Source organism: Panthera uncia (genome assembly GCF_023721935.1).
Source record: "Panthera uncia isolate 11264 chromosome B2 unlocalized genomic scaffold, Puncia_PCG_1.0 HiC_scaffold_24, whole genome shotgun sequence".
Lineage (NCBI taxonomy): Eukaryota > Metazoa > Chordata > Mammalia > Carnivora > Felidae > Panthera > Panthera uncia.
Window position 1 is genome coordinate 21,236,768 of NW_026057580.1, and position 144,179 is coordinate 21,380,946.

At 40.2% G+C, this 144,179-nt stretch overlaps 2 protein-coding genes and 1 long non-coding RNA gene across 7 annotated transcripts in view; all 3 read right to left on the reverse strand.

Annotated features, from left to right (window-relative positions):
• Positions 1-10,175: 10,175 nt before the first annotated feature.
• GCLC (glutamate-cysteine ligase catalytic subunit) lies at positions 10,176-60,685 on the reverse strand. 5 transcript variants are annotated; one of them, XM_049653833.1, is made up of 16 exons: positions 60,071-60,685; positions 35,473-35,585; positions 34,431-34,613; positions 30,832-30,945; positions 29,145-29,203; positions 28,902-29,035; positions 24,556-24,630; positions 23,732-23,848; positions 22,566-22,704; positions 22,004-22,116; positions 21,183-21,275; positions 20,780-20,884; positions 13,620-13,701; positions 13,207-13,310; positions 13,010-13,130; positions 10,176-11,755 (listed from the first exon to the last, which is right to left on the reverse strand). In XM_049653833.1, the coding sequence occupies exons 1-16, from the start codon at positions 60,218-60,220 to the stop codon at positions 11,544-11,546; spliced, it is 1,914 nt and encodes a 637-aa protein (XP_049509790.1). In that variant the 5' UTR covers positions 60,221-60,685; the 3' UTR covers positions 10,176-11,543. The 5 variants fall into 5 exon arrangements, with proteins under 5 accessions (XP_049509790.1, XP_049509794.1, XP_049509795.1 ...); XM_049653837.1 differs by lacking the exon at positions 60,071-60,685 and adding an exon at positions 56,849-59,790; XM_049653838.1 differs by lacking the exon at positions 60,071-60,685 and adding an exon at positions 38,729-38,909.
• A 5,491-nt stretch (positions 60,686-66,176) lies between these two features.
• LOC125938587 (uncharacterized) lies at positions 66,177-70,874 on the reverse strand. Its single transcript, XR_007462743.1, has 3 exons — positions 70,604-70,874; positions 68,962-69,045; positions 66,177-67,899 (listed from the first exon to the last, which is right to left on the reverse strand). It is a non-coding gene; the product is annotated as an uncharacterized LOC125938587 (long non-coding RNA).
• A 36,159-nt stretch (positions 70,875-107,033) lies between these two features.
• The window catches only part of KLHL31 (kelch like family member 31), an 86,911-nt gene continuing 49,765 nt past the window's right edge, over positions 107,034-144,179 (reverse strand). The window contains exons 5-7 of the mRNA XM_049653842.1: positions 140,545-140,615; positions 118,411-118,503; positions 107,034-108,057 (exon numbers count right to left, since the gene is read on the reverse strand). The gene's annotated coding sequence lies outside the window, so the exon portion shown is untranslated. The remainder of the gene's footprint in view (positions 108,058-118,410; positions 118,504-140,544; positions 140,616-144,179) is intronic.

Below are 144,179 nucleotides of genomic sequence, written 5' to 3' on the forward strand. Positions count from 1 at the left end.
GGGTGACCTCCCCATACTGTTTTCAGTAGTGGATGCAAAAATGTATGCTTCCACCAATAGCACACTAGCAATATCTCCTCTCCACACTCTTGCCAATACTTCTTTCTTTTTGGCAAGAGTCATTTTAACAGGTGTGAGGTGATATCTCACTGTGGTTTTGATTTGCATTTCCCTGATGATTAGTGATGTTGAGCACGTTTTCATGTATCTATTGGCCATTTGTATATTTCCTTTGGCAAAATGTCCATGCAGATCCTCTGCCCATTTTTCAGTCAGATGGCTTTTACGGTATTGAGTTGTATAGTTTGGATATTAACATTTCATCAGAAGATTTGCAAATAGTTTCTCTCAGTAAGTTGTGTTCTCATTTTGCTGATGGTTACTTTGCTGTGCAGAAATTTTTAGTTTGATGTAGTCCTAGTTGTTTATTTTTGCTTTTTCTGCCTTTGCTTTTGAGGTTGAATCCAAAAAATCATCACCAAGATTAATGTCAAGAAGATTACCACCTTTTTTTCTAAGAGATTTATGCTATCAGGTTTAACATTCAAATATGTAAGTTGTTTTTGTCTTTTGTTTTTGTTTTTTAGAGAGAGAAAGCACATGAGCATGGGAGAAGGGCTGAGGGAGAGGGAGAGGCAGAGAGAGAGAGAGAGAGACAGAGAGAGAGAGAATCTAAACAGGTGCCACGCATTGTGTGGAGCCCGATGAGGGGCTCAGCCCCACGACCCTGGGACCATGTCCTGAGCCAAAATCAAGAGTTGGATGTTCAATTGACTGAGCCACCCAGGTGCCCCTGTAAGTCATTTTTAAAATTGGAATTGACATACAAATGTTACATTAGTTTCAAGTGTACAACATAGTGATTTGACCACTCTGTACATTATGCTGTGCTGACCACAAATGGAGCTCCCATCTGTCACCATACAATATAATTGACTATATTCCTATTCTATACCTTTGATCCCCACGATATATTCATTCTCTAAGTGGAAGACTATACCTCCCACTTAATCTTCACCAATTTTTCCCATCCCCCAGCCCCTTCTCCTCTAGCAACCATAAGAGGTTGTCTTTTATGGGTCTGTTTCTGCATATTTGTTTGCTTGCTTGTTCATTAGATTCCACATATAAGTGAAATCATGGTATTTGTTTTTCTTTGCCTGACCAATAGGTCACTTAGCATCATTTAGCATAATACCCTGTAAGTCCATACATATTGTTGCTAATGTCAAGATCTCATTTTTTCTGATGGCTGAGTAATATTTCAGTGTGTGTGTGTGTGTGTGTGTGTGTGTGTCCATTTCATCATCTGTTCCTGTATCAATGGACACATAGGTTGTTTACATATCTTGGCTATTGTAAATAATGTTGCAATAAACATGGGGGTGCTTATGTCTTTTCAAATTAATGTTTTCATTTTCTTTGGGTAAATACTCAGTAGTGGAATTACTGGATTATATGACATTTCTATTTTTAACATTTTTTGAGGAAACCCATACTGTTTTCCACTGTGACTATACCAATTTGCATTCCCACCAACAGTGCACAAGGGTTCCCTTTTCTGCACATTCTGACACTTGTTATTTCTTGTCTTTTTTATTCTAGCCATTTGAATATGATTAAGGTCATACCTCACTGTGGTTTTCATTTGCATTTCCTTGATGATTAAGGATGTTGAGCCTCCTTCTTGTTTCTGTTTGCCACCTGTGTGTCTTCTTTGGAAAAGTGTCTATTCAGGTCTTCTGACCATTTTTTAATCAGACTGTTTATTTTGGTGTTGAGTTGTATAGTTGTATAAGTTCTTTATATATTTTAGACATTAAACCCTTATCAGATATGTCTTTTGCAGATATCTTCTACCATTTGGTAGGTTGCCTTTTGTTTTGTTAATTGTTTCCTTCATTATGTGAAAGCTTTTTATTTTGGTGTAATCCCACTGGTTTATTTTTGCTTTTGTTTCCTTGCTGAGGAGATATACCGATGAATATGTTGCCAAGGCTGATGTTAAATAGATTATTATGTTTTCTTATAGGAGTTTTATGGTTTCAGGTCTCACATTTAGTTCTTTAATCCATTTTGAGTTTATTTTTGTGTATAAGAAAGTGGTCCAGTTTCATTCATTTGCATGTAGGTGTCCAGTTTTCCCAGCAGCATTTATCGAAGAAAATACAGTTTTTTCCCCAATTGTATATTCTTGCCTCCTTTGTCATAGATTAATTAACTATATAAGAGTGATTTTAGGAGCACCTGGGTGTCTCAGATGGTTAAGCAACAGACTCTTGATTTTGGCTCAGGTCGTGGTCTTGCTACTCATGAGTTTGAGCTCTGCATCGGGCTCTACGCTGATAGCAAGGAGCCTGCTCTCTGCCTCCCTCACTTTCCCTCACTCTCTGCCCCTCCTGCTCGCTTGTGTGCACTCTTTCTCTCAAATAAATAAACATTAAAAATAAATAATAAATGGATGGAGACCTCATGACAGTCTTCCAATAAAAAAATGGGCTTATTTTTGGGCTTTTTATTTTGTTCCATTGACTTATAGGTCTGTATTTATACCATACTGTTTTGAGTAATATAGCTTTGTAGTATATCTGGAAATCTGGTGTTGTGATACCTCCAGCTTTGTTCTTCTTTCTTCAGGTTTCTTTGGTTATTTGACATATTTTGTAGTTCCAGACAAATTTTAGTATTTTTTGTTCTATTTCTACGAAAAATTCTATTGGTATTTTGAATCTACTGATTGCTTTGGATAGCACAGACATTTAATTATATTAATTTTTCCAATCCGTAATCATGGTATGTCTTTCCATTTGTTTCTGTTATCTTCAATTTCTTACATCAGTGTTTTATAGTTTTCAGAATACAGAGCTTTCACCGCTTTGGTGAAATTTATTCCTAGGTATTTTATTGTTTTTCATGCAGTTGTAAATGGAATTGTTTGTTAATTTTTTTCTGCTACTTCCTTATTCATGTATAAAATGGAACCAATTTATGGTATTTTGTATCCTACAACTTTACTAAATTCATTTATTACTTTGAATAGTTTTTTTGTGTGTGGAATCTTTAGCATTTTGTATGTATGGTATCTTGCCATCTGCAAATAGTGACAGATTTACTTCTTCCTTACCAATTTGGATGGTTTATATTTCTTTTTCTTGTCTGATTGTTGTGGCTAGTATTTCCAGTACTGTCTACAATAAAAGTGGTGTGAGTGAATATCCTGGTCTTGGTGACCTTAGAGGAAAAGCTTTCAGTTTGAAAGCCAAAATCAAGAGTCTCATCATTGAGTATGATATTATATGATATTAGCTGAGGGTTTTTCATGTATGGCCTTATTATTTTTGAGGTCTAGGATTTGTTAAGGATTTTCATCATGAACAAACGTTGAATTTTGTCGAATGCTTTTTCAGCATCTATTGAGATGATCACATGATTTTTATTTTTTGTTTTGTCAATGTGGTGTATCACCTTAATTGATTTGCAAATATTGAACCATTCTTGCATTCCTGGAGTAAATACCACTTGATTATGGTGAATAATCCTTTTAATGTATTGTTGAGTGTGTTTTGCTAATATTTTGTTGAGAATTTTTTCATCTATGTTTATCAAGGATATTGGCCTGTAGCTTTTTTTTGGTTTTTGTATAGGGTAATGCTGGCCTATAGAATGTATTTGGAACTTTTCCTTCCTCTTCTGTTTTTGGAACAGTTTGAGAAGAATAGGTATTAACTCTTCTGTACACGTTTGGTAGAATTCACCTAAAAGCCATCTAGTCCTGGACTTTTGTTTGTTGGAAGTTTTTTGATTACCAATTCAATTTTGTTTTTAGTAATTGGTTTGTTTAGATTTTCTATTTCTCCTGATTTAGTTTTGGAAGATTGTATGTTTTGAGGAATTCATCCATTTCTTCTTGGTTGTCCAATTTGGTGGCATATAATTTTTTGTAGTAGTCTCTTATCCTTTGTATTTCTGCGGTGTCAGTCATTACTTCTCCTCTTTCATTTCTGATTTTATTTATTTATATGGGTCCTTTCTCTTTTTTCCTTGATGAGTCAGCTAAAGTTTTATCATTTTTATTTATCTTTTCAAAGAAGTAGCCCTTGGTTTCAGGGATCTTTTCTATTTCTTTCGAAAGTCTCTATGTCATTAATTTGTGCTCTGTTCTTTGTTATTACCTTCCTTCTACTAACCTTGGGATTTGTTCTTTTTCTAGTTCCTTTAAGTTTAGATTGTTTGAGATTTTTCTTGTTTCTCAAGGTGGACCTATCTCTATAAGTTTTCCTCTTAGGACTGCTTTCACTGGATCCTAAAGATTTTGGACTGTTGTTGGGTGTTCATTTCCCTTTGTTTCCATGAATTTCTAAATTTCCTCTTTGATTTATTGGTTGACTCTTTCATTGTTTAGTAGCATATTGTTTCACCTCCACATGTTTTTTTTCTTTCCAGTTTGTTTCTTGTAATTGATGTCGTTTCATATCACTGTGCCATAAAATGATGCTTGATATGATTTTAATCTCCTTAAATTTATTGAGACTTATTTTGTGGCCTAACGTGTGATCCCTCCTGGAGAATGTTCCATGTACACTTGAAAAGAATGTATATTCTGTCATTTTTAGATGGAATGTTCCATATATATTTGTTAAGTCTATCTGGCCTAATGTGTTGTTCAAAAATATTGCTTCCTTATTTATTTTCTGGCTGGCTGATATATTCACTGAAGTAAGTGGGATGTTAAAGTCCCCTAATATCATTGTTTTACTGTCAGTTTCTCTGTTTATATCTGTTAATATTTGGTTTATGTATTTAGGTGAGCCTATGTTATGTGCATAGATACTTAGAATCGTTTTATCCTCTTCTCTGATCAATCTCTTTATCATTAGTAATGCCCTTATTTGTATCTTGTTACAATTATTTTTTTTAAGTCAATTTTACCTGATATAAGTATTGCTAACCAGCTTTTTCTCTTCTTTGCCCCCTTCCATTGGCATGGAATATCTTTTCCATCCCCTTAACTTTCAGCCTGTATCTGTCTTTAGATCTGGAGTTTCTCGTACTCAAACAAAAACAAAAACAAAAACGGGTATCATCATCATCATCATCATCATCATCATCAACTTAGTCATCCTATGTCTTTTGATTGGAGCAATTAGGGCATTTACATTTATTTTATTATTTTTTTCTTTTTTTAATTTTCTTTTTTATTTCTTTAAAATTACATCCAAATTATCATATAGTGAAACAGTGATTTCAGGAGTAGATTCCTTAGTGCCCCTTACCCATTTAGCCCATCACCCCTCCTACAACCCTTCCAGTAACCCTCAGTTTGTTTTCCATATTTATGAGTCTCTTCTGTTTTGTCCCCTTCCCTGTTTTTATATTATTTTTATTTCCCTTCCCTTTTTTTCATCTGTTTTGTCTCTTAAAGTCTTAATATGAGTGAAGTTATATGATTTTTGTCTTTCTCTGACTAATTTCACTTAGCATAATACCCTCCAGTTCCATCCACGTAGTTGCAAATGGCAAGATTTCATTCTTTTTGATCGCCAATACTCCATTATATATATATGTATATATATATATACACACACACACACACACACACACACACACACACACATTTTCTTTATCCATTCATCCATTGATGGACATTTGGGCTCTTTCCATACTTTGGCTATTGTTGATAGTGCTGCTATAAACATGGGGGTGCATGTGTCCCTTCGAAACAGCACACCTGTATCCTGTGGATAAAAGGGCATTTACATTTAAAGTAATTATTGGTAAGTATGTACTTATTGCCATTTTGTTAATTACTTTTTGGTTATTTTTGCAGTTTTTCCCTGTTCCTTTCTACTTCTGTTTCTCTCTTTCCTCTTTCCTTATGATTGATGACTTTCTTTAGTGTTGTGCTTTTATTCTTTAAAGCTTTTTTTTTTTTTTTTTGTCTATTTAGGTTTTTGGCATGGTTAGCATGAGGTTCATATATAACATCCTAAGAATATAGCAGTCTATGTAGATTGTCACTTAAGTTCATTAAAATCACTAAATTTTTACTCCCTGCCTTTCACATTTTATGTATGTTGTCATATCTTACATCTTTAAAAAATCCCAACTGATTTTTAGATATAATTGATTTCACTACTTTGTCTTTTAACCTTCATACTAGCTTTGTGTTTGCTTACTACCTGTACTGTATGTTTGCTTTTACTCATGAAATTTTTTCTTTTCATAATTTTCTTCCAATCATGACCTTTTCTTATCCACTTAAAAAAGTCCCTTTAATATTTTTTTATAAGGTTCATTTTGTAGCGATGAACCTTTTAAAACTTTTTTCTTTTTGGCTTGGGGAACTCTATCCTGTCCTTCGATTTTGAATGGTAACATTGTCAGGTGGAGTATTCTTGGTTGTAAATTTTTTCCTTCAGCACTTTATATTTATTTTTTTAATGTGTATTTATTTTTGACAGAGTGTGAGCAGGGGAAGGGCAGAGAGAGAGAGGGAGACACAGAATCTGAAGCAGGCTCCAGGCTCTGAGCTGTCGGCACAAAGCCTGATGCAGGGCTTAACTCACAAACCATGAGGTCATGACCTGAGCCAAAGTCAGATGCTTACCCAACTGAGCCACCCAGGTGTCCCTCCTTCAGCACTTTAAATATATTGTTCCAATCTCTTCTGGCTTGCAGTTTCTGCTGAAAACTCAGCTGATAGGCTTATGGCATTTCCTTACGTATGTAACTAGTTGCTTCTCAAAATCTTGCTTTCTCTTTGATCTTTGACATTTTAATTATTAGGTATTGTGGTGTGGACCTGTTTGGGTTCATCTTGTTTGGAACTCTGTGCTTCCTCAACCTGGATGTATATTTTCTTCCCCAGATTAAATAATTCCCCAGCTATTATTAAAATGATTCTTCTGCCCGTTCCTCTTTTCTCCTTCTTGGACCCCTATAATGCAAGTGTTTGTGTGTTTGCAGTTCAAAGGATCTGTTAACATGTCCTCATTTTAAAAACATCTTTTTTCTTTTTGCTGTTCAGTGTAGGTGCTTTCTGTTACCATCTTCCAGTTCGCTGATCCTTTTTTCTGCATGCTCTAATCTATGAGGATTTTCCATAATATTTTTTATTTCAGTTATTTTATTATTCAGCTCTGATTCTTTTTTTAATATTTACTATCTCTTGTTAACATTCTGAATTCATCCACTCTTCTCTCCAGTCCAGTGAGCATCTTTATGATCATTACTTTGAAGTCCTTATCAAGTAGGTTGGTTATCTCTGTTTCATTTCTTTTTCTGAGATTTTTGTCTTGTTTTTTCATTTGAAGCATATTCCTAGGTCTCATTTTGCTTGACTTTTTGTGTTTCTGTGAACTAGGTAGAATAGGTGCTTCTAAACTTGAAGGAGTGTTCTTGTGAACGGTTGTCTCCTGTGTAGGTTATGTGTGCCTGGTGACTTTGGCTGGCTGGAGGTGTGGCTGGCATGGGTAGGGGGTCCCAGGGCATTCTGGGTTGGGTCTGCTCTAGTGGTATGCCCAGAGCTGAAATGGGCATAGGCTGGAGCAGTTTCAAGGGTCTCTGTACAGAGTGTCCCCTGGCAGGACAGTTGAAGTGGGTGCAAGCTGGGGTGTCTCCAGGTGTTGCTCTCAGGAGGTGTTTTGGTGAGTGGCTGGAGTCCAGGTAGGGTATATGCTGTGGGGGAGGGGAGATCACAGAGCACTCCACACAGGGGGTGTCCTGGCAGGGTGGCTGGAGCCAAGGTGAGTGCAGGTTAGGTGCCCTGGCAAGGTATGGGGAGCTGAAAGAGTGCAGAGCTGGGATGTTTTGAAATGTTTCGAGATGCTTTGTGCCTGGGTCACCTTGGTGAGATGGCTAGAGCTGTGTGTGTGTTCATTGTGAGTATCCTGGTGTGTGCCTCACTGGGGCCACTTTGCTGCAATGGCTGGGTGTGGTGTGAGCTTGGGGTTGGGACTCTGAGGTAGTGGGCTGGCTAGGATGTCTGGACCTGCTCCTGTCCATGTTACTGATGTGGAAGGGGAATGCCAACTGTGGTGCTCACCAGGCTCCAACCCAGAGTTCCAGCAGCAGCCCCACCATTTGGCAGAGTTCGAGGGAGAGAGCTTTTATATTCTGGTTGCCTTTTCAAACCACAGCTTTTTTCTGCCCCCAGGAAGACGAACCCAGTCCCTGCTCCTCAGTACTCTCTCTCCCCACTGCAGCTCCCAGCATAGGGGGTGGGGGTGCCTTTCATTACTGGGTGTCTCTCCCTCACTGTTCTGTGGTCTTTTGTGCTACAGCTGCTCAGTCAACCCGGGTCTTCAGGGAGCATTGTTCTGTATATATAGGCATAAATTTGATGTGTCTCTGGAAGGTGAATTCAGGGTTTTCCATCACCATGTCGTCTTGGACCAGAAAGTCTAGTCTTTCACTCATTAATTTTTGTGTTTGGTGCAAAACGGTAGTCTAGTTTTTTCTTTTGCATGTGGCTAGCCAGTATTCCCAACACTATTTATCAAAGAGATAGTCCTTTTCCCATGGTACATTCTTGGCTCTTTTGCCATAAATTAACCATATATGCATGGGTTTTTTTGGCGGGGGCAGGGTTAGTCTGTTTCATCAATCTGTGCTTTTATGCCAAATATCATACTATTTGGATTACTACAGCTTTGTAATATAGTTTGAAATCAGAACAAAGCTGGATGCACCATTGCTATATGTTAATACATCTTCCATACTTACCTTTGTAATGTTAAGAGAGAATGGGGCTTTAGGAATTATCCAGCTAGTTTCAATCTTACCAAGAAAACATGAATAGTCTGAAGAGTGAGTGTATTTTTCCCAGTCAAGGTTGCCTACCACAGTCTCCGTGTTTCCAAACCAGACCTCATCAGTTTCTCTTCTAATTCACATTTCCTAAGTATCTCTTGGCATGTATGTTCAGAAGTGTTTATAGGGAATTTACACAAAAGCATAATAGAAGAGAGAGCAGCTGGTAAAACTGAGATGGTTTAACAAGGAAAGGGAAGGAAGCTTTAACTTAAATGAAAAGCTTGTTAGCATCTATAAAAATCTTGCAATTAGGCAGCCTTTTCATTGTTCTGAAAAGGGCCCCTTATCTAAACCCACACCCCATCCTGGATGTCCACGTGTCTCATGATTAATGTTTGTGGAGGTGGTTTAGAAAGAAGTGGCCAAGGCAGGCTTTCTCCGTTTTTAATGGAAAGGCTCACCAACAGCCTCAGGAATAAGCCAGATGGCAGGGGCAACCTGGGACTAGAAGCAGGCCTCTTAGTGATCCAGGAAACCTCATGGGCAGGAAACTAGACTTTGGGTTAAGTAAATCCAGTTATACTCTAAGTGAGAATCTGAGAGTCAGAAACAGCTGTGGATGAGCCCAAATAGGGAGAAAGCCCTTTTTGCTCTTCTCAATGCTTATCATCCTGTGCCCCAAATCCTGAGTTGTCTGTTGCGTCCAGGGAGGGTAAAGCTCAGGAAGGGAGGTGTTACTTTCTATGTTCTGGGTTTCAGTAAGAGAAAAATCTAGGTACAACACATTAGAATTAGAAACAAGTGTCATTTGAGACCTAAACAGACATGTCTATAACTGAGGTCCAGAACGTGATCGAAGTCCTTTTTACTCAATGTGGCCCACAGGGCAGTAGCCATGTCTCCTGGGAGTTTGCTAGAAGTAGGGGAACATGGGCCCCACCCCAGGCCCACTGAGCCAGAATGTGCACTTTACTAAGACCCCTACACATCTGTATGCAGATTAGTCTGACGAGTCCTGCCCTAGAGTCATTCAGATAAAGTCATCAGTGAGAAAAGTGAACTGACCAGATGAAGGACATTATTACATTACAAGGGGCTGGGGTAGGAGAGAGATGCTGATCCAAAGATACGAGTTGACAACAGCTCCCGGTCGGGCTTACTGATTCAGTCCTTGGTCTCCAGCTTCGAGTGCCCACAGCACCTAGGTGACCCAGTATTGCTCCGTGTGACCAGCCTGAAAGCAGCTTCCAGTGGTTCTTTCAGCCATTGAGCAAGTCCCAGCTACTAAGGGAGAGAAGGCACCTGCTTTGAGAGCAGGCTTCTTTCTAAAGACATCTGAGGACTGAACCGTCACAGAAGATCTGGGCTAATTCTGATCCCCATCATGCTGCAGTTAGTTGTGGAACTCACACATTCAAGAGTTTTCAGAATGCTAATTCCATGTTTTATTTCCTCATACCACATTTAGTTCATCTGCCTTTTTACATCCTGATTTACACAAACTGCAAATGAAAAAACAGGCATTCTTTAATCCTCCAAAATACACGTATGAAACATAGCACAAACCCTAGTATTTATACATACACAGGCTTAGCTGAAGCAGCTTTATCGCGATTTGTTAAAATTAGCATTACAGTTTAAGTGTTTAGGCCTATAAAGGTTTGCATCATCTACTATACATAGTTATTTCAGAAGCAGTTAGGACTTAACTAATTGGGGAAAAAAACCTTTAACAGAATGCACTAATGACAATTGTGTAAACTTAAATTATTTACAATTAAACATGTAGGGTCCTAATTCACAAAACTTAGTGCACATCATGATTCATTTATGATTTTCACAGAGAAGATAAGCATTATGTAGAATATTCCCTTGGTAAAATCTAGAATGGTTTTTGGAAGAATGTCAATATGCTTACTGGAAACCAGAGAAAGAGTAACAGAACAAAAACTTCAGAAACTGCATTTGGTTTGAAAATTTAAGTAGATAGCAGCAATCTGAATCCCCATGGGCCACAACACAAGGGCTGGTGCCATTGCTGACATTACTCTTGGTGTGTACAGGAGGACAAACAATTCTGCCCTTTAAAAAACAAACAAAATCACTTTCCCTAATCACCACAGGTGAACTAGGGATACCAGTCTCCTAATGCCTAAATCAGAAAATTTAAAGAAAAAAAAGTACCTTCAGTTCAATGGACTTTATTTAGAGGTGAAAGCTTGAGGGAGGGTGACCAACCTGTTAACTATTCCAATTATAAAAGAAACAACATAGATTACCCTTGAAGCATTTCAATGGATTCGATAGTGATTTTAACTATACAACAAAGGAGACGACTCAGAGAATTCACAAGGCCACCTGTTTTTAAAATGAAGTGATAAATTTCAGTGAATCAGGTCCCTGGTAAAGGCTTTAAAAAAACCAAAAATTTACAGTAAACGCCTTCAACTCTGGAATGCAGGTATAGTACAGTCACCAGTACGTTACATTTACAAAACTGTTTAGTCAGTAGGTGTTCCAGAGTAAGAAAATGTACAAGCCAGTTCACAGTGACTTTAGATACAAGGTTATTAAAATACGTTGTTAATCATAAAAATACTTTACTATGTACACGTACACTGTATAAACTCTAGATTTACCTACTGAAGGGAAGCCTCTAAATCCATTTCGGGCTGAGCAGCCCAAGACACAGGGCTGTTCTGGAACTTGGTCTTCATACCACTCATGGGCAGAGCATCACGCGGTCATTTTTCAATAAAACAGCAATGTGTTTTTCCTTCTACAGAATGTCAGTTGGACGGGTCCGTTTTACTTCCACTGTATTTCACTTTCCTAAACGCTGGTCCAAGTAACTCCGGGCACTCACACAATTCGTCTGCAATTTGGTTACACTTTAAGATGAGGCTATAGTTCATTTCATCAGTGATTACACTGTCTCGCTTATAGTCAGGATGGTTGGAGATAAACTCTCTCATCCATCTGGCAACTGTCATTAGTTCTCCTAGGGGAAAAAAATTAAGACAACATAAGTTAAGAGAAGTGTTTTTGTTTTGTTTTGTAACTTGCCACTTAGTGACCAGCATAAACACAATCCTGAAGAAAAATCAGTATGACCTTCTGGTGTACCCACCAGAGGGTGGGGAGAAAGGTTTTCCAGAAGAATTACTCCAGGGGAAGAATTTTAGGTTGCAGGCAGGTAACTAGAAACACATGCGTCCCAAGGTTAGATGCACTCAGTTGGGGACACAGCCACCTCTTCAGAAATGGGGAGCCACTAGCATGTCACAAAGACGAGGACTAGAGCTAACGCTGCCTGCTGTGTGACAGACAAGCTGGGGAGTGAGCAGATCGAAGTTCTCAGGCAAGGGGACATTTCCTTTTTATTCTGTCTATACGAGAAGATGGTCTTAACTAGGGTGGTAATCATTTCACAATATATGTAAATCAAGCCGTCATGCTGTGTACCTTAAACTCACACAGGGATCCATGTCCATTATTCCTCAAAAAAAACTGGAAAGAAATCAAAAAAGGGAACGAACACATGTACTGGAGCACATGTCCTCCTGTTGAGCTGAAGAGCTGCAACTGATGCAGGCACTGTAGGGTATGGAGTTCCCAGAACTTTGATCTTTGATCAAAGAGGTGAAAAAAATAAGGAATAGTTAAGAATGAAGGGAGAGATTGGCAGATACACCATCTTTGGAGGGTGTATCCTTTGAGACTCCAGGAAGTTTATGGAAGCCTCAAGTGAAATGTAGATGACATTGTTACTCTTATTCACAGCTGACAGTTCCCTTGTGCTGGGCCCTTGGTAGGCATGGTTGGTCAATGTGATCTCAAAACAAAAAAGAGGATTCTGGGGTGCTCACTGTATGCAAGGTGGCTGAAGAAGCAGACATCGTGGCTGTCACTTATTTAACCTAGAGTTACTTAGCCCTATAGAGCTGTTGATGATGATGTCCAACAAATACAGCTTCCCATAAATGACTAAAAGGCAATTCAGATACTGTATTTCATTGTCCAAGATGCCATCAACTTAAAGATGCACCACTGCTTTATGAACTGGTAAGACAAAAAAGTTCTTATAATTAAAATGTCAATGATTATAAGGTGTCTCCTACTGCAGAGACCTCAATGTGAAAAATACACTGATAAAATATGGTATATTTGAAAAGACTACATTAAGAAACAATATTGTAAGATTGTGAGATTCTGCCTCCATTAAGATTTCAAACAAAAGCAAAGGATACCATACCAGATGCTCTCTTCTTAATTAGCTTTAAGTAGTTCAGAATACTACATCTAGTGTCCACATCCACCTCCATGTTTTCAAGGTAAGAGTTCAGAATCGGGATCAGCCCAGGAAACACACCCTCCTAGGAGAAGCGGGACACATAATTAGTGCCCAGTCCACTGGTGCAGGTGGTGAGGTGCAATGGGCAGGGCCTCTACCTTCCCGTTGATGATGGTGTCTATGCTCATCAGGGTGTAGTCCTCCGTGGTCAGTTCCGAGGTGTTCTGGGCCTTCCCGTAGCCATCCACCACAGTGTTCCCACCTGCCAGATGAAAGGATGGAGGAGCTTTACGGGCTTGTGAAAGCCTAGAGTGAGTGACCCTGGGGTGCCTGGCTGGCTCAGTAGGGTCAACATCCGACTCTTGATTTTAGCGCAGGTCATGATCTCAGGGTTCATGGGATCGAGCCCCGTGTTGGGGCTATGCTAACAGCCCAGGGCCAGCTTGGGATTCTCTCTCCCCCTCTGTTTGCCCCTCCCTGGCTGGCACGTGCCTACACCACTTCTCTCAAGATAAACACTTAGAAAATAAAAATAAAATGAGTGACCCTAGAAATCCAAGAGAATGAATACCTTTGCAAATATCTTTCCTGAAATAAAACATTCCCCGCAAGACAGCATCTCGTTTCTGTGCAACTTTCATGTTTTCATCAACCTAAGGGAGAAAAATAATCATGGCTACATCAGAACATTCTCCATCCAACAGAGAAGGTGTGGTGCCTTCCTTGCTTTTGCAATTAAGACTCACCCCCTCAGAATTCTACTTTCACTTCAATGCTTACTGGTTGGAACAAGAGACTTCACTTTTTTGTAGGGCCTGGGTCATTCCAACACAGATTAGTATGTGCTTTTTAGTAAGAATGAGAAAACTTTAAGAGAAGTTTACTTTAAAAAAAAAATCACAACAAAAACTTACATTCACATAGGCTGTCTGCATTTCAAAATACCTTTGTGACTGAACCTTGTAAGAAATCTGTGGAGGGCAGGTGGTGGGTTCTCTTCACCCAGCACAGTGACTCACACAAGATGCCAGGGTTACAAAAAGCAAAGAACCCAGAGAACTTCTGGCTCAGTGCTATGCCTTCCCTACCACTAGGGTTTTGCTTTCCTCACTGGTGAGGAAAGGAAAAGAGTTGATAGGTAGTCAGATCTGGAATAAGATTAGTCCTCTAAGAACAGAGGGTCACCAGTATGTTTAGAACCTCTCTAAGAAGAGAGGGTCCAATCCGGTAGTTCTGGCCACATCAACTATTCATGAGCCCCAATATTTTTTTTAAGAAGTACATACCCAGAAGACTGCTAGGTCATGTGGTATGCCCAGGCCACACACACGACCTGTTAAATCGGAGCTTTTGACTATGGGTCCCGAGTATTAGTGTCTTTATTTTCTATCAAAGCATCGGTGACACATAATGTTATGTTAGTTTCCAGTGTACAACACAGTGATTCAACAACTGTTGTGCTGTGTTCACTGCAAGTATAGCTCCCGTCTGTCACCATATGATACTATTACAGTATCATTGACTATATTCCCTATGCTTCTATCTTTCATCCCGGTGACTTATCCCATAACTGGAGCCTATACCTCCCCCTGTCCTTCCCCATTTACTCACTTCCCCACTCCCTCCCCTTTGGCAACCATCAGTTTGTTCTCTGTATTTATGGGTCTGTTTTTTGTTCATTTTTCTTTTTTAGATTCCACACAGAAGTGAAATCATAAGGTATTTGTCTTTCTCTGATTTAGGGATAATACTCTCTAGGTCCATCCACATTGTTGCAAATGGCAAGACCTCATTCTTTTTTATGGCTGAGCAATATTCCATTGTATATGTATATACCACATCTTTAATCCATCTATTGACGGGCACTTGAATTGCATCTGTATCTTGGCTACTGTAAATAATACTGCAATAAACATAGTAGGGGTACGTATCTTTTTGAATTAATATTTTCATGTTCTTTGGGTAAATACCCAACAGTTGAATTAACTGAATCATATGGTAATTCTATTTTTAATTTTTTGAGGAACCTCCATACTGTTTTCCATAGTGGCTGCACCAATTTGTATTCCCACCAAGAGTGCACAAGGGTTCCTTTTTCTCCACATCCTTGCCAACATTGTTATTTCTTGTCTTTTTAATTCTAGCCATTTGACAGGTGTAAAGTGGTATCTCATTGTGGTTTTGAGCTGTATTTCCCTGATAATTAGTGATGCTGAAGAATTTTTCATGTCTGTTGGCCATCTGTATGTCTTCTTTGGAAAGATGTCTATTCAGGTCCTCTGTCCATTTTTTAATCAGATAGATTTGAAGTGGGTGTTTTTTTTTTTTTTTTTTGGTGAAGTTTTTTTTTTTTTCTTTTTAAGTTTATTTATCTTGAAAGAGAGCAAGGAAGAGCGCACGCAAGCAGGAGAGGCAGGGTGAGAGGGAGAGAGAGAGAACCCCAAGCAGGCTCTGCACTGTCAGCACAGAGCCTGATGTGGGGCTCGATCCCATGAACTGTGAGATCACAACCTAAGCAAAAAATCAAGAGACACTTAACCGACTGAGCCACCCAGGCACCCCTCTTTTGGTGAGATTTTTAAATATATTTTGGATATTAAACCCTTATCACATATATCATTTGCAGATATATTCCCCTATTCAGTAGGTTGCCTTTTTGTTTTGCTGATGATTTTTTTTTTTCTATGCAAAAGCTTTTTATTTTGAGGTAGTCCCAATAATTGTCTTTGGCTTTTCTTTGCCAGAGGAGACAAATCTAGACAAATATTGCTAACAGTACATGTCAAAGATTGATACTTATGCTTTCTTCTGAGTTTTATGGTTTCAGGTCTCACATTTAGGTCTTTAATCCTTGTTGAGCTGATTTTTGTGTAGGGGGTAAGAAAGTCCAGTTTTCCCAACACCGTTTGTTGAGAAGACTGCCTTTTCCTGTATATTCTTGTCTCCTTTTTTGTCATAGATTGCATAAGAATGGGTTTATTTTGGACCTCTCTATTCTGTTCCTATATGTCACCTATATGTCTATTTTTGGGCCAGTATACCTTACTGTTTCAATTACACTAGCTTTGTAGTATGTCATCTTGGAATCTGGGATTGTGTTACCTCCAGCTTTGCTTTCTCAAGACTGCTTTGGCTATTTGGGGGAACTTGTTTTGTTTTTGTTTTTTTTTTTTTTTTTGGTTTGGTTTGGTTCCATACAATTCTAGGGTTATTCTAGTTCTATGAAAAATACTGTTGGTATTTTGATAGGGGTTTATTGAATCTGCAGGTTGCTATGGGTAGTAGAGATATTTTAACAATATTCTTCCAGTCCATAAGCCTGGTATGTCTTTCCATTTCTTAGTGTCATCTTCAATTTCTTCCATCAAGAGTGTAGGTTTTTCACCTCCTTGGCTAAGTTTATTTCTAGGTTTTTTTTTTTTTTTTTTTTTTGGTTTAACTGAATATAAAATTGTTTTCTTTCTGCTACTTGGTTATTAGTGTATAGAAATGCAACAGACTTTGTATCCTGCAGCTTTACTGAAATCATTTATTATTTCATATAGGTTTTTCTGGTGGGCTCTTTAGAGTTTTCTACATAGTATCATGTCATCTGCAAATAATGAGTTTTACTTATTCATTACCAATTCAAATGCTTTGATTTCTTTTTCTTGTCAACTATTAGGACTAGGAGGACTTCCAGGACTATGTTAACTAGGTCTTGTTCCTGATCTTAGAAGAAAAGCTCTCAATTTTTCATCACCAACCAAGATATTAGCTGTGGATTTTCCATACATGGCCTTTACTATGTTGAGGTATGTTCGCCCTCAACCCACTTTACTGGGAGTGTTCATGAATGGATGTTGAATTTTGTCCAATGTTTTTTTTCCTGCATCTACTAAAATAATGATTTTTATTGTTCTCTGTTAATGTGGTCTATCACATTAATTTGCAACTACTGAACCAGCCTGCATCCCCAGAATAAATCTCACTTGACTGTGGTGAATGATCCTTTCAATACATTGTTGAATATAATTTGCTAATATTTTGTTGAGAACTTTCGGATTTTGTTCATCAAAAGGTATGAGCCTACAGTATCTTCACCTGGTTTTGATAGTATAATGTATTTGGAAGCTCTCCTTCCTCTTCTATTTTTTGGAACAGTTTGAGGAGAACAAGTATGAACTCTTCCTTAAATGTTTGGTAGAATTCACCTGTAAATCCATCTGGTCCTGGACTTCTGAGTTTTTGTATTACCAATTCAACGTCATTAGTAGTATTTGGTCTGTTAACATTTTCTAGCTCTTCCTGATAGAGTTTTGGAAGATTCTGTTTCTAGGAATGTATCCCATTTCTTCTTGGTTGTCCAATTTGTTGGCATGTAATTTTCTGTAGTAGTCTCTCATAGTCCTTTCTGTGATGTCAGCTGTTACTTCTCATTTTCTATTTTACTTACTGGTGTCCTTTTTCTTGAGGAAACTAAAGGTGTTTAAATTTCATTTATTTTTTCGAAGAACCAGTTCTTGTTTCATTGATCTTTTCTATTTTTTTAGTGTCCATTTATTTCTGCTCTGCTCCTTCCTCCTTCTAACTTTGGGCTTTGTTCTCCTTTTTTCTAGGCCATTTAGATGTAAGGCTCTTTGAAATTTTTGTTTCTTGAGGTAGGCCTGCCTGCATTGCTGTGAATTTCCTTCTTAGAACTGCTTTTTCACTCTGTCCCCCAAATTTGGACCATTGTGTAATTTCATTTTCATTTGTCTCCACGTACAAAAACATCTTTATTGTCAATTCTTTATTTTTCCAATGACTTTTTAAGACCCTTAAAGTAGAGCTTTTAAAGTAGTACTTTATTTCCCATAATGAAATTTTAGGAGAATCTTAACATGTACAAGTTAAAGGGTCTTGTTGAACTAGGATGGGTAGTGCCAAGTCTTTGATTACTGAGCCTGTCTCCCATACTCAATTTCCATTGTCATGTTTAAGACACATGACCTTCTGAATAATCTAGACACTTCTAGAAACATATCCAAATAACAGTCTAAAATTCCATCATGGCTACAAATGGGTTTTCTTTTCTAAAATTTTTTCTTAGCCTTGATCAAAGTTCACAAAGGACTATTTTAATTTTTGCTTTTCTGAATTTCTCTTACAAGTATACTGTACTACTGCACCTCAGATTCTCAGTTTGACTGCTTAGGTTTACTTTAGTCTTTTATTCTCATTCTCTGATCATATGGCCTGTCAGTTATTGAGTAACAGACAAGGCACTCTAAGTGATTTACCTCCATGAATCCCACATGTTCTTACAACACATGTAGCCCACTTCTACACGTGCAAATGGAGGCACGGTGATGGTAGCACCTTTGCTCAGCTTAAAAAGCCAGTAAGGAATACAAGTGATTTATGAATTTAATGCTCATAATGCAGCCATATCAGAGACACCACACTACAGTGCCTTTAAATTCTTTTATGCTCCTTAAGAAATGTCTGCTATAGTTAAAGGAATAACAACAACAACAACAACAACAACAAAAATCTAACATTATCTTGGAAGAATACAGAAAACTGCTTTCTCTATTTCATTTAATACTTCTCAAATTTTGTTATTAGTTTCTTATTTCTGCTATCTCTTTAAAGGTCATTACCTAGCCCTTTGTCTTCCACACTTGTCCTTGTTTTAGGTAGGCAAACACCCTACACCATTATGCTGTTACCTTCTATCATCTGTTTTAGCTTTTTAGTAGAATAGTCTATTCAAATTTGTTTTTATCTTACTTTCATCATTTTATGTTCTCTGGGCTATACTGTCTTACCACTCTCAAGGTGGTTAGTCCCACCCCAAATTTTTGTTCATTAGCACTGGGAAGTTCTTCGTTCTCCCATCCTTTTAAACTAGCAGGTTAGAAGTAAAAAATCTTCTATACTATTAGTTTTTCTTGCTTTGTTATGAAATTCTCTAAATATCAAGCATTAAAGGATACCTACTATAAATCTCCTTCCACTTTCCCCTCAGTTGGTAAGAGTTCTGGCATGCTTTTAGCTCTAATAATCTATTGAGGAATAGCCTGGATTTTGAAGTTTGGGAAGAGAACTGTTTTCTTTACCTCTATGGATTCTGTGAACTTTTCTCCATCTCTTAGCATTTGATGTTGTAGATGAGGAAGGAGATCAACTAGTTTCTTTTCCTCTTGGTAGCTATCCAATCTGAATTCTCTCTCCTGTTCAAATGGTTGATGTCCTTCTTTAGGATTCAGAAATTCCTAGATTTGGGTTCTTTAAATAGTTGTTTCACCCTTAATGGACTCTTTCAGTCAGAGAAATTTCTATTTCTCTGATTACTGGATCCCATTTTTTATACAGATCATCTCTCCTAAAGTATTACAAACATTCAACTTTCCAGATCAATTCTCCATGTTTCAGTTTTTCCATAATTTCCGTTTCTCTGTCATTCTGAGATAAATCTCAATTTGGTTTCCCAAATCATTAACTTGGATCTTCAGTAACATGGGCTCTACTGGTGAATATATGAAGTTTTAAAAGTGTAGCTTTTTTTAAGAACTCTTCTCCAAATGCTCTCTGGTCCATACTCTTGTTTATTTTACACATATGACTCTTCTCTAGAATTTTTTCAAGGGCACTAATTAGCATTTAAGAATTCTTCCGTTTTTCTTTAATTAACTAGTTCACTGAGGAGAAGGCATTCTGTAAACCCAGCTGGGCCCTTTAAGGCTATTAAAAGTTACCCATTTTCTATGGACTTTCAGACATCTATTCATACTTGTTAACAAAGGCTTAGGCGGGTAGCTTACAGGGAATTTTCCTTATATGGGCTGATCCCTCTTGGCAGGGACACCCATATGGGCAAATGGACTCACACAATTCTGTGGCTTACTTTTGGCCTGGGCATTAAGAGCAGGCAGAGACAGGCTGATGGCCAAACTTCCCTCAGGGTGTGTGGGCAGGACAAGTCCCACCTGATGGAGGGAGTAGGCAGTGAGGTGGGAGCAGATGCTGAGTTAGGCATTTATTTCTTCCTTCCATGCTTGCTCTGACAGGGCTGCTATCCTTCTCCTTTCTCTGGAAATAAAACCTCAGCAGACCCCTCACTGGGCCCAACCACCTTTCCCAGACACTTTCTGTGGCCAGAGACCAAGTGGCCCCAGAACCAAAGGTCTCTAGTTAGTTAGCTGCTGCCTCATGGCCTGAAATTGTTCCAAGGCTTTGCTGGGAAACTGCTTCCAGAGAGCTCCTTTTTTGGTTTTGTTGGGCTGAAGCTGATTAACTATTAGTTGTTTTTCTGATAGTCCCATCTACATTGTCCAGAAACACCTCCAGAGTGATTCTACCGACGTGACCCTTCCCTGCAGTTATACATTCCCCTCTCAGTTTTAATATGGTCACCAAAGTGGCATTTGGGGGAAAATGAAATCAATATGTGGATTCTAACTATCACCCTGAATTGAAAGCCTCTATAAAAGTGGTTATTCAAAAGCAACCCCAAATCTCTTTCAAATGGGCAAAGGAGCTAGTGTTAGCACTTCGTTTTCAAGGAATCTCCACCAGTGCAGTACCAAAATCTACAGCCTAAGCTTAGGTTTAAAAGGAAAAGAGAATAGGGTGGAGGGAGAAGCATCTTATTCTAAATGGTGAAAATTCGAAATAAGGTCAGATTTAAAATATTATATGTAAACGAGCCATAGATAATAATCCATAGATACCTAGACTGATCACTACCCTCAAACACATTCTTACCTTTGATAGTGGAATGAGAAAATCCAGTTTGTATGAAAGGATCACTCTTGTAAGCAGCACCACAAATACCACATATGCAGAGTTCTCAAAGTCTGTTAACTGAACCTAGACAAGCAGGAACCCAGAAAAGTTATGGACCAACCACACAAACATGCTCTTCCCTACAGGCCCCTCCTCAGATCATGTCATTCCCAAGCCAGCTCCGACTTCCCCCACCCAGGGCTTGAAGCCCTCTGCCCACAATCTCTTCTCAGAAATCAATCCACCTTAGCTTTTAGACCTGCTTTTATCAAGCACAAACTTGATTTGAATGTCCTTCCAAGAACCTTTGAGAAGAGCATCAGAAGGGTGATGGGCAGAGGACGGGTATATTTAAGTCACTTCCTGCCCATGTGTATCTTACCTCCATGGGTCGGAATTCTACTCTCCATCCAATGTCAGAGTTTGGAGGAGGGGGCTTAAATCTCATTGTCTGCCAATTTGTGGACTGAATGTTCTATATAAAATCAAACAAACGGAAAATAAAACCAATTTTCCATATGTCCAGTAAAATATTAAGATGGTTTGGTCTTTATTAAGGGATGATTATTCACTGTTAATAGCAAGTACTCTTTAATTTACAAATACAAAAAGGTACCATTTGAGATTTTCTTGGTGTGTGACCTGTTAGGTAAACAAACATTTAACAAAAGTTGGGTGATATGCTGGCAGCACAGAAATAACTGAAGCCATCTTTTCATGTGTCATGTTTGAATTTTTCACGTTTATGCAAGCAGGAGAAAATATTGAAAAAAATGCAGAACCAGAGATATAACCAGTCAGAATCCTAAAATAGGGTACTTTAAACCAATTTAAAATTTCTTAATTCTTTACTGCACTAGATAATGAAAGGCATAGGACATTTCTCCTATCACTAGCTGTACACAGGTACAGAAAATGTCCTCCATCTTGGTTAGTGAAGTGAAATGCATTTAAAACAGAGGAGATGGGGTGCCTGGATGGCTCGTTCAGTTAAGCATCTGACTTCGGCTCAGGTCGTGATCTCGCGGTTCAATAGTTCGAGCCCCATGTCAGGCTCTGTGCTGACAGCTCAGATCCTACAGCCTGCTTCAGATCCTGTGCATGTGCGTGTGTGTGTCTCTCTCTCTCTGCCCCTCACCTGCTCACACTCTGTCTCTCTCCCAAAAACAAACAAACATTAAAAAACAAAATTAGAGGAGATACCTCAAAATGGTCCGATTCATTGGCATCATCCAAGTGTATTTTCTCTTCGAATAGAGTCAGTGGGTCTCTGATGAAGAGATGAGCGACATGCTGGGCCAGGAGATGATCAATGCCTGTCAAGAGATTACACAGGACTCCCATCAAAGCTGTAGGCTCCACCGTGTCTAAGTCCAGTCAGGAGACAGGACAGCTCAGCAGGTGTGAAGAGAGGGCATTGAGAAGCTTAGGAAATGGCTGGTTAGTTCGGTCTCTGTATGTCACCCACGGTTTTATTCTACAGACCCTGAGCACATGCCGGAGTTTTATTTGCTACTTACACAATACCTGGTTGGGGCACTGGTGTGGACCTAGATACAGACCTCCAAAGTAAGTTAATTTGCTAAAAGCTAAGAAGATCTCAGAATTAGAAACTTGAAACTTTAGGAACAGGCAGCCAAATAAGACAAGTTCTAGACTTCACACCAGGAACAGAAACCAGACCAGGGGTCGGCAAAGAGTTGTAAAGAATTTTGAAGAACTAAAGGTGTACAATCAAATCTGGAGAACACGAGTTGCTACTCACCTTCCTGCAGCAGCTGTTCGTAGATTTCTTTATCAATTGTCAAGTCAATGTCATTGTATTTCTCCCCACACTCAGATAAGTAACTGTCTATTGAATCATATCGGGATTTACTGATCCTATAGCTATTGTTCTTCAGTGGCTAAAATTGAAAAAAATATAAATGAATGCCATAGAAAATAACCTCTGGAAATAAACTAATGCCCCAAATAGTTCTACTAAAATGATTTTTTATATATAACAGTTACATACAAATGTCCAACCTTAAGATCCTCAAATAAGTTAATCCTGAGAAGTTATTACGGAAAATTACGTTTTTAACAACTTTGGAAGTAATTTAAGTAGCTGTTCTGATAGGATTTAAATATACTTTTTTTTCTTTTAATTCTTCCTAAGCTAAGAAAATAAATGCAAAGTTTAGAAGCAAACCCATTAATGTAAAACGAAGCTATTAAGATCATTTCTCCTTTACAGTTTCTCTCTCCTTCGGAAACCTGCTGAACAATGTACGAACGCTCACAGCAAGACGAGAGCAGTGGTATTGCAGTCCTGGTGGAGAACATCCAGGGTGCTCGAAACGGCTTTACAAATCATGCCCCGGTCCCAGTTCTGGAGATACTGGTGTATTAGATCGAAAATGGGCCTGGGGGACTAGTTTTAATCATGTCCATAGGTGGTTCTGATGCACACTCCAGCTTGGGAGAGGTGCACAGTCATATAAAACAAGAGGCACTAACCTACGCTTATTAGGCAAACCTAACCCCTTTCAATGTGGCAAAATAATCTTTGACAACAGATTCCACGGCAGAAATCTTCATATACAAAACATTCACGTAGCACCAAAAAGCCTTCTGGTAGTAGCAGCCCATCAGCACGGACTTCCAAAATATAGAAAAATAGCACTACTAGTTTTAGAAGAGGATGAAACAAATACAGATTTCAACAAGTGATGAAACCTCCTCACCCAAACCAAATCGTGTTTCCCACGTATTCACCCAACACAAACACTAGGACATCAAAGACAGGTTGATAACCTGTCAATTTCTTCCCATATGTGACTAACCCACTCAAGACAAAAATTTAAGGGAGACTTTCAAAATGGCAAGTAGTTACAATAACCCCATTTTACCTGCTTGATTTAAAAGGCTATTAAGGAAAATCACTCCCACCTCCAGTCCTCTCTCCTCCCGAGTTCTATCATCTACAGATGCAGAAATCACTCCCCAGCGACAATCAATGTCTGACACATAGCCTCGGTAAAAAGGAGACGCAGCACTCAAAGCCATCTAAAAACAAACAAGAGTCAGCACCTGCAGGTTCAAAGTGTCACATACAAGCTGAGAAAAGCACCATGCAGTTATCTCTGGTCTAGAACAATCAGTTTATGCACCCCCTATGGAGTTATACTCCATCTGTCTGTACCTGCCTTCTCACAGTCAAAGGCACCAAAAGAGACTCAAGTTCTTGGATTTGATGCATTTTATTTTAATTTTTTTTAAATGTTTTTATTTATTTTTGAGACAGAGAGAGACAGAGCATGAGCAGGGGAGGGGCAGAGAGAGAGAGGGAGACACAGAATCCGAAGCAGGCTCCAGGCTCTGAACTGTCAGCACAGAGCCTGATGCGGGGCTCAAACTCACTGACCGTGAGACCATGACCTGAGCCGAAGTCGGAACCCTAACCAACTGAGCCACCCAGGCGCTCCGGATTTGAGGCATTTTAAATCATCCCCTCTCTCACATGAGAATGTGAAGGATGGGAGGGGGAAACGGCTGCAATCAAACTTAACACTTTAACCCTCAAATGTCTTACTAGCAACAGTAAACTCTTACAGCTTACAGTCTTAGTCCATTAGCTCTGAATGTATATTATTTATGTCAGTTCATTTCTGAATGAAGTCTTACGTGAACTTCAATAGCACATGGTCAGCAAATTCTGCACAAGCACCCTCTAGACAAAGAAGCGTTTAAAGTAAAATGTCATTTCTACTTACGACAATTGGACAGATGGTGGCCAGCTGATCATAAAGGTATCTAGCCTCAGATATGCTGCAGGCTTGGAACGTTACCTGTTTAAGAATTGCAAGTTATTAACAACAACAAATCATGAACATCCTTCCCAAAGATTACTCTGACAAGGAAGATGGCTGGAGAAGGGACCACAGTTACTCCATTGCTAATAACATTTAATACAGAATGTTTTTAAAAAGTTGTCATGGTTGAATTTTGCCAAAATATGGTATTTCATCATGTTCACAACTAATATAAACAACCATTTCCTAAGTTAAGTAAGATTAAAATGTCAGGAAAAAAAAGTAAGACACTCGAGAAATAATGAGTTCAGCAAGGCATTTCCTCTTGTGCTGGCTCATTTCCCTCTATAGCTTCCCATTCACTTCAGTTATAGCTGAAGGGTTATATAAATTTGGGTACAAAAGGGTGGGTTTCAAAGTTCCCTGGCAGCAGTATAAAGTACAGCTTGGAACAGGACATAACTAGAGGAAGAGAGAGTTAGTTAAAATACTGCAACTAACCCGGAAGAACCAAGCACGGCTGGTGCAAGGGGCACACCCAAGTCCAAGCAGCCCCTGGGGGCCGGTGGGGTACAGATAACAAAAGTATAACTCGAGTTTTGGCTTGGGTGTTCCTACGACAGACAGTTAGCAGAGGCACCAAGACACGATGGGCGTAAAAGGCCAGGAGCAGATAAAGAAGCCCTTTAAAGAGGTGGGGTCTCCCAGGGCTGATGCCCAGAAGAAAAGTCTGGGGGTGGAGAAACAGGGAGAAGGCTCAGGTCAAGTTCTGAAGATGGAGAGGGAGCCCACGTAAGAGGGGCAAGCAGAACACTTAAGAGTAAGGCAGAGAAAAAACATCACATGACTGATCAGCACAAATCTAAAAACAATTACCCGAAAGAAACCAAAAAGGTTCTGCCTGCCTTGGGGTGAGGAGCAGTGGAAGGAAGGGACTGGGAACACAAATCATGACTGTGTTAGCACATCCGTATAAACTGCCAAATGGGAACGGCTTTCATGTCCTCTGTTATTTAACAATGAAAATTTTGAATTTCGTGTTGGTACAGGAGGTGATTTATGAGCTTAATCCTTGAGGAAGCAGCTGAGCGAATATGTTTATTGTTATAATCCCAACCAGGTATTTCCCATAGTTCTAGCCAGGTCTCAGAGGAACTTCTGTTCGAGACTCACAGCCTACCTGCAGAATTCTATTCACGTCAGGGTGGTAACTAATTACAGAAAATAATTATTTAGACAACTTGCTGTAATTTCTGTTAATGATTCAATGCTGTATTTTAATTCAAATGTACTGGCAATTAATCAGTCACTACAAACTAATTCATCATAGACATCAAGGAATAAGCGTATCAAAGGTTAAAATAAAGATTAAGAGGGACTGGTAATTAGGTCACTCTTAACCAAAACAAGGGCAGTTTCTGCAATGTGGTGGGAACTCAGGAATCACCTTGTGCAAGGGAAGTATAAAATGGCAAGTGAGAAAACAAGACAGTAAGCTGAGTATTTAGACACTTCTGAGCTGGGAATCCCCACGAAAATGTGAGTTCTCTGAGGGCAGGGATGGGCCTTGCTGTTCTCTATTCCAAATGTGAAGTAAAGTGACACTTACCTGGTGCTTAATAAGCATTTGTTAAATGAATTCGTGTATCTTGAAGGAAAGAGGGTGCTAAAGAGGAGACTACGGGGGAGTAAAGAAGTTTTATTTTCATAAAATGGTGAGACACTTAAAAAATAGGGACTCTAGAGGCCACATTCAGATGGACGGAGATTAAAAATACCTCAATGTTCCCCAAGTGTTTTGACTGCTGAATTCTTCTGAATATGCATCCCTTAGTTTGTTTAGCTCCTTTTTTGTTACTCTTGAGGTACAGTAGTGTGTGTCTGTTATTTCTATCTTTAAATAGATACAATCTAAGTGTTTTCTCTCCAGTTTTTTGACTGGCTTCTCTTAGACAGCCTGGTATATACTAGGCAACTCATAGGGAAATCTAGGGGTAAAGTATCCTTAAGAAAATTAGCACCTGGAAATCAATAGTTAAGTTACAACAGTGAAGTGACTTAGTTATTCTAAATCTATTTAGTAACTGGCTTCAGTACTCTAGAGCTATCTTCAAATCAAACAGGACTATGGTTAATGGCTTTAGTGGGGAAAGGAAAACAAAGAGTTCTTATGCCTTAAAGTATGAATATTCAGTTTTGGCTTCTGGTGTCCTTTTAAAGTATCATATAGGAGGAGAAGAAATGTCACTAGGAAACAGAGGGGTAAAAAACAGAAAGTATGAAAAACAGATGTTGGAAACCTGAATCTCTAAAATTTATCTAGAACCCAGTTTTGAAGCCACCTGATTTTCTTAGAGGGGGAAAACCTAGCACAATGTACACCAACTTATTAAATGATTCCTGAAAAATCTTGACTCCCAAAGAGTCAAGAATCTGAATGTGGTTAAATGATTTTTTTGTTTTGTACAATTAAGTCGTCATTAACCTTTAAAAATTACTTTAAAACTTTTTCTGCTTTACTTTGCTAAGTTGTTTCTACTTTTCCACTTGAGAGATACAAAACAGGGTTTTCTGTGGGGAGGTATGGAATTCATCTTATTTCCCATACACCATACATGACCTGTGCTAACGACTTTTTAAGTGGAGTATTCAAAGTACGGTTTTGGACATGCCATCGAGAAAAAAGAAACCTTAATCCTAAATCCACAACAAAGCTTAAATTGGACGGAAAAGTGCATCTGCAGGCAATAAAAATGTTACTACCCACCATTAGAGCACATTTACTTGTATAGTAGTACAAGGGAAAGACCATCCTGGTGGAAAGAAGTAATTGTGCTATCCCTGGCAAGGCTCCTTGGTTTCATATTAAACCAAGAAAAGGCAATCAGTACTCCCATTGCACTGACACAACTTTAAAGCCATGCACTAAACCTTAGATCTTAATGGTGCTCTTAAAAAAAAAAAAAAAAAAAAAAAATACTGGTAATTAAGACAGGAAAGCAGGTACACAGGCCAAAGTCAAAAGCTCCCTTTATGAAATGTAACCATTTGTAAAGAAACCTACTGGCCTATATTTGTTTGGAAGACACACTTTATACTACCTATGTAAGCCAGGAAAATCAGAAAAAAAAAATTATGGTCATGTAGACACATTTAGCATAGAACAATGGGACTCTGGCATTCAATTTTCATTATCCATAGTTGTAAAAATAAGCACATCGGAGCTATATGTGCAAGAAGGTGCATGGCTATGCTGCAGCTGTTCAAGATGATGGGAATTCTGTGCTTTTGGCCTCTGGGTGCTAAGCAGGCAGAGTGGAGGCCCAGTGACCTCAGAAGGGGGCCGGGCTTTGCACCCTTCCAGGCCTCTAAGGACACCATTTCTAATCTTCAAGTAATCAGAACTGGATACAATCTCCTTAGACAGTAACAAGTAGCCTCTATTTTTATTTGAAATTTTCAATTTGTGCAACTCCTAACTCCTGTTCTAACATGATTTTAAGCAAATGAAGGGTTATTAAAACCAGCACTTCTGTTGACAAAAACAATGAAGTAAATACTAGCTTAGAGTCAGACCCAGAAGGGGCCTTAATATAAATCTTCCTGTTAACAGATAAGAAAACCAAGACCAAAAGAAGTGAAGGGAGCTCCCCAAATACCTGAGGAGTAACAACTGAGACCCTAGTGCAGGCCCACATGCTGCCTGATAGGTTCTGTGCCCTCCCGCCCAGGTCCTTGGGCACAATGCCTGTGCCAAGGGCATCCACCATCTCATTAGATCCACAGAAAGTTTTAATCAAGTAAACACAGAAAGGCTACCCTACCCCGTGTGACTTAGCCCGGGGCAAGACACACACAGGTGGCTAAACAGTTCTTTTTACACCACTAGATGGCCTTGCCCGAATATGAAAATTTCAAGTCCAGACAGTCCTTCCCTTGGATCACAAAATCTCTGGAGTGCATCCAGAGTTCATTTCCACAAACAGATCTGAATGATGTTACAAGCTCTAAGCCAGACCATCCATCACTAGAAAAGATTAGAGACTCATCATGGAATACTTCACACTGTAAATTAATTAACAATTAATTATATTTGCTGTAAACTGGAGATTCTGTCAATTCTCCATCAAGATAGCTACTAATGAATTTACTAAAATCACTAGTCTTCAGAAAGGCACACTTGGCTTTCAGTTCAACTTGATTAAAATGTTAACATTTTTAAATGCACATTTATAAAAAAAAAAAAAAAAGTTAGTAAACAGAAAGGGACAAGGGCACACTGCCTCTCTGTATACTTGAAGCCATACCTGAAGACAGCAATTACCCATCCCAAATCCCATGGCATCCATGTAAATATGATCAGGCTTGGAAGCCCTTGCTGCCTCCTCATCCTCAGGAAATGTTTCCATAAATGGAGATGGTGTATTCTTGTCCTTAAATACTGTATTATTAAATTAAAAATAAAAAAAGGGAAATGGGTGAGATTCCAGGATGAAACAACAATTCCACAGCTGTCTCTCTCCCACGCTATCGCCTCACTCTGGACTTACTTGGTACATTGATGACAACCTTTTCTCCTCTCCTGTGTCGGATATTTCTTGTCAGGGTACTAAAACAGACAACCAAACGTCAAGAATCGGTTACCTAAGAACATCATGTACAAGAAGAATTTGATCCTATACAAATAAACAGAACGAAACCCTCCCTCAAACTAATTCTCTGAGGCAATCCTACTGAATATTTATGTGGATCAAGATACTCGAAGGGAATGTTCTGTAAGAAGGCTCTGCGGTCACACCACTTTTTCCGCCTCTTGCTCGAGAATGCCGTTCTCTTCCCCGTTCAACCCTGGGTTCCCCAGTTCCCTGTAACTTACCAGATCAAATTCAAGTGTCTGGGGTATGCCATGGTCTGGTCTCACTGTATGTTACCGTTCCCCGTGTTAACTACAAAGACGCCAAACTTTAGTACTCACTATCCCTAGGCATCTCTGGAGCCCCAATACCTTGGTACTGCCCTACCCAAACTGCAACATTAATACTTCTCCTCTAGACCCAGAGTGTCTAATCCAGAAGCCACCTGGTCCACTGTGGCTACTGTGCACTTGAAATGTGGCTAGTCCTAAGTAAAATATGGTGTAAAGATAATATACACACCGAATTTGGAAGACTTACTACAAAAATAAAGAGGTCTTACCAATAACTTTAAAATATTGGTTACATGTTGAAATAATTTTGGATAATTAAAGAAAAAATAAAGTCCATCTTTTTTACTTTTTTCACGTGGCTATTAGAAAATTTAAAATTATATCTGGGGCTGACAGTATGATTCTAGCAGACAGTGGTGATATAGCCTCAGCATGCAGGCCACCTCTTTCACGTGCCTGCTGTGATCCCCTCAGTCAGAAGCATCCTCTTTTCTCCAAGGAGGGTCTCTGGTGCATCTACCTTTTCTTGCAGCCGAGTATCTCTATTTTCCCCTTGGCACAATATAACACTTGAAATTGGGAATTATGTCTATAAATATGTTTTCCCCAAAATCTCTGCATATAGCAGATGTGCAGACCTGTTAAAGGAGTGAATGCTGACAAGTCCCGTGGTTCCTGCCTATAGGTGAGGAGCCTAGGTTTAGGCTGTCAGAGGAAACTCAAGGTACAAAGCAAGATCTGACGAGTGTGGGCCCTGAAGCAACTTAAAACCCAGGAATGAAACTACAAACAGACCTACAAGTTAATAGAGCAGAAGGTACAGAGTTGTACATATTTTGCCTCATTCTGAAGGTATACTGAGTGAGAGTAGATCACTTAGTTATTTCTACCTTTTCTGTCCCTCTCTAAGAGAAAACTTCCCCCAACAGGCATTTAAGGAACTAGGATTGAAAAGAACCTGCACATTAAAGAAGACAGTGACTTTAATGTGGATCAAGATATTCTGATGGAATGTTCTCTCAGCAGGCTCTGCAGTAACACCACTTCCTCTGCCTCTTGCTCGAGAATGCTGTCACACACTAAAGAAGCGAATCGCTTTAAGATGACTTGGAAAATGGGCAAGTCAGCCGGGTTCTGAGCAGCATCAAACAACCAACCAAATGCACATATGCCCGCTGGCTTCTCTGGTTAGTTACAAGAGGAGCCTGAACTCTTAACTGTGACAAGGATTCTGGGAAGGAGCACCTTACTCCTAGAAGGCAGTGGTAAGAGTGAGGCACATCTGCATTCATTCGCAGAGCCATACTCACCTGAAGCGGGGATGCTTGTTTATGGCTTCATCAGGAAAGAAGAGGGACTTGGAAGCTCCTCCTTCGAGCGGATTGGGTTTAAACTCTGGCAGCGTGAACCCAGGACAGCCTAATCTACAACAAATCAAAGAACTAAGTGGGCAGGATTTGTCTTCAAAAGTTAACGGTATCTCACCATCACCGCACCTGTTAAGAACCACACCTCTCCATGTTCCCCACTAAGGAAAGTCAGCACACGGACACCATGTAAATACTGTGCTTTACAAACACCCCCTTGGCACTTGGTCTTCTTCAGCATCATCTTTTGTGATTGCAGCCCTTTAGTGACTGTATTAGAGACTTTTCATCCACCTGTGATCTCTACAGAGCTTATTCACCTCCACCCATCTCTTCACTTAATAGCAAGGACCAACAGCACAGAAGTCCCTAGGCTACATCATATCAACTGTCATGGGTTATGGGTTCCCCCTACACAGTTTCTGAGATGTCTTCCTTTACTAGCTCTTATGTCTCGGATTGTCTTTTGACCCCTGCACACCACCACCACCCCCAACCTGTTGATAAGCTTTGTTCAAATATCGTAGGGCTCTCATGTTTTTTGCCTCTCCAGGTCACCTCACAAGTCCATCAAGATTAGGTAGTGTCTAGGGGAGCCTTTGTGGCTCAGGTCATGATCTCACGGTTCGTGGGTTTGAGCCCCGCGTCGGGCTCTGTGCTGACAGCTCGGAGCCTGGAGCCTGCTTCAGATTCTATTTGTCTGTCTCTCTGCTCCTGTCCTGCTCACACTCTGTGTCTCTCAAAAATAAACATTAAAAAATTAAAAAAAAAAAAAAAGATTAGGTAGTGTCTCTACAGGTGCCCCCATCCACCCCTGAGATCTCCCTCTGATGTCTGAAACCCAACCTTATTATCTTACTTGACCCAAAGAAGAGCTTTAATTCCAACGCAAAAATGAAGCTCTGTATTTATCCCTAGAGGTAAAGCTCAAATTCCACATCAACTGCAGTGATGCCACCAGTTCCTCAGGTTAAGAAATTTAAGGTCATAGTTAAGTGTGCTGCTCTGAGAGAGGACAAAGACTGACAGTTCGTAAAGGCAAAACAAGGCAGGCTCTTGTCAGGGCTTTAGATCAGTGGTAGGAAACTTTTGGCCTTAGAGCCAAGACTAGCCCATGCCTTATTTTCAGCCCCTACCTTTTATAAAATAAAGTACCTGTTGGCTGCCCACATCCGCCTTGTGAACAACAATTGAATTTGCTGATCTTATCTGGGAAACAGTTTCCAGCTTTCATGAGGGTTCCTGAGAATTCTTGCACCTATGTGCATTCTCTACTAGGAGCCTGCAAACTCAGGAAAACTCCTGTAAGAGTGGCAAACTTCAATCTTGGGGATTCTTAGCCAACCAGAATTAGGCTGAATGGAAAGGACAAGGAGAATGTGTCTGGCAGGACAAGGCAATCAGAACTCAGATCTTTATACTCCTATAGCACTGCTTTTCTTCCAGACCAGCTCCATCCATGAAAACTCTATGCCACAATAGGAATGTTTAATGTATGTCTGCACTGTCCAATACCCGTGTGTCCCACGCATGTGGCTAGTGAGCACCTGACTTGAAGCTAGTGTGACTGAGGAACTAAATTTTCCATTTAAGTTGGCTTAAATTTAAAAATTCACTTGGCCACTGTTTGGGCTTCGAGATCCATGAGATTTTGCCTCTTTACAGAAAGAAAAATCACACTATTTACACTTAAGAAACCAAGTACTCCTTTCTCTCTTGACCCCAAAAGAAAACTTTCCTTATCATTCACTACGGATATAAGGTGATCCTTCTACAACTAAATAATAATTGTTTCGTTTACAAATCCAAAAATGCCCTATCAAAAAATGTATGATGAAGCTTTTTTTAAAAAAAATCCATTTTTGGAAGAAAACTTATTCTTCTGTCCCAACTCTCCCTTTATAACTCCTACTGCTTTTGGGATAACAACTCAAATTCTCAGTTAACCTCATCTGGCCCCGCCAACTACGTGCCCAGGCTCCCCTTCACCTGCAGCACCCCGGTCCCACCGGCTAGCCTTCTTTTGGTTCTCTCAAGGCTCCGTGCTTTCCCCATTCATCCTGAGACGTCTACCCACTCTGCTCCCTCTTCCTAGGCCATCCTGCCCCTCCGTACTCCCAATTCCCAACAGGGCTTTGGACTTCATTCCAATCATCAGCAACCCCCGCCCCCAGCAGAGTCCACCCAACAACCTCGTCCCAGTCTCTGTTCTGTGTCTTTTCCTCACGGCACTGCCTCGACTTTATGTTCAGTGGATCTGTAGGGATTTGATCACTCAGTCTCCACACAGGTAAAGACTCTGCTGTTTGCATTTATGACTGCATCCCCACACTGCATGGGTCTGGCACGGAGCAGGCACTCAAGTATCTGAGTGACGGGCACAGTCATGATTTTTCACCTCCTCAAAAATCTAGGGCAAAGGACCATGCCAACTCTCTTCCAAGCAAACCCGTCCACCCTCCTTCAGCTGGGGATTTTCTTTTGGCAGGGAAAGAGGAGTGGCCTGCATAATGGCACGAAGGAATCACAGAAAACAAGACGTCCAAGTTGTTTAAATAGAGTTTCAACTATTTCTATGTTAAGATGGAGATTTTTTACAAAGAAAATTCCTATTCAGCATCCTTCCAAGACCAGTGATAAGATTCAGAATGCCTATGTTCGTTATACTTTTATCAGGAAAAAAAGGGAGGGTATAAAGATAGTTCTAAGTGTTCCAGTCCAAGGAAACCAATCCCCAAACAAAGCTCTTTTGAACTTTGAGGAGGTAAGCACACTTTGCCACAACCTGACAGGTATCTAGCATAGATGAACCAGATTGACAATTTGGTAGAACTGCATTCCTATGCAGAACTCCTGGGTTTAATTTTACGCTATTTATACACCTCCTTCTATGCTAGGAATATAGCTTCACCGTTTATTATTCACTTTACTCGATATTTACTTTTATGAGCTTTCAGCCACAACTAGATTTGAAGACAAACTGTAAATTGCCTTTTCATCACAACACTCAAACATGGCCTGATGACCCCCTCATTCATAGTTAAGATGGATCAATAGTGGACCAGAAGCACTGATGCCAGCCCTCCAACAGGTGACCCTCCAATCACCACCAATACCACCATTCGCTAGTGGGTACACAGGTTTGGGGAAGCGACTGTCAGAGTCGAGTGAGAAGGGCACATGATAATCATCAGAGACTCTGCTACTCTTTACGGGGTCAGAACTGAGTGGCAGACACGCTGCTCCTACCAGCCGGGCCAGGGCTGGACTCTGCCACAAGGCTATCAGTCACGGTGGTCCCCACAGTCATGCCCACTGAGGCCAGACCAATGCTCTCACCACAATGCTCTGGGCCACCAACCACCAACTGGAACTGGCATGCAATTTTTGCCTGCACCTCTCACGTTACAGATTCTATCAAAGTATGAACTGTCTGTAAAGTATGAGAACTGTACAGTCAAATGCTTGGGTCATGATTTGCTTTTTATAACCTGAAGCTCTGAACTAACTATCTGCTGGGGCATGTTAATATAGGAACTAACCTGGGAAATGAAGTTATTGTGCAAAGAGCCTGATTTTCTCCTAATAAAGAGGTTGCCTCCTTCCGGCGTTTTCTCATGTTGTCTTCAACTGTGTTGAACTCGGACATTGTTCCTCCGTACGGTTGTCCAGGTGTGCCTTCAATCATGTAACTGCCATACTCTGGTCTCCACAGGGTAGGATGGCTACAGAGGAGGGAAAATTCCATTCCATCATATTTTACTGCTGTCTACTCAATTTTTAGAAGTTTTTAAAAAGTCAATTCAAAAAACTTAGAAACCATTCAGTATAAATGAAGCTAAGAACTCCTTCACAGTTCCCAAAGGCTGGTAATTCTCCAGAGCTCTTTAACCATGTAAGGGTTATAAGTATTGGACCCAAAATATTTTTAAGTAACTGAGAACCACACACAGGGCAATCACTGTCCAAGACAAGCTAGTCCACTTTGCGACAAAGGAGAGGAAGACTTTGGCCTTAAGGGCTCTTTCAGTTCAATGCTAGACTCCAAACTCAAATGCTGCCTCCCAAAATCGAGTGAGCAGAAAACTGAACTGGAAAGTACATGCCCCTTCACCTCTTTTCCTACTTAAGGAAATACTGCAAAAACATCCCGCCAGCCAAACACCCTCCTCTGTAAGCTCAATCTGGCACCATGGTTCGTGATCTCAGTAACGCTTTGTCAATGGTTTGTTGTTTTTGTTTTTTCTTTTACCTTTATTAATATTAAACAGGTTTTATATTGAGCTCATAGTTCTAAGTGCTTTATAATACGTTAAGATATTAATGTCCACACCCTACATGGAAAGTATTATTATCCCTACTTTACAGGTGAGGAAACTAAGGCACAGAGAAATAACTTGTGCAAGGTTGCACCCAGCTATGAAGTAGGGGAGCCAGGATTTGAATCCAGACAACTTGGGAGGACCAGAACCTGTGCCCTCAACTACTATGCCACCCTGTCTCCTATACATCTGAGGAAAGATTCTATTTTAATAGTTCTATCAGTTTCAGAAACACTAACAATCCTTCAGTTTATCAGCTTACTTTGGGTTTGTCCTTTCCCCCTTTTCTTGTAGAGTTTCAAGAACTTCTTCTCCAGACAGGACCAACTGGACTCTCTTATTTTCATGATCAAAAGACACCAACATGTATTCCACCTATTGAAAGTAAAAGAGAGATTAACCTTCTTCCAGATTCAGGTTCAGTGTGACCTTTAGGAGAAGGCAGGAAAATCAAGGTTGGAAAGGGCCCACAGTAACTAGAGACCGTCACATCTGCTTACACTGCACACAATGAGTGTTCTTTTGCATAATATGAAAACCTGGAGAAACTCGTCAGTCAACAGTGGCACTGTTTGAGGACAAGAACTTTTTCCCTAATTATTTCTTTCTCCTGCTCTATTTAATATGCTAAACAAAGGTCAAGATGCCCATTTTCACAGACTGCACTTCAAAAGAAGTATTTCAAAGCTAAGATTCTGTAAATCTCAGTTACACAAAGAAGCTGCATTTTAAAATTTATTTCCTCAAATGGCTTACTGAAGGTAAGTAGTTACCTGGGCATTCTAATCATGGTAGATTAATAACCTGCCAGTGGATAAGGATAAATGGAACTGTAAGCCCCACTATTGGAGAGTTAATTCATAATCATAAACACACCAATATGGAGAGGTTATTTTAGGAGTTTCAACAATTTACTTTTGGTTTCTCATGAGTAACTTAAGACAACTTGCCCACTCTGAAACCATACAAAATTTACAGTGTAAGGTGCACTGCTGCATTGATAACACCACCTGGTGGAATTCTGATAAAAATCAGGAGTTAAATACCAAAGTAGGTCTTTTCTGGGTGGAGTACAAATAGAACATGCTTTTGTTTTCCTGAAAACACATGCTTTAAATTATGATAGTTAGTATAAATAGTGAAGACTATGAATCACGATTTATGGTTGAAATAAAACATTACCTGTATATAAGTGAAAAGGTATGGAATCAGATCATATAGGCAAACACTTGAGAATACCCTCTGCACAAGATACCAGAACAGAGAAAAGGTAGGAAACTGGTGCCCACAAAGCATACTCAGTCAGCAGATGTATTTTGTTTGACTTATTAAAAAAAAAAAAAAAAAAAAAAAGGAAGCAACAATACATCCACTATCTCCACTATCTACCTGACATTTGACATGCAAATCCAGATTTCCAGCCTTAAAAACAAATGTCCAGGGGCACCTAGGTGGCTCAGTCAGTTAAACACTTCAGCTCAGGTCTTGAGTGATCTCAGGGTTCCTGGGTCCACGCTGACAATGCAGAGCCTGCTTGGGATTCTCCCTAACCCCCCACTCCCACCCTGGGGCCCCTTTCACGCATGCATGTGTGTGCGTGTGCGTGCTCTCTCTCTCTCCGCCCCCCCCCCCCCAAATAAGCTCAAAATTTTTTTTTAATTTAAAAAAACAAAAACTCCACAAATGCCCAAAAGCCCAGTATTGCCCTTTTGAAGGGCAGGGTATGAGCTGCTCTCCTCGGAGGGCCATGCTCTGGTCTGCAGTGGCCTATTCTCTTTACTTATTATGTGTACCTGCCTGGCTTTGGAAGGCATTTCAATCAGGCGCCCCATCACAGACACAGTAATGTTCAACCGGAGACTGTTTTGCACCTCAGCTAAGAGATATAATTATAAAGGAGGAAAGAATGTTAGTAACCATAGGAAATAGCCTAGCAGGTTTAAACAACACACTTTTGAACCAACTTTTATTAGTTGTTACTAGGGACTGAATGTGCTCCACCCAACCCCTACCAAATTCATATGTTGAAGCCCTTAATCCCCAATGGGATAGGATTAGTGCCCTTATTAAAAGAAATGGAAAAGATCACCTCTCTTGCCACCATGTGAGGACACCGCAAGAAGGCAGCTATTCAGAAGCCAGGAAGAGGGCCCTCATCCCAAAATGAATCTGTCACGACCTTTCACAGTGGACTTCCCAACTTCCAGGACCATGAGAAACAGAAGTCTGTTGTTTAAGTCACCCAGTCTGTGGCGTGTGGTACAGTAGCCTGAACTAAGATAGCAGTTTTATTGATGAGTTTAAGTTCCCATTCTTGTTTTTGTATTAGAACATTTTTAGTTCAAGAAATAGGTAAGACTACTTGGCTTAGCTACATGAAACAGAAATGTGAAATCTGCACTTGTACGATCACTCAATGTCAAATTCCTGAAAACTGTGGGCGGCAGAATCTGAAACTGCTCCCATATTTAAGCACAGGTTTTCAGATAGTTTCTCCTTCCTCATCAGCAAAGAGCTGATGGAGCAGGAAACTAAGTCTCAGGATAGATACATGAAAATATCCTAAGTAAAAGACACAAATTTACCTTTAAATGAGCATAATGAGAAAGGATATGCCACGAATTTTCCTATGCAGATCCAACCTCCAAACCATCATTCAAAGTAGGCATCATCACCTATTTTACAGATGTGCTAAGATGTGCACAGAGGCTGAGTAAGCTTTGCCCTAGGCCACAAATGTCAGAGCAGATGTGAACCCAGCCTGCCTGGCCTCCAGGCTCAGCACACCTTGCTGCTAGGACTATAGAGGATGCCAATCTTGGTTAGTGATGAGAAGCTTTTTAAAGAATCGTTATAAGCTATATGAGGCAGGGACAGGATAGAACACTGGCTGAAAATATAAAAAATGGATTATGACTCAATTTTATGAAGTGGACCTGACATTCTACCATAAAAGCTGAAACATCACAGGTACAGTTACAGATTTAAATAAATGCCTCAGCCAATCTCTTAGGCCTAGGACAGAGCTTCTGGCTCTATAATGCCTTACTAACTCTCTCAGGAGTCTTCCTACTTCAGTACTTCCTCCTTTGATCACTGGCTGCAACACGTCTGCAAGGCATCATCTGCTATCTGGGTTATCTTCTTAACCAGATAAAATGTTTCCTGTGGGACAGATGAAGAGATACTTCCTAGCTTACTGGGTTCCCATCATTTATCTATTACCAAAGTGAGTAAAAACTTTTGTATCTATGATACAAGCTAAAGTAGAATAAACTCTGGTTGGTTTCCTAGGTTTGAAATAATTGAAATCCTTAGTTTTCAAAATCACTCTGAGGCCCTAAGTTTAAAGCATGGGAATGACACTGAAGAGCAAAAAGCTCAAACTTGGTCTGAGTTTTAAATATCAGCCAAATGGATGACATTTAAAATGCTTACAAAAGAAATGCTCCTTAATTAAAAAAATAATCATCCATGATCTCATTAAGTGAATGAAACAAACACATCAGAATATTTACCAAATGGGGGCGCCTGGGTGGCTCAGTCAATTAAGCATCCGACTTCAGCTCAGGTCATGATCTCACAGTTCAAGCTCCCTGTCCGGCTCTGTGCTGACAGCTCGGAACCTGCTTCAGATTCTGTGTTTCCCTCTCTCTCTCTGCCCCTCCCCAGCTCGCTCGCTCTGTCTGTCTCTCAAAAATAAACATTAAAAAAAAAAAAAAAAAAAAAAAAGAACATTTACCAAATGAGAAAAAACAAACAAACATACTTTTGGATAAAAATCAAAGATCAGTTAGAAGCCTGAAGAATTTTCTAAATGTTTTTCAAACTCAAATTTAGGGTGTTCTGAAGCAATCACCCCGTATAGTGGCTTTGATTTTCCTGCGTCAGTGCTCAGAATGGTTCCTTCAGCTCCTAGTTTTATCTTTTTTAAAATCTTCCTCGAGGGGCGCCTGGGTGGCTTGGTCGGTTAAGCGTCCGACTTCGGCTCAGGTCATGATCTCACAGTCCGTGAGTTCGAGCCCCACATCGGGCTCTGTGCTGACAGCTCAGAGCCTGGAGCCTGTTTCAGATTTTGTGTCTCCCTCTCTCTCTGTTCCTCCCCTGTTCATGTTCTGTCTCTTTCTGTCTCAAAAATAAATAAACGTTAAAATCTTCCTCGACCCACCTCAATACACTTAAGTTTATTTGTAATTCTAGATCACACAAGCAGTCAAATAATTAACTCAGTCTCTCCTAACAGCCAAACTAGAGCCAAAATGGAGTTTGGTTCAGTGAGCTAGCTGTTCAGTGATAATAAAGTCAAACAGTAAGGCAATGCTTTCCCAATGTAAAATACCTAAAGCCACAGTGACTTTATTATTATCTGGACTTTGTCCCCATCTTAAATCCTTTCTGCAAACAAAGAATGAGAGTAAAAGACAAAATCAAAGAGAAAATAACAAAACAGGATACAGAAGCCCTTCTGAATACAACAGATTCCAAGGATTAAACTGTACCAACTTCCTAACTTTGAGTAGCATCTAGGCTGTGTATTCAGAGTTACAGCAACATCTATGTACATTGCATACATACACAATTCCAAGATATTTTAAGTGGACTGCAGAGTAACTAATTCAAATTTGTGTAATCAACATATTTGGAAGTAGCAAAAACAGCCATTGGGCTCTATTCTCAGTACACAGATTACAACTCCCTAAATGTAATTTAGGGACACTGCTACTTGGTACCCATTAGTTATCTTTTTAAATGGGGTGAGAAGAGACACAATAAAAATAACCAACCAGTATGTAAGATGCTTATTTTAAAATGTGCACTTTTTCTATACATTAAAAATTTTTTAATTTCATTGTGAAAAAGGCTAAATTTTATCCCACTAGAATAAAAACCACTAATATCTCTGAGCTGTTGAATCAAAGACAAAGGCACATTCAAAAGACTATTGTGTAGTTTATGTGTTATATAGTGTTGCTAGGAATGACCTGAATACAATAATCCACTAGTTATTCAGTGCAGGTTTGCACAAGCACGAGGTGCTTTATGTTCATCTGAAATTAGGCCAAGAAAAGTAAAGAATCTTAATTGAGGGTGATGTAAGTTCTCAGGACAATGCTGAATATATAGTCGACCGTTAAGCGATCATGGCATCAGAGTTCAAGATAACAATAGTAACTGTTAATATAAATATATTCAAGTTTTGTAGGATTTATGTGGTCTTTAAATGACATTTACCACTAGTTTAAATTAAATCTCCTTTGTAAAAAAAACTTTTGATACTCTACCATGAAGGTAAGTGTTTCAGAGAGCTTGGAATTTGAGAAAAAGCTAGACATTTTATAAAACACGAATTTTAAAATTTCTACTCCCTGGAAGTAAAAACAGTACTTAATTAGGAAAGCAATCTAGTTCTATAAGGCTCAGAAGCAGTTACAGGCAGTTCCCTATTTAGAGAGATGATACTCTAAGAAATTCTTTTGTCTCCAGCCATCCTCTTGAAATTCAAAATTCAGGGCCAGGTCCTCAACTCCACTGTTGGCTCTCTTCCAATGGCCCAAGCAGTAGTCTTGACTCTTGCTAGAATAACCTGCTTCTGAGACGCAATTTTCTCCTTACACTAACTCCAAAACAAGCCCACAGCCACTTTGAGGGCTAAGGCCCCAGTTAGAGTTGATGACCAATCAGTGCCAAAACCCATGGTCTTGCTGCTCCACCCTCCCCGCCCCCCTTTGTCCTTTCACCCACTCAACAAGGCCCAGTGTTGGGTAGGTGCTGACAATACTGTGAAGAGTCAGGCAGGCGTGGCTCCTTTTTCTCAAGCTTCCTCCGTTGCTGCTAGAGCCACAGCCAATAACACAGAAGGGTCTGGGTGAGCACTGGAGATAACCAAACAGAGCTGTGCATGTGTAATAGGAGGAGCTGATCCAGTCTAGTTCAGAAGGCTTCCTGGAGGAAAGGGACTGGCCAAAGGGGAGGGTCTATTGATGTCTCAATAACTTCCCACAGGATTCCCATGCTTTCCCCAACCACCTTTCTGACTGCAGCATCATCGCCTCTCTGGCTGGTCAGAGATGCAGATAAAGTGGGCCCTCCCCAAAGAGATCATGCCATGACAGTCCTTCTCTAGATTATAAACTATTTTAAAGCTAGCGGCCATGCCTTCTATCCAGAAGGCAGTTTTCTCACATGGCAAAATAAAAGGACCAATATTTTTGAGCACTCTCAACCATTCAGTTGGATGGCATCCATTTCCATATGATGGGTACCAGCATAATACCTAAACTTAGAGCACCCCAAGAGGTGTCAGCCACAGTGATGCTTTTTTTTTCAACCCCAGTACTTAAATGGGGAAGAGCCGAATGATAAGACCAAAAGAATAGCTGTGCTTAAGATAGTGAATAAACTTACATAAGAAATTCTTACATGAATGTAATGAAATTGGTATGACTCAGAATCTGGTTTTAAGGTGGACTCCCAGGTTAGACACATCTAACATTACAAATATCAAAACCAGTGTTTTATGTGGTAATGTCTGAGCATTTGGGGGGACCAGTAACTAGGAAGTAGAAACTGGAATACATGTGCTTTTATAGATTCATGTATATGGTGATGCTCTAAACTGTTGATATGTTAAACTGCCCTATATTCCCTAAAGAAATGTTTTAGTAGTTTAGTCTACAGTTATGTCAATTTCTTATAATATTTGATGTATTTTGACTTTCTCTCCTACTGTGAAATGTCATTTCATACCACAGAATTACACAGGGTGTACTCTAGGGAACTTTACACTTTTAGAAACCAAAATAAATGTGGCCTTGCCCTGACCTGGTCTTCTGTTGCCATCCTAGATTAGAACTTAAGCTGACAGAGTAGGTTGCTTTTTATTTATAACATGTTAATCTCAATCTTAACAATGCATAACATCTGTGAATTTCCTGTATGATTAGGTGAAGTAACTTCCTTGAATCATTATCTTGGCCCACACAGAGAAAAATTCTTCACATGCCAAGATTAGTAATATGAAGTCTAAGTGAAGAAATTTAAGACTTTAAAAGAGACTAAATGGGAGCTGTTGGGAAGATTATGAGAGAGAATGACACCTTTCACTAAAAGAAAAACAAATTCACATTGTCCATTATAGTAGATAGTAAGCATATGTAGCTATTCCAATTTAGATTTAAAATAAAGTTAAAAATTCAGTTCCCAAGTCCCACTGGCCACATAGGGCTACTGGCTACCCTACTGAATAGAGCAAATATTTCTATTACTACAGAGAGTAACATTGAACCTCACTGGACTAAAACCTAAAAGAAACCACAGTCCTGGAATTGTACACGGGCCTATTAACTCACTACATAGGAAATCCCTAAAAGTACATCTGCTCTTTCATGCTCTATTAACAGCAGGAGACATTTATTTTCTGGGCCTCTGAATTTATGTTTGTCAGATTTTTTTTTTAACCATACCACTACACTTCAAGCATATTTCAGTTTTAATTTTCTGATGGTTATAAAGACCACATTAAGGCATTCCTACCTTCTTTCTGAATCAAACCTAGCAGAACCCAGCCAGTCTTCTCACACAAATTAACCTTGCAAAAAGTAATTCATCAAGTAAAGTTACCAAAGGTCATGTTTCCCATGGCCACCAATTTTACACAGGCACTCAACCAAAAAAAAAAAAAAAAAAGAAAAAAAGAAAAAAAGAAAAAAAAACCACCCACAAAAACAAACCCTAAACCTAAACCGCAGACCATTGCTCCTCAAAAAACAATACTGTAAGTATAGTTTTTATTTACCTCAAAACATCTCTTAGATCTGTAGCTTCTGAGTTTTAAGGACAAGTCAATTCCTTGGCTCTTTCCTGCAAACATATTCCTCTGCCAGAGGAATATGGCAGGCCCACCTGGCGGGCGAGTCACGGGGGGATGGGGTGGGCAAAGGGAATGGACAACTGGGCCATGTCTGTGGAGCAGGGGACAGGTAGGAAGAGGGACAGGCGCTTGAAAGGAGCTGGGCATGGGTAGATGTGGGAGAGGGGTGAACTTTGCAGGGCTCGGGGTTGGGGAGGTAGGTGCAACTGACCACTACACCTTCCTGTGTGTGCTCAGGCGTGACACGGGCAGTTGACCTGTGTGTAGCCCCAGGCAGCTGGAGCCAGGTGCTGAGCCAGAAAATTGGGTGAGTGTGGAGTCCCAGATGGGGTGGCTGGGAGGAGAGGGTAGGCCAGGTCAGGGATGGGCCAGGAGTGAAAACTGGGTTGACATGGGCCAGGCTGTCTGCAGGGGTCAGGGCTCCTCTGCCAGAGGAATATGTCACCACAGGGCTGACAAGAAAAAAGGTATCCTGGTCCCCATCCAGATAAAGGCTGCTTTTGATCAACTATTGCGTAGTGCTCAGTATGGGGAGGTGTGTGTCAAGAACCTCTGAGGTGGCTCCTACCACGTGTGGGGAAGCTTAGGGCTTTAGCAAGGGTCATGCCTGTTGCTGAAGAGAACATGCACCCTCCATGGTGGTGCCCAGCTCTGCCTGATGCACTCCTAGAACTGGACAATCAAGAAGACAAGTATAGGGGCGCCTGGGTGGCTCAGTCGGTTAAGCGTCCGACTTCAGCTCAGGTCATGATCTCGCAGTCTGTGGGTTCGAGCCCCGCATCGGGCTCTGTGCTGACAGCTCAGAGCCTGGAGCCTGCTTCCGATTCTGTGTTTCCCTCTCTCTCTGCCCCTCCCCTGCTCATGCTCGGTCTCGCTCTGTCGCAAAAATAAAAACATTAAAAAAAAAATTTAAGAAAACAAGTATAATCTTTCAAGGTGTGTTTATAAATTCAGTGGGCTTAAATTCAAGGACTGCCAAAAAAAAAAAAAATAGAAGAAATTTGGAGTTTTAGTTTTTAGGAACCAGTGGTAGACTAACCCACCAAAGGGGTTAAAAAAAAAAAAAAAAGTGCTAAAGAGACTGAGTGACAGCCAACTGTAAAGCAGATACATTCTACCTCCCAAGTGACCGCTGTGCTCAGGCCCATCTAGGCCCCCAGAGCCAGGGTCATGGGGGGCTGGGGAGAGCATGGATTCAACACCATATTCCACCATCACAAGAATCTGAGCACAGATGCTCTTTCATAATCACATCTCATAAAGGCAGCATCAGGGCTCCACCTCAGGAATGACACCTGGATGTTTGGGCAGATCCCTCCAAGAGAGCAATGCTAACCTCCTTAAGATCAGATTTGGAAGATGGAGACCCTTGTTAATATAAACTCCTTTCCTGCCATATTTGAAATTCCTGTTAAAGAGTAAGTCAAAGGTCCTGATTTTGGCCCAATACCTGCTGGCCTGGGCTGAGGTTGACGCAGGCTGCATAACTAACAACTGAGATCAGCCTGGGTTTCATATAAAGGGCTCATCCGCATCTGCCTTTTCACCGGGCTCCGTTGCCAGCAGAAGATTAGCTGGGAAGGCTGCAGTCATGTTACTAAACCTGCTAGCATTCATCCTGCAGACCGAGAAATTTACCAAGCATATTCAATATTACAGTTTTGAAAGAATGTTGGCATTTCACTTCTAGAAGGGAATCACTGGCCATCTGGTAACGAAAAATACTTAAACATCTGTGACTCTAAGACATTTGTATTTTTACTCAGAAACAAGAGCCTACTTCCTTCATCACCACCATCCCTACCTTTATTTTTTTCTTCTTTTTCTGTCCACCTTAAATCTCATCTTGTGTTGGAGCCCATGAAAACTGTTACAGAGAGCTTTTCCTCCTGCTCATTTGGGAGCTAGGAGTTCATGTTTCGGTGTCCATCAGTTTCTGGGAAGGATTACATATAAAAACTGCATGTGGGGTGCCTGGGTGGCTCAGTCAGTTAAGTATCTGACTTGATCTCAGCTCAGGACATGATCTCATGGTTTGTGAGATCAAGCCCCAAATCAGGCTGTGGCTGGCAGCTCAAAATGTGCTTGGGAGTCTCTCTGTCCCTCCCTTGCTTGCACTCTCTCATGCTCTCTCAAAGAAACTTAAAAACAAAAACAAAAACAAAACAAAACACCTGCATGCAAAAGTGCCTAAACCAGAAGTATACAGCACCACTCAGATGCTACTGGCTATTGTTTTCTACCTCTTGGGCAGAGGTATATTTATTAAGGCAGAATAGGAGTCTTAGAAGGGTTTTTCAAATGCTAGTTACAAGCCTGTAATGAGCCAAAGTAGGCAGTAATCAACATCACATAAAAATTTTGAAATTGAGGGGTACTGGGGGGCTCAGTCCATTAAGCATCCGACTCTTGGTCTTGGCTCAGGTCATGATCTCACGGTTCGTGAAATTGAGCCCCACGTCAGGCTCTGCAAGGACAGTGTGCAGCCTGCTTGGGATTCTCTCCCCACCTTCTGTCTGCCCCTCCCCTGCTCATGCTCTCTCAAAATAAAAAGCTTTTTTTTTTTTTTTTCAAATCAAGAATAAAATACCAGAATGTGTCACTCATGGGAATGGAAATACCATTTCACCAACGTTTTGTTTCATTTGGCATTTGTTTCCAGTACTATTGGTCTCAGTCAAAAGTGAAAGCTCCTAGTGTAGAACGGGGCCTAATTCTGCAATCAGGCAGTCCTGGGTTCCTGCACCAAGCAGATCCAGTCATTCCCTTCCTTGAAACTTTCAAGTGGCTCCCACTGGGCTAAACGACCCAACACCCCTCACCAGGAACATTAAGGCTAGTCTTCCGACCTCTGCCTCCTTTATTTCCCACCTCCCTCCTCCCCATTGTGTTGTGGCCACACTGGCCACACTTCTTTCTCCAAAAACCAAGTCAGGACCTTGACAGCCCTTCTATTCTCTCTGCTTAGAAAGATTTTACCTCAGCCCTTCAAACAGCTAGCTTCTGTCTCAATGCCACCTTTTCGGAGAAATCTTTGCTGACCACCCGCTACCACAACCTCCTTCTTGTCCCCACCCCCAAGAGGCACCAACCTGCTCAGAACAGCCTTAATTTTCCCTCTTTTCTTACAAATATTACAATTATGGGCATTTGGAATGTGTTTTAGTCTCTGAGCCTTAGTTTCATCATCTGGAAAAATAGGAGGGAAAAAAAAAGTCCTTTCCAGCTCTAAACGAGTAAAGGTATCCACTGCTTTTCAAATATTTGAACCAAGCTACTTTGTTGATTAGGAAAGAGCTACATCAGCAGGGGTTTCCCCACTATCTATCTGGAAGTGAAGTGTTCCTATAAAAACTTTCATAAGCAGAAATGGTGTAAGGCGAGGAGCGTTTCCAGTTTTCCAAAAATTCGTGGTAGGCCACTCACTGTTACAAAAGACCTACCTCAGTATGGTAACTTTGTTTTCATAGCAGCAAGAATTCTCTTTAGATTTCTTTCATTTAGTGAAACACATACTTATCTAATATACGTCTTTTATAAGAGAAACGCAAAGTTTCTCTTATAACGCAAAGTCATGCAAAGTTTCAGAAAGTGAGGGATAACTGTACCTGTTTTTGCTAATTGAAAGAAATCTGAAGGAGATTTTCTGCCTTTACAAAAAGGCAAAGGGTCACCTGGGTGGCTCAGTCGGGTAAGCATCTGACTCTTGATTTCGGCTCAGGTCAAGATCTCACAGCTCTGCACTGATACTGTGGGATCTGCTTGGGATTCTCTCTCTGCCCCTCCCCCGCTCATGCTCTCCTTCTCTCTCAAAATAATTAAAAAAAAAAAAAAAAAAGGTGAAAACAACATCCCCGCAGCGAGCCCTTATACCAGAGAGCACCTGGAGCAGCTAGAGGGCCCCGCCAGGCCCCTTCCCTGGGAGCCACACCCAGCGTGTCAGCCTCTAGTCACCATAGCTCTGAACTGGGTCAGTGAGCATCTGGGCTTAATCTCGATTTATTCTGGCCACCCATTAGCAAGATACGTCCTAAGGTATCAAAAAAGTCTAAAAGAGGTTATTTGGGGGTCTGGGAATACTAAAAAATTCTTCCATATAAATAACGGTAATTGCTTCTTCACTTTACACGATTTTGGGTTAGAAAAGATTTCAGAGGGATGCCCTCTCGGAGAGTGGGGGGAAATCTGTATTTCTACTAAATTTTTCTAGAAACTCTTAGTATATGACCATCCATTGTTCTTTCACTGGTGCAAATACATTACTTACTCGGTGTTGCCAGGAAGGTAATTTTATTCAAATGCATTGTCTTGTTTCCCAAAGCTTACTCCTTTCAAGCACATGATCTCTTAAACATTTTTATGTATATTATCTTTCTAAAAGTGATTACAACCTCTTCTGCCATCACAATAGGAAGATCCTAAACACACTGTCACTTTTTATTAAGGCTTTGGAATTCATTAGCTATTTTATTTCTCTAACTAGAATTACAGCAGAGGAAGATCCTTAGAGGAACACCGGGCTGCCGTGTCTAGATATGCTTTTCACAGCTGCTCTCTGAATTGCTTTCTCTTGCTTCTGCCTCAATTGATTTGTATGTAGCTCATCGTAAACTAAGAAACCAGATGCCAAGCTTGCAGCAACTGTGTATAAAGTGAGTGCTCTCTGGGTAAAGGCTTAAGACACTTCTAGGAGTAAAATGCATAAACTTTGTACTTAGAAGCCTTTTGTTTACTTCCTAGTCCTCTCTGTATTTGAGTACTAAAGCCCACAGAGCAGGACCCCTAGATACAACTTAATACAGAAATGGCAGCCTTGGGGGCCAAGAAGAGAGGACCACCATCCTTAGCACAGGCAGCACTACTGAAAGTGTGTTAGATAAAAAGGTACCTTCTAGGGCACCGGGGTGGCTCAGTCATATAAGCATCTGACTTTGGGTCAGGTCATGATCTTACGATTTGTGGGTTCAAGCCCTGCATTGGGCTTGCTGCTGTCAGTGCAGAGCCTGCTTCAGATCCTCTGTTCCTCTCCTTTCTGCCCCTCCCCCCAAAAATAAAGAAAGATTAAAAAAAAAAAAAAAAGTACCTTCGGGGCGCCTGGGTGGCTCAGTCGTTTAAGTGTCTGACATTGGCTCAGGTCATGATCTTGCAGTTCTGTGAGTTCGAGCCCCATGTCAGGGTCTGTGCTGACAGCTCAGAGCCTGCAGCCTGCTTCAGATTCTGTGTTTCCCTCTCTCTCTCTCTGCCCCTCCTCAGCTTGCACTCTGTCTCTCTCTCAAAAATAAACACTAGAAAACATTAAAAAAAAAAAGTAACTTCCAAATACCTGACTTATGTAAATATGTGAACATTTCCAGCGGGAAATGAAGGAAGCACTCCCAAATAACCTCCTTAGGTTTGTCTGAGGTTTAAAGTTTTCAGAGTATATCCTTTCAAACAAAAACTTTTTTAAAAATAAAAAATGCTAACTTTCTAAGGATTGAAGGTCACTAACTCTTGAAAACACTTCAGACAAGTGCCGGTCAACTTTTACAGGTACTTTAAGATCTTTATGATCTCTCCAGAGCATTAAAATATGTGAAGCCCTGTGTATCGAGCCCATGACCCCTGCAAGTAATCCAAATGGGGCACAGTCACAGCCTAGATTCTTACTAGCTTCCAAGAAAAGGGTCAGGAAGTCTCTTGCCTAAGGGTTTTAACTCTGCTAAATCAACATCCAGTTTAAAAAAAAATAAAAGGCACTAACCAAATCCAATGGACTAAAAAAAGGACCTCGGGGGGAGACAAGACCAGTGGGTCTGTGTGAACATTTACGTAATTAGGAACATCTGGTTTGGGTTCTTTCGTAATCTTACTCTGGAAACTACTACCATATCTCAAATTCTGACCATGACAGACACAAAAAAAAACCTAAGCATAAGGAAACTTTCAGAAGAGTGTCCAACAAAGTACAACTGTAGCCACATACACTCTCTAAGGATATACCAATCCAGATAACCAAGTTTTCTGAATACCTATCAACATGTATCTAAAATGAGTTCTTTTGGCCAGAAGTCTGAGACTTAATCATGTTTCCCCAACTTCTTAAACAATGTCTGAGAACACCAACCTTTAAGTGGAGATTCAGGATCATCATTCTAATATACTCACTCCATTACAATCATTCTAAATATACTACTCCAGAGACAACTTAATAGCCACAATGGTATTAAGTGATACCCAAACTCACATGCCATCCAGTTCAACTGAAATAGTTCAATTCTGTTTCTTGCTAAAATTATAATCAAGATTTCAAGGACCCTATGAACTGTGAAGATATCCATGGGCTTTGTGCCATTTATTTTGGCCAGAAACCAATTTTTGTTTTTTCCCCCAAGTTCTCAATATGTTTGAGATAGGCTGTTGCCAAAGCCTCCAGTTCCTGCCTAACCAGCAAATCCAGTGGCTTCCTTTCAGTTCTTATCCTTCCACACCTCTCAAAAGCCTGCGAGCCCTCTTCCTGCACACAGCAGTCTTACTACCCCTCACACCGTTCCCTCTTAGGATCCCACACTTTATCCCTGTCCCTTAAAATGTGTATCCATCATGGGGCGCTGGGGTGGCTCTGTCAGTTAAGTGTCTGACTTAAGCTCAGGTCATGATCTCACGGTGACTTGGAGCCCCACGTGGGGCTCTGTGCTGACAGCTCAGAGCCTGGAGCCTGCTTCAGATTCTGTGTCTCCCTCTCTCTCTGCCCCTTCCCCGTTCATGCTCGGTCTCTTTCAAAAATAAACATTAAAAAAAATTTTTTTTTTTAATGTGTATCCATCAGGGTTCTGAGGTGCTGCCAATGTTTCCTCTCCCTGGTCTATCTTGCTCTCCACTTTGGTTTTAACCACCATCTTTAGGCCTGTGGTGAGCGTCTCCCCCCCACCCCGGGCAACTCAGATGTGGCTCCAGCTTTCTCCTGTCTACCTGGTATTTCTACTGAATGAGTACTAGGCCCCTTAAAGGGTTCCAAACCAGAATATCCAAACCAGTTCCCCGAGGAACTATCCTTCCAGGGAATCTTATTCACTTAGTCATCTAAGTTAGGAACCAGGATGAGAGACATACCTGCTCACATGCCAGGTCCTTGTACTCCTTCTCTAAAGTATCTCCTTTAACAGACAAAATCTTTCTCTCCTGAGTCTTAGGCTACACTCTTTTCTGTCTCCTAGCAATGACATGTCCTCCATAGTGTGGGCTCCTTGTCTCCAGTTATTCCTCCCAACCTATGTCACACTATGACCAAAGGGACCTAGAAGACATTTCCTTGTACTATTCTTGGACTTACAACACTAGGTCTCCTGACATGGCCTACTAGCAAGGACCTTCAACAGATTGAACCCAACCCACCTTTCTAGCCTCAACTTCTAGCCATTCCCTTTCCTCTGCTTTGGTCCTGTGTTACAGCAGTACTCTCTCAACTTCAGGCACCTCCATAATCTCACATTTGCACATGCCCTTTCCTTGCCTTTCTCCTTCTCCCTTTGAGTTCCACCAAAAGGTTCATTCGCCATCCCTAAGACCCCCAGGATCTCTAGATATCCTCCTCTCCTCCCTCCCCCTTGTTCACCCACCTTCCACTCGAGTTCAAAAGCAGCTTTTGATTTCTCTCTTCAACCCCATGACCTAACACAGGAAGCCCTTGATATATAGGAAGTACACAACAAATACTTAATTTAAAAATTATCCAGGGGCGCCTGGGTGGCTTAGTCGGTTAAGCATCTAACTTCAGCTCAGGTCATGATACTGCGGTTCGTAGGTTCCAGCCCTGCATTGGGTTCTGTGCTGACAACTCATAACTTGGAGCTTGCTTCAGATTCTGTGTCTCCCTCCCTCTCTCTCTGTCCCTCCCCTACTTGCGCTCTCTCTCAAAAATGAACATTAAAAAATTTTTTTAAAAATTATCCATCATGTGGAACTATACTGTATTATACTAAGCCAAATAGATTAGTCAGAGAAAGACAAATATCATATGATTGCACTAATATGTGGAATTTAAGAAACAAAAATAGATGAACATAGGGAAGGAAGGAAAAGTAAGATAAGAACAGAGGAAGGCAAACCATAAGAGACTAAATACAGAGAACAAACTAAGGGTTGCTGGAGGGGAGGTGGTTGGGGGGATGGGCTAAATGGGTGATGGGCATTAGGAGGGCACTTGTTGGGATGAACACTGGGTGTTATAAATAAGTGATGAATCACTGGGTTCTACTCCTGAAACCATTATTCCACTCTATGTTAACTAACTTGAATTTAAATAAATTAAAAAAATTATCCATCATGGAAATATAGCCTTTAGTGTTTTGCCATAAGTAAATAAAACTTAAGTATCAGCTTTTCTGAGGAAAACATTTTTGCAATACCATCGTGATTTTAATAGAAAAGTTGTGGGACGCCTGGGTGGCTCAGCTGGTTGAGTGTCCATCCAGATCTTGATTTCGGCTCAGGTCACGATCTCAGGGTCATGGGATCCAACCCTGCATCAGGCTCTGCCCTGAGCATGGAGCCTGCTTAAGATTTTGTATCTCTTTCCGCCACTCTCCCTCGCTTGCACTCACTCTAAAATTAAAAAAAGTTGTGAGGCTCAAATAGGCTCACCTAAGACGTTAAAAACAAATTTCTAGAAACCTAATATCTATGACTATATAATTAGATTACTTTGTCAGTAGCCAGTGAAGTACTTTATCTTAGATGAATGCTAAAACCCAAAAGGTGACAGGGTAAGGAAATAAATTCTACCATTTCTTGTACACATTTCCTGATTTTTGTAAGTTGTATGGAATTTAAAGTATTCTGAAACAAATTGTTAAAAGACACAATTAGAAACTATACACACACACACACACACACACACAGGTCAACATGAAATTCAAAACCAAATGATATGACTTTTTTTTATTAGTCTTACAGATGAGAAATTTGTGGTCTAAAGAACTTAAGTTCTATACCTAATATCACACAGTTATTTGGAGGAAGATTCAAGGCTTAGACTTGCATCTTCAAATTAAAGTCCATTCATAAAACGTATGCAAACTTTTAAAATGACTGTATTTTCAACAAATACCCAGTTGTAGGATGACAACAGTGATGCAAAATGATGAACATGACAGCATAAAAGCAAAGAAAATCTTGACTTTAAAAAGTTGGCTAAATCTTGGTTACTGGAGGTATTTTATAACCACAAGGGCAGCCAGCCTCTGGACAAAGTTTCCAAAGGAGGAGCAGAGCTTAAAAAAAAAAAAAAAAAAAAAAAAAAAAAAAAAATAAAGAGAAAAAGACCTCTGCTCAAGATGGAGTAAAAGCAACCAATTTTACCTTCCCTCCTGAAACAACCAAAACCAGAGTATATGAAAGACCAGCTTTTTCAAGACACTGGTGCCAAAGACACAAAGTGCCAAAGAGAGGTGCACAGATAAACCCAGAGGATCAGCAGAGGGCTCCTCCTTAGGAATTCAGTAGTAAGTCAATCCATACATGAGGCAAGTACCCAAAGCTAGGGCAGAATTGTATTCCCACAAGTCAGAAAGGAACAACTTCTAATTCAGGGGCACTGGGGAAAATGCTCATAAAGGTCTTGCCTCAGTAGAAGAATTAGCCCTAAACTAGAGACTTCTCTGGATCTGCCTAATTACAAAATCAGGACCTCAAAGGATTAACCTATCTCCAAATTAACTATATTCAAGAACAAAGCTTAAGAATACTCAGGAAAACCCAAGTAACAAGCACCCAACAAGGTAAAGAATCCAATAAAAGATTACCACGCATGCAAAGAAGCAGTGAAGCATATTCAGAATGAAAAGAATTAAAACTGAACTTAACCTTAAATAGCAAAGATGAAAGTATTAGCAAAGACACTAAAACAGTTATTAATTACAACTGTATCCCACATGTTCAAAAATGAGGTTAGAATATAAGATAAATATGCAAAAACCAATTTTATTTCAATATATTAGCAATCAATAATCAGAAATTGAAACTTAATAGCATTTACAATAGGAAAAAAATAGGAAACCATGATAAACCTAACAAAAGATATGCAAGACTTGTACATTAAGAATGACGAAATACTGGGGCGCCTGGGTGGCTCAGGTTAAGCCTTCAACTCTTGATTTTGGCTCAGGTCCTGAGATCAAGCTCTGCAGGGACAGTGCGGGAGCCTACTTGGGATTCTCTCTCCTGCTCTGTCTGCCCCTCCCCCACTCCTCTTTCTCTCCACTCCCCCCCCTAAATAAACTTAAAAAAAAAAAACTATAAAATTAAAGCTGTACTTGTTCTTGGGTCAGAAGACTCATTATGGTTAAAATGTCAATTCTTCCCAAACTGATCTATGGATTCAATCCAATTGCAGTCAAAACCCCAGGAGGGTTTGTTTGTTTTTGGTAGAAATTGCCAAACTGGTTCTAAAATTCATGTAGAAGTTCAAAGGGCTCAGAAGAGTCAAACCAAACTTTGCTGGAAAAGAACAAAGCTGGAGAGCTAACACTGCCTGATCTCACAATGTATTATAAAGCTACAGCAATAAAAAGAGTGTAGTACAGGCATAAAGATGGACATACAGATCAAATACAAAGAATCCAGAAATAAAACCACACACACAGACAACTGGTATTAGACAAGCCACAAAGGCCATGTACCTCTGGCAGTGGAGAAAGGATAGTCTTTTCAACAAATTGTGCTGGGGCAACCAAAAGCAACAATCCATACCTTATACCACAGACAAAAGTAATTCAAAATGGGTTGTAAACCTAAATGTAAAGCCTAAGATTATAAAACTTCTAGAAGAAAATAAGGGAGCAAACTTTTGTGATCTTGGATTAAGGAAAGATTTCTTAGATACCACACCAAAAGTATAAAAGAACAAGTGGACAAACTGGACTTCATTAAAATGAACAACTTCTCTGTTCTTCAAAAGACATCATTTGAGACAATGAAAACAGACTGGGAATGTCTATTATCTGGGAAGAATTACATCCAAAATATATAAAGAATTCTCAAATTCGGTAACAAGAGAACAACTCAGGGGGCACCTGAGTGGCTCAGTTGATTAAGCGTCCAACTTCGGCTCAGATCATGATCTCGCGGTTCATGAGTTCGAGTCCCTCATCGGTTTCTGTGCAGCTCAGACCCTGGAGCCGGTTTCAGGTTCTGTGTCTCCCTCTCTCTCTCTGCCCCTCCCTGTTCACAGTCTTTCTCTTTCTCTCAAAAATAAACATTAAAAAGAAAATGTTTTTAAAATTTTATAGTTTCCTTAAAAAGTTAAACACATCACTCCTAGGGAATAATCAAGGTAGATAAAAGCATTAAGTACAAAGACATAATGTTCATATAAATTTTGTTTGTAAAAGCTAAAAATTGGATACAATCCAAACAGTGGATAAACAAATCATAGTATATCCATGCGATGGAATACTACTCAGCAATGAAAGGGATGAACTACTTATACATGCAGCAAAAGGAATGAACCTCAAAATGTATATGCAGCTTAAAAAGCCAGACCAAAAAAGTACATGCTATAGGGTTTCCTAGATATAAAACTCTTAGGAAATGCAAATTCTACTATGGTGACAGAAAGGAGATCATTGGTTGCCTGTTAAGTGGGGAGGAAAGGGGGGTATTACAAAGGGGCACAAGAACATTTTTAGAATGATGGATGTTATTGTGATTGTAGTGATAGTTTCGCAGGTGTATACCTATATCAAAATTTATCAAACTGTACATTTTAAATATGTGCAGTTTGATGTATATCAGTTACATCTAAATAAAGGTGTTGAAATGTTTTTAAAAACCCACCTAACTTGGTTCAATCATGAACGAACAAAGATTAGCAAGCTTATTAGAATACACTCCCATCCAATACCAGCAGCACCCGTAATGCCCCAAATACAGTTTTCTAAATTTAACAACACATTCAGATGCCTGGAGTATATAAAATGTTCAGAAGCACAAATTCATTTTTTCCTTGATTTCACCACTGTGCTTTAGACATATGAATGAATGCTGTAAAACAATGTACACAGTGACAGCAGAAAGATAAAACAACTTGGCTTTATAGGTCACAAAACACTCAATGACCTATGTAAGAAACCTGAATCTTGACAATGACTATCAAGAAATAGTTGTGCTCAGTATCTAATTCTAGTAAGTCAGTGTCTAGTAATGTATTTTTAAGACAATTTAGATTGTTAAAAGCAATTTAGAAATACTAGAATTACCATCAATACCATCAAAAATAATAAGCTAATGAAATATATATCTGAATAAACAAATATAAGTTTGTTAGTTTAAAAATAAACCCTACATACAGGGATTACCTCATTCCTCAATGACTATGGCTATTTTTTTTCTTCAAGTTTGTATTTAAATTCCAGCTAGTTACCATACAGTGTAATATTAGTTTTAGTTGTAGAATTTAGGGATTCATCACTTACATACAATACCCAGTGCTCATCACAATTGCCCTAATAGCCATCACCTATTGATCCACCCCCTGTCTACCTCCCCTCCAGTAACCCTCAGTTTGTTCTCTATAGCTGAGAATCAGTTTGACCATGAGTATTTAGACGAGATATAGCAGATATTTTAAAACTTCCAAGTAGGGGCACCTGGGTAGCTCAGTTGGTTAAGTGACTGGCTCTTGATCTCCCCTCAGGTCATGATCTCACTGTTGTGTCACTCTGCACTGACAGCATGGAGCCTGCCTCCAATTCTCTCTTCTCTCTCCCTCTCTCTGCCCCTCTGCCACTCACGCTCTTGCTCACATACTCTCATTCAAACATTAAAAAAAAAAAAAAAAAATTCTTCCAAGTAAACATTTTAAGTTACCATTTTATGAGTCTTTGTTTAGTAAGTTAGGCACTTCCTTGTACACCATTTCATCAACATTATCCTATTTAATCTTAATAACCCTATGAGGTATTATCATCCCTATTTTATAGATAATAAAACTGAGGTTGAGATTAAGCAATTTGTCCAAGCTTCACATTCATTTACACTCAAATGGCTGCTTTTATTCATTCTAGATTTATAGCTCAGGGTTATGTTACTTTTCCTACAGGATCATAAGCTTATTAATCAGCAAGCTATGCATTTTCTAAATAGTCATTTAAGCATTCTTACCCTACACAAGCAAATTTGTAGTTCAAAGACCTATCAGCACTGAATATACCCCACCCCAGTTTTACTGGCTTTATGCAAAGAACACACTCAAGTATTAAAGGCATATTATATTTTCCTAAGATCACATGCACTTTTCTGCATACTACAGGACAATTACCTTCTTAACTTTGACAGCCACAACACTGGGTTAAAAAAAATTAGAAAAATTAAACGTTTGCTTTCAAATGTTGTTTCCTGACACCTTTACAACCTGTAGTGTGAACTGTATAAAAGGAGATTTGATGAAATCTCATACATCGTAAATAATCCAAAACCTGGTATAAGGTGTTTAAGAAATGGACCTGGAGTCAGACAGATTTCAACTCTGATAATGCCTCTGCCATTATTAAGTAGCAGAAAGGCCAGGAAGGTAACTAACACAAGAGTGATTAGGAAAAAATCAAAAGTTGTATTTAGTGCCACGTTGGCAGCATACATTTCCTAAGTTGGTCTTTTAATGAGTACACTCTGGTTATAAACAAAAACTGTACCTGAAAAGTTGTGTCAGCTGTGAAAAGGGAAGGGCTTTCTTTTTTGCATACATAGAATGCTTAGCAGGCAGGAGAGCACCCAGGAACATCCATCTTACCTCTCCCCCAAAGCCCCCATCCTGGGGCAAAATGAAGTGTTTTCCTGGTACCCAGGAGTTAGAACGTCTATTTCCTACAGAAACAGAATAAATGGTGGCTAGGGTTAGGACCGGTTAAACCAAAGGTGAAACATACATCTGTAAGCTGATCTGGGAATCTACTCATGCATAACGTTGTCACAGGAGAATACTTTGGAGTTCCAAAAAGCCAGCATACACACACCTTTACAGTACGACCCATTTTTATCCCAGCGGCTGGTGGCAGCCTTCTCCTTTCCTCAACAGCCTGAAGATTATCTATCTCCAGGTGAATTTCAAAGAATAACATTCTGGTTTGAAATTATGTACGTTGCTTTTTAAAAATCTTATTCAAATTATACTCAAACTATAAAAGTTAGAAGGGAGATTCCAACCCTGTCATTTTCCAAAAGAGGAAACTGAGGCTCACCATCACACAGGCAGTTTGGCAGGCCTTGGACTACAACATAAGGAAACTACAACTCCAGGGTTCCTTGTGATAAACACTGTCAGGTGTAAATACTGTCCTAGTAACTAGGGCTGAGCATTTCCAAAAGCGGCAGGGTCTCCTTCTAACCACGGTTTGAAGGCCTTTTTTTTTTTTTTTTTGGAGGGGGTGGGGTGGAGAAGAGGACTTATGAGTACAACACCAAAATTTCCCAATAAGAGCAGTAATTTGGTATCACACCAACACAGTCCAAATATCACATCTCAAACACCATTTTCTGTCTGGCAAGGCCATCCTTCATCTCCAGGGCCATACCACCCACCACACCCTTCTCTACTTTTATCTGCCCAGCCTGTTTCTGTTAATTCCCAAGGCTTCTGCATGCAAACAGGCTTGCTTGCTGTCTGACCCTGACTGCAGACTTCACTTGGTGGATGTGGTCTGTGAGTCCCTCTGAGCAAGGAAAACTGCTAACACTGGAGTGGATGACTGCTCTCCTGCTCTTTTCAAAGGCTCGTCTCATCAAGGAAGCCTCCTGTGATAAATAGGACAGTATGGTTTTCAAACTCCTTAAGTGGCCACCATACTAAGAAATAATTTACATGTGACTCAACACATACCTGCTCAACATGCTCTCAAATAACCCAAAAGTTTGACCTAATACTGTTTGTGGTAATTGGTACTCTTCATCTTATTCCATTTTTTTCTTTTTTTTTAAGTTCTGAAGAGAAGAAAACAAATCTAGGGAAATCCAAATTTATTTCTCAACCCACTAATGGATCATGACCTGCATGTAATAGTAACGTTCTGGGGCGCCTGGGTGGTCAGTCAGTTAAGCGTCCGACTTTGGCTCAGGTCGTGATCTCACAGTTCCTGAGTTCAAGCCCTGCATCAGGCTCTGTGCTGACAGCTCAGAGCCTGGAGCCTAGAGCCTGCTTCAGACTGTGTGTCTCCCTCTCTCTCAGTCACTCCCCAGCTGGAACTCTGTCGTGCTCGCTCTCAAAAATAAACATTAAAAAAAAATTTTTTTTTTAAGTAGTAATGTTCTGTAACGTAAATGAGTAATTACTTTGACATGATACTAGAAGGAAGCACCAGCAAATGTTTAGGCATGAGACTCCTCCCGGCCCCCGTTCAAAACATCACCCTCTCTATCTGCCCAAACAGAGATACCACAATGGAGAATTCATGCCTGCAATACCACAGGTCAAGGATCTAAGAGAGAACCAACTTCAGGGAACTAAGGTTTCACTTAAGCGCCATTTCAGGAGAAGAGTGGGGGTCCCCCCCCCTTAACCATCTGAGCAGTCTTCACAATCTCACTTCTTCTCCTTACATCAGGCTGCCTATTTCTAACTTGACTGTCAATACTTGAGGGTAGGAATTTTACTCTTCCTAAAAACCCTATACTCTGCCCAGACATGATTGAAGCAGAATTTTCAAGGGGGCTGGAGAGTAGAGGATAGATCGTAAAATGCCCACAATATACAAATGAACATGTATAATATCAGATGCTGTGAAGAAACAAAGAACTTCAGAATAAAACTGAAGAATTACCAATAAACACAATCCTGTACACTCCTTTTCTGTCCCAAGTATGACAAACCCCTTCTAGTAGATATGTGAATGACTGATCATTATACTTTTCTAACTTAAAACAGCACAATTCTTTCAACTGTAAAAAAGCAGAATTATCTTCCAATCTTAGGAACAGACAAACTAGTTTTGCAAGGAGACACAGATATTCTGCATTGGCGTACCAGCACCTTGACGCTTAGGTCAAGAGTAATAACATGGACTAAAGATAAGCTTACACCTAAGCAAGCCATGGAAGACAGATGGTAAAAACAGACGCACTTTTCAAAAAAAGCATTTAATTATTTGAATTGTATCTACATGCGACTTTCAAAAACGGAAGGGAGAGCGCAAAACGCTTTGGCAGAAAAAAAACTAAATCCAAAGGGGCAATGCTTTCCAGATCTTTCCCATAAACGATGGTTCAACATACTGAGAATACAAAAACATTTCACCTCTAGGCAGAACACATGTTGAAGCACTGATTTGTAAAGTTTAGACATTGGATCCAGGCCACGGAAAACCACTAACAAATCCCAACTGTGAAGCTTCAAGAATTCCCATTTAGAATTAAACAGGACAAGGAAGTTTCCTTCCCTTTAGGAAAACCGAGCCTTAATTTCTACAGAGGTGGTGCAGCAGAAGAGGGAGGAGGGTGAAGAGGGTGCGAGGTGACTGATGAGAAGTTGGGAGGTTTAAAACGTAATCTGCATGAGATGGGGCAGAAGCGAACATCCTTAAAACCTGACTCCTAGCAGCAATGGGCCTTCTAGGACAACTTTGTGCCTCTCTCACTGAGCACAAAAGCCCATTTTTACACGGGACGGTAGATCTCGAAACGCGGCCGGCACATGTATCAGACTGAGAACTCCTAGAAGCACCAAATGTCACACCTGCTCGAGCTCGCGCCCTCCCAGCGCCTACCCCGTTTTTTTGAATAAAGGGGGAAACCCGTTAAGAATGAATGAATGGGATGGAGAAGTCTGGTGAGAAGGCTCAGGCAGGGCCCCACACCCCGGACGCGCGCCAGGCGAGGGCAGGGACAGCTCGTCCGAGGACCCTAGAGGCACACCGGATGACACGGACCACCGTGGGGCCGCGGGGCGCGCCTCGCAGAACAAAGGAGGCGCGGGGTGGCCTGACAGGGGAGCCAGGCGGGGGCGGAGGCCGTGGGCGCTCACCTCGTCGCCCCACTTGAGCACGTCCTTGTGCCGGTCCTTGACGGCGTGGTAGATGTGCAGGAACTGGAGGATCCCGTGCCGCCGCACGTGGTCGGCGTGGCGCTTGGTCTCCTCCCAGCTCAGCGGCGAGCCCTGGGACAGCAGCCCCATGGCTGCCCCCTCCTCCTTCTCGGGGCTGACGGCTGCCGCTCGCTCGGGGCGCTGGGCGCGAGACGGACACTCAGCTGCCCGCACAAGACGCCGGAGGCAGCAGCTGCTCCGCCCCGCGGGGGCGCCCTCGTGCCGCAGCCGGCGGAGAGAGGGAGGGTCCGCTCCTCTCCCGCTCCCCCGCGCGGGTCCTTGCCCCCCGGGTGACCGACTCAGGGGTCCGGCGCACCGCACGGGCACAGAGGCAGAGGGCAGGAGGGCAGGCTGGGCGGCTCTCGGCCAGGCGGCCTCGCCCGCTCCGGCTCCCGCCCCGCTCCTGCTCCCAGGCGGTGGCGACAGACCCCACCGCCGCGGTGCGGCAGCGGCTCCCGCTTGTCTTTGCCAGTGTCGTGCACTGGCTTCTTCCTACTTGTGACCAAGACCTGCGCCGCCACCGAGCATGCCCAGTCTTCCTATCTGCTCGCTCGCCGCTCCGAGGCGCGATCCGTAGCTCCGGATTTTATAGACTACGGGCGAGGGGCGGGGAAAGAAGGCGGTGCAGAAGAGGAAGCGTGGCCAAGCGCCCAAAGAAACACTGAGGAGGCTGAGGAGGAGGCGTGCGCAGGCGTGGTTGGGGCGGAGTCGAAGGGGAGGAGCTCACCGGGGGCCGGGAGAGTGAGATTCGCCCCTCTTTAAGCAAAGGAAACGTGTGGAAACTCGTTTTCTCTAATCCAAAGAGATAAACTTGGTGTTGGAGAAGAAATTTGATCATTTGAATTAATGAACAACCCTCTATATTCTTTGTGAGGTGAGAAAAGCCCTCACACTTATAAAAAAAAAACAGGTGAGGGCAGCCAGGTATGGTAATGACTCTGTAGCTTGGTAGTCAGATAAAACACCTGTTCAATTCTCGTTTCCACTATTTACTGACTGTGGGACTTTGGGCAAGTTATTTCTACACCCGTGTAAACTTATATTAATTCTATCTTTTATGTTGTAAGAGTGTGCACGATGCAGACGTGCATAGAGTTGATGACCAATACATTACCTGGTTATTAAGAGAAATACAAGCTTGTGTATTTATACCATATGTATATATATGACAAGTATTTCTGTATTCTGTAATTATTTGACCTATATTCTTTGCACAGACACCATTCATTGCAACCAGAGGGACTCTGTCAACATCTACAGATGGATTTATTGATGGAATCTTCTCCAAAAGCATATCCCTCATCCAAACCTAATATTCATCCATTATGTGACTAAAATGATGTTCATGTGAGCTTACAAAAGAGTAGAGGATTTTAGAAGCAGCTGGGGTTGACCCTATCCTGGTGGCAAACAGAAGGAAGGCGGTATCTCAGCCCCAAGTTATTGTTCAATAAATATGTGTTGACAGAGTGCTGATGTGTCAGCGAGGGAGAAAGTGACAGCAACTAGATCACACACATGAGGCCAAAAGTGTATTCCATGAACTACAAAGTTAACATTTCTTAAGCACTTATTAACTAACTGCTGAGAGGCTATATGACAGAAGTCCCTTCTCCCACACCCATCCTATTGGATGTGCCCCTCTTAGGGCTTGGGGACATGGAAACCCAAGGTTTGGTTATAATCCTACAGTGGAGTGTGTGTATGTGTGTGGGGTGTGGGGGGGGCGTGGATTTGTGGGGGTGTTTGAAGCTCAGGAGAGGTTTCAATCCCCAGCACACAGCGAGGATAAAAACCAAGCTTCATTCTAATTTGTTCACAGCCAACTCGACCTCAGCTGCTGCTGCATCCACTCTTCTTTGTACCCTCTGCACCAGCATCACCAGGCTTGTTTGGTCCTGGCTTTCCACTGACTTTTCTGCTTGGAAATCTCCACTTGACACATTCCTGTTTATCTGCTCAGTCCCAGTTATTCCTCTCCTTAATTTGGTTGCATTTGTACATGCCTCTAGTTCTACATTATGATAGAATAATTTTAAAAGTATCTCTATACTGACTTCCTCTGGGATAGAGTTAATTTATGCCTCTTATATCCTCGATTCTAGAAAAGTGCTTCCTATGTATCTTACTTCCTAAGGAAGGCAGGTAGTGTGGGGATCTAGGAGAGCAGTGTTGCTCATGTTTCACATGCAAGTGAGACATCTAAAAGATCATTTTTTATTCTCAAAATCTAGCATTTGCATGGGCCTGCATTGTTCAATACAATAGCCATCAACTACATGTGGCTACCGAGCATCTGAGGAATGGCTAATTTGACTGTAAAACTAATTTCAGCTTTATTTTAATCCACTGAAATAGACATTTCAAACTTGAAATTCCATTTGGTTACTGGAAAACTTTTACATAAATTTGGAGCAGGTTGGGAATATGAATTTACTTTTTTGCCTGTTAATTTTATAAAATGGAAATACAGATCAAGTATTTCTATTGAAAACTTAGTGGCCTAAGAGACCTACTGTGAGTGTAATACACATACCAGATTCAAAGACCGTACAAAAATAAGCATGTAGATACCTCATTAATAATTTTATATCAATTACATGTTGCCCTAACAGTATTTTGAATATGTTAATATACAGTATGTGCTTAAATTAATTCACCTGTTTCTTTTCCGTTTTTAAAGGTGGTTAATGGGAAATTTAAGATTATCTTTGTGACTCGCATTCCACTTAATTGAAACAGCACAGGTGTAGACATTTACGCTTTGCAAAGCACACATTTTTCTCCTACACCTGCTGCATTTCCTCACAATACCTGAAGCTGGACTCTTGGGAGAGTGTCAGTTTCATTTTAATGAACAAACAGGTATGGGGGGGGGGGTTCAGTAAGAGATTTAAGTTCAAGTCTAGCCAAAATTCTAGATAGCACTGCATGTAGTGAGAGCGCTGTAATTTGAGTCACTCAGTCCCAGGTTCCGGGTGACACAGAAGGGGGCCTCTCTTATTCGAATTCTAAACAAGCACCACCCCCCCCCCCCGCCCCGAGAGCCCCTGGGCTCAGGACAATCCCAAATGGGGTGCAGCATGATGGTACTATTCGGCAGTTATGTCAAATGTAAACTGTGGCCTCCACAGTGCTTTAATCAATTGCTGTTACAAGGAGAAAAAATCCCCAGCACAGATCAACGGAATTACAGTCAACAGTCAATCCCCTCTATTTGACAGTGTTTTTCATTTTTAGGTTTACTTCTTCGGTACTTCTACGAGTAGGTTTTCAGCGACTAGCCCCAGACAGATCGTTCAGGGCTTTAATGACCACTAACGGGAAACGGTGCCCATAGACTGCAGAGTCAGCTCTTCTTCAGGCCTTGCTCAAAGCGGATTCCCGGTCACATCTTCCGCGGAAAAAAAGCCGGACTCAGTAGGCTCTAACCAACCGTTGCTACTGGCGATCAAGACGACGCTTTCACCTTTCACACCTCCTAGCCCCGACAGTCGCAAGCCCCGCCTCCAGGGACGCCTGGAAAACTCGGACCACGGAGCAGTGAAGCTGGGGACCCGGAGCAACCGCGGGGCCGAGCTGAGCATGCTCGGAGGGCGGCTCGATAGCGGGAGGAAGCGGCGCGGGCGGCCGGCGCTGCACGCCGCGTCGTTGTTGTGATACAGCCCTCGCCACGTGACTGCGCCGGGCCCGCCTCCAGGCGCACGGTGCCGCCTCCCCGTGACTCAGCACTTTGTGCCTGTTCTGTGCTAGAGGTCACTGCCGGGATGCTGCTTGGGGCAAAGTTTCGGCCCTCCACTCCTGACACTCTCCCATCCCCCACACCTGGCTGCTGCTCCTAAGTGTTGCAGCAGCCATTTCAGACTCATTGGTTTTCGGGCCTCTTGAGTACGGAGGGAAAAAAGTCTATTTCCCTGTGGTCATGCCAGTTCCAATTTTCCCTGAGTCAGCAGCTTCCGATGATAGCCTGGAGCTGACCGCACAAAGATCAAACGAGGAAAGCAGAGGGACTTTTGCCTAAGGGTCTCTAAGGGAGAAATTTGCAGGTTCAGGCCGCTTTGCGGTCACCCGCCCCAGCCCTTACTGCTCTGTTTGGCTTGAACGTCCTCTAGATGGTATCCCGGCCGTCGCAGTAATTTACTCTTCATGGTGCACCTGCTTTATGCCGAGCACTTTGATCTAGAATCCATGGAACAATCCTGGTTGTTGCCATGTTTTATAGATAAGGCAACTGAGATCCAGTAATAGTAACAGGTAGTGGCTACTCAGGGATCTGAACTACAGTGCACTTTCTACTACAACTCATAGTCTGGGTGGAGCTGAAGGCCTCCTTCTGTGGGGCTCCTGTCTTCTTGATGCCACCTCCGCTAAGGCCTCCTCTCCTCTGACATTCCCTTTCCCCCAAAAAACCTCTGTTCTGACGGTGAGGTGTTTAAGATTTTCTTGCTTTGTGTTTTAATTATTGGTAGAAACAACTAGTTGTTTCTCAACTCAAGTGCATACAGTACAAAATGCAAAAGATGCATGAAGGATTTTTTCCCTACCATCGCATTGTACTTAGAATTTGACTACATTGAAGAAATACCCCAGGGCTTTATCACAGAAGAGCAGTGCCCAAAAGACTGTGGTCTTCACCCTGGCTCAGGGGAGCGTGCCCAGTCCTTCTAAGCAAAGTTGTGTTTGTTATCATCAGGGACACTTCCTTCTTCACCTGAGGTTTCTCTCCCAGCCTAAACATTCTCTGATGTCAATACCACTAAGTTAGTTGAAAAAGTGCAATTTTTTTTTTGTATTGTGTAGTATTTCTAACACATGTTGCTGAGATATGTTACTGTCATTCTAAGTCGACAAAACACTGAACCACCATCAACTTGATTTTTAAAGCCGACTTTTAGTTCATATGGATTTTTCAAAAATAAAAATGTGCTTATTTTCATATAGTCACAAAAGGTTTGCTCCCTCAAGTGAGGCCTATATTAAGATGAGGAAGCTTGAGTGTAAAGAAGATGGATAGGAGTCAATGGGGTGAGATTAAAGATGTGGGAATGAGAGAGGATGCCTTTAGAAGATCTCTCAGGAGACATGATGGAATCCGGGACACATGTGAAATGGTGAGGTTTTTCATAACAGTATCACGATCTTATCAGATGCTAGGGAAGCAGATAAGGAGGCCAAGATTGATGTGTTGGGACAGGGAAGGTAATAGCTCATCCTAGTAGATTCACTCTCTTCACTGGAGTATGGTTAAAGAAACACAATTTTTTATTGCAGACATTTCCGAGCAAGCAGAAAAGTACAGAGGACATAGTGTAATGTACTTATTACCCATCTTCAGGATCACCACATAGCTAATCTCATCTCAGATATTCACCCCCTCCCATTAATTTAAAACAAATCTCACTGGCATCTGATCTCAGGTAGTTAGCTTTAAGTGACAAATGTAAAAGACAATTTGAGCAATTGGTACTGAGGGATGATCCAGGAAGATGAAAAGGAGAAAGCAATAGGCTAATCCCTTACTGGAAGTCAATTTCCTTCATCCTAAAATTGGAGACAGGTGATGTTATCCAATTGTTTTTATTCCAACTTTTCTAGCTATTGTTCCACATTAGGTGACCTTGCATTTGAAAACAAAACTAAAAAACCCTACTTGTCACATGTGGTATAAACTTTCACAGTGGCTGGCATGGGTAATTATTATTGTCAAAGGAGGCCCACTGTCAAATATGAGTAAGGTCTTTAAGGCATGTATTTATGTTTTTGAAGATTCCTATTTTTTCTTCCCATTGCACTCACCTTTATTCACATAGATGTAAGCTTCATTCTAGATTAGATAACACCAAATAATTGACCTTTGGCACACAGCAATTTGTGGATGATGAAATGTGAAAAAGTGCCAATCATAATTACACCCACGTGGAAAGGCAACTATACTGGATACCAAGCAATTTTGCTTCAATAAAACATGTCCAAAAAGCAAAAACAAAAACAAAGGAATAACATAATTGTACTTCCGGGAGGTATTTTTCACACACGATACCCCCTGCTGCTGCTTATTTTAGTACTTAGTTATTTAATAGTTATTTTGAAGGGAAAAATCAACTCATGGAAAAACTGCCTATCCTACAATGCACGGGAGAGCCCCACACAAAGAACTATTCAACTCAAAATGTCAACAGTGTGAAGGTTGAGAAACCTTGGTCTACATGTATTAGGATTAACTCTAAATATTACATGGGTGCCTTTCTTTAAACATTTTTAACGGGCACCTGGGTGGCTCGGTTGATTAAGCAGCTCAGGTCATGATCTCACGGTTTGTGGGTTCGAGCCCCGCATCGATCGGGCTCTGTAATGACAGAGCGTGGAACCTACTTTCGGATTCTGTGTCGTCTTCTCTCTCTGCCCCTCATCCGCTCACACTCTGTTTCTCAAAAATAAATAAATGTTTATATGTAGCTATTGAATATACCACTAGTCTCCAGTGTGTTGATGGGGCCCATGATAAGAGGGAGTAAGACCACTTCTTTATCTTGTTTCTCTTTTCCTTGTGGCCACTTCCTGATCTAGCCCTGGTCTACTCTCCTAGTCTTAGTTCTTGTCCATGTGAGACCAGTAATATATCAATATCAATATTAAATTTTTTTAATGTTTACTTGTGAGAGAGAGAGACAGAAACATGCACATGTGCGTGCCCATGAACAGGGAGGTGGCAGAGAGGGAGAGAGAGAGAATCCAAAGCAGGCCTGGTGCTGTCAGAGCAGAGCCCTGTGTGGGGCTTGAACTCACGAACCATGAGATCACGACCTCAGCCGAAGTCAGATGCTCAACCAACAGAGCCACACAGATGCCCCACCAATATTAATATTAAGCTGCAGAGTTCTTAGTGCCCTGCTTACATTTTTTAAAAATTCAGTTTTAAAGAATAAAAACTCATTAGGTCTTAGAAGCTCTGTTACTACTGGACAGAGAATATGGCATACCAGAAAAGTCTTGGCTTGAGTGTTAGAACTGATTTGGAATCCCAGCTCTGGCCCCTCTAGCTCTGTGACCTTGGGCAAACTCCTGTGCTTGAGTTTCATCATTTGTATAATGGGGGAAAGCGATACTTTGATGAGTGCTTGTAAAGACTGAAAATAACATGCGGAATATCTGACACATATAGTGAGGAGGGGGAGGCTCACTGAATGGTACTTCTTTTTCATCAATTAAGGCAAGGTAGGAATTTTAGGAGACACAACATCACTACGTTCAAGTAGCAGTAAGCTCAGAAAATATCTTCCTGCCACAGATGTTTTCCGCTGTTGCAATGGTAAAAGGTTGCAGTTTCCTGGAAAGACACTCCCCTATTACTCAAAAGCTTAGCACCTGTAAAAGCCAGGGCCACTAAAAACCGTCTCTGGCACTTTAATTTTTAATATTTTGTGATGACAGCCAGTGTTTTCGCTGTAAGAATAGTTTAAGCAAACCTTCACTGGCTCTTCTACCTTCTCCCTCCCCAAATAGACACCTGTACAAAGTAGAGAACAGCTTGCTAGTCAGCAGTCAACTCCATGGCCTTGGGTAGGAACTTTATGGAACTATGCTTAAGGTTATCAGGCCACAGCTTATATATAAGGGGATGCCAGTAAGTTCACCAAAGACAGAGTTGCTATGAAGCATCACTTGGTGTGGACAGCTCTGCTCTGGCACAGTCCAACGGTCACTTTCAGAGGAGTGTTCAGCCAGGGAGATGGGCACCAGATAAACACGTTGTTTTGCTTATCCTTGATCTAGGGAAGGAAGGGGAACTAGTGATCAGGAAGATTCACATTTATCCCCCCACCCACACCCCCCTGCAAAACAAGGCAGAGCTTCCCAAAAAGCATGGCTTGGAATACTAATGTGCCCTAACTAGCAATGGGATACCAAAATGACATTCCCTTCAGCCCTTGCAATGGCAAAGCAGGACCTGATTTGGGTGGCCAGAGCCTTCTGGTCTGGTCACATCTCACTGTGGACAACAACATCCTTTACAGTAAAAACATTCTCAGTTTCAAGGTGTGTGATGTTGTGAAAAAGGTTAGGAAAGATTTCTATGAGGTGTTAGCCCATTTTACAGAGGAGGAAGTGGAGGCTCACAGATTAGGAAGCACACTCAAAGGCTAGCCAGAGACTTGTAAATAGCAAGTAAACAGCAGAACTTGGATTTGATTCCAGGTCTCTTTGCCTTCAGAGTCCAAATTCATTCCACTTTCCCTCTCACTGCTGAAAACAAAACTCAATCATATGTATCAACAGTAATACTTAAATTTTGAATAGGCCTTTATGGCTTGCGATGTGCTTTGGCAGAAGAAATGGGGAGTTGAGGGGTAAACGAATGAACATTTCTCTTATACCTATACTGAATCGTTTCCACATACAGGGAACTAATCAGGGTTCACCTTGCCCTCAGCAAGGTCAGGGGCACAGTCCTGTAGTTGAGGGAATGTGTGATGGGGAAATTCACTAGGTTTTCTAAGTTGTAATTAGATTGCAATGGTCAAAACAACAGCTAAAACCTTGAATGTGAGAACGTGTCCTTGGAGATAGTATTATTATTGAAGTTAGAGTTAGGCACTATCTTCTAGTTTTTAAATAACTAAGACAGTTTTTTACAGATGTCTTCTAATACTTAAGAACACAGATGAAATATGTCCATAAACTAGCTGTGAAATTAGTACCAGTGTTGATCTGGGCTACAAAGAACTTTTGGAAGTTTGGACAATATATAAAGTTCTGTGATTATACAACTAAGGCAATTCTCTGCCAGTTGAACTAAATTTGTGTTTATTTAACAAATATGTACTACGTACTCACTCTGCACGGGTCCTGTTCTTGGTGCCGAAGATACTGGGTGAAAGGGAAGAGCAACATTCTGTTTTCATGGAGCTTTCTTTCTAGAGTGAGAAGACGGACAATAAACAAGAATATAAACTCAGTAATTTTAGGTGTCATTATGAAGAAAATAATAAAGAGCACCTATTGTTTTTGTGATGATTTATGTGTGTCAGACTGGTTAGTTCTGCTAATGATTTAGCTATGAGTGCTGTGATTTGTACCCTGAAAAAGACACCAGCCCTGGAGAATTTCCCTTTGCTCAGACTGGGGATAAAATCTCTCAGTTGAAGAATTTTTCCCCCTTTATCTTCAGGTAGGGCATACAGCTTACTTCTTAGATGATTTCAAAATGAGGTAATCAGTGAGGAATGCTATTGAAAGATAGATGCTTTAGTTAACCTTTGATAGTCTCTGGTTTCTGTTATGAATCTACAGACCTTAGAAGCATAATATTTAAAACAGTATGTAAAATCTGAAGGGTTTATGAGAGATTTATAACGGGATTTATTCAGTAAGTCAAAATTGTGTCAAAATGTCAAGGAATATTTGATTTGACGTTAATTAAATTGACTGGACTTGTTACATGATTAGGGTTTTATTTTTTCAAACGTTACTTGGGGATGAAAATGATAATTGATAGCATGCCTTTGCTAACATTACACGATACTATTCTGCAGGCAGACCATATTGATAAAAAGTTCCTAGTGCAGATGGTGGAATGCTTTAGTATTTAAAGCTAAAGAGGAAAAGTGCAAATAATCACATTTTTCAGAAATTTGGTACATTTGATAATGTCAGATTTGTAAGATATAAATAATCTAATCCATACTCAGTATATTACACCCAAAGTGGCTTATGAATCCTATTTTTTTTCCTTGTAAGAAAACAATATAAATTCTGCTTGAAGGTGGCATCCTCAATAAGAGTTTTCTCTCTTTTATCTATTTAAAATTTTTCTAGATGGGGGGGCACATGGCTGGCTCGGTCAGTAGAGCACCTGACTCTTGATCTCAGGGTTGTAAACTTGAGCCCCATGTTGGATGTAGAGATTACTTAAAAAAATAAAATCTTTAAAAAAAATTCTAGATGTAAAAAAGGAGATTCAACTAAAATATTTTAACTAAAATAATATGACTTGAGGTTTCCAAGTTTTAGTTTTCAAGTTATGGCTAGTTTATACAGTTTTGGCTGTTTTATATTCAGATGATTATAAGGTAGTTTGTTTAAAAGGCAAAAACATGCCAACGTAAGCCAGCAAATATTTATTTGAACATTTAAAGTCTGTTACCAGCTCAGTTCAGCTAATGTGTTGTTGCATGATTGATGAAAGCTGGCTTTCTTTTAATTGTACTTAGGACACTGCAGAAATAATAAAAAACAATGGCTATTATGTTTCATTTTCTCTGAGGCTTGTAGTTCATTAATGTCATTAGTATTGCATTCCCAAGTCCCAGGGGAAGGACACAAAAGCTGATGCAGATTATGAGAAGTTACCAGAAAATGGGAGAGAGGAAGAAAGAACAGAGGGAAAAATGAAAGAAAGAAGAAAATGATAATAAGAAGGAAAGGAAAGAAAACAGGAACAGCATGGGTTAGTGTCTTAGATTCCTGACGTACCAGCTCATTATGATTCACTCACTCATTCCTTCAAATATTCATGTGATAGTGATATTACTTTGGGCAGATAAATTAATTTCTTCACCTGGGTTCTGGAAGAAAGAAAGATTAAGAAAAAAAAGTAAGAGGGGGTGCCTGGGTGGCTCATTCGGTTAAACCTCCGACTCTTGATTTCTGCTCAGGTCATGATCTCACAGTCACGGGATGAGCCCTGTGCCGGGCTCTGCGCTGAGCGTGGAGCCTGCTTGGGATTTTCTCTGTCTCCTCTTTCTCTCTGCCTCTCTCCCGCTCATGCTCTCTGTCTCTCTCTCAAAAAAATAAATAAATAAACATTAAAAGAAAAAAAAAGTAAGAGAAGAAACTGGTGGAAATGATCATAATTCCAGCCCTGGTTCATCATCATTGTGAGGGTAAACAATATAACATATATGAAAGTGCTTTGAAAAAATTCTCTATAGAAGAATATTCTCTATAGGTACTATTAATAAGAGGCAAAGGCCCATTCACCATCTAAAACTGTGTTGGCGGTTTTGCAAGTGGCCTTCCAGATGGACTCAGGCCCCAAAGCACAGACAGTAAGATGGACATCTTTTATCTTGTGAGAAAAGAGTGCAGAGTGTCCAATATTCAAGCTGAGTGTATGAGGGTATGGTAGGAACAGAACAATGTCTCTTCAATGGCCTATGGTAAAATAAAATTAAAAAAAAAAAAAACACACTATAGCTTTACATATTTAAGATATGATACCTTATTGTTTGGGAAGAAATTGGGTAGATGATTCATTCTACAAAACAGGAAAAGATCAAGGCAGCTGATTCATCCAACTCAAGGCCAGGATCAGATAATTATGGAGGCTGCATTCCACTGACGGAGGCCATAGCGTGGGTCGGTCACTATGTGCACACTCTTAAGTGTCCTTAATTGTAACATTTAATTGTAACAATATGAGGTGGGCGACAGTATCTCCAGTTGAAAAATTTGAGGATTTAAGCCTACTTGTAAAGTGACATAGCTAGTAAATGGCAGAATCTAAATTCAAATCCAGGTGTTCACCACCTTGCTTCTCCCTTTCAGTTCTCTAGGCATCCCTCTGCCACCTGCTCTTCCCCAATTCTGTAGGAGAACAGAGTCCCAGGCCCAGGGACCTCCTGCAAAGTCAGCTGTTGGTTCTGAGGACACTGAGGTCAGGGACCTTTCTTTCCCCAGCCCTTCCCCATTTTCTGTAGCATTTCTGGAGAGTGTGGGCATTTCCTCCTCATTTCTTGTGGTGATGGCATCCATCTGGTTGCTTCAGTTTCTGCATCAGTTTCCTGCTTCTCAGTGATGGTCTAGTTCCGGTAGTCAGGGACTACTTTGTGGGGATTAACAGAGGAGCTGGGAAGGGTGGGGGTTCACTAAAAAGAGGCAGGTAAAGTAGTAAAGTAAGGGTACTGAGGAAATATGAATAGATCTAATGAATATTTATTAAGTGCCTACTAGGTGCCAGGTATGGTGCTAGGTGCTTGAACAAAAAGGTGAGCAAAAGGCATGGTAGTTCCTTCACAGTTTACAGCCATGCTGGGTAGGAAGAGACTGGTGTTAAATAAGGAGCCATATGAATTAATGCATAATTTAAAATTATTATGCTTTATGACAGTAAAAGAGTGTCATGACAGAGAATAAGGGGAGGAGGACATAGTTTAGATGGGACAGGGGGTGGCTGTTTCAGGAAAGGCCTCTCTGGGAAAGTGACATTTAAAACAACATGTTTATCAACTGAATACTGAAATACTTGTATTGTTGAGGATTTCAGAGTAATAAAATTATTAACCTCTGATGAAAGTTACAGGTAATAGTAGGGAATACTTTTACTTTTATTACACACACAAACTTTTCCTACAGCTTTTATTTATTTATTTTTATTTATTTATTTTAAATGTTTATTTATTTTTGAGAGAGAGCACAAGTGCGGGCGGGGCAGAGAGAGAAAGAGGGAGACACAGAACCTGAAGTAGGCTCCAGGCTCTGAGCTGTCAGCACAGAGCCTGATTCGAGGCTTCAACTCCAGAACTCCGGATCAGCAAGGTCATGACCTAGGCTGAAGTCGGACACTTAACCAACTGAGCCATCCAGGTACAGTCTACAACTTTTAAAAGTAAATTGCAGCTGGCGGCAAGTATTTCTACTATGACGTAATTATACATTTTCACAAACTATTATTGTCTTTGTATCTCCTGGAGTAAACCATGATAATCACCATTTTTACAGATAAAATAACTATTGTGTTGTGAAGGGATTTCTTTTTTCCTCATATCCCCCAAGTAATCAAAGTTTACTCCTTTCTATACACGTAACAGAAATTCTTTTCTCTCCATTTAATAGGTCTGTTTTAATATTAACATTCTACAATTTGTGGGCTACCTCTCATTTTTAAGTCTTAGGTAAGCACATAGTGATTTGTGCCCAGTGTAATGTTACTTAAATACTTATTTAGGATACACCTACATTTTCATAGAGAATAAAGTGATGAAATTTTAGCAACCTTTAATGGTGACCAAATAAAACACTTTGAAAGCTTTTAGAAAGTATATAATAAAATATGTATTTTCCCCCTTTTTGGGATATAAATTATTCGCCTTGTTTTCTATTGAAAGTTACTGCTTAAATAGCTTACGTTAAAAAAAAAAGTTATCTTAGTTAGTGGGAAAGACTATTAATCAAAATCTTTTACAATCCATCCTTACCTCTACGCAACGACTTTGTGCAAAACCATACATGTTTATTTCAAAATGTAAAAGTAATGTGGGGCGCCTGGGTGGCTCAGTCGGTTAAGCGGCCGACTTCGGCTCAGGTCATGATCTCGCGGTCCGTGAGTTCGAGCCCCGCGTCGGGCTCTGTGCTGACGGCTCGGAGCCTGGAGCCTGTTTCAGATTCTGTGTCTCCCTCTCTCTGACCCTCCCCTGTTCATGCTCTGTCTCTCCCTGTCTCAAAAATAAATAAAACTTAAAAAAAAAAAAAAAATGTAAAAGTAATGTTTGTAAAGAATCTCACCATCATCAAAGCATTAAAAGCATTTACTTGCTGAGTAACAGGAAAGTTTGTTAAATAGTATAAATAACAAATTTCCTCAGTTCTGATTCTTATTTTTTATAATTTATGATTTCTGAGTTCAAGATTTATTTTATAATCATTTGAAACAGGGTGCTGTCAAAAAAACCACCAGACGCTGAACAGAAGGGAGGCAAGATTTTATTCACGGCCAGGCCAAACCTGATCTCCTGATCTTAAGGAGAAAAGTGCAGAGAAGGGCCCTGAGCAAAGGTAGCAGTGAGCTTATATGGATTTTAGCAAGTCAGAATACGTCATTATTTAGTTAACCAATTACAATTTATAACATTTCATGGTAGCCAATTATATTGTGACATAAAGACGTTAGTTTTGGTGGGAACCTATCAATTTAAAGGTCTTTGTCCTAAGAGGGTTTAAAATGACCAATCATAGTTAGACACCTGAGATGCTGTAGGGCAGTGAGTACGTGACTTTTTACATGTTGGTCTTGCCTAGCCCAGATCTTGGTAGAGGGGGTGGGGGAGCGTTTTGCATCCTAAGTTATCTGTTTAGTAAGCAGGCGAGGTCACAGAAGTGAGATAAGGCAGTTAGTAATTTCTGATAACCCTAATAGGGAACTACATAAGCTTTTGTCTCAATTATTCATGAAAGGTGTGTTTAAGCTGAACTTATATACAATAAGCTTTCTGATATCTTATAAGTTGACCTATTACACATTGTATATGATCGATGTTATAGGTAGGGTTAAAAAAGTATTTTTCCAAGAAAAAAAGAAAACTTATTTAAATCGATGGCGCAACTTACAACTAATGGCATCTTAGAACTGGCAAAATATAGTGTGAGATACATACTGATGTCAAAAAGCAAGTCTTGACTTCACCCATCTGGATTATATACAAAATGAAATACCATTCAATTTTAATACCCAACTTACCACAGTTCTTCTGCTGCATGAATGTCAGAACATGGCAAACTGGAATCAACTGTTGCCACTGGAACAGACTGCTTCTACTGGAAGAAAGGAGGGCTGGTGTGCTGGTAATGTTTCCCTTTTAAATTTTTCGGTTCTTTAAAACCTGGCTAGCTATTCCTTAATTATGTTAAATCCTCTCTGTCAACAATAGCTGTGTGTTTCTGCCTCTTGCCTGGACTCCAACTGATACACATCATTTCCTATCCTTCTGGCTTCTCTCCACCACTGTGTTGTTAGTATCTAGAGTTTGAGTTCTACATTATTAAACAAAAAATATATATATATATATATTTGTATTTTTAAATTTTTCTCTGTTTATTTTTTGAATAAAAAATGGGGACCTGCATTTCATCTATTTCAGACAAAAAAATTTTTTTGACAACTTTTTCAGTTAACAACTTTCTCACTGTATCACTGGCATATGACAAACTATACATATTTAAAGTGTACATTTTGATAAGTTTTAGTATATGCATACAGTTGTGAAATCACCACTATAATGAAGATAATGAACATATTTATCACCTCCAAAAGTTTTCTTTTGCTCTTTTGTAATCATGCTCTCACACCCTTCCCTGCCTTTCTTCCCCATCTCTAGGCAACCACTGATCTGCTTCTTATCACTACAGATAAGTTACACTTTCTAGAATTTTATATAAATGGGTCAAACAGTATGTACTCTTTTATTTTGTCTTGTTTATCATTATTAGTTTGTAGCTTGTTCATGTTATTGTATGTATCAATAGTTCATTCCTTTGTATTGCTGACTAGTATTCTATTATATGAATGTGCCGCAATTTACTTATCCATTTACCTGTTAATGGACATTTAGATTGTTTCCAGTTTGGGCTATTGCCAGTAAATTTGCTAGGAACGTTCAAGTACAAGTCTTTGTTGTTGTTATTTATAAAGAGCAATGTTTTTTAAGTTTATTTGTTTTTTAGAGAGAGTGAGAGTGGGCATGGGTGTGCGTGCACATCAGTGAGGAAGGGGCAGAGAAAGAGGAGGCAGAGAATCCCAAGCAAGCTCCTGGCTGTCACAGCAGAGCCTGATGTGGGGCTGGAACTCACAAACCACAAGATCATGACCTGAACCAAAGTCAAGAGTCCAATGCTTCACCGACTGAGCCACCCAGGCGCCCCTCAGGTACAAGTCTTTGAATGAACGTAAACTTTCTTTTTCCTTGGACAATGTGTTGGAGTGGAATGGCTGGTTAGATGGTAGGTTTATGTTTAACTTCTTAAGAAACAGCCAAGCTAGTTCTCAAAGTTGTTGAACCACTTCACAACCCAATCAGAAGCATAGGGGAGTTCTAGTTCCTCTAAATTCTTGGCAACACTTGGTATGGTTAGTGTTTGGAGGTATTTCATTATGGTTTTAATTTGCATTTCCCTAATAACTAATTGTGTTGAGCGTCTTTTTCATGTGCTTATTTGCCATCCATATATATTCTTTGGTGAAGTCTCTGCTCAAGATAGACCATATTTGGAGCCATAAGACAAGTCTCCATAAATTTAAAAGGATTCAAGTCATACAAAGTGCGTTTTCAGGCCACAGTGGAATTAAATTTGAAATCAGTAACAGAGTGATATCTGGAAAACCCTTAAATATTTGGATCCAGTGTTGCTGTTAAAAAATCTGATGCCTGTCTGATTTTTGTAACTTTGTAGGAGATATGCTCTTTTTGTCTGGAAGTTTTCAGAATTTTCTCTTTCTCTTTCATGAGCTTAAATTTTCCAAGACCGTATCTGAGTTCTTACTTTTTCTTATTGGGCACTCAATTCTTTGCATTTGAGTTCTTTCTTCTCCCTTTAATTCAGGGATATTTATTTTTATTATTTCCTTTAACATTTTTCCCTCCCTTTATTTTTTTCTCCTTTTGGATTCCTATTTTCCATATGTCAGCTTGTCTACTTTTATCTCTATATTTATTTCTATAATTATCTCTTATCCCATTTTTTGTCTGCCTTCTGGGAGATTACCTCAGTCTGCTCTTGCAATTTTACAATTTATTCTGTGGCTATGTTCAGCTTGCTATTTATTCCATCTACTGTTCTTTCTTTCAAGATATATATATATATATATATATATATATATATATATATATATATGTACTTTTCACTTGGATCTCTTTGTGACTTTTTCTTGCTTCATATTACCAATATCTTTTTTTTTTTAATGTTTATTTATTTATTTTGAGAGAGAATGCAAGCAGGCAGAGGCAGAGAGAGGGAGACAGAGAATCTGAAATCTGAAGCAGCCTCCAGGCTCTGGGCTGTCAGTGCAGAACATGATGCGGGGCTCAAACCTACGAACTACAAGATCAGGACATAAGCCGAAGTTGGATGCTTAACAGACTGAGGCGCCTAGGTGCCCTTTTATTACCAATATCTTTTTCTTAACTTTGGTTGTGCTTATTTTACATTCTTACTCTGCTTGTTCCAGTTTTTCTGCTTGATACGATATACGTTGTTCAGTTTGTGGTTTTTCGCTCTGTAGTGGTTCTAACCTCAGGTATTTCAGGCTGTGAGCTGTATTACCAAGGCTCAGGCCTTAGTTTAGGCTCTTTTGTGATTTTGAGTGGTTAGAAGATGAGCCCCAAGGCACAAAGCCCTGGACACCAGAACTGTGATTAACCACTCATCTGTTCTCCTTCAACAAGCATTCCTCTGGCCAGAATCCTCCTCTAAAGTATTAAAAGGGAGAAGACAATGATCTCACATGTGATCTACTATCCCTTAGGCAGGCTTGCTGAGGATGTGTGAGGAGTGAGTGAGCGCTCAGGGCACTGGTCAGCCTCTCCCGCACCCCTTACCCTTACGAGGGCTATTGTTGCTGCCTTCTGACTCAAGGCGGTCCTGAGATAGGCAGGGATCCAAAGGATCAGAGAAAGGCAGAGCAGAATGTGGCCGGGCTCTCTTTACCTGATACTCCACCTCTGCGTGCGTCTTCACCCAAGGTTTATGATGGACTTTAGTCTCCCCAGGGATTTCTTAGTTTTTAAGATCAATACATTCCTGTCTCTTCTGTCGTTTCCCCAGAGCTAATTCCCTGTGGCCTGCGCCTGGTAAACATCTTGTCTGTATTTCATGGGTTGTCACTGGGGGATAGGTTCCTGAGAGATTTTGAATTTTGCTATAAGGAAATTAATCTTGGGATGCCGGTGGCTCAATTGGTTAAGTATCCAGCCCTTGGTTGCAGCTCAGGTCATGATCTCACAGTTCGTGGGTTTGAACCCCACATCGGCTTCGCACTGGCAGTGAGGAGCCTACTTGGGATTCTCTCCTTCTCTCTGCCCCTCCCCCCCCCCATACACACTCTCTCTCTCTCTCAAAATAAATAAATAAACTTACACAAAAAAGAAAATTAATCTGGTAGCAAAGTGAAAAAAAAGGAGGAAGCAAACAATTACTAGTATAGGTAAGCAGTAATGAGGTTTGAATTGACAGTTTGTATGTTGAAATGAAAAGACATTTTTTTCTGTGTAAGTGATTTGTCAGTTGAGCCCAAACTTGAAGAAGCTGCTGTTTCATTTTATTTATTTATTTATTTATTTATTTATTTATTTATTTATTTGAGTGAATTGCAAACTAAGCCCTGGGAGAAATTCAAGATGTTACAGTGAAAAAGGAAGCTAAGTGAGACCAGATTGGAGAGCAAATTGTTATTATTTAAAACTTATGGACCACCCTGGATATGCTAAGTTTTATTTAAGAAAATACTGAAACACGATCCCTTCCGTTTAACAACTAACATTTTCAGGAAACGTATACCACATTTCTATGTGTGTTTTACTGCACCCACTGCCAATATTTAAACTTGTTTAATTTGAGGAATTTCCTCTTCTTAGTTTTCTTTCCCTCAATTTTTTTTTTGAGAGTTGTTCCCTTCCTTTTTTTTTTTCCATAAAAATTGAGACTATGAACAGATGTCATTGTATATGTTCATATTCTTGGGTTGAAAGTTAGCAATTAAGACACTATCTTTATGCTATGATTCTTCATAAAGCAGGCTAGATGGAGAATTTTTTACCTCCTTGCAACTTTTCAGTGTGTTTGGCCTTCCACTCAATAGTAAAAAATGGTCTATTTTTATTTTAGATGAAAAGAAAAGAAATTAGTTTGAATAGCAGCATGAAAAATTTATGTTAATGATAAACATGAAAAATGCTCAGTTTTAAGTCAGACAAACAATTTTTTGTTTTGTTTTTGTTTTTGTTTTTGGACTATCAAACTGCCCCAGAATTATATATAAAAAGATCTTGGCAGTAAGAAGTCTCATAAAATGCTGATGAGAACGTAACTGCCGACCATACTTATACACATAGCTATAACTGCCTCTGTGTAGCAGGAGAGCCCCACCCCCAACCCATCCCATATACCAGTGCCTCTTAAACTTCAGCATGCATCAGAATCACCCAGACAGCTTGTTAAAACATGGATTGCTGGACCCCACCCCAGAATTCTGATTCAGTAAGTCTAGGGTGATGCCTGAGAACTTGCATTTTTAACAAGTTCCTAGGTTACAGTGACACCTATAGTCCAGGACCAACTTCAAGAACCACTGCCATCTATTAGCTCAATCCTGGCTGTAATGTAGCTGGAGATATTTAAAAGAACACTGTTGCCAGGGGCCGTGGCTGGCTCAGTCGGTAGAGCAGGTGACTCTTGGTCTTGGGGTTGAGAGTTTGAGCCCCTCATTGGGTGTAGAGATTACCTAAAAATAAAATCTTAACAAACAACAAGAAAAGGAATACTACTGCCAAAAAATACCAGTGTTGAGGTCTACTCTCAGGGATTTTGATTTAATTGGTTGGGAGTGGGGCCTGGACATCTATGTTTTATAAAAGTTCTTCGGGAGATTCTAAGGCACCCTTAGCATTGAGAAGCACTGCCACATACTCATTCTCCAACCAGCATCCAGAGGAACTCATATAGCTGCTGTTCTACTTCCATTCAAGCCTTTAACCTTAAGGTTTTATAAAGGTATTTTCATTTAAATTGTTTTGCTCATTGGTTCTGGTCACCAGCAAAACCCAAGTCATTATTGACCTTCTCCCTTACTCTTACTAGTTCAGCTGTGAATTCTCTCTTCTGGTTCAATCTCCCCTTTCTCTTCTCTCCTCTCCTCCATCTCTCTCATTTTCCTGTTGTTTCCTCTAGTGTTCTTCACTAACAATTTCATCTATGCTCTCAGGCTTTCTACCATTGTTTCCCTTGGTCTCCTTGCCTACCTGTAGACTGACTTGTTTCTGAAGACAGTACTTCCCTGCAGCCCTTTCAAATGCAGGCTGCTAGCTTTCCCACATTCCCTGGGTGTTGGAATCTGGACACCAGTTTGCAGTCTTTTTCCCATTTCACTGCAGCTTCCAGACATTTACTCCTCAACCCTTATGTAAATTTCTTGTGCCTTTGAGGTTAATGCTATCTGGCTATGCCATCTGCCTCTTACATTGCTGTCCACCAACCTCCTTGTCTCTCTATTCATTCACTAAAGTTTGGGCACCTGGCTCTCAGCCTTTGCTTCAACCCTACGCCCTGCCATCACCCTAGGAGACGTCTGCATCCACGTGGATGACCATCTGGCACTCTGGCATCTTCAGTCTTTGGTCTCCTCATTTTCCATGAGCTTTTCCTTGACCCTATCTTCCCATCCAATGTCACTGTTATGCTTTGGGCCTTTGCCATCATGAAGAGCTCACCATCTGTGAATTACTGTCTTCCATCATTCCAGCCCATAGTCAACCACCTAACATCATAATCATAAGAAGCTTATCCAGAATAGGATTTAATTCCCTCTTTTTAGAGGAAGGCCCTGCACGTGGGTACACAACTGGGCACATGTTGCTGATAAAGCGGCAAATAAAATCTTACATTATTTAAAATCTTATATGCAATAAAATTGATGAACTTGTGTACCTAGTATGTGAAATAATGAAATTCAGAAGCCTATTTCAATGAACTTAAATTCTTTTTTTTTTTTTTTTTAATATTTATTTATTTTGACAGAGAGAGAGAGAGCAGGGAAGGGGCAGAGAGAGAGAAACCCAAGCAGGTTCTGCACTGTCAGCACAGAGCCCGATGTAAGGCTCCATCCCACAAACCATAAGATCATGACCTGAACCAAAATCAAGAGTCAGATGCTTAACTGACTGAGCCACCCAGGCACCCCTCAGATTCTCTTTTTTTTAGGAAAAAGTAACCTATTATAAAAGGAGACTCTCTTTGGGGCTTTCTACACAGAAACCTGAAATGGGTAATATATGGCCCTAGGCATCCTAAATTGCCTTACCCAGATACCTCAAAGTTTTACCCCTGACATTTTATCCTTAAGCTAGAGATAGGTAACATTATTATTATGTTTTTCTCAGATATTTAGGTTTTACAGTGAAAAAGTTTCAGATGCCTTTTAAAAAGGTTATGGGCCTTATACAAGGAATCAGCTTTCTATCAAAGCATGATTCACAACATGATTCTGCGATATGTATTAAGAATATTACAAATATTTATGCCCTTGGACATTTAAAAAATTATTTTATTTTATTTTTTTAAGTTTATTTATTTATTTTGAGAGAGAGAGAGAGAGAGAGAGAGAACAAGCAAGTACAAGCAGGGGAGGGGCAGAGAGAGAGGAAGAGAGAGAATCCCAAGCAAGCTCCGTGCTGTCAGCACAGAGCCAGACACAGGGCTTGAACTCACTAACCATGAAATCATGACCTGAGCTGAAATCAAGAGTCAGATGCTCAGTCTATTGACTGAACCACCCAGGCACCCCATACCCTTGGACATTTTTATGGGCAGAGGGAACACAGGATAGGGAGGCAGGGACCCATGCGGGTGGGTCCCTTCTATTTATTTCATTCCTTCAGTAAGGGATGTGTGGAAAGGGAGATTGCTTCCCATCTTTTCATCAGGCATAAAACAATGCACAGTGATCTTGAAATTCAGTTCTCTCCAGAGCTATCATTCTCGGTTGGGAGGAAGTTCAGGGATGTTGCAAGGAGACATGTTGACTTATTTATCTACGAACACACTTTGGACTATTTTTTAGTATCTCTGTGTCACTGGCTCATGGTGTTTTGTTTTCCTACTTTTTATGTGTGCATAAGGTCTGGATAGTTTGGCTGGCGATGATGGGAAATGAGAGTAGCCTGAAGGGAATGGGTAAGGCACAGCTGATAATTATTTGATAGAGACAGGCATACTCTGGCCCAGGTACAGATATTGGGTGCACAGAAAGATAGCAGATACAGTGGGACAGTGAAAACAGCAGAAGACCAGAAATCAGAAAATTCAGAGTAAGGATTTTTTGACTTAATAGCCTTGTGACTTGAGACCATTTGCTTAGTTTTTCTGAGCCCCGATTTCCTTACCTGTAAAATGGGGATTGGAGTGTCTCTTTTCCTTTCCTCACAGGGTCGTTGTGAGGATGAAATAAATCACTTAATGTGTGTGAAAGTGCTTTCACAATAGTAAAGTACTACAGAATAAAGGTAAGGTGTTCTTGGAGGATGGGACGTGGTACTCTCCTGAGCTCAGAGGCGAATTTGAAGATAAGTAGATAAACTGACTTGCGAAATCTGTGAGGCTGACATGTTAGCAATGATCGATTGTAAACTTACAAAAACGGTTGATGGACGCCTGGGTGGCTCAGTCAGTTAAGTGTCCGACTCTAGATTTCGACTTAGGTCATGATCTCACGGTTTGTGAGTTGCAGTCCTGGATCAGGCTCTCCACTGACAGTGTGGAGCCTGCCTGGGACTCTCTCTCTCTCCCCCCCCCTCTCTCTCTCTGCCCCTCCCCAGCTCACTCTCTCTCTCTCTTTCTCAAAGTAAGCAAATAAAAACTTTAAAAAAATGGTCAAGATAAGTTGTAGTTTGGGGAATTATAAAATGATTGAGTGAAGATGAAAAAAATATCAGAAATTTAGCATATTAAGAAGTACCTCTAATTTTGAAAATATGCTGCATAGTTAAGCTACATCAAATGTTTTACTATCCAAATAAAAACACATATAAGCCCTTTCATAAGACCTTTTTCTTTTAGAATAATGATTTTCCGGTTTAAAAATATTCCCTAGATCCTAGTTAGATGTAGGAATGGTTTAGGTGTTCTACTTTACTTACCAAGAATAATCTTTTATAATTTACTTAAAACAATCAAACAAACAATAATCAAGCAAAAAGCAAAAGTCGATTCCAAAATCCTCAATCATAATCACATTTTTCTGGCAAAGGTATGGATGTTCCTCCTAAGGAACATATCTCCTAAGTTTTTTTTTTTTTAATGTTTATTTATTTTTGGGAGAAAGAGAGAGAGGGAGAGAGAGGAGACATAGAATCAGAAGCAGGCTCCAGGCTCTGAGTTGTCAGCACAGAGCCCAATGTGGGGCTTGAACCCACAAACTATGATATCATTTACCTGAGCTGAATTCAGACGCTCAACGGACTGAGCCACCCAGGCCCCCCCTCATATCTTCCAAGTTTTGACTTCAGTTAGTCCTTTATCCCTCACATCCTGGGCTTCATAAACCCCATCGCTTGTTTTATGCACATCAGTTCTCAAATTGGGTTCCCTTCCATCATCTCCAAAACCATCTTCTTAACCTATGCTTGTTAACCTATGCTCGTTAACCTTCTGCCTGGGTAACTTCCAGAACCTTCAGTGCAATGTTCTGTGGTCATACTTTGGCATTGTTTCAAAGCAGTGCAAAATTATTTATTGAATCTTTACTGCTTTCTACTCCTTTGCCTTTTCTTTAAGCTAAACCAATCCTTTTGCTGTATGTCCACCAAATAGAATGTTTTGTTCATTTTAGGTTTTTAGTACATGTTGAATCCAAGTGAATAGTTTTGTTTATCAAACTTGCAGTGTAAGCTGGACACTATGTGGGCAAACACAAATGTATGTATCCCTGTTTATTATATAAAACATGAGTTTAGAGTTTTCGATTTGAAACCACCATATGGGATGGTGAAAAGCATAACACACTCCCTTCTTCCCGGGAAGCAGTTCTTGGGAACTGTAGAGGTTGTCCAGGATCCCAGCAGAGAAGTTCGACTGGTTAGAGGTGACAGTGGAGCTGTGAAGTGGATGAATTTGGCCAAAGGAGCATATGATTGAGAAAGAAAGGAGTCATTTTCTAAAGGGAAAAATGGCAGTTGGGCAAGCTTGGAGGAAGGAGAATGGGAGAGCTGAAACGTGAAAGAATTCAAAAATATTTGTAAGAATGTAAAGTCCACGAGGACAGGGATATTTTTGTCTGTGTTGTCCATGGTTGTATCTATTTCTAGCACCCAGAATAGCACCAGACATGAAACAGACACTCAATAAACATTCGCTAAATGAGTAAGTATATGAGGAATAGATATCTGTGTGTAAAAGATGTCAGAGAGTGTGAAAAAGGTCAGGGCTAAAACAAAGTCGCACAAACGTCATGGCAAATGCTAGATAATGGGAGACTGAGAAACAGAAACTGAATCTGTTTTTTTGCAAAGCTTGTTGGTTCCTCATCTCCCAAATTCCCCTCAAAATGATCAAATGAATATGTGAATAGGGTGACTCCAAGTCAGCCCTGTCCACATGACAGAAATAGCAAGTAATTTTTACTGGATCCTATATGGATGGGTGGTTCTTCATTAGAAGCCCAAGAGTGGAAGTACTCTTGTTCTGAAACCACGACATCTTTGGAATGCAAATGGAAAAGGCTAGTAGTTTCCCTTTAAGGGGGACAGGCAAGGAGGTAGGCAGTGAGTCCATTAGTGGCACATTCTTTGGCCTCTCTCCTGTTCTGCATGTCGTATGAAAGCCTGAAATCACTATTCAGGCTCCATCCAGAGACTACACTCTGTAGGTCATCCCTCCCAGTCTATTAGAAGGCTGTACTGATGTGGGAAACAAAGACAAATGAAAAACTGAATTTCCTTTCTGCCTACAGTGCATTGACAAGTCCTTGGGACAGGCAGAGTGACATTCCTTTGGAAGCTCAGCTGCCTTGATGATGACCCTTTGCTAAGGGCAAAAGGGAATCTTAGGTTAACATTATCCCAACCTTCAAGATCGTGTAAGTCTACTTTAACATATAAAATTCCTTTGGAAACTTCCTTTATCTCTACCCCCAAAGATATATGTCAGCAATCATCCTCCAAGCATATGGCCCCCTGATATACATCTGAAGAGTCTCTTGACTAAGGTTTTACTAGACAGTTATAAATGACCTTTTCCTAACAATAGCTAGCCCCCTCAAGGCCCTGGAAACCATGTTTCTAAAATTCTTTAGTGACTTATGCTGTCTCTAATCCCCTCCCAATCTGAGGGTATATAATCAGTCACTCATCACAACCTCGGTGCAACTCTTTCTGCCGATGGATCCTGTCCCTGTGCTTTAACAAAACCATCTTTTTGCACCAAAAATGTCTCAAGAATTCTTCCTTGGCTGTTGGTTCTGAACCCCAACACTTCAATCCACATCATTTGGCATCCTAACATGGGGTTAAGACTTCTCATCTGGACTCTGAGCCTCGGTACAAACTTGATGAGTATTTTTTCTTCTCTTCCTTTACTTTCATTTCATTTCAGGGACTTTTCAGGGAGTATGGTCTTATTGGAACAATATTTTCTTTCCTTTTTCTTTTCTTGTCTTTTCTTTTCTTTTCTTTTGTCAATGTTTATTTATTTTGAGAGTGCATGGGACAAGGGCAGAGAGTAAGGGAGGGAAAGAGAATCCCAAGCAGGCTCCACAGTATCAGCACAGAGCCCAGTGGAGGACTTGAACTCATGAACTGTGAGATCTTGACCCAAGATCTGAAATCAAGAGTCAGACATTTAACTAACTGAGCCACCCAGGTGCCCCAGTCTTATTGGAACACTTTCATGTCGATTGCTCGGGCTGCAATCCTCTAGCTTGTGGCTACTCTACAGGGAGGGGAAAGCCTGCCTTTTGGCTGGAAGTTAGTACCATGGCCAGAATGGAAAAAAGACCCAGAAACTTGATGCCCTCTTTTTATTCCTGTCCTTGCACAAAGTTGTCTGTCTTGGGCATAGGACAGCCACCTAAATAACCAGCACAATTGCTAATCTTAAGACTCCTATGTGAGGTTTCTTCTTCATTGGTCTAATATGATGCCTTCCACATCCCTGGTCTAGCAGCTTCTGGCCAACAGACTTCCACTGGGAGTGGCCAGAACCCGATTGAATTAAAGCCCAACCAGGGACCATTTCCTAGAGATGTTAGCTATAAAAACTATATGTGTTGGAATGTCATTTAGACTATGATGGACTTCTATCTTTACTGTTTTATCTCAATGTCCGTTAATAACTACTTAAGCTACAGAATTGGGGAATTTCCCCTTGTAAAGCTTTTCTAGTGTTTTCCATGGGTTAAAAACCGCACAAGCTTCACAGCAAGGCAATAGCGTGGCCTTCACAGGAAGGCTTGGACATGGTATGGCACAGTATTTCAGTCCATTTACCAGGCACCCATCCGTAGCCTAGGATACAATAGGGAAGGAAGGGGAAGGGAGGGGGAGGCTAGCATCCTTCCTACAGGGCCTTTATGGCAAGATGGTGATCAATAGTGATTTTCATTGGAGGGACATCTCTGGTTGCTTTTGATATGCAGAACCTCTGACATACCCTGTGTGTGATACCATCTGGGAGTTAGGGGGGATTTTTGGTAATGGACCCTCTCTCTTTAGTTCTCAAGGACTCATCCTTGGAATGCCTTTTAACCCACTGGAAAAAACTTGGATTACAAAATTTAGAAAAGGACTGGTCTTCTATAACACTGCATGGCCTCAGTAGTATCTATTAGTTAGATCTCTTTTGCAGAAAACAGGGCAAATGTTCAGAGGGACCTTAGGTCCAGGCCTTCAGGGCTCTAAATCAGAACCCGGACCTAAGGGCCTCTTCCAGAATGTGTTTGGTCACTAACCAGGCCAGTAAACTCCCTCCTGATATATTGGATGATAATTATCTAAATAGGCCTCCTCCTAAGAGAAACCAATTGCTTGAGGGAAAAATAGGCCATCCCTAACAAAGGGGATACTGACTCTCTCACTATTCCTCCTCCTAACACATGTTGGGCCTTCTCCCTCATTCATTTCCCAGGTTAATGGCTGTAATTGTAGCCAATTGTGGCTAGTCTATCTTAGGACAGAGACTTTAAGGAATATTTCCAAACATCTACTGAAACTCCCTTTGTTTCAGGGAAATTCTCTGTCTTCCCTGGCCCAACATGGACTGCATATTTCCACTTTGGTGGAAAAAAGCCATGGCATCTGCTCATCTGTCTGAGCTGATGAAGTTTAGAACCAGGAACCCTCTTTCTCTGCCTTCTGGTGGCCCCTCACCTCTTCTGCCTGCCCCCCACCGCCTCTCCTGTTTCTGCACCACCTTGGGTGCAGCCTGTATAACTAGTTCCTATACCAACCTCGGTACCTCTGGCACCATTGGCTCCTTCTCCTACCGTTGAGGTCAAGGAGTGAACACCACCCCCCTAGGACCACCCACTTCAGGTTTCCCCAGAGGTGCCCCAGGTAAAAATTGACAATGGAGTACAAATTGATCGACTTTTTTAAGCAGATCCAGGTAGAAGAGGATTCTGTATTTAAACTAATTTAAGTTTGTTGGTTTAAGTAAAATAGACATGTCTTTAGAGTTGTCAGCATTAAATGTGAAACTTTTATTTTACCAAGGTTTATTAAGCTCACGTTATCTCTGTTGCAATTTGTTACCAAAAAGGTGACTTAAAAATGATGGTTAATTTTGTCTGTCTCAAACCTTTTCATGGTTAATTGTTAAGATCACTCTCAAAGTCTTTGGTAACCTGGAACTTTAAAGTTTTGCTTGGATAATAAATTGGGCTGAATTCATTGGAATCCAGGTTTTTTCCAAATAGGATAATACTAAAGCATTGATTACTAAACATAAGGTTTATTTGCTTTTGACTTCTTATTGCAGAGAAACTAAGGATATTTGGGTCTGTTAGAAAACATGCTTTGTGCTTGACTGATTCATGAATTTGCCGTCTAAAGAATTCTGGTGTAACAGTTAACTGATTACTACTTAGTTTTCACTGGAGACTAAGATTTCTAAGAATGCAAAATTCTGCTAAATGTAATGAAGACTGAAATAAGGGAAGCAACTCTGTATGTAGGAAAGTAGGAGATGTGTAAGGAAGGTATAAGGAATGGAAATACATTTTTGTTGAAGGTAAAAGAAGGTAATTTTGGCCTAAATGAGACTGATTGGAGAGAAATGGCTTGGGACAAAATCTGAATGTAAAGGAAAGTTTTAGAGGGTTTATGAAGTGGAATCTTTGGAAAGGAATTCTATGTGTGGTCAGGATGGCCTAAGGTGAAAATGAATGAATTTTAAAAGTACACTGGTGGGGCACCTGGGGTGGTTCAGTTGGTTAAGCATCTGACTTTGGCTCAGGTCATGATCTCATGGTTTGGTTTGTGAGTTCGGGCCCCACGTCGGGCTCAGTGCAGAGCCCACTTTGGATCCTCAGTCTCTCTCTCTCTCTCTCTCTTTGCTCCTCCCACCTCTCCCCCCACCTCCTGCTCTTACACATGTGTGTGCACTCTCTTGTGCATTCTCTTTCTCAAAAATAAACATTAAAAGATGAGCACTAGCATAAGATTGAAATTCTGCTTTCTCTTTGTTAAAAAGACAAAGTTTCTTGGACTGTTGGTCTTCTCTTGATAAGAAAATGTAAACCAAGTTGTTTTCTCTTTTCTTTGCCCAGAAAAAAGTTTCTATGTTGTGCCTTTATCAGGTCTTTGGTGAGCTACAATCCTATTTAGGCATGTGCTTTAAAACTTCTAAGGTTTTAACAAACTTCCCCAAGATTTAAATCATAAATGAAGTCTTTTTGACTAATTAAGCTTGTTAATTTGGTATGCTACATTCTGATATAAGGTCATCACTCAATATTCTGATTATTGAAGTGTTCTGTGTCACAGAAAAAACCAAATATCCTTATCAACTGCATTATAACGAACTCTCATATCAGATCTTTAACAATGTCTATTGCTGAGTTTGTTGTCATTTATAATTGTTCTCATGATCTTACAAAAGGTGTTTCATTTTCAAGGAGACTCATAAAAAGGACTTTTAGGACGAATAGAGATATTTGACGTCTTTAAGATCGTAAAACTGAAATGATCTTTAAGATCATAAAACTGAAATGCATTTCCAGAACTAACTAAAAGCTGCAATCAAACTGAAGAAAAATTAGTAAAGTGGGACTAAATACACTGAGAAAAGTGATTATAGTTTTTGTGACTTTTGTTTGAAACATTGCTGGTTCTCTTGTGTTTGCTCTTCCAGATTAAGGAAATTTAAGATATCTCTGATTTAGAGAAACATGATCAAGTATTCACTTGGGAACAAACAGAAGCATTTAACTTTTCTCTCTATCTGAATCCTCTGAAAGTCAAAAGTCTCAGTGGGAAGTCTTTCTTCCATGGCAATCAGTCATTTGCATAATTTCAATAGGAATCTGTTCTCCTCGTAACATGATGCCACTGGAAGCACTGGTGATTTTACCTAGATTTGACTGGAATGTCATATTTGACAGAGACATGCACAGACTCAGATATGACCAGACGGCTTTAAGCAAGTAAGGTTGACTTTATGAAACATGGAGCAATAAAGCCCCCGGGAAATGTTGCTTACAGAGTTCCCAGCAGCCTTACCAGGAGAGTAAAGAATGTCACTTCCTGGCAGGTGCAGGAACCTCAGGATGCTTTGAGGACCTCGTGAAGAGGAAACTCATGCTATCCTAACTACCTCCCAACCTGAAGGTATATAATCAGTCACCCATCACAACCCCAGTGCAGCTCTTTCTGCCCATGGGTCCTGTCCCCATGCTTTAATAAAACCACCTTTTTGCATGAAAGATGTCTCATGAATTCTTTCTTGGGCATCGGTTCTGAACCCCAACACTCCAAACCACATCAGTAACTGCTGTTTCTATAGCTGCATTTGCCTCAGTCCACAAAGGAAGGAGGAGGAGAGGGGAGGGTCTGAGATCAGCAGTTAAGTACAGTCTAAGCTATGGTTTGAGCTGAAGGGCTGGGTCTGGGATTCAAATGGCAGCCCATGCTTCTCAGGAGACTGCTGATGGATGCCCCCTTACTGGGTTAGGAAAAGCTGAGCAAGATCAGGGGGAAAGAACACATGTGATCCAGGTGGCCATGGGGAAGAGTAAAGGAAACCAGAAGGTCAAGGATGGGGTTTACCTTTTAGTAGCAACAAAGAGAAATCAAGGGAGTGGAGGGTGTACAGAAACCTGGAAGGGAGTGTGACCCAGAAAGGACAGAGGGACATCTCTGAATGCAGTAAAATGAACTGCCACTGCAGTACGAATCAACTCCTTTACAAGTTGACTGAGAATTCTCGCCTTTTCCCTCCCAAGTTCTTTTCCATGCTGTAGAGAAGCAAAGTAAGAGATGAGGAAGAAGAGTCAGAGTACAGTGCATGTGTAAAAGCCATCTATAGGCTTGAGGTCCACTAATTTCTATTAAGGTGCTTGATGATTGTGACCAGAAAAGAATGATTTTATGGCTCATTAATGAGTACATTAACATATTTCCTCCTACTCGGTAGTGGGGAAGTACATTTTCTTTCTCTTTGCAGGGGGTCCATTTTCAACATTTGCTCCTGGGAAATGTTTCTTGTGATAGAACCCAACAGCCAGAGATCACCAGAAACAAATCAATATCTCAGCAAAGTTAGATTTATTTCATTCTTTCTCTTGTCTTCTCCCTCCTGGGAGACTGTATTAAACCAAATGAGGGGTGCCTGGGTGGCTCAGTCGGTTAAGCGTCCGACTTCGGCTCAGGTCATGATCTCCCAGTTCGTGGGTTCGAGCCCCACGTCAGGCTCTGTGCTGACAGCTCAGAGCCTGGAGCCTGTTTCGGATTCTGTGTCTCCCTCTCTCTCTGACCCTCCCCTGTTCATGCTCTGTCTCTGTCTCAAAAATAAATAAATGTTAAAATAAAAATTAAAAAAAAACAAACAAACCAACTGATACCAAAGGTGTGTATGTGCTGAATAAAGATCATTTAGAAGCATACTGTTACTTGATGCCCCACAGGTGACACAAAGGAAGAGTTGCCATCATGAAAGAAGATGGGCCAGAATTTGAATAACCCTAATGAAATGCATACTGTAAAGGTCAGGTTTCTTCCCAAGATCTGTGCCCTCTAGCTGTTTCAGTGAAGAGCTGACAAAGTATCAGCATATAATGAATATGACTTGCGATGGAGAAGAAAACAATTTATTTATAAAGTCCAAAATCTAGAAACCAATAAAAGTAAACCAAAATGTATGCCTCAGTATATCATTGTATATTCTGATTGTATGTAATTCTTCCTTTTTTTTATTCTTAGGAAGTCATGAAAATCAAGATCTGTGAAAATCAGCAGCTTTTTATTCTTGCTGTTTTGATGTTATTAGATTTAGGTGACAAACCATTCATTCATTTAAAAAAAAGTTATCATACTGCTGGGATACAGAAAAGAATCCGACACAGATCCAACCCTTTAGGAACTCAAAGTCCCAAGAATACCCTTCCTCCATGGTGTTTTAGAACCACCTCTAAAGAAAAGAAAAGGCAGGATGCTTCTTCTTTCAAGATATGGTATATATATGGCTATTATATTTATGATTCCTTTAAACTTAAATTAGGAAGAAGTTCTAGGAGTATTTTGTAGACTAAGAAAAGATAGTTGTCACAGATTGAAAAATAGCCACATATTATTTCATCCCTGTACGTATGCCCATTAGTAATGTGGCTTTCCTGTATTCCCATTCACAGGCTAGCTCTATTTCTCCATCCAGTAAATCTGGGCTTGGCCATGTGACTTGCTTTGCCAACATTAGCCACATTAACAAATGTGCTACAAGTAGACGCTTGAAAAGTGCTTGTGTGTTAGGGCTTGTTGTCTTACTGCACTTGGAACCCTAAGAGAACCATGTGAATGGGCTTGAGCTACCTTGCTGAAGGAAGAAAGACACATGTGAGAGGCTAAGAGAAAAATTACCAGGTGTACTCAAAACTGCAAAGAAAAGACCCCCCCCCCCCCCCGCCCCCGCCGTTCCTGAAACCAGCCAGGGCGTGCCCGGTTGTAGTCTGACATAAAGGCGGGAACCAATCAAGTTCTGCTGAATGGTTTAAAATAAAGGCGGGAACCAATCGAGTTCTGCTGAGCGTTCAAATTTAAATGTTAACCAACAACAGCTCTGTAACCTCTAAAAAAGGTCCCTAACTTGTTTGTGCGGGGCTATAAAAGAGGCTGTAAGATCCTTACTCGGGGCCTCTTAGCGCCACCGGCAACGAGTGCGCTGAGGACCGGGTTCGAACCTGCAATAAACGACCCTTGCCGCTTGGCTTTGATTCTGGACTCTGGTAGTTTGTTTTCGGGGGGTCTCTCGAATCGGGGCATATCAACATGGTCATGTCCATGTCACCCTGCTAACAGATGCCAACCACCATGAGGCTCCCCTGGACCATGAAACTCCAGCTGAGCCGCCTACCACCTGGAGATGTAGGAATGAACCAGCACACATCATCTGAGCAGACCCAGACCACAACTACCCATTGGAAAACATGCACTGGATTTTTCCCATCCACAGAATTGTGAAAAGTAATAATGTTTGTTGTTTTAAGTCGCTAATTTGAGGTGCTGTTATGCAGTAAAGCTAAATGATACAATAGTATTTCTTAATATCTTAAAACTTTAAAAACTTTAGTTTAACCCAATGCAACCATGGGATTAGGATGAAGTAGAGAGTAAAGATATAGTCGTATCCTGTAACATTCCTCAAGACTGCCTATCAATTAAACGTTGTATGGTGTGATTGACATACAAAAAGCTGTAGACATTTAATGTACACAACTTGATGTGTTTGGGAATTGGTAGAGGTCTCTATTGTTTTTTTTATGATCTCTAGTACAAGACCTGAACTTGAAATTGGTTAGGGGTAAGATTTCTAGCTAGTAGATGAATAAAAGAACAGCTGAATGTCCCGGCTTTTGTTCTGGCTCTGACATACTATGAGTCAATGTTTGCTTTAGTGAATGATCAGTATTTATTGCCTTTTAGTTCAACATTGGGCTATGTTTTAAACATGAAAATTATCATGCTGAGTTCTTCCCACCAACCACTCATCACTCAGCTGCTCCTTCCCTCTATGCAATGGCTCCAAGGCATACATTCAAGGAAGTGAATGTTACAGTGCTTGGCTGTAAGCCAGGTGGACACAGCAGTTGTCTCTGTGATGTCTTTGTCACCTTCTATGCCTCCGCCTACTTTAATTGAGATTTCTGTTCCACGATGCCAACCAAGTGCTTCTTGTCAAGGTCACAAAGAACTCCATATTGCTAAATCCAATGGACACTTTTCAGTTTCTATTTTAACCTCTCAGCAGTATATGACACTGCTGACCAATCCCTTCTTAAAGTATGTTCCTCCTGTAGCTTCTATTACCACATTGTTTTCTGGTTTTCTGCCTACTACTCTGAACATTGCGCAGTCTTTTTTGAGGGCCCTTTTGTATCTCTCCATCCTTTAACTATTGGTGTTCCTTTAGGTCGTGTCCTGGGTCACCTTCTCTTCTTGTTCTACACACCCTTCCAGGGCAGTCTCATCTGTGACATACCTTCATGTCTTCTGTGTATTAATCTCTTTCAAATTCAGGTCTCCAGTTAAAATCTCTTTCCTGAGGATCAGAAATCAAGCCATCTACTGAGCAGCTCCTTTTTGCTCTCTCCCAGGCCCCTCAATCTCAACATGTCCAAAACTGAAGGCTGAATCCTTCTCTCCCTCCCCCAGTCCCCAGCCCCTCTATGGTCCCATCTATAGCATCATGACACCACCATCTATGTGGTTACCCAGGACAGAAACTCAGGAACCATCCTTGATGGCTTCCTCAATTAATTAACAAAACCTGTTGGGTCAACCCTCTCCACAGTTCTTGAATAAATCCTGGTCTCTTTAGTTTTCTTTCTCCATTTCAGAGAATGTGTGTTCCCAAATCATTTGCATCTCTATGCCAGCCAAGGCCCAGCCTTTTGAAAGTAAAATGCCAAACACTTGACTCCATTGCTATTTTTATTTTGCCAGATAGTACCTGCCTTGAAGCAGAAAGAAAAATGCCCAGGATGACTTAATCTGAAAGGGCCAGAGGGCATACAAATGTCAGTGGATGTATGTGAAACTTTATTTTAAAATACTATCCAGCCACATCTATAGGAATTTCTACAGCTTAACAATTTCCTCATTTGTTTTTCTAGAGCTCTGTATCTACTTCATAGCAAATAGTAATTATATAAATAGCATAGATTGTTTTTTTTCATCTTCATCATTTTAGTTTTGAATCACCTATGTTGGAAACTCAGATGTTTGTTTTCTAATCTCTCGCATATCCTTGAAAGATACTTTTCCAGTCTGCAGAGATTTCAAAACTTTTTTTAATGTTTATTTATTTTTGAGGGAGACACAGTGTGAGTGGAGGAGGGGCAGAGAGAGAGGGAGACACAGAATCCAAAGCAGGCTCCAGGCTCTGAGCTGTCAGCACAGAGCCCAACGCGGGGCTCGAACTCATGAACCACAAGATCATGACCTGAGCTGAAGTCAGACGCTTAACTGACTGAGCCACCCAGGTGCCCCTCCAGTCTGCAGAGATTTTTCATTTCCACATTTGTTTGGTATTTTTCACCCCAAACTGTCTACTGTACACCACAAAATTATAATTTTGTGAAATAAAAGATCACACTCTCAACTGTTTAGTGACTCCTCACTGTTTACAGTTTTGTTTTGTTTTGTTCTTTCTCAAAGATAATTACAGATAATTTTTTTTCTGTAAAGATAATGACAATCAAGAGGACCACCTTTGAAAATCTCCCTGTGCAGACATCACTAATATTTTGGACTGAGGAAGAAGATGGGTTATGGGAATATCTTCTCCCAAAATTCTTCTTCATGTATTTCCAAATATTTGTTAGGTACCATGTGGCAATCGGCAGGCCCATGGACGATGGCGCTGTGATCTGAGAGCTCTGTGTGGGCTAGAGATCAGAAGATTAAGGACTATATGCACATATGTTTGTAGTTGGTGGGTATATGGGATACCTCTTGTACATCATCTGGCACGAGTGACCAGATGTGTAGGTGTAACTTGGGGGTGCCTGGTCTCAGCTGTACTGTGTATCCCTGGCTGGCCTATTACTTCTCTGTTCTTGCTGTGAAGGATGTCTTCAGGAACTCACTGAGACATTGTGACAGATGCACAAACTAGAAGTACAAGAGAACAACATTCCATGGGGCAATCTTAACCAATCAGGGATGGCAGCCAGGGTATAATGTGCATAAGTTTACTTTCATTACTTCTTTTAGCCTCAGTCCCTTGCTCTGTAAACTATAGAGAAAAATTTCTACCTAATAATAAATACCCTCCAGTGTAATGGGGATTAAATGAGATAAAGTATGTATAGGTCTACTAAAGAATAGATGCTCAATAAATGTTAATTGCCCTCTCCTTTCCTACACTTATAAAATTGTGTTAATGAGTGTTACTATTTTGGTTATTTTTTTCACTATTAGGCTTTAAAAATAATTTAAAGAGAATAATCTTTTAAACATAAAACTTTTGTTGTTGTTGTTTTTTAAGTAGGCTCCATTTAAGTACTTTTTTTTTTTTCAAAGTAAAATGGAACCCAAAGTGGGGCTTGAACTCACAAGTCTGTGAGATCAAGACCTGAGCTGAGATCAAGAGTCAGACACTCGGGGTGCCTGGGTGGCTCAGTCGGTTAAGCATCTGACTTCGGTTCAGGTCAGGATCTCACAGTTCGTGGTTTGAGCCCTGCATTGGGCTCTGTGCTGACAGCTCAGAACCTGGACCCTGCTTCAGATTCTGTGTCTCCCTCTCTCTCTCTGCCCTTCCCTCACTAGTGCTCTGTCTCTCTGTGTCTGTCTGTCTGTCTCTCTCTGTCTCAAAAATAAATAAACATTAAGAAAAAAAGAAAAAAAAAAAAGAGTCAGACACTCAACCAACCAAGCCACCCAGCTGCCCCAAAACATAAAACTCTTTGAAAATTGGAATTGCTAACCAATAATCAATCACTATAGTCAAGAAGCATAGTTGAAAGAACATCCTGTGTATAATCAGAAAAATCTAGATTCTAGTTCTCCTCTCAACTATTACTGCCTATATCACTCTGGACAACTTGTGGCAACTCACAGAACATTGGATAAGGAAATAGGTTTGTTCCAACTCCTAAGCAACGGTTGGCAGGAGGGCGGGAAGCAAGAAGAAGAGAATGTTTAGTAGTAACACAGTCAACAGAGAATTTATTTCTAGCTTTCATTCCAAGTAGGAAGTGATTCTCAACAACTAGGTTTAAAAACATATACCATACAAAATGATTTGTGGAAAGGACACCATGACTCCATATTCCACAGATGTAGCAACAGAGCTCAGTAATTCATAGCCATGTGAGAATTTTGCAGCCACTAATAGGCAAAGAGCTTTATTATAGTTAGCTGATAAAACCTCAGTCTTCAAAGAATTTCTGTGACCAAGCTAAGAAGCAAAACTAACTCCCTGACATCACTTTTAAGGACCCCAAAGCAAGAAGCAGGCATCTAAATGAGTGGGGAAGCAAATTGTGAGTCATACAGAGAATCCAGACTGAACTCTAACTAGTGCCTTTAGGCCACTAAGGATTTTAGGAAAGAAAAGCTAGAGATTATATCAAGACATGCTCTACATCTTTTAGAATTTGTCATAGATGTTTATGGACAGCGAACTGTTTATATGTCTCATTAATGTCAGTTCAGTTATTCTCACCAACTTTTATTTCTTTAAAAATACTGAGCTATTTTTGGGTGTCGTTTGAGGTGTTTTCGTGGTGGTAAAAAACATATAACATTAAATGTTCCATCTTCACCATTTTATTTCTTTTTTTTAAGTAACCTCTACACCTGACATAGGGCTCAAACTCACCACCCCGAGATCAAGAGCCACAGTCTCCACCAGGTAAGCCAGCCAGGTGTTCCTCTATCCTAACCATTTTAGAATGTACCATTTAGAGTTTCAGTAGTGTTAAGGATATTTACATTGTTGGGCAACAGATCTCTAGAAACTTTTCATCTTGCAACACTGAAATTTGACACCCACTAAACACTAATTCTCCCTTCTTCCTAGCTCTTGGCAATGACTTTTCTACTTTCTATGATTTTGACTACTTTAGATACTTCATTTGAGTGGAAACACATAGTATTTGTTCTTTTGTGACTGACTTATTTCACTTAGCATAATGTCCTCAAGATTCATGCACGGTTTTAGCATGTAACCGGATTTCATTCTTTTTAAGGCTGCAGAACATTCCATTATAAGTATATACCACATTGTCTTTATCCATTCATCTTTCTAAAAAAACTTTAACTGCACTAGTTAACATACGGTGTTGTATTAGTTTCCAGTGTATAACAACAGTGATTCAGCACTCATACATCTCCCTGCCCTTATCACAACAAGTGCACTCCTGAATCCCCATCACCTATTTCACCCCCCATGGCCAGTGTTTGGTAACGATCAGTTTTTCTCTAGAGTTAGAGTCTGTTTCCTGGTTTGTCTCTGTCTCTCTCTCTGTTTTTTCCCCCTTTGTTCATTGTTTAATTTCCCCCTTTGCTCATTTCATTCATTCCACATATGAGTGAAATCACATGATATTTGTCTTTAACTGACTGATTTCACTTAGCATAATACTCTCTGGTTCCATCCATGTCATTGCAAATATCCATTTGTCTTTTGATGGATATTTGGGTTGCTTCCACCTCTTGGTTATCATGAATAATGCTGCCGTGTGTCTGATACTTCTTTGAGATCCTTCTTTGAATTATATATAAAATAATATATATAATATAATGTATAATAATTAATAATATATAATCAGACTATATGTAGTCAGAGTGGAATTGCTGGATCACATAGGAGTTCTATTTTTAAATTTTTGAGAAACGTCTGTACTGTTTTCCATAGTGGCTGCACCATTTTATATTCCCACCAACAGTGCGTGAGGGTTTCAATTTCTCTGCACTCTGGTGAACACTTTTAAGTGAGCTTCTCACTGTGGTTGCGATTTACATTTGTCTTATGATTACTAATGTTGAGCATCTTTTCCTGTGCTTGTTGGCCACTCCCATATCTTTGGAAAATTGTCTATTCAAGCCCTTTCTCTATTTTTAAGTCAGGTTATTTTGTTGTTGAGTTGTAGAAATCCCTTATATAGATCCTTTTCTGGATATCAACCTATATATGTCAGATATGTGATTTGCAAATATTTTCTCCCATTTTGTAGGTTCCCTTTTCATTCTGATGATGGTTTCCTTTGATGCACAAAAGTTTTTAACTTTGATGTCATCCTATTTGTCTATTTTAGCTTCCTTTGCCTGTGCTTTTGGTGTTGTATCTAAGAAGTCATTGGCAAGTCCAATGTCCTAAAGATTTTCCCTATGTTTTCTTCTGGAGTTTTGTAGTTTTAGATCTTACCCCTAGGTGGTTAATCCATTTTGAGGTAAGTTTTGCATCTGTTGTAAGGTAAGGGTTCGACTTCATGTTTTTTGGATGTGGATATCCCATTTCTTCCACATCGTTTGTTGAAGAAACTACTCTTTCCCCATGTGTTGTCTTGTTGAAAATCATTTGGCCATATATAAAAGGGGTTACTTCTGGGCTTTCTATTCTTTTCTATTGGTCTATCTATGTGTCTTTACACCAGTACTACACCATCTTAATTACTTCTGCTTTGTAGTATTATTTGAAATGAGGAAGTATAAGGTTTCCAGCTTTGTTCTTTTTCAAGATTGTTTTGGCTATTTGCAGTCCCTTAAGATTCCATATGAATTTTAGGACTTTTTTTTTCCTGCAAAAAATACCTTTGGGATTTTGACAGAGATTGCATTGAATGTGTATATCTCCTTGGGTAGTATGGACATTTTAACAATATTGTTTTCCATTCCACGAACAAGGAATGTTTTTCCTTTTTAAGTTTTATTTTTTTGTATCTTTGAGTTTTTAAAACAGTGTTTCATAATATTCAGTGTACAAGTCTTTTACCTCCTTGGTTAAGTTTATTTCTAAGTGTTTTATTCTTTTTTTAATGGTATAGTAAATGTTTCTTTTTTTTTTTTTAATGTTTTTTGTTTTTTGAGAGAGAGAGAGAGCGTGCATATGCATGAGAGAGAGAAGGGGAGGGTCAGAGAGAGAGGAAGAGAGAGAGAATTCCAAACAGGCTCCACACTGTCAGTGCAGAGCCCAACACAGGGCTCAAACCCACCAACCATGAGATCATGACCTTAGCCGAAATCAAGAGTTGTATGCTTAACTGACTGAGCCACCCAGGCACTCTAGGATTATTTTCTTAATTTCCTTTCCAGATTGGTCACTGGTAATGTATAGAAATGTAACTGATTTTTGCGTGTTGATTTTTTGATCCTGCGTCTTTGTTAATTTCTTTTATTAGTTGTAATAGGCTCATGTGTGTGTACATGTATGTGTAGTATTTAGAGTTTTCCATATATAAGATCATGTCATCTTTGAACAGAGATAATTTACTTCTTATTTTCCAATCTGGATGCCTTTTCTTTCTTTCTTTCTTTCTTTCTTTCTTTCTTTCTTTCTTTCTTTTAGATTTTTGAACATCGGAATTAATATTCTTGTGTGATATAAGGGGCGCCTGGGTGGCTCGGTCCGTTAAGCGTCCGACTTTGGCTCAGGTCATGATCTCACAGTTGGTGAGTTCAAGCCCCGCATCAGGCTCTGTGCTGACAGCTGGGAACCTGGAGCCTGCTTTGGATTCTGTGTCTCCCTCTCTCTCTGCCCCTCCCCCGCTCACGTTCTCCCTCTCTCTATCAAAAATAAACATAAAAAAGAAAAAGATTCTCGTGTGATATGAAGCACCTGGTGAGGAAAAACCAGGGCCTTTGCTACCCTGTATGGCATCTTTGTATAAATAAGAGAAGCAAGCCACTTCTTTCAAGTAGTTGCAGCCTGCACCAGGGAACATGATACAGAGAAGAGGGCACAGGATGAATTTCAGTCCCTCTGATCCCCTTGACTAAATGTTCTTGGGTAGTAGACACTTGTGCATCATTTCACAACCTCTTGGCCTCACCTTTTATTCCAGCCACAGCTGCAGTGACCAGTTCTGGGCAGGCATTAACCATTTTCATGCAGATGCCCTTGAATAGTGCCTCACCCAACACCCTAGTCCTCTCACTTCCTGCTTTGGGGCTTTTGTGATTCCCTTTATGGGGACACTCATAGGAATCTTCTTGGCACTCACACATATGCAAGATTAAAGCGTGGGGTTGCGAATGGGGAAGAAGGGACAAGAAGGGACAATAGGAGGGGGGCAGTTAATAATGCCCCCTGAGGCAACCCTTGACCAACGGGGTAAAAGGGTCAATGAATAAATGCTCTGCCCTCTCCACAACCCTCCATGGAAGTTTCTGAAGACACATTTCATAAGTTAAAGGGTCCCACAGGACAGACCAATTGATTGTCTGATGTAAGACATGCTCATAGAACTGTATGTAGCAGGGGTGCCTGGGTGGCTCAGTCAGTTAAGTCTCCGACTTCAGCTCAGGTCATGATCTCACACTCTGTGAGTTCGAGCCCCGCATCAGGCTCTGTGCTGACAGCTTGGAGCCTGCTTTGGATTCTGTGTCTCCCTCTCTCTGCCCCTCCCCTGCTCATGCTCTGTCTGTCTCTGTCTCAAAAATAAATAAAAGCATTAAATTAAAAAAAAAAAAAAAGAACTGTATGTAGCAGCGCAGACAATAACCTCTAACACCACCTGCTTCAGATTTCACCTTAAAGAGACTCATTTGTTTTGGGTGCTTTACATGCTACATAACCACTTCGTGGTTTCTGAGTTCTTCATCCTCTTTATAAAACAGAAGTAAAAACATTTAACAATGTATTTAAAGTGTAAAGCACTAAATACATTTAAATTATTAAATATAAATCATTCTTTCTGTTCTCAAGTTTCACATCCATTACCATATAAACAAATATTTGCCTTTATAGAAAATCAGTTATACAGATGTCTAGACTCATGATGACAGGGAGTGAGGGTTTTAGACTGAGCTGCTGACTCTAGAGAGAGCTCTTTTCTACTTTATCTTTTAATCTATCTAGACAGCAGGATTGTGGAGCTCAATCAGCCTGATTTGGGCTCCATCATGGCCCCAACTTTCCCGAAATTAATGCCAACTCCGACCCCTTGGTCTGTGTGATTTGCCCTTCCTGCCTGTGTCCCAATGTAAGCATCACTCATCCTAGATGGGTCTTTGAAATCTTTTAGAATTTGATAGTGCCAATCAGGTGAGGGCAGCTTCGATCTGCTCCCCCACCCCCCGGCCCCTAGCACCATCCAAAATTTTACCTTCGCTTCAGTCTCTTCTCTGTCAATGCTTCTATAGGTGCTACTCTGTGATGCCAAAATCGGCCTACATTTAGTTTATTGCTGTATTGGAATTTTATCTTATTTTTGTTTTCATAAATAGCCCGCCATTCACAGATGAGAGAAACTACTACATAAAAACTCTTATGTCTTATATTATTAAAATGTAATCAGATTATTGTCATTTGATAAAACACCTTTGCTTCTTCATTTGGCCCTAAATGTTTTTTCATTACTGGAGTCAAACTTGTATTGGAGAAAACTGTAGTTATCTGCTTTTTATAATGCATGATTATCACGTTACTGACTTCACTGTGCTATTTTTGGTACTGTGAAGTGAAGGCTGGGTGTTTAGGGGCTTAGGTCAAGGCCCTTTTTGCCATTGGCTGTGTGATCTTGGACAGCCACTTAATTTCTCTGGCTCCACCTTCCACCTTTATTAAATGTGACTGTTGGACTAGACATACCACCTGCTCTAAATACTATGAGTATCTCCTCTCTGCCTTTGGGTTAACTGAGCACCCTGGGTCAAGATGTCAGTATTAGTGTGTCTTACTTTCATATTTTCTCAATTGTCCTTTTCATTGTTTGTTTATTTTAAAGTCACACCAGTACTTTTCTTGGAATCTTACTATGGCATATGTCAAAGGCAAACACACCATGTGTCTTTGCCTGTGTATTTCTATTCATGGAATATCATTAAATGTAGAGACTTCCAGCCCATATTCAAATGTTCTGGTTTTCTATATAGTACAGACTGTTCCACACTTAATGATGGTTCCACTTAATGGTTTTTTGACTTTATTAGGGGAGAAAGTGATATGCATTTAGTAGAAACTGTATTTCCAGTTTTGAATTTTGACCTTTTCCTGGACTGATGATATGCAGTATGATGCTCTCTTGTGATGCTGGGCAGTGGCAGCTCCCAGTCAGCCACACTATGAGTCCAAGATCAAGGTCTAAGAAGCTTTAGTTTCTTCTGAGGCCACTCTCCTCGGCTTGCACATGATCACCTTCTCACTGTGTCCTCACTTGGTCCTTTCTCTATGCCTGTGCATCTCTGGTGACTCTTTGTGTGTCCAGATTCCCTGTTATAAGGGCACTAGTCAGGTTGGATTAAAGCCCACATTAACAGCACTATTTTAATTGATGCACCTCTTTAAAGGACTGTCTTCAGTCACAGTCACATTCTGAGATACTAAGGGTTAAGGCTTCTACATTCAAATTTGGTACATACAAATTAGTACGTAGCATTCTCCATATAAGGTAAGATAAGATAAGGGAAGATAAGGTAAATCAGCAGCTCCAAGAAGTTTATAAGAATAAAGTTGTGATAAGAAAAGAGCATTTCATAAAAATATAGATTGGGAAAAGTCTATTGAATTATTTTAACTTTTCCAATCCATTCTGAGTATGTTAAGATACACTAGATGTCTCAAAGAGAAAGAAGACCAGACACAATACTCATTTGCTAGGTGTTGGCCAGGCTGATTTTTAAAAGTGTTTTGTCAGTTGCTGAAAGGCATTAAAGTTTCCAGTTATGGCTGTGGATTACTTCTCTCTTCAGTTTTATTGGTTTTTATCCCATGCATTTCAAAGGTCTAATATTAGAAGCACACACATTTAGGAGTATGTCTTCTTGATGAATTGGTCCTTTTATTGTATGAAATACTCTTTTGCCTTGAAATCTACTTTGATTGGTATTAATATGCCCACAGTAACTTCTCACATTTACTGTTTGCATGATGCATCTTTTTCCTTCACTGTATTTGTGTCTTAATAATTAAGTTTCACCCTTTGTAAAGAGTATGTAATTCAGTCTTGCTTTTTAAATTCAAATGCCCTTGAATTAGAGTACACAGTTCATTGATATTTTATGTAGTCATTGAGATGGTTGGGGTTAGCATCCATCAGTCTGTACTTGTTTTCTGGTTGTCATGGGATCTTTGTTCCTCTGTTATTCCTTTCCTGCTTTCTTTTTGTTTAATTGAATTTTTAACATTCCTACTTATTTCTCCTATTGTTTTTTAAATTTACTGGGGTGGCTAGGTGGCTCAGTGGGTTGAGCATCTGACTTTGGGTCAGGTCATGATCTCCACCTGGGTTTGTGAGTTCATGCCCCACACTGATCTCACTGCTGTCAGTGTGGAGCCCCCTTCAGATCCTCTGTCTCCCTCTCTCTCTGTCCCTCCCCCACTTGTGCTCTCTCTCTCAAAAATAAACTAAACATAAAAAAATTTCTTAAAATTATAGTCTATGTTAAATTTACACTGTAGCACTTCATGTAAAACACAGTTTACAAGAGTATAGTTCCTTTTACTCCATTCTTTATGCTAACTTGTCATCTGTTTTACTTCTATGGGCTTTATAAACCTCATACACAACGTTACTACTTTTGCTTTAAATTGTCTTTTAAAGGAATGAAAAGAAAGATAGCCTTTTAAATATCTACATATTTATTAGCTTACATACTTTTCATGCCTTCCTATAAGTCTGAGATTCCATTTGGTTTCATTTTTTCTTTCAGCTTGAAAAATTGTCTTAGCATTTCTATTTTTATAAATCAGCTGACAATAAGTTCTTTCAGTTTTCATTGATCTGAAAAGGTTTTTATTTTACCCTCATTTCAATGATAATTTTGCTGGATATAGCAATTTGAGTTGATGGTGCTTTTTTGCCCTTGCAACACTTTAAAATTTCACTTTCTGACTTTATTCACCACTGTTTTTGCTGAGGTACCAGTTTGAGTTTGTATTATAGTTCGCCTGAGCATAATATACCTTTTTCTCTGGATTCTGTTAAGATTTTTCTCCTCATCTTTGATTTTTCTGCATTTTGACTATGAAATGTCTCAGTATGTTTTTCTTTGTGTGTTTATCCTCCATAAGTTTCACCAAGCTTCTTAGATCTGTAAATTGACTTTCCAATAACCAACTTTAGGAACATTTCATCCATCTTTACTTCAAATATATTTTTTCTGCTCTGTTCTTTTTCTCTTTTCATTCGGGTACTCTCATTATACATGTTAGATCATTGGTATCTTTCTAGAGATTACCAAGACTCTATTCATTAACAATTTTTTTTTCTCTTCTTCAGATTGAATGATTTCTTTTAATTTGTCTTCAAGCTCACCAACTTTTTCTTATGCAATTTTTGGTCTGCTGTTATGATTTCATGAATATTGTATTTCAGGTAATGTAATTTACAGGTATAGAATTTCCATTTGGTTATTTAAAAAATTTTTTTTAATGTTTATTTATTTTTGAGAGAGAGAGAGAGAGAGAGACAGAACACAAACAAGAGAGGGACATAGAGAGAGGGAAACACAGAATCTGAAGCAGGCTCCAGGCTCTGATCTGTCAGCACAGAGCCTGACACAGGGTTCAAACTCATGAGCCATGAAATCATGACCTGAGCCAAAGTCGGACGCTTAACTGACTGAGCCACCCAGGTGTCCCCTCCATTTGGTTATCTTTTATAATTTCCATTTTTATGCTGAGATTTCCCAGGTGTTTACTAGTTTACATTTTCTGTTATATCCTTAAACATATTTATAACGGTTACTTTTATGTCCTTGTCTGCCCATCCTAACACTTAGGTCACCTTCGGGTCTATGAACAAAACTTTATGGGCATGCAACTATGCTCACTCATTTACATGTTGTCTGTGGCTGCTTCCATGTTACAATGACAGAATTGAGACATTGTGAAAGGGAACATATGACTTGCAAGCCTGGAGTTTTTTCTCTTTGGTCTTGTAAGAAAAATTTTGCCAACTTCTGCTCTAAAGAATGCCCCAGACTTGAGGCCACATTACTTCCTCCAATCACATGGCCTTTCTGGGGTCTCTGGAAGTGATCAAAGAGCCCAGAAATGTCTCCCACTCTGGTTGGGTTGGAACTCCAAAGCCTCTCAGCACTGAGCTACCTCTGTTAGTACTCAATCCTAGGGCAGCCACTCTCTGCTGGGCCTTACAGAGTTTTGCCCTGCTTATGTGCAGCTCTGCCCTCAGCCAAGGATCTACCAGGAGCTGCCACACAGACTTCTAAGAACTCATCTCTGCAGCTCCATTCTCTCTGGTGCCATGCCCTACAAATTCCTTTAGCAGCCCTGAACTTCACTCTTGCCCTCTTCAGTGCAGGGCAAGAGGGACATAGAATCTGTGTCTTCTAGAGTCTTCTGTGCCCTTCTAGCACTTCACTTCTTGGCCCTGTGGTTTGGAAGGTTTCCCTAGGCAAAAATCCAGGGTGAATGTGCTGTTCACTTCATGGGCTTCCCTTTTCTCAAGGACCTCTGTCCTGTGCTGCCTGGTGTCCAACGTCTAAAAATAATTGTCTCATTTATTTGTCATTTATTGTTGTTGATGGCAGGAGGACAAGCCTGGTACTGGTTACTCGGGAAGAAAGTTGCTCTTTATTCCTTTTTTACTCTTTTTTTTTTGTTGTTTTTTTTTAATGTTTATTTATCTTTGGGACAGAGAGAGACAGAGCATGAACAGGGGAGGGGCAGAGAGAGAGGGAGACACAGAATCAGAAGCAGGCTCCAGGCTCTGGGCCATCAGCCCAGAGCCCGACGCGGGGCTCGAACTCACAGACCGCGAGATGGTGACCTGAGCTGAAGTCGGAAGCCCAACCGACTGAGCCACCCAGGCGCCCCATTATTCCTTTTTTACTCTTACATTTAATCATATGCAATTATGACTGAAATGGCCTCTAAGTTACAGTGAATAAAAGCATAGTCTTAGATGAAATGTGTAAAGACTTTAATTAAATCTACCTAACAACTATATTTCTTTTTTGCTAATTGGGCTATCCCTCTGTCTTTTTACTTAGTAATTGGAGACATCCTCCATTCATGTATTTTGCTTTTGTTTTGGGGAAAAATAAAGATTTAATGACTACCATGCTGTTCTATACTCACAGGAAATGTTCAAACCCATTACAACATCATGTATGTATATTTTAGTTTATTTTTATTATTTATTTAGAGAGAGAGGCAGAGAGAGAGCATGCCAGAGGTGGAGAGGGGCAGAGGGAGAAAGAGAGAATCTTAAGCAGAAATTGTGCTGTGCATGGAGCCCAACGTGGGGCTTGATCCCACAACCCTGGGATCATGACCTGAGCCAAAATCAAGAGTCAGATATTCAACCAACTGAGCCACCCAGGCACACTTATTTAATTTTTTAAATTGAACGTTAGTCAACATACAATATTATGTTAGTTTTGAGTGTATAACACAGTGATTCGACAATTACATACATTACAAAAAGGTCACCACAATAAGTGTAGTTACCATCAGTCACCCTACAAAGTTACAATGTTATTGACTATATTCCCTGTGCTGTATTTTCAATCCATTATGTATTTATTTTATCCTTTAAAACTACCACTACTAGAAAATAATTCAAAGCTAATAGCACTATTTCCTATGCTAAAAATATTTGTAGAATTGGGAAAATATTATCTCAAACTGTCTATAGACGTCATGTTTTATTGCTGCAGCCTCTTGTCAGGTTGTGCTAGCTGGAGTTTCTGCTGATGGTCCCTAAATTTCAATTTCAGGGAATTGGAAGCAGGTTATTTTCTAGAAGGTACTGCATTATGCTGATTGTGCAAAGGGCCAACATGGATAGCTTAGTTTCTGGGCCACAAAGAAGCTCTAAATTAGCAGATTAATTTGGACTGCCTTCTTAAAATTTCAGTTATTTGACAGTTTACCTCAACTTTAGAACTTCTTGCATCAGGAAATCTTAGTGATTTTACATTACTAAGTACCTCTTAGATGTTAAATTGATAAGCATCAATGTGAATTTTTGGAATAAGCGCCCCTAGACACAGAGATAAATTCCAGTTCAGAGGAGTAACTGAAGTTCTGAGATGTGTGTAAATCATGTCATAAGAGGAACTACCAAAGGAATTAGGGCTGATGATGAAAGTGTTAAGTGTTAATTTTTCAGCACACTTTAAGGGCTGTTTTAAGTGCAGAAAGGACTATGCAGAGGCTTGTTTAAGCTTTTGAAGTTAATAATAAATTTATTATAGTTACACATTCAAAACCCTTAAAGTTTGAAGTTCAGCTTACAAATCTTATTTTATTATATATCAAGCACATTTTTGCAATCACTTGTAAGGCTCTTTGACTAATATTTGGCTCTATTTATGGATCTGTTAATCAAATATCTTCAAATACTTTACACTGCATTTGTATATTTAATGTATTTCAGGTTAGGTCTTTAGCCTTAAAATCTTTTGACCAATAAACCTTTCCAAGTGTTTAAATAATTCTTAGAAATCTGATACATTAAACTTATAACAAACTTAAAATTCTATTTTTTTGGGGTGGGGGAAAGCCTGAAAAACAAAATGATTAAAATTAAGGACGTGTGTTCATCCAAAGACACCGCAAAGAGACTGAAAGGCAGGTCACCAAAGGACTTAACACTTGCAATTTGCGTATTGAAAAAGGCCCATGTTAGAATAGGTAAGGAATTCCTAGAAATCGATGAGTGAGGCAGAAGACCTTCCTTAATACTTCCTGACCTTTGAGTGGGGAAGACCTGGAGAGGGGAATCTATGAGGTGAGTGGCTGCTGAGGTAGCTGTTTAGTGATGGTGGCAAGAGGCTGGGGGACAGAGTGTTGGATAATCCCTGGTGGCTCCAGGACTGGTGGGGGCAGGGAGACGCAGGTAGATGCCCATGGTGGGGGGGCTCCTCCTCTGTTGACACCCGTTCCCCTGGGCCTGGGAGACCTCCTCCAGGAGGTGCTGGAAGGTGCTCTGTGGAAACTCTTTCCTCTTCCTCAGAGCACTCCACTCCGGCCTGCCCTCATTTCCTGGCCTGAGGTGGGGGTCCTCAGAATCCCCTTCCACATGCTTAGGCTCTTGCTCCAGTTTCTTCTCCCAGAGTTTCAAGGTCAGTCCGGTCATTTCATCTGCCACCGAGGAGTCCAGCATCCTGGGACGATAAAGAGACAGGGGACACTACAGGCCCACCTTCCCACCTGGTGCTCAGGTTATCTGCAAGAAAGAACTGTTCAGCTGGAGAGTGAACTTAAGATTCTCTTAAATGTTCCAGTGCTTCTTCCCAATGTAGAAGATTTCAACCAAAAATTACAAGTTGATACTGACTACTCAATTACACATTTAAATTCTAATTAGGGGGCACCTGGATGGCTAAGTCAGTTGAGCATCTAACTTCAGCTTAGGTCATGATCTCATGGTTCGTGAATTTGAGCCCCGCATCAGGCTCTCTGCTGTTGGCATGAGCCCACTTTGGATCCTCTGTCCCCCGTCCCCCTTTCTCTCTTTGCCCTTCCGTCGCTCATTCTCCTTCCCTCCCTCAAAAATAAATAAAACAAAACTTCTAATTAGAAGGTAGACACTCTGATAGACTTATTTCTCCTAAATATTCCTAATACAGAAAGCACTAAATTTGCACACACTCTAGTCTCAATAGAGTAACATATGGCCTTGGTTATCTTAAATATTTCTGTGCTTGGTTCTGAATCCTCTTTGGAGTCAAAAGATACTTCTTCACTATGGAAACCATTTCCTTGTCCCATGCATTTTGGGGCTGACTATCTCAGCTTGCCTGACGTGGCTTACTGCCTGGAAACTTCAGCCAGAAGAAGGCTTACTATATATTCTTTTTGGCAATCTTGACGGGACACACTGAATCCGCTTTTGCAGCTTTGTCATTGACTCTGTGATTTCCGGAGCCAAAAGGTCACTTAGCCCTCAAACCTCTAATTCTCTCTGCAGGAAAGCCTGCAGACCCTCTTCTCTTGACTCTTAACATTTGCGAACAAATACAACAAATACAAGTTGTCTACATACAACTTGGCTGCCCTTTGGGTTTTCTGGAAGCTCGTAAGAGCTATTGCAAATACTGGAGTGATAGCAAATTGAATTTTTGAAATCTCTTCTGGCTTTGTAGACTAGTTGGTTGCAGCTCCAAAGTCATATTCCTGGTAGGTGTGTGACTCCAAAGTCATATTCCTGGTAGGCTCCTGGAGAGCCCTTGTAACTGCAGTCACGACAATTCTGTGATTTTCACAGAATAATTTCACGTGTTTATCAGAATCAGGCATCCACAGGTGCCTTTTTGTGTCTACGTAACAGGTGTTTCTCAAACAATCTGGCCATTCAGTTATGACTCATCTTAGTTTACAGTCCTGGGTTATAGTGTTTGTAATGTTCCTCCACTCCTTCCTCCACCACCATCCATTCTCCTGAATCTCTTCTTCTCTCCATTATACACAAAAAATGAGTGCCTACTTCAAGCTGGATGTGGTGCTAAAAATAGAAAGGTAAGCCAGATAGGGGAGCCTGGCTGGCTTAGTCACTGGAGCATCTGACTCTTGATTTTGGGGTCAGGAGTTCGAGCTCCATGTCGGGTGTAGAGATTACTTAAAAAAAAAGTTAACAAGGCAAGCAAGGAAGACGGATATAGTTATTAAACAAATATACCTTAATAACATTTTAAAACTTTAAAAAATTGAGCTATAACTTTCATATCGTAAAACGTACACATCTTAAGGATAAGCTCAATGGGTTACCAATAAATTAGGAGTTATCATAAGTGCCAGGAAACTTATTCAAGGATAATTGCAATTTTACCAATGAGCATATATCCCAAATAAAATCAATGGACTTTGTCTTGAAATGTCAGTTTGAAGGCCATTACTCAGATATTTGTGAGTTGTTGGTTTGGAGCAGGATCAATAAACTATGGCCTATGGGGCAGTGTAGACTATTTCTGTATGGTCTAGGAGCTAAGAATGTTTTTTTATTTATTTATTTTTTTTATTTAAAAAAAAAATTTTTTTTTTAATGTTTATTTATTTTTGGGACAGAGAGAGACAGAGCATGAACGGGGGAGGGGCAGAGAGAGAGGGAGACACAGAATCGGAAGCAGGCTCCAGGCTCTGAGCCATCAGCCCAGAGCCCGACACGGGGCTCGAACTCACGAACCGCGAGATCGTGACCTGAGCCGAAGTCGGACGCTCAACCGACTGAGCCACCCAGGCGCCCCGGAGCTAAGAATGTTTTAAAATTTTTACATGATTTAAGGCAAATAGGAGAGGGAGAAGAAGGAACAGAAACTATATGTGAGCAGCAAAGCTTAAAATATTTATTAACTGGAACCTTTAGAGAAAAAAAATTTGCTGACCCTGAAGCTACAGAGAAAAGAAAGTTAACTAGAAGCCAAGGATAATGGCTCTTTTTCTTTGCTCTCTAGCCTAGTAAGCCAGATGTGTCAACAGGTTCTCTCTCACTGGCACTGACATGTTGCTTAATCAGAAAAGGGTTTAAATTTTTACTAGCTTATGTCAGCCCCACCTAGTCATATTAAATGCAGGGAAGAGTTTGCTAAAACACCTTGCCAGACCACTAAGCCAGGACACTCAGAGGTGGTGACTCTCAACCTTAAGAAGGCCTGGATTTTTCAGAAATATAGAAATAGTTATGGCTGTGTTTACCTATTTTCAAGGCTATGCGTGTGTTTGGAAGACTTTGCCATAGATATTGTCATCATCTGGAACCTTTGCAGTAGATGGGGGCTGGGGAGAAAGCAGATCAAGTATGCATGGGGCTCTGATTCAGCACATATCCTGCCACATATCCTATCCCTCCTTCTCTCTCCAAATAATCTCTATGCTGTTTCCTCAAGTCTAATCCAGCTCACAGTATGCTTCATTCAGCAGTCAATATCCTACTCTCCAGAGGGAAATTCCGGCTCAAATAAGGCCAGGCTGGCCAGCATTTGGTCTGATTACCGATGGGGGCTACATGGGAGTTTCTAGGCAGTGTCGGTGTTAGAATTGTCGCTGTGGTTTGGGTTGGTCGATATTGCTGGATCGGCTATGGTTACTGGCATAGAGAGGAGAGGCTAGAAATAACTAAGAGAATGTTTGAGCCCTAACAAAATGGGTGGGTCTCGGGAGAAAGTTTGTCCTGGAAAGGGAAGTAGAGTGTAAGCCAAGAAATTTGTGCAAAAGCCAAGAACAAGAATGACTGGGGTCAGAGACAGATTGCCATTTGTTGGGCTCAAGGCTCTGTTGGGGCACATGGCATTCCAGGCTAGGGGTAGGAAAATGAACTGCAGACCTTATCCATTTGCAGGGTCTCAAACAGCCTTGGGTTGACTGTTGGAACTGAACTTGTCAGTTGGAGGTTGAATGGCGATTGCTGAGTGTGATTGGGTTGGTAAAGCCCAGTTTTGACAGGACTAAGCTATTATTGTTATTATTATTACAAAAAGTATTTGATGGCATTTGCCATTTTATTGAGCAATTTCTATGTGCCAGACACCTTATAAATCATATCCCTACTCCTTACTACAACTTTATTGAAGCATGTACTATTACCCCTATTTTCCAGAGCAGACAACTGTAGGTCAAGGAAGTGAAGTGACTAACTTGGGCTGGTAAGTTGATTTTTTGTTCCAAATCTCTCAGAGCCCTAAGTATAAAACTGCTTAATTTTATGCCTAATGTTCCTTCCATAAGGGGCATTTAAAAAATTCTTACAACCATAAAGCAATTACTTATTCTACATCCTGGAATATGGTCCTCCCTAGGGATTTTGCATACAGAATAAATCTAACCTCAGAATCTTCTGACATGTTAGTATAATGTACTTACTTAGCCAATTCTAACTAAACATCTTTTTTATGTCATGCACTGTGCCAGTTGATGAGTGTATGGTAGCAAATGAAATATGCATGGTCACAGCCCTCATTGGGCTTCCAATAAAATGGGTTAGATAGACACTGAACAAGAAAATAAGAGGAGCCTGGGCGGCTCAGTCAGTTAAGTGTCTGACTTTAGCACAGGTCATGATATCACAGTTTGTGAGTTCCAGCCCCGCTTCAGGATCTGTGCTGACAGCTCAGAGCCTGGAGTCTGTTTTGGATTCTGTGTCTCCCTCTCTCTCTGCCCCTCCCCTGCTTGTGCTCTGTCTCTCTCTGTCTCAAAAATAAATAAACGTTAAAAAATTAAAAAAAAAAAAAGAAAATAAGATAATAGGTGTGTAATCATAAACTTTGCAATGTCTATCTTAGTTTACTGGGTGATGTGTGAGAGATATTAATAAAGGGATTTACTTAAAAATTTTTTTTGAGAGAGAGAGACAGAGTGAGGTCAGGGGAACAGCAGAGAGAAAGGGAGACACAGAATCCAAAGCAGGCTCCAGGCTCCAAGCTGTTGGCACAGAGCCCAGCGCAGAACTCGAACCCAGGAACCATGAGATCATGACCTGAGCCAAAGTCAGATACTTAACCGACTGAGCCACCCAGGTGCCCCTAAGGGGATTTGCTTTAGATTAAGTAATCAGGGAAGGCCTCTTAGAGGAAGTAACATGCCTGAGCCTGAACGCTGAGCTAGCTGGAAGCACCTAGAAGCAATGGTGCTCGTGATTTGCCCCTGGGGGACATTCAGCAATGTCTACAGATATTTTGCTTGTCACAACAGGGGGAGGAGGGGGAAGGGGTGGTTTTGCTGGTAGTTTTGTCAGTATCTAGTGAATAGAGGCCAGAGATGCTATTGAACCTCCTTCAGTGCAAAGGGCAGCCCCTCACGCCAAAGAATTTTCAGGCCCCAAGCGGCGCTGAGATTGAGAAATGACATTTGAGGTTATTCAAAAGTAGTCAGCAAGCTCGCATTTTCCAGGAATTCTCAGATTTACTCCAAACAAGGGGGAATTCTTAGATGAAGCATTGTAATAACAGTTTCCTTACCTGCTTTTAGAGTCTAGTAAAAAAGCCCCTAGTACAATTTTAAGCATAAATTAAGCAGGTCAGATGCTGGCTACTGACTCTCTTACATCATTGGATTTTTCTAGCAAAAGTTGCCCTTGTCACTTTGATCTTTCACACGTGTCCACGTTTCTTGCTGGGGCTGACTAGGTAACCTCTAGACAGGGTCCGACTAGGTCATTTCTAATGGCTTAATATGTCACTATTCCCAGAACAATGCAGCACTATAGAAATTTCTGTACGTTTTTCTAGACTAAGTAGGAGCAAAAAGGTAAAAAACATTTTGACACAGCTGTCAGTGGGTGACACTGAGCAAGCTTCTAAACATCAATTTTCTTATCCGTAACACTGGCATTGCGTTCATGGAACAGTTTCTTGACTATTTTGGTATTGTGGCAATTCAGAGCCGAGGTTGAAAATCCTGACTGCTTCATGGAGGGGATTAAAGAAAATAAAATATAAAGAAAAAAAAAAAGACATACCTTCTTTCATTCTGCCAATGGCATTTTCTAAACTAGCCAGAAAAGAAGTAATTTGATTAAAATAAACAAAGATACATGAAAGCTCTGTAAATAATTGGATGTGACAGAGCAAGAATGCTGTAGAAATATTGATGTGAGCACTTTTCCATTCGCTTTGATGCAGGCATTGCAGACAAGCCAATGATCTTTAGCCCTGGCTCCACTTCCCTGAAACTTTCCCTGACGAGTCTTTCTTGCTTTTCTGGGAACTCCTTATGTGAGGGCCCCCTCCCCTTTTTCTTTTTTCTTTTTCAATAACTTAAAGCTCATTTGCCTGGCCCTTACTTAAACACCCAGAATGTTGGGATAGATGGATGATCGAATGGATGGGGAAAACTGAATATCTGACACTGAACTGTTCTATCCGTGGGGGTTTGATGTGAAGGACACAACACGATGACCTTTCTAGTTAGTGTACAATCTGTCCATATTATAACCAGCTGGTAGGGCTCTGCCAGTGACTTCTCAGTGTCCTGTCAGGTTCCGTCTTCCTCTGTTCTCTCTACATCAGATTATTATCTTTAAGACTGAAAGTGAGGAGTGCCTGGGTGGCTCAGGTAGTTAAGCATCTGACTTGGGCTCAGGTCCATGATCTCATGGTTCATGAGTTTGAGCCTCAAGTTGGGCTCCCTGTTGTCAGCGCAGAGCCTGCTTCGGATCCCCTGCCTCCCCCTCTCTCTGCCCGTCCTCCATTCTCTCTCTCTCTCTCAAAAATAAATAAAAACAATAATAATAAAAAAGACTGAAAGTGTTACTCAGGATTTTTCTCTATTGGATATTTTGCATGTTCTTCGCATACTTAATTGCTTATGATTTCACATGTAGGAAACGGGACTAGTTACTTCAAATTACTAGTTAAATCAAAACTAGTCAAATCAAATTTCAAACTCTACAACACAACACTCCCCAGGGTGCCTCAGTATTTGAAATGCTGCTCCAAGAACTTAAGTACAGTTTTTAGTTCTCAGCTTACATATTAGAATTATTTCAGTGCTTTAAAAAAAAACTGGGGGTTTTAGGGGCGCCTGGGTGGCTCAGTTGGTTGGGCGACTGACTTCGGCTCGGGTCATGATCTCATGGTTCATGGGTTCGAGCCCCGTGTCGGGCACTGTGCTGACAGCCTGCTTCCGGTTCTGTGTCTCCCTCTCTCTGCACCTCCCCTGCTCGTGCTCTGTCTCTTTCTAACTCTCAATAAATAAATAAATGTTAATAAAAAAAAACTTAAAAAAAATAAAAAATAAAACTGGGGATTTTATTCTAGAGTAAGATTCCGGTACTCTCTAGCTGTAGCTCTGCCCTTTCCCCAGCATTTGACATGGGCTGGTTTCCATCCTCTCCTCTCATTCAGATACTTATCTCTTAACCTTGACTGTTGGAACTACAGCAAATGTTTTCAGGCACTGTAAATATGTCAAAGTAAACATAGTGTTGACAGTGTAAGGGCAGTGTCCAGCCCTAATGCTGACCATTTAACAGATCCTATCCCCCCCCCCCTTTTTTTGACAAATATAATTAAGAGCATGCTATTTCATGAGATCTACTGTGTCCAAAAAAAGAAAGAAGACAGTGGAGTTATTAAATAAACTGTTGCCATATATTTCACAGGGCAAACAAAAGTACTTACCATTTAAAAGTAAACCAAGAAGAAAATGCCCACTTTCACAATGCAGAAGGTTCTGGTTGCCTAGGTTAAGGAGGGGAGGAGACTCAGTGTCGAGAAAGTGGGAGAGGTGGGGGACAGGAAAGGGAGAAGATGGAACCTCTTCTGTCCCTGGAAGCAGGGGGCATTAAGTTATGGTGAAGGCAAGGAATGGCACCTGGATTGTTCCTTTGTGAGCTGAGCAATGTTGACATTCATTCACTCATTTCTCAGTGTTCACTGAGTGCTTACCACTGGCCAGATGCTTTTCTAGGTGCTTGGGATATATCAGAGAACAAAACAAAGACGCTTGGCCTTCTGGCGTTTACGTTTTAGCAAGGAAAGACACACAGTACATATGGAAAATAAGTAACTGTACAGGAAGTCAGAAAGTGATAAGTGTTATGGGAAAAAGAAAAATTAAAGCAGGGGATCCATAGTATGCAGTTAGTTCATGGTCAGGACATGATATGGCCTGGATAGTGGCCAGGGTAGTTAGGTCTTCTTGAGAAGGAATGATGTGAACAAGGACTTGAAGGAAGTTAGGGGTTTAGCCAAGTAGCCAAGTGAGGAAGAGTATTGCAGGCAGAGGAAACAGCCAGTACAAAGGCCTTGTGCAGGGAGGGAGTTAGGAGTGGTCAGGAAAACAAGGAGCTCAGAACGACGGCACTGGTATGTAAGAGGATGAGGTGATGGCAAAGGAAGCAAATCTAAAAACCGCACAGGGCTTTGTGTATTCACTCTTTGTCTCTTCTAGCTCACCTGAGCCTCCCCCACCCCCAACTTCTAAAACCCTTCTATGATTCCCTTTGGAATTCACTACCCATTGTCACAAAACACACTTATAATATCAGCCCAGACTCTAAATAGTGTCTTCCTCTTCTTGTTCTAATGTGGACTCTACTTCTCGAGCAGCCCTCCAGGGGGTGGATAGCCCTCATGCTACTAGGCCTGGGGGTGGGGAAGGGGGGGCTCAGCTATTCTGATGGGCAAATATTTTCCACCCTTTTAAACTCCATTTATAAGATGGCTTGCTGTATTTGGTATATATATATATGTATATATATATACAATAAACCATATACCAATATGGTATACAAATATACCAATAAACATTATATATATATATGTATATATATATATGTATGTGTGTATATATATATATACACACATATATATATATATAATGTTATATATATATATATATATAATGTTTATTTATTTTTGAGAGAGAGAACAGGAGCAGAGATGGGGCAGAGAGGGAGGGGGGAGGGAGACAGAAAATCTGATGTGGGCTCTGCACTGACAGAAGAGAGCCTGATGTGGGGCTTGAACTCATGAACCATGAGATCATGACCTGAGCCAAAGTCAAGAGCTTAACCGACCGAGCCACACTGGTGCCTATTTGTTTGTTTGTTTATTTATTGTTAAATGTTTATTTTTGAGGGAGAGAGAGAGGAGAGAAAGAGAAAGAGAGAGAGAGAGAGAGAGACAGAGAGAGAGGCTATAGCTGATTTTTTAAAAATGGTGCTTTGAAACAGAAAATCTGGGTTCAATTCCTGCTGTGCCTATTAATTGTATGACTTTGGCAAGTCATTTAATGTCTTGTATCCTCTGTTCCATTCCTTATGAGATGGATATAATAAAAATCTATCTTTCAGGTTGGTAGTGAAGGTAAAATATGGTAATGTGTCTACGAGTGCTTTCTGAACCACACAAGGATGAGCCCTGTTATCCTGTGGCCCACATGGCCAGAGCCGACCATTATATCCTCCTGGCACTCTTATCTCTGGGCCCAAGCCTTACTGTGAACACTTGAGATTCTCTACCCAAGGGCTTTGCTCTGGTCCTGGGAACATGCACAGCAGCATTGTGGCAAGCCTGAGTGCCAGAGAGTCAATGCCCCCAGGAGCAGCTCTGAAGCAATGGTGGACAGAAATTGGTGGACAAATACCCTGGCTTCCTAGCTCCTGGTTGGGACAACTCTGAGGTAATCTCTGTTCTGTCTCCTAGGGTTCCCCAGCAGGATTATGCACCCATCGCCCCCTGTGACAGTTGACTTGATAATATACCCTTTATTAGCTTCCCTCCTTTTCCTATTTTATTTCCTTACTCTCTGATGTTTCCTGAGATTACTTCCCAAATAAGTGGCAGAACTAGAGCTTGGTCTCAGCTTATCTGCTTTCAAAGTCTATGCCTTCAACCACTAAATTCTAATACCTCTGATACTGCTTCAGATACTGTTCCAGATAAGAACCCGGATGAGGGTTGTGTTATACGTGTAACTGGGTTTTCCTGCTTCATGGATCTGAGTCCCATTCGTCACATTCTTTTAGATTTTCACGTTGAGCATAAGAGCGCTCAAGAGCCCCAGTTGCCAGGTTAACGGGCAGTCCAACAGCCCCGCTTCCAGGTTCCTTTCTATGAATCGTTGGCATACTCCGCCCCCCACCAAACACCGCGGTACTTCTAAGGTCTGAAGAGGGCCTTTGTCTCACTTTTAAGTGATCTATCAGCTGTTGCCATTCTCCCCACCCCCATCCCCACCACGCACAGCCTGTGAGAGAGAAAACAAATCCTCCCCCATCAGCAGACGATGACAGTCCCTGTGAAGTGGTGTCTCCTGCTCAACACCTGGCGTCTCAGTTCCTCCGGGGGGGGGGGGGGGGGGGGGGGGGGGGAATCCCATCCCTCGGCTCGGGACCTTGATGCAGGCGCGCCCCTTCCCCAGCCCGTGTGCTCCACGCCTGTGCCTTGGATCACAAGCCCCACGTCCTGCTGGCAGGCCAGGAGGCCTCCAGCTTCAGCAGGATCTATATGCTTAACGCATTCCTTCCGCATTCACTCGGGGGGCCTGTGACCTGAGCTCCCCTCCCTCGTTGAGACCTCTGTTACCCTAGAGTTAATTTCAGAACCATCCTAGTCCATCCCGATAGACCCTTCTCTTCACATATCTGCAAACCGGGTTGATTAAACAGTCTGCTGCCTCCCTGAAGACTCCGGACTCACTCAAACTGACCCACTGTGTCCCCAGTGTTGAATTTTATGTAACAAGGATCTCAGACTTGACTGAGACACAAAAGCTTGGGTTCCATCCTAATCCCAGGACAATGCCTGCTTTCTTGCTCTGTGTTTGTTTGCCTAAAATGGCCACTCATGTGACTACCCCAGGGCGAAAGAAGGCTCACCTCTCAGGGACAAATTATTTGAAAACTATTCATCCGTGCACACCCATGTTTTAAAATTCCGGACAAAACTTTTTGACCAGCTTCTGTTTTAAGGAGATACTATTTTTTTCAGGAGCTCTGATTCCAAAGGAAAAACCGGATAAAGTTGAAGAAAGGTCCCCCGCCCCCCTCCCCCCTTTTTCGTGCCTGGAAGAGTACTCACTTAATAGTGTTCTTTTCTTGTAGGGGAGCTGGTGCCAGAAAGAAGTTGAAAATGTCACCCTCTCTGCCTTGTAGAATCGGGACAAACATCATCCTGGAAAGAAGTGAGAAAAAGGAAGGGAGGATGACACAGACTGCATCAGAAAAACTCAAAACTCGCCTGTGAGGAGATTTCACTGAAGAGCCACAGCTGAGATGGCTGGCTACTGTTTGCATCCTAACCTCCTGTGGCTTAAACCTCACAGTCCAGCACAGGATTCATTTTTATTTTTATTGTTTTTGAATGTTTATTTATATTTGAGAGAGACACACAGAATGTGAGCGGGGAGGGCAGAGAGAGAGGGACACACAACATCCGAAGCAGGCTCCAGGCTCTGAGCTGTCAGAACAGAGCCCGACGCGGGGCTCGAACCCACAGACTGCAAGATCGTGACCTGAGCTGAAGTCAAGACGCATAACCGACTGAGCCAGCCAGGCGTCCCCAGGATTCATTTTAACATTTTTAATTTCTCTATTTAATGTATAGAACTCTCGTTTCCCCAGGTAGATTGAAAGCTCCTCAGAGCCCAGCACAGAGTGAACACAGCTGGCTTTTGCTCATGTTCAGGAATTACAACATTATTTTCAGGTAACCTTATGTTACTGGTCTCATTCTCTTACAAAGTGGGGGAAAGGAAGAGGGGCCAGGGTGGAATAAACAACATACTTACAACGTTACCATGAATGAAATGTCATTGTCTTCAAAACTTCCTGATAAGGACAACTGCACTTATTTTCCTAAAGACGTGTTTTCCTCACTCTGTGTTCCTTTGGCACACTTGTTTCTTTTCTTGCTGCTTTTTTACGTTATTTGCAAATAGGCATGCAAGGAGGCATATTTTAGAAATTTGTGGCATCTCAAAGTCCAATTTTTTGAACACGTGTAATGTGTACCAACCCAGCGCAGAGTGCTGGTTGCTGACCCAATGGCTGCCTGAGACTCCTAGTCACCAGTCTCCCTCGAGGTGAGGGGCGGCCACACAGCTTGGTTTTAGCCCACGAGCTGTAAGCAGAAGTCTTCTAGCTGAGGCTGGTGAAACAGCCTCTGCTTTTCTCAGTCAAAAGGGGCAGATTTAATTGTAAGTGCCCTTCACCTTGCCCTTTCTGTCTCAGCACAGGTGAGATTGCCTTGGTGCATCTGGGAGGAGCTTGTTCTCTACAAGCTGCAGCTCCAGGAAGGGATAACCTGCAGCCGAGGCAGGATTTCCTGAGATCCCATCACCTCCCTGCTGTCCTAGGAGTCTATGTTGGGAATGTGAGTGATTAGAGCCCTGCTGAGGTTGTTTTTTGGATGATTTTTAAATTATATCTTCCCAGGAGAGACATGGACGTTATTAAATTTTTAAACAGTACTTTAGCTGTTTAAGTAACACATGCTTATAAAAATATTTAAACTGTTGGGGCGCCTGAGTGGTTCAGTCGGTTAAGCGTCCGACTTCGGCTCAGGTCACGATCTCGCGGTGAGTTTGAGCCCCACGTCAGGCTCTGTGCTGACAGCGCGGAGCCAGGAGCCTGCTTTGGATTCGGTGTCTCCTTCTTTCTCTCTGCTCCTCCCCTCTTCACACTCTCTCTCACTCTCTCTCTAAAATAATGAATTTTTTAAAAAATATTTAAACCGTTCAAAAGGTATTAAGTTAAAGTCTCTCTTCTTCCCCTAGAGGACTCATCATTGACATTTCTTATGTGTTCTTCCAAAAACTTTGGGTTATGTGCATGTATATTTATTTACACAAAGAGATCACAGTACGTGATATTCTGCTCTTGCTTTTTAAACCTATCTTTTTCAGCATATGTACATATGCAATATTCTTAAATTTTTAAAAAAAGTTTTGTTTTATTTTTTATTTGAGAGAGAGAGAGAGAGGGAGAGAGAGTGAGCACATGTGTGAGCAGGGAAGAGGGGCAGAGGAACGGAGAGAGAATCCTCAGCAGGCTCCGTGCTCAGTGTGGAGCGCAATGCAGGGCTCGATCCCATGACTCTGGGATCATGACATGAGCCGAAATCAAGAGTTGGGTGCTCGACCGATTGAGCCACCCAGGTGCCCCACATGTGTCATATTTTTAATTGGCACATGGTGTAAAACACTACATGGATAAATCAGGAACATTAGAGAAAAGCAAATTAAAATGACAGCAGGATACCACACTGTACACCTATTAGAATGATACAGATAAATTAAAAAACAAACCATAAAAAGCTGACAATACCAAGTGCTGACAAGGATGCAGAGCAACTGAAACTCTCATAAACCGGTGAGAAAGCAAAACGTTACTGCCAGTTTGGAAAACGGTTGACAGTCTCTTATAAAGGTGAGTGCGTACTTCATATACAACAAAAATTCCATGCCCAGACATTTACTCAAATGAAATGAAAACATGTTCTTTTTTGGAAATGTTTATTTATTTATTTTGAGAGAGAGAGAGAGAGAGAGAGACAGAGACAGAGAATCCCAAGCAGGCTCCATGCTGTCAGCTCAGAGCCCAATGCGAGGCTCCATTCCACGAACCGTGAGATCATGACCTGAACTAAAATCCAGAGTTGGACGCTTACCTGACTGAGCCAGCCTGGTGCCCCAAGACAGATATTCTCACGAAAACCTCTCCATGCATATTTATAATGGCTTCATTCATAATCGCCCGAAACTTGAAACGGTGCAAAATTCTTCAGGTGGATAAACCAGCCGTGGCACATCCACACGATGGAGCAGGCCCAGGATTAGGGTGAGGCAAATGAGACACTCAGCTCAGGCACAACATTTAGGGACACCAAAGCACTCAGTAACCAAGATAAATAATATTAATGCAATATTTTTTAAAGATCAAAACTAATGCAAAAAAGTACATGACGAACAAAACATGAAAATTTAATGCAGAAACTGACCCTGCACTGCTACAACCATGAGAGTTAAGCAAGTTGGGGGTGCACGTGCAAGGTGGTAAAAATGATCCAATTTGCATTTTCTTTGGACAATCATAACCATCGTTCCCAAATGAAGGAAATTGGCAAGTTCTTTCCATCATTTATAATTGTACATCTACAGTACTGCAGTGTAAACGGGAAGGTTTTATTTTATTACAAATAAATGTGTGATTTTAAAAATAGTAAGAACTGGGGCGCCTGGGTGGCTCAGTCGGTTAAGCGGCCGACTTTGGCTCAGGTCATGATCTCAGGGTCCGTGAGTTCGAGATCTCACGGTCTGTGAGTTTGAGCCCCGCGTCGGGCTCTGTGCTGACAGCTCAGAGCCTGGAGCCTGTTTCGGATTCTGTGTCTCCCTCTCTCTGAACCTCCCCCGTTCATGCTCTGTCTCTCTCTGTCTCAAAAATAAATAAACGTAAAAAAAAAAATTTAAAAATAGTAAGAACTGAAGTGAGGTATACAAATTTTATTTAATAAATATTTACTTAAAAATAAAATAAATATTTATTTTTTATTTATATTTATTTCTGAAATATATAAATAGTGTATAAATCATATATTTTACTTTTCGGGAATAAAACTTGGTCACTTCAAATGTTTTATGAAAAAAAATTTTAATCAGGAAAATAAACTTAGGAGGCTTTTACACTTTATTTACTTAAGACAATGATAAATAATTCACTGTGTTTCATATCTTTATATCAAACCTATTTTTTAAACTGCTTTTCGTTTTACTAACTTGTCTAGAAAGCTAGTATGTAATTTTCTATTTGTAATTGTTGATTTATATACATATATATGTATACACACACATATATAGAGTGGTTTTTAATTAAAATTAAAGTTTTAATTAAAGTAAATTTTAAATTGTGGTAAAATACACATAAAAAATTACCATCTTAATCATTTTTAAGTGTATAGTTGAATAGTGTTATGTATATTCACATTGTTGTACAACCACCAGAAATTTTTCATCTTGCAAAATTGAAAGTCTCTGCCTATTGAACAATAACATCCCTTTCCCCCATCCCCGGCCCTGGTAACCACTGTTCTACTTTCTGTCCTTAGGAATTTGACTGTCCTTGGTACCACATTTAAGTGGAATCATACAGTATTTGTCCTTTTGACTGGCTTATTCAGTTAGCATAATGATTCATCCGTGTTGCACTGTGTGTCAGAAGTTCCTTCCTTTTTAAGGCTGAATATATACTATTGCAAATGTACACATTTTTTAGTGTTTATTTATTTTTGAGAGAGAGACGGAGCATGAGCAGGGGAGGGGTAGAGAGAGGGAGACACAGAATCTGAAGCAGGCTCCAGGCTGTGAGCTATCAGCACGAAGCCTGATGCGGGGCTCGAACCCATAACCATGAAATCATGACTTGAGCCAAAGTCGGACGCTTAACTGACTGAGCCACCCAGGTGCCCCATGTATACCATAGTTTAATTATCCATCAATCTGTCAATGGATGCTTGGGTTGCTTCCACCTTTTGACTGTTGTAAATAATACTGCTATGAATGTGGTTGTACAATACCTTTTTGAGACCCTGCTTTCAATTCTTTGGCCTATATATCCGGAAGTTGAATAACTGGGCTATACAGTAATACCATTTTTGAGTTTTTGAGGAACTGCCATGCTGCTTTCTATGGCAGCTGCACCATTTTGCATTTCCACGAACCATTCACAGGGATTTAAAAAAATTTTTGATACAAACTTTTACGTACATATACTTGATTGTTAAATATTATAATTTATATGAATTAAGCTAATTCCAATTCACTATATATTATATTTACTTGAACTGCATATGGATTAAAAATAAATATGTTTTATACTAAAATTTATTTTTCAGAAATATGGCATCTAAAAACTGTATGTGATGATAAAATTTTCAGGAAAAGGAGAAAGAATGCATATAGAAATGGATCAAAATTATATGGGGCAGTTACAAGTTTGGCTAGACAGCAAAGCACTTGTACTTCAACCACTGAAGGGGAGCCTGGGTGGCTCAGTCCGTTGAACGGCCGACTTTGGCTCAGGTCATGATCTCGTGATCCGTGGGTTCAAGCCCCGCATCAGGCTCTGTGCTGACAGCTCAGAGCCTGGAGCCTGTTTCAGATTCTGTGTCTCCCTCTTTCTCTGACCCTCCCCTGTTCATGCTCTCTCTCTCTCTCTGTCTCAAAAATAAATAAATGTTAAAAAAATTTTTTTAAAAATAATTGAGTGCCAAAAATATTGGCATTGTTCGAATAGAACAAGCAAATTCAGTTTTCTAAAGAATCATTTTGAATGTGAAGAAAAATCTAAAGAAAAGAAAATGTACATTTCAGAAACTAGTAACAAGAATATGAGCAAGAGAGCAAGAAAAATGACATTTGTAATAAATTTTAATAATGTTCCATTGTGGACACCAATTTTCAGTAAAAAAAAAACTGATGTTAATAAACATAATCCAGGATAGGATCCAGATTATAATGACTTTCACATAGTGGCTGAAGATTTCAAGAGACCATTTTTAAAAAAAAAATTATTTAAGGGGGGTGAGGAGAGGGGCAGAGGGAGAGAGAGAGAGAGAGAGAGAGAGAGAGAGAGAGAGAGAATCTTAAGCAGGCAGCACGCTCAGTGTGGAGCCTGACACAGGGCTCAATCCCATGACCGTGAGATCACGACGTGAGCTGAAATCAAAAGTCAAATGCTTAACAACTGAGCCACCCAGCCACCCCTCAAGACACTTTTTAAAAAAAAATGTTTTAAAGGCAAATAGATTCATTGTGACTGGCTGATTTATTTTAAAAAGTGTTTTTCTTTTTTTTCATGTGTACTTTTTAGCAGTGATACTACAAAATCAGATATTTGCAACTTAAAAACAGTTTTAAAAACAGATATTTGCAACTCAAAAACAGCTTTCAAAGACTGGAAGATTTAAGCATTTTTTCCCCATAAAAATGCCTTGTTTTATCATGATGCTTTTCTAAAATGAAAGTGTTTTCAAACTGTTTAATAGATAATACTTAGCAGAAGGAAGTAAAATTAGAGGAAAAAAATGGTGGAATAGTTTGTAAGTGATTTTAGATGTTATATTTGGTGCAAAAATGATTTACGTCTTAGAGAATGGCAAGAAATTATTGGAAGTCTAGATGCTGGAATGTTTCTAAATTTAGTTGAACTTATAGATCATGAATGTCAATAAAGCTAATCACATGGCTATTATAAAAATGAACTCATGATTTACTTGTCTAACAAAATTCAAAACAAATTAGTAATGCTACTAGGAAATCCTAGTAAATCTGAAAACTATTGAGAATAAAGGAAGCAGAGTAATTTTGATTGTACACCTTATATAGCTCATTGTGAACAGGTGTGTCAGGTTATTAGGTATATTCACATGATGAATAATGTCATCAATAAAAGACTTTACTGAAATAAAAAAAACTGGATATGGCCTATCTTGTGAAACTATTAATAAATTAGAAAAGATAGTATTAACATAAAAATGCTTGTGTCCAGGGGTGTGACAATGGAGCAAACATGGCTGGTGTATACAAGGGTGTACAAGCCAGTATTTCCTCCCAAAATTGATTGTCCCAAGTCTGTGCAATATTTAGCTCATAGTTTTAATATGCAAAAATGTTGCTTCTGTGAATTGAAATATAAACTGTCTTGAGTATGGAATAAAGTACATTTACTTTTTTTTTTAATTCAATGACACATGGAACATTATTATGTCTGTTTTAAGAATGATATTATGGAACATCTGACAGGCATAAAGATCAATTGCACCAAGGGACCTTTTACACAAATTAAAAACACTCACCAAATATTAAAAGATATACTATCAAATGACAAAATACATTATGCTGTAACCAAAAGCATCTTAGTGCAATAGATCACATATTTTATGAAACTTACATGTATGGGATGTTTTAAAGCAACAACAAAAAAGTTAATAAAGCTCTATGTTAAAAACGTGACTGTATGGGGCACCTGGGTGGCTCAGTCGGTTAAGCGTCCGATTTCGGCTCAGGTCATGATCTCGCGGCTCGTGAGTTCAAGCCCCGCGTCGGGCTCTGTGCTGACAGCTCAGAGCCTGGAGCCTGTTTCAGATTCTGTGTCTCCCTCTCTCTGACCCTCCCCTGTTCATGCTCTGTCTCTCTCTGTCTCAAAAATAAATAAACGTTAAAAAAAAATTAAAAAAAAAAACAAAAACAACAACAAAAAAAACGTGACTGTACATAATGCTGCATGCTTAATAGAAGGCGTATCCCTTTGCTTATAACAAATGAAAAAATTACTTTTAAAGCATATTTGATGAATGTAAACTTTAACAAAAGATATGAATATATATCCAGAATTTGAAAATAAATGAAAAGAAAAATTAGGAAGTAAGAAATTTACAAATCACTGCATGAGAGTATCAATTATTATGGAAAAAAATGCACATCACACAAAAACTATGTCAGTTGGTGAGTTCAAGCCCCACATGGGGCTCTGTGCTGACAGCTCAGAGCCTGGAGCCTGCTTCAGATTCTGTGTCTCCCTCTCTCTCTCTGCCCTTCCCCTGCTCATGCTCTGTCTCTCTCTCTCTCTCTCTCTCTCAAAAATAAATAAACATTAAAAAAAAGCTTTTGGGGAGAGGGGAAAATGGATGATGAGCATTGAGGAGGGCACTTACTGGGATGAGCACTGGGTGTTGTATGTAAGCGAAAAATCACAGGAATCTACCCCCAAAACCAAGAGCACACTGTATTCACTGTATGTTAGCCAACTTGACGATAAATTATATTTTTCAAAAAAAAAGCTTTTATTTTTAAGTAATCTCTACATCCAATGTGTGGGTCAAACTCACAACCCTGAGATCGAGAGTCACTTGCTCCACCAACCGAGCCAGGTCTTGATTTAAAAACAAGATTTAAAAAACAATCTCAGAAGTGATCTTGAGATTTAAAAACAAATTTTTTTTTTAATGTTTATTTATTATTGAGAGACAGAGAGAGACAGAGCATCAACATGGGAGGGGCAGAGAGAGAGAGGGAGACACAGAATCTGAAGCAGTCTCCAGGCTCCAGCTGCCAGCCCAGAGACCGACATAGGACTTGAACCTGCAAACCGCGAGATCATGACCTGAGCCGAAGTCGGAGGCTTAATGGACTGAGCCACCCAGGCGCCCCGACATTTTTTTTTTAATGATGCTAATCTTAGTGCAATAATCTTCTACCAAAGAAAATGAGATAAGCAAAGAAGTGGATTTTGAAAATATTAATGATGAGTTTGCTTCCATTAAAGCCAAGAAAGTAAAATTACAACAAATTCTGCTTTGGTATAAATATAATTTTTATACTTAATGTGAATTACATCCATTTTTCAAGTCTTCAATATTTTTCAGCTACTTAAATGTTCTAGAAAGAAAATGCCCATAAAATACATAAAAATATGTAGATACGGGTGCATAGTTTTCCTTTTGCCATAGGCTCCAATATGGCTCCGCACGGCATTGCAGTGGGAATACTGCTCAGCATCGGGAAGGAACAAATACCTGACTGATGTATCTCTAAGGTGTTGCGCAAAGTTGACAAGCCAATTCAGAAGGCCCTAGATGTATGATTCCATTTAGAACATTCAGAAATAGAAAAAACTATAGGAAGGGAAAGGAAGTCACTGGTTGCAAAGGGCTGGGATTGGGGAACGGACTGGCTATGTAGGTACAGGGAAAGATTTGGGGGATGATGGAAGTGTTCAATACCTTGATTGTGGTTGTAGTTCCACAACTGTATGCTTTTGTGAAAACCTATAGAATTGTGAGCATTTATTTTTCTCTATGAGCCTTAGACTTCACAGCAGAGCAGCATGCAAAAAATTCTCTTTGGAGAGGATGACTTTGGCTATGGTAAGTAGCATAAATTGGTGTTAATGTTTCAAGAAACCAGGAGGCCAGTTTGAATCTGGTATAATAGCCCTTATAGAAACGGTTCACTCTGAATTCCTTTTTGTCCTTCTTGATTATTGTGGTTCTCCACTTTGCCCTACTTCTTTTACGGCCTATTATCTAACGAACATCTTAGTTGTTTATGGGGTCTTACTGTTCCTTGCAAGTAATAGATCTAAGATGTTAAAGGAGTCCTCCAGAATTGCCTAACTCCACTTGAGGCTGAGAGGGTTCAAAAGACTCTCGGGAGCACATGTTTTTTCAAGGTTAGACTTAATTACCTTTTAGTAAAATCTTGGCATAGGGACAACCATATTCAGGGTGCATGTCAGAGCAAAGGTTTTTAGTCTTTGGAGGTTTTCGCCCACATCTCAATTATGTTTTCCATTATCCTCTTGGCAAGCTAGCTAGATTGCTAAATCACATGGAGTTCTCCTAAGACTTTGTGTATTCGAAGATGTACGTTGTCCTCCCAAGCGACGAACAGTAGTAAAGTATTATTACTCTATATTTCTGTAGTTCATTTTACAGATAGATTATATGAATCCTTTTATAGAGGATTGTAACTCAGGGTTGGAAGAAGCTTTAGGGCCTTGTTATTCAAAATGTGGCCCACCATAATGGGGTGCTTGGGTGGCTCAGTTGGTTGAGCCTCCAACTTCGGCTCAGGTCATGATCTCATGGTTTGTGAGTTCGAGCATCACATTGGGCTTGCTGCTGTCAGTGCAGAGCCTGCTTCAGATCCCCTGTCCCTGCTCTCTCTCTGCTTCTACCTTGCACCATCTCTCTTTTGCTCTTTCTCAAAAATAAACAAACATTTAAAAAAATGTGGTCCACCAGTCAGCATGTGCATCACCCGGAAGTTGGGAGAAATGCAGAATCTCAGGGCCCAACTCCAGACCTGCTAAATCAGAATGCATAGTTCAACAACCCCTTCTCCCCATTTGTGTGCACATTTTTGAAGTGTTGGAACACTGCTGTCCTTGCGCTTTGGCCTCATCACTTATGTGGTGCTCAGCTCTGCCACAGCACCCCTGCAAAGAGCTCAAGCGAGGTGAATTTATTGTATATTGCACCTTCCATTACTATTTATACAATGCTTGTGTAATATCTTGTACAACATAATAGATATGGAACACAATAACGCATTGAATACTTTGGTTGTTATTTATCATGTAAATGAATGTGTTACGGTAGGAGTTTGAAAAGCACACGGAGTATTCACAGGGAACTACTAGATATCATTTGTATGGTAATGCTGAGAAGCCTGCTTAGGTATTTTCAGGTAGAGGATCATCTCTGAGTAACACACAAGATCAAAGACCTCTGCTGCAGCTACTTTACTTACACTGGACATCCTGCGGCAACACAGGTGGGCAAATAGTAACATTAACTTGTACTGGTCAGTGATATTTCTGGGACTAGTCTTAGGACTAGTTTAGCATTCAAATGTATGTAATGTTTAAAATTTAGGGGGCGCCTGGGTGGCTCAGTCGGTTAAGTGTCCAACTTCGGCACAGGTCATGATATCACAGTTTGTGAGTTCCAGCCCCGCTTCAGGCTCTGTGCTGATGGCTCAGAGCCTGGAGCCTGTTTCAGATTCTGTGTCTCCCTCTCTCTCTGACCCTCCCCCATTCATGCTCTGTCTCTCTCTGTCTCAAAAATAAATAAACGTTAAAAAGAAAATTAAAAAAAAAATTTAGAAAGAATTCTTGATGCCCTCCTCATAGGTGACTATAGAAATGGTTTAAATTCCTAATTTTTTTTTTTGAGAGAGAGAGAGAGAGAGAGGGAGGGAGAGAGAGAGAGAGAGAGAGATTGACAGTGAGTGAGGGAGAGGGGCAGAGGGAAAGAGAGAGAGAATCCCAAGCAGTGCAGGGCTTGATCCCACGATGCTGGGATCATGACCTGAGCGGGAATCAAGAGTCAGATGCTCAACCAACTAAGCCACCCAGGCACCCCTAAATTACCCAGTGTTAAGAGGCATATTAATTGTACCTTCTTCCAGGTTCTCAAATGTCCGCATTTTTTTAAACCTGTGATTACTTATGTAATTACCCTGTGCTTTCTGCTAAACTGTGTATTTACATCGAGGTCATCTTTCTAAGTGTGGTTCCACGATCCCCTATTCAAACCATTGAGAAGAAGTTTTTCGGAATTCAGAACTTCAAATATTATTATGTAATATTCCAAGCAGAGCCTGTGACAGCACCCCTTAACCAAACATTAATATTTCTCCAACGTATGAAATAAACATTCACACTAATTCATATGAATGAAGCCTCTAAATATGTTTTTCTCATGTCAGATCAAGCTTTTGCCACAAAATCAGTTACAACATTTTTTCTGTTTTCATGGTTTTTGTCTTGTTTTTACATTTTGCAAACTGTGGATAAAGGAAGATGGACCAGTTTATCATAACAAAATGAGAAGACATTTTAGGAGTGCTTCAGTTCACCTTTTGCTTACGAGTAGGGAGGGACTGGGCAAAAATGAAGGTACATAAGATGTTTATCAAAACTAAAATGTGTTGAAATAGTCCATAACTTTCTGAATGTTTAATAAGCAACACGGTCAAAATATCATGTGAGGCCAGGGGTTAACCCTGTATCTGCTGATGCCAATTCTCACTGGCCCTGTTTCTTTCTGAAAGACCCTAATTTTAGCTAATGAGCCAAATTAAAAATACTTGCTTCATCAGACTATCTTGCCAACTTTGGGGCCATGTGACCCTGTAGCGTTGCATGAGATATATGCAGAGGGTTTCTGGGGAAACTTCTGTTTTCCTGATATAGATCCAGCCTTCTTACTTTCTCTTCTCTTCTCCCTGCCTGGGTGTTGCTGTAGTACGTAGGGGTACAGTGGCTCCCTTGCAACAAAGAAGTGGTCAGCATGAAGATGAAAGCCTCATGTTCAGGATGGTGGAAGTGAAAAGCAGGAAAAGCCTCTTGAGCCTCCAGGGCAACGTTGGACTACCCCAGCTTCTTGTTGCACAGGGCAAGTGTATCATTTAAGATACTGTTTTTGAGTCTGTTATTTGCACCTACACATTCCTAAATGCTGTGCAGTATCACTGATTTTTCCCCTCTTTTTTATTTTTATATGCAATAAACTGACTCTACCCATCTGGCTTCCCTGGAATGATAATTATAGCTCTGTACAATGTCCATACCCATTATTACTTGCCTTACCAATTAGAAACACCTTTAACTTGCGTTGGTTTTCAAGGCTATCTTTCATCTACCAAGAAAAATTATGGTACAATGCTTCCCTCACCAGTAGCTTTTGTCCACTTCTCTTCAACATGTGTTCACTCTGGTAAAATGATGCCCTTTTCTCCTAATAAAAATGACTATCAAGCAAGGACTGCAGAGGTTGAAACAAAACATTTAGAATAATTTTTTAAAAATAACTTTTCTAAATAACTTTGGAATAATCAAAAAGTTTTAATTGTCAGTTTCATATTTGTTTCCTTCATTTTTTTGCCTATTCTTAGGCAAAATTTACAACAAAGTTTAGTCAGTAATTGGTCAGCTTTGTATTCAATACAGGTCAAATCAGTAGATTATAATTCAATCATTCCATTTAACTCCCTTCCAAATCTGTATGCTCTTTTTTTTTTTTTTTTTAAGTTTATTTATTTGGGCACCTGGGTGGCTCAGTCCTTAAGCATCTGACTTTCGCTCACGTCATGATCTCACGATTTGAGAGTTCCAGTCCAACGAACCCCATTTCAGGTGAACACGAGCCCCATGTCCAGTAAAAACAGGAACCTACTTTGGGTGAGCCCTGTTTCTTTCTCTCCACCCAGTCTCTGCCCCTCAGGGATTCTCTCTCTCTCTCTCTCTCTCTCTCTCTCTCTCTCTAGCTCTCTGTCCCTCACTCACTTGTGCCCTCTCTCTCAAAAAATAGACAAATAAATAAATAAATAAATAAAGCTTATTTATTATTTTTGAGACAGAGGGACAGAGAGAGAGACAGAGACAGAGACTATGTGAGTGGGGCAGGGGCAGAGAGAGAGAGAATCCCAAGCAGGTTCTGTGCTGTCAGAGCAGAGCCACACTCAAGGATTGATCTCATGAAAGGTGAGATCGTAACTTGAGCCAAAATAGTCAGACATTTAACCAACTGAGCCATCCAAGCACCTCCAAATCTGTATGTTCTTTTCTTGCCTTATAGATTCTCTTCCTTCTTTTATCTCTTTGACATTTGAAATGTTTGTTTTAAAGTTCCCCTCAGATGATTCTATAGCATGTAGTTCATTCAGGGTGATTCCTTACATATTGGTGTCTGCCGACTCTCTCCTTGGCCTGTGAGCATATCTTCAGAAGTAATCAAGACCTCTATTTGGGTCCTATTTGATCTCAGGGTATAGAAGAATCTCCAAGGGTTGGTTTCTTGTTGTAGAAATGTACCCCAACACACATATAATTTAGGATATGATAAAAATGGCATTTGAAATCAACAGGGAAAAGACAGTTATTTGATAAATGGTATTTGTAAACTTGAATGGTTATCTGGAAAAAGATGAAGTTATATCCATATCTTATATTTTATACCCAAGTAAATTCCAGATGAACCAGACATTTAAACAAACAAAGTGTGAAAATAATTCACGGGAGAATCTTCTCTTATAATCTTTGAGTGGAAAAGTTATAAGCTACACAATAAAATTCAACTTCATAAAAAATCTGTATGGCAAATGCCAATATGGCAAAGATAAGAGATAAGCAAGAACCTAGGAGAAAATATTTGCAAGACATTTCACAATTAAAGGCTAAATTCCCCAGTATATAAAAAGTATCTTCAAAGAAATAAGCCAACAATCAAATAGGAACATGAATAAAGGTGTAAAAAGATGGTGTATAGAAAAAGATCTACAAATGGCCCTTATACCCATGAACATACACCCAACCGCACTCATAAATGCAAATTAGATCTACAGAGAGGAAATCATTTTTTTCTTGTCAGATTGGCAAAGAGCCTAAGTTTAATAACACTCTATGTTGGCAAATGAATGAGAAAACAGACCTTTGGAGCTTAAACTGGAAAAAACATGTCACTGGAGTAATTTTATAAATGTATAAAAATTGCATATACATTATGTCATTTGACCCAACAAATCCACCTTTAAAAATGTTTTCCCATAGATTTACTTCCCTGTGTGTGAAATAATACATTTAAACGTTTATCACAGCAAAAAATTAGGAAGTAAAAGCTTATCAGTAGGGGACTGGTTCATTAAAGGAATGTTCTGTGGCAGAGAAAAGATCAGGAAAGTCTTGAATAGGAACAATATCCGTGATATATTTTGTGTGTGTGTGTGTGTGTGTGTGTGTGTGTGTGTGTGTGTAAAATGCAAACTATAGGTCACTGTGTGTATAGCATTTGGTAGAACTTGTGTGAGGAGGAAAACTATGTATATGCATGTGCATTTGCATGTGTATGAATAAATATTTCCGTAGAGATGCACAAGAAGCTGGCATCGTTGGTTGCCTTGGGTAGAGGTGTGAGTGGCTGGAGGTCACAGCTGAGAGAGAAACACCTTTCAAATGTATTGCATTTTTTAAAATTAAATGGCACTAAAGTATATACTTTAAATATACATTAAAGTACATACTTTAATAGATTCAAATTACATAAATCTCAAGAACACACAAAACAAATTATGGTGACAGAGGTAAGAATAGTATTACCTCTATGGGGAGATGTTTACTGGGAACAGGCAAGAGACAGCCTTCTTAGAGGAGCACAGAGATGTCCTCTATCCTGAATTGAACGTTAGCTACGTAGGTAAATGCATGTGGGAGAATCCATCAACTCCACATTTCACATGTGTGCCCTTTACAGGACGTATATTGCACCTCAGTACATTTCTTTAAAGTGTATGCTTTGAGCAAGGAAGTTGATATATACAACCAAATACTAACATTCTGTGGACTCCTTGTTCACTGTAATCTTAGTTCAAGTTATAACTGTTTTCCCTCATTTGGTTTTAAGCTTTTAAAAAAGAGTTTTCATGTAAGAATGTATATGGATGCATATGAATCTCAATGCAGAGAGAAGTTGCTGCCACTCTGTAGTGTTCCTTCTCATTTCTTATGAAAAGTAATCCTTTGGTGACTTCATTTCAGTGTCCAGTTATCATTCCATTTTTCTACAGCCATGTTGTGTGTGGATGTGTGTGTGTGTGTGTGTGTGTGTGTGTACTCATGAATAAGAACATACCCAGGTATGAATAGACCCAAGTCACATGCTCTTAAGAATTTGATATTGGACTTTGCTTCCATGTTGAATGAATTTCTAAACATTAGCTCAGTGCAGCTTGAGTACTGTACAATGAGTCAACAAAAGCTCAAGTCTAAGAGTGTGAACCAATAACAAATTCCTTTTGAAAAGGAACTTTGATCTTTACCATAACACTGCCTGCTTCCACCATGTAATCTCTCATATTCTTTTTGTGTAACAAGTGTGTTTTCCCGCATGGAATGTTTTTCTAACAACAGTGGTGAGGTGTGACATGGCAACATGATTGGAGCAATGTTTGGGTCCTAAAGGAATAGGAATAAGTGCCAATGACCAAAACATATGATGGTGCTGAGTCACTGTGATTTGGTGATTGTCTAGTGAAAAGCATATACAGAGAGCTTGGCTTTCACTTCCTTTCTTTTGCTGAAATAAGCTGGAGGCACTGTTACATGACTGCCTTTCTTTCACTAAATCTCACATTTCAGGTGCTTCTCCCTCACATAATAAAATGCAAAGCACACAGGTGGCCACGTCCCTGGGGGGAACTGAGCCTGTCTGGCTGCCTCAAAGCCTCAACTAGATTTGCCTTGGAATTTTAGGTAGGGGTGGAAGATTGGGATTCATGCTTAGGAATCAGCACACTGAAATTTAATGAGCAAAGGAGTGTGTGTATGTGTGTGTGTGTGTGTGTGTGTGTCTTAAACTCACTCCTAGGTAGTTAAGAAACTTATTCAAGGTTGAACAGAGTAGAGGTATTTCAAATTGCTTTAGAAAGAAAATTACAAAAAAACAATCTAGGAGCCAGAGAACCTTTTGGAATACCAGTAAGAGGGCTCCAACATAGGTGAGATGAAGGCCTTTTTGATAAATAACAGCAAGGTCCACCTGGCAAGATTAGCCATGATAGATGTGGTGGTGACAATGTGGATGGAAGAATCAACTGAGACCATCCTTCCTCGGTGTATGTGCGTGTATGTGAAGGTGTGGTGGTGGTGGTGGGCGTATTAGAGTCAAGACTTAGAGTAAGACAATGTTAAGAATGCCAAAGAGTATTGTGAGTGATCCAGGATCCTCTTGGGATAAAAGATGGGCTGGAAGGCTTGGGGCTTCTGAGGGTCTACTGAGTGGCACCCAAATCACCAAATCACTAAAATACATTTTCATTACCTTTAAGTTTGTTACTCTTGTCCTTGGTAGCTCTCGGCACAACAGATGGTAGTTATCTGCCAGTTCCATTGGATCGGAAGCTCCTTGACCAAAGGGGACATATTGGATTGATCTCAATACCCCTGATGTTTAGCAAATGTTTCTATTGAGTTAGTAAATAAATCCATCTTCTACTTTTTCTTCAAAACTCTGAAATGTGAAGAAAAACTTAGTGTCTCAGGACTTTTGCTTCTATACTCACACGTTCATACAGAGTAAGCACCATACAAGTGTTAACTATGCTTGCCATGATTACTACTATTTCTAAGTTTTCTTTGAACCCTCATATGTAAATATTTAACCAACTTTGGGGACAGCACAGTGGCTCAGTCAGTTAAGCAGCCAGCTCTTGGTTTCGTCTCAGGTCATGATCTCAGAGTTTGTGGGTTCAAGCCCTGAATTGGGCTCCACACTGTCAGCGGGATTCTCTCTCTCTCTGTATATATATATTTGCCCCTCCCCTGCTCTGTCTCTCTCTCTCTCTCTCAAAATAAATAAATAAGCTTAAACAAAAATTTAACTGACTTTGGTATTTTTATCTAATTACATTCCTCTGGTTCCTTCCTTTTATTTTTCATTTTATTTTTAAATTTGTGTGCGTAGTTTTATTTTTTAATTTTTATTTTAAGTAGGTTCCACACCCAATGTAGGGCTTGAACTCATAACCCTGAGCCAACTGAGCCAGCCAGACAACCCCTCTGGTTCCTTCCTTTTAATTTAACTGTATGCCACGTGGCCTTATACACAAAAATTTTAAGTTTTATTTTTAGAATCCCACTATTTTCTGCACAAATGTTTATATTTCCCATATTTCCTATTTCTTCTGAACATTTTCCCAATGACTGGAGTCGTGAAAGCCATCCTCAGGAGCTGATTCAATATCTACAGCGCTGGTTAGACACAGTCTCAGGGAGTTTGTAGCCAGTGTGTAGTGTTTGCTCTTAAAGAGTATCCCTCCCTTGACCTCGCTACAGCATCCAATTGCCATTTCATTTTCCATAATCATGTGTGACAAAGCGGACTTTTTCACCCTACTCACTTTTATCTCAGCTAGCTGCTGCCTGACTTTGGCTTCACTGCTCTTCAGAACACACCACTTCCTCTTTTTTTTTTTTTTATTTTTTTTAATGTTTATTTACTTTTGAGAGATAGAGTATGAGCAGGGGAGGGGCAGAGAGAGAGGGAGACCCAGAATCTGAAGTAGGCTCCAGGCTCTGAGCGGTCAGCACAGAGCCCGACGTGGGGCTGGAACTCATGAACCGAGAGATCACGGCCTGAGCCAAAGTTGAACCCTTAACCGACTGAGCCACGCAGGTGCCCCGGAATACACCACTTCCTATAAGGCCTCAGTGCTTTCTTCTGACCTTGAGCCAGTAAGCTCTTTTCATACTCCTCTGTCATGCTTAGTTGGTCTGACATTATTAAAAAAATAAAATAAAACAAAAATCCCTCCTCAACCAAAAGCCTTTTCTTTAAGATAGTCTCTTCTTCCTGACAGGTATGACCCTGAGCTCCTTTTTTTTTTTAACCCATCCAGTGAACAGGTTAATGCTGATTTTTCTTTGTCACACCCATTATTGGCATCCTTTTGCTTTCTGAGGTGAACCCACGACTCTCTACCCTCTGTAGGTCCTCATGTGTGTGGTCCCCTTCCTGTGCGTCTTTACCCTGATCAGGACACTCTTAATTCCACTTGGTTTTCTAAGCCAATTTTAAAACTCATACATTCAAGGAAAAACATAACTTCTTTTTTTTTAATTTTTAATATTTATTATTATATTTTTTTAACTTTCATTCAGTTTTGAGAGACAGAGCATGAACAGGGGTGGGGCAAAGAGAAGGGGAGACACAGGATCTGAAGCAGGCTCCAGGCTCTGAGCTGTCAGCACAGAGCCAGACATGGGGCTTGAACTTACGAGCAGCGTGATCATGACCTGAACAGAAGTAAGACTCTCAACCGATTGAGCCACCCAGGCGCCCTTTGGAAAAACATATCTTCTTAAATGTTCCCCACTCTAATAACTTCCGTAGGGTTTCTGTGAAAAGTGTTTTCTTCATATAATACTAATGTATCAACACATGTGTGCTTCCTAGTAAATATTCTTAACCTTTTGTCTTTTCATGAATGGGTATTGTTCCTTGAGACTCTTTCTTCTATTTGGGTTCTTTCCAAAATGCATAATATAATCTTCCATCCACAATGGATACCAACTAACTGTTGGTTAAAGTAGATAACAATTAAAAATATAATATTCACTCCTGCCAGCTAAGTAAATATTTAACTTACTTAATATGACTCAGTGACAATTTGTTCAGATACTGCACTTCCCTGCTCTCAGGGGACTGCTGTCTGTTGGTGCTTCTCTGGGTCTTCCGTTCCCACCTAGCTCAGATGTAGAGTGTGGGGCTTATGCAATAGACCAGAACATTGTTCTTATAAATTTTACTACCTATATCACATGCCAACCTATCATAAAAGCCACGTTTAATTTGCTAGGCTGAAGGCTTATAAAAGAGGTGAGAGATTTATTTGAGAGAGAAGGAACCCATAGAAGCTTCTAGTGACAGATTGCTGGGGTTGAAGTTCAGGTTTTGCCATGTTCTAGCTGTGTGATTTTGTACAGTTCCTTAACTTCTTTGTGCCTCAGTTTCCTGTCATAAAAAGGCAGCCATGATAATTGTATTACTCTCCTAGAGTTATTACGAGGAGCAAATGAGTAAACATATGAAACAGAGTAAGCTCTATGTATTACAAGCTTCCACTGCCACAACTACTACTATTTTTAGGTTTGCTTTGAGTCTTTGTATGTGGATGTGGATTCAGATGCTACACATAACGATTCATGAAAATGAGTCATTGGGTTGATTCACCCTTAAGAAATAGATTCTGGCAGGTTAGAAGAGCAGACACCAAGTTCCCTCTGCTAAGACAAAGCCAGTGCCAGAAGGGATTGAGGAGAGTGAAAACTAGTTCCTGTTCTAACAACTGCTCTGACTCTTTACAACGGTTGCTGTCAAGACAAGGAAAGGCTGAGGAACTCTTCCAGATTGAAGGAGACGAAAGGGGCAAGGCAGCTAAATGCAACTCAGAACGCTGTGTTGGATCCGGGGTGGCCATAAAGGACATTGTTCGGAAAACTGGAAGTGTGCGAACAGAAACTGAATGATAAAGAGTGATTATGGCATCAGTGCTAAACGTATAACTGCAATGTGGTTATGTAAGAGGATACTCTTGTTCTGGTTGTGTGTGTGTGTGTGTGTATGTGTGTACACATGGAGAGAGAAAAGAGTGAGATGAGAGAGAGACTGGAAAAGTAAATGTGGCAAAATGTTAACATTGGATGAACTGGGGTAGTACAGGATTCTCTTTCCTGTTTTTGCAACTTTTCTATAAATTCGAAATTATTTTGAAATAAAAAATGAAAAAGAAAATTAGTCCTGTGATTTGAAGACCCAGTTTTCCAACTTAAAAGATGGAGGAGTTTTAATTTATGGTCTTTGAGAAGGATTATAATATTTTCTGAGCTGCTAATTGGCATATTTTGTCTGAAGAGTCTTTTAAGATGTTTTAAATTAAAAAAATCCTCCAAAGATGACAAATTAAGGCACATATTGAATATACTTCTATTGAAAAGAATAAAAATTCATGATAAAAAATAATTTAATAAACTGCATCTATTGGTTTATAGAAGAGTTGAATTGTCATTTGACCATTTTAAAGTCAATGGTATATTGATCCATTTGTATTGTCTGAAGAACTCAGTTTGCTTAACAATGAACTCTTTTCTCAAAATTTTGAAACAAACAACAGACTAATGGATTTGAGTTATCAATTTTGAAACCTCCAATTCATCATAAATTCTTAATATAAAAAATACAAGGGTACTTAAAAATATAAGTTGACCCCAAAGTGAAAGGACAAGGTTGTATATTTTCTTTAGGTCTGAAATACATTCATAGAATAAAAGTTTATAAGTAAATTTTATCATCTTTGACACACTGTTTCTTTTTCTGTGTCATATTCAGCCATTAAGTTCTCTTTAATATATGCTTTTATAATACAAATTTAATTATCAAAATCATATTACCAAATAGTAGTGAATGTTCAAAACATCGCAAGTTGGTTCCAGTTTAAAATAGAATGTGCTCTAAGGTACCTGGGTGGCTCAGTTGGTTAGGCGTCTGACTCTGGCTTAGGTCATGATCTCATGGTTCGTGAGTTTGAGCCTTGCAGCAGGCTCTACACTGACAGGGTGGAGCCTGCCTGGGAATCTCTCTCTCTCTCTCTCTGCCCCTCCCCTCATTCTCAAATAAAAATAAAAAATAAACTTAAAAATAATAAATAAATAAAATGGAATGTGCTCCAGTGCAATCTCTTCTAGTTTTATGCATCCAGTATCTTACCCAGATGAACCCACATAAAAATGATGAATCCATTATCAATTCCAGTGACACTGGAAATGAAGCTTGAGTGGCAGTCAGAATCTGAGAGGGAATGTCATTAGGTGAAAATCTTACGGAGCTTTCTGAGGATCTCTATCAGGAGCCATCAAAGCTTTACCCCTGACATGGAAGATCTTGCTGGGGGTTGAGAGAGGCTTTGCATACTCCTTGGTTCAAGAACTCAGGACAGTTGCTAGCCAAAAACTGGGCAGCCATTACTCAGCTGTGAGCGTTAAAAAAAAAAAGATAAACAATGGGAAAAAAAAGGAAGAAGAAGGAAGGCAAGAAAGAAGATAAAGGTAGTGATAACTATGTCATTAAAACCAAAAATAATTTGTCAGGAAAACAAGGATCATTTTATTTTTTTAATATTTTTTTGAGTTTATTTATTTATTTATTTTGAGAGTGAGAGTGTGAGCATGAGTGGGGGAGTGGCAGAGAGAAAGGGAGAGGGAGAATCCCAAGCATTCTCTGTGCTGTCAGTACAGAGCCCAATGTGGGGCTTGATCTCATGAATCATGAGATCATGACCTGAGCCGAAATGAAGGGTTGGAGGCTTAAACTACTGAGCCACCCACGCACGCCAACAAGGATCATTTTATATAGATAAAAGAAGATGTAAAATTCATGAGCCTTCTTAGTAATAGAGCCTTAAAAGAAATAAAGAAAAAACTTTCTGGAATATCAAAGAGAAAATGATAAATATAATTGTAAGAGGAATTAAAATATTTTTCTCAAGATTTTGTAGAGAGCAAAAAGTAAAATAAGATTGACTCAGTAGGTAGGTATTGAACTTTGTATTTTATAAGCAGAGGCTATACCTTTGCCATGCATCTGTGGACCATTTGCAGCGGCTGGTCATATACTTGGACACAGAAGTCCAATTATATAAGAAAAATGAGAAAATGGGGGCACCCAGGTGGCTCAGTCAGCTGAGCATCCTAATCTTGATTTTGGCTTGGGCCACAGTCTCATGGCTCCTGAGATCAAGCCCCATGTCGGGCTCTGTGCTGACAGTGCAGAGCCTGCTTGGGATTCTCTCTCTCTCTCCCTTTCTCTCTGTCCCTCTCCTGCTCATACTCTCTCCCTCAAAATAAATAAATTTAAAAAAGAGAAAATGTAAACATATTTATATAATCATAGCTAACATACACAAAGAAAGGTTTAAGCAAACAAAACGCTTCAGTCTGTGAATTATCTAACAGTTTCCAAAATAGTCTTAGAATATAAACGTTTCCAAAACTCCAAAGTTAATTTATAATCTTTAGGCAGATATTCACTGCAACTCTATTTGTAACAATAAAATGCTGGAAATAATCCAAATGTTTGTCAATAGGGGACTCAGACACTCACCACTGGAGAAGTGTGGCTAGAAATAAGGAGCTTCTTATGCTTCTATGGATATGTACTCTGTAGAATGTTATTACCTGAAAAAAACAAGATGGAAGAAGATATATTTCACTATTTACCCCCAAAATGTGGCAGGGATATGAATATTTGCTTATATTTGAAATCATAACAACAAAAGGGCATAATAAAAACACTGAAAAAAAATTGGTTATATTGGGACTACAGTGAAGGAAACACAGATTGAAAACTACATTTTGGATTATACCTTGTTTTGTGAATTTGAGTTTGGAACCATTTTTATATCATTATAAAAATCAAATTAAATTTCAAAAGTAATTCCTAAAACAGAAAGTAAGATAAAGATTACTGTGTTGAGTTAGTAGCTTAACTATACAAAGATAAATTATTTCAAGGGGCTTAAAAAACAGCGATTTAATGTATAACCATTGGGATATATCCTAGGAATAAAAAGAATTCCAAGTACACCTTAATATGATAAATACTATATATATATATATATATATATATATATATATATATATATATACATACATATACATACACACGCATATGCACACACACATACCTACATACATACATATGTTTTTCCTTGCCAGAATGCTGGAATTTCTGGGATATTCTGATGATTCAGTAGGACAGAATATGGGACAGAATACTGGAAAGTAGCACTTAGAAAATCTAAGATTGTAAATGCTGAATCCACCTAAGGGCTATGTGTTACTGAAATTTGCAAGGTGACTGCCTTTGCTGGGACCCAAACCTGATAAGAGCAAAAATTTTATTGGGAAAATCTTTTAAGTAAAAGAATAGTTAGGGGCGCCTGGGTGGCTTGGTCGGTTAAGCGTTTGACTTAGGCTCAGGTCATGATCTCATGGTCCGTGGGTTCGAGCCCCGCGTCGGACTCTGTGCTGACAGCTCAGAGCCTGGAGCCTGTTTTGGATTCTGTGTCTCCCTCTCTCTCTGCCCCTCCCCTGTTCATGCTCTGTCTCTCTGTCTCAAAAATAAATAAACGTTAAAAAAAATTAAAAAAAATAGTTATTAAGTGGAGGTGTAGGGTATATTTGAGGTCTTAGCCTGTAAACAGAAAGTTGCAAGCAATTCCTGCATAAACTTTCTGTCTTAAAATATATATATAGATATAAACGTATCACTATATTAGTCCCTAAAAATCCCATCACTTCCCAGGAGTTCACACTATTCCTGAGATTTGCTTTCATGCAAGATTTTCTAGTGATTTAATAGTCCTTGTTTTCAAACTATCAGGTAGAAAAAATAGTCATTTCATTGGACAATAAGCTACGATTTTGATTCAAAGAAGAGTCAGAAGATTCTGAAATGTGCACTGGAGTATTTTTGGAATGTGATTCAAATGGGTAAAGTTTAAACTGGAAACAGCAAAAAGTTAAACATTTTCTATTTATAAAAAGTCAAACTATTTTTTTCCTCACCTGGTTAAAAAGTTGGTACCAAAGTCACTAAATAGTTTCATATAATAGATAATCCTTTGTTGGATTCATTCCTACTTCTATTTCAGGAACTTATTGTGGTTTTCCCCTTTGGTTACCACCTCTACGTATCTTATGTTATCAAGCTATCTTTCATAAAATCTTCTAAGTGCTCTTTTATTCTTTATGGAAAATAGTGTGGGTGTGGGAATAACTAACTGGTTAAATTTAAAAACCACAAAGACAGACACAGATGTGACATGTATTACTGTCTTCATGTTAACAACCTTATGACATCATTTTCTAAGCTGTTTCTGAGAATGAAATTCCCAGCCACATCATCAGCTAAATTCACTCAAATTCATTATCTGGATTTGGTGTTTCTCCTGCATGGTTAAAGCTTGGAATTTGAAAGCTTGAAATTTCTTGGAATCAAAAGTGATTTAATAAACAAAGTTAATTTCAATGAGTGATAGATTTGAAGTTTTTGCCAACACAGAGTCAAAGAGATCTATTAAGGCTCTAAAATAAGTAATTTTTTAAAAGATATCAATGGACATTTTGGTTCCCCCAAAGGACTCTGAATTGGCTAAGCATTTAATAATAAGAATGACTTTAAACTTCCTTTTCATCTCAGTATATTAAAAAATCAGTTAATTTAACATCATCAAAGTGTAATTCCCCATTCACATCTTTCTTTCACAATAAAATTTTATCTGCAGAATTCCAGTTTGATCCTTATGCAGCACTGTGCTGAGTTCTCCTGCTCAGCTGCCTGAGGTATTCATCTGAGTCTGTAGTAGGCATATGAAAGCATATTCCACCCATGTGGGACCAGAAGTTACCCCCAGAGCAGAAAGTCTTCTATCCTCAGCCCACTGCCTTGTAAACTTGCCCTTTAACTCCATACACTTTTGGACCTACAGTTACATTAACTCCAAGGAGGCAAGTACTTTGTTCTCTCAGGAGGGAAGGCCAGATCCCCACAGTAAATTGTGTACAGGCTCTTGGGTGCCTGCCCTCAGCCTGGAACTTTGCATTTGCTCTCTCATTCCATCCAGTCAACAACACCAAGAGGGAAAAAATCTCCATTAAAATTTTTTTTTAAATTCCAGTATAGTTTACATACAGAGTTATATTAGTTTCAGATGTACAATATAGTGACTCCACAATTCCATACACCACCTAGTGCTCATCACAAGTGCCATCCTTAGTCCCCATCCCCCATCTTACCCATTCCCCCCACTCCCTGCCCTGGTAACCATCAGTTTGTTCTTTGTAGTTAAGAGTCTGTTTCTTGCTTTGTATCTCTCTTCTTTTTTTATCTTCATCATTTTTTTTTGTTTTTTTTTAATGTTTATTGATTTTTGAGAGAGAGAGAGAGAGAGAGAGAGAGAGCATGCATGAGTGTGTGTAAGCAGGAAAGGGGCAGAGAGAGAAAGAGAAAGAGAATGAGAATCTCAAGCAGGCTCCTCACTGTCAGTGCAGAACCTGATATGGGGCTCCAATCCATGAACTGTGAGATCATGACCCGAGCCAAAGTCAGACACTTAACCAACTGAGCCATTCAGGCACCCCTTTCTATTTGTTTCTTAAATTCCACATATGAGTGAAAATCATACGGTATTTGTCTTTTTCTTACTGACTGATTTCACTTAGCATTATTTTCTCTAGTTCCATCCATGTCATTGCAAATGGCATGATTTCCTTTTTTATGGCTGAATGATATGCCCTTGTGGTGTGTATGTATATATATATATATATATATATATATATACATACACACCACATCTTGCTTATCCATTCACCTATTGATGGATACTTGGGCTGCTTCCATAATTTGGCTCTTGTAGATAATACTGCTATAAACATAGGGGTGCATATCCCTTTGAGCTAGTGTTTTTGTATTTTTTGGGTAAGTACCCAATAGTGTAATTACTGAATTGTAGGGTAGTTCTATTTTTAACTTTTTGAGGAAACTATGTTTTCCATGGTAGCTGCACAGTTTGCATTTCCACCAACAGTGCATGAATGTTCCTTTTTCTCCACATTCTTGCTAACACTTACTGTTGAAGAAATCTCCATTGAAATTGGGGACACTTCCTGTGTGAACTAGTACCAACCATGGCCACATGGCAGAAAGCAGAGCCTTGGGAAACTGACTGATATGTGTTG

Coding starts and splice junctions, on each gene's coding strand:
- GCLC (XM_049653833.1), bottom strand. CDS start 60,220: ATGGGGCTGCTGTCCCAGGGCTCGCCGCTGAGCTGGGAGGAGACCAAG. Junction 35,586..60,070: donor TGCTCAAGTGGGGCGACGAG/GTGAGCGCCCAC, acceptor TACTTTCAATAG/GTGGAATACATGTTGGTGTC. Junction 34,614..35,472: donor GGGGAAAGGACAAACCCAAA/GTAAGCTGATAA, acceptor CCTCCTCTGTAG/CCATCCTACCCTGTGGAGAC.